Below are 144,179 nucleotides of genomic sequence, written 5' to 3'. Positions count from 1 at the left end.
CCCAAATAAACCAAGCAGGCAAATTGTGAGCTGCCGTAATTAAAGCCCGTTCACTCACGTTCCCCCCTTTCTCTCTGACATCCCTGGGGCTCCTCTGCCGAACACTTAGATTCCAAAGATCCAATTCAATCCCTTTCTGTTACCGAGAAAGAAACTGAGGCACCGTAACATGGCCATATCCACTTGGCAAGTTAGCGGCTGGGTGAGGACTGGAAACTATCTTGACTCCCAGCCCAATGCTCTTTCCATACCATGGGTGACTGGTGACAGTGCTTCTTCTCGAAATATCTTCACACAATCTCTGTGTCTATGAGTCTCCTGCCTAAATTGGGAGCATTTCCATAGACCCTCGTCTTCTGGCTCTGAGTTCAATTCATGCAGCCACATCTGCCATAAACACCAGGGTCCTAGTGCACAGAAGTCTCATACGGGGGTGTCCATCGGGTCCTTGGAGGGAGACCTCTCCCCGTGAGGTGACCCCAGTCTGCACACTCTACCTCCCACTCCTCCCTTACCGTCTTCCTGTGACAGTGGTCCGTGTGTGCCTCTGGGAGCTCTCATGCTGGTCCTTCAAGCAAAGAAGGACCTGTTTGGAGATGGAAGGGCTCTTAGGGATCACCCAGAGTTGGCACCAGCTGCCTCATTTTACAAATGGGACAATGTACATCCTGGCACTTTAGGAACTGGAGAGTATTTTAGAAATCTAAATAGCCACGTCTGTGAGGCAACTTGGACTAGAAAGGAGCTTCTGAATGTGAGGATGATGTATGTATCGCTTCTACTGGAACCACTTAGGGTGCTTAGTGAAAACATAGATTCCTGGACAGAGCATGAATCTGCATTTTTACCAACCATCCCAGAGGAAGCTTCTGTATATACCACTGGTAGTGGAAAGAGGCAAGTGAACTTGTGTTCACAATCCAGCTCCTCAGTCTCCCAAGGGGTATGTTGGACAGAACCACTCAATCCCTCTTGTCTCCCGTGGGAGTAGTGGGGGTAGTGGTGGGCAGACGTCTACTAAAATACTGAGCTAGAAGAAGCTTCTGTATCTGCTAGGGGGGTTTCCGGCCCCTTCCCAAATATACTGAGTCAGCCAGTTCAGACCTCTGGGACAAGTCCTTGCCGTAGCATGGTGGGGACCCCAGAACAGCACCCGCCTCCTCTGTCAACCCCACAGTTGGTGCCACCCTCAGGACCTAATAATCACCTCCCAAAGGCCTCACTTCCTAATACCATCACATGGACGGTTAGGGTTTCAACATGTGAATTTGGGGGAGACACGAACATTCAGTCTATTACAGAACCAAAGCCAGTGAAGAGGCCCCACTTGAAAGTGACCAATGGTTGGGGCTCCAGGGTGGCTCATTCGGTTAAGCGACCAACTCTTGATTTTGACGCGGGTCATGATCTCATGGTCTGTGAGTTCAAGCCCTGCATCAGGCTCTACACCGTCAGCACAGAGCCTGCTTGGGATTCTCTCTCTCCCTCTCTCTCTGTTCCTCCCCCGCTTGTGCTCTCTCTTAAAATCAATAAATGAAGGAAATAAATAGAATAAATAAAATAAAAGGAAGGAAGGAAGGAAAGAAGGAAGGAAGAAAGAAATGGTGCACATCTGGGAAGGAGTGATGTGAAGCATGTTTGCTGGAGAGGGTGGGTCAAGATCACGGAGGTAGAGTGGCACTCTGAGGGGTGAGCAGGCACCCAGCCCCAGCAAGCCTCTGCTTCCTTATGTATAAAACAGAAAAGTGATGGTGCTGCCGGGGAGAGTGATGGGGGCGGGGCGCCTGACGAACATCCCATCAGTAGGTATTTCAACCTACAGGCAATGGAGGATCCATAGGAAGTTGAACTCAAACATGGCGTCTCCTTGAAATCAAAACCATGGGAACAAAAGTTTGAGTGTGCTGGTTGGAGAGTTGTGTTGTTTTTCGGTCATCTTTTCATTTCGTCTCCGGGGTTTTCCAAATATTTGTGCTGTTTAGGAATGGCAGTGGGGACTCTTCCTCCTCTTCCCCTGGCAATATATTAGCCCAGGATTCCGATGGAATATAGTAACTCAAGGGCTCACTGTCAGCTCACAGAGGGCTGTGAAGGAAGTGGCACATGATGAAGGATGTTCTCGCAGCAGTTCCGTGGACAGGCTACCCCCTATCTGCAGGAGGCAAGCCAGTAGATCCCATTCACCAATGGTTCGCAAATGTGGTGTATCTAAGCACAGTCAGGGGGAGGGGAACAATATTTTAAAAGGCAGGCTCTTAGCCCATATCCCCAGATGCTCTGCTTTTCTTCCATCAAAAATCTGCAATTATCAAAAGCACCCATGTGTTAAAATACAAGGAAGCTCAAACTTTAAGAAACACTGCCATATGCCGGGCCCCTGGCACAGTCACCAACATGTGCAACATGTGCATGCACAACACAGCTAGAAGTCTGTCGGTGCCGTCACATGAACGAATTGGCTGAGAACATGAAACAATATTCTGGAGGGTCTTCTAAAAAAAAAAAAATTCCCTTAAAGCAGTGGTTCTCATCCTGGGATGTATCTATGGAGCACTGGGGACTTTATAAACGGACTTCAGAGGACCCATGACTTCCCTGAAACTGAATGTAATTTTTTGTGTGGATGTACAGATCTTTCCAGGAAGATTTCTCATTTTCCTCAGATATATGACCCGTAGAGAGTAAGGACCCACCCACCACCTTAGAGGCTGAAGCATCTAAATTGTAAGCCATATATATCTCAACCTGCAAAACCTCCCAGGAAACCTTTCCCTGCGCGCTTGTCCAATGAAACAAGATATTCAAGGAGTTAAATCATTCATGGGATCTTAGTTGCTTTTTATTTGCTGTTTGCAGGACCAAAGCTGGAGGGAGCTGAGAGACCCATTGGAGTCTGGTATCTCTTTTAACACATGAGAAATGGAAACCTGGAAGGTTACTTGCCCAAGGTCTCCCCACCTAATAACTGGTAGAGCCTGGAGGGGCACCTGCGGGGTGTCACCACAGCACGGTGCCCTTGTCGCACTGTCCCTCACCCCACCGCCACCCCCCCCCCGCCCCGTGCCCCTCCCTAACTGCTGAGATCATCCAGGTCAAAACAAGTTGATCTCTGTTAAGGCGCAATTTAGGTAGTATGCACATACGACCCAGCTGAATGAGATGTTTTCATTTAGATGTAATTAGCTTTTAATTTTAATTTAATGTATTTTATTTAGACAGATTATCAAAATATTATCATCTTAACATGCAATCAGTATACAAAGTATTGAAGTATTTTATACATTTGTACTAAAAGGTTTGAATTCCTGTGTGTATTTTACACTTGAAACACATCCTCAACTTGGACGACCCACATTTCAAGGGTCAATAGCCACTGTGGCATTGAGCCAATGCGCCCAACAACGTATGCCTAAAACAAGCGTGGGTAGGGGAAAAAAAGAAATATGCGCACACACACACACACACACACACAGACAAAGTGATATAAAACATACCTACACAGATACCTTAAATATTTGAGGTAAGTGAACATGATTGGTAAAGAAACAAATGTAGGGGGGAAGAAAAAGAAAAAGACACAAATGTAGGCATTAAATGGTCTCAAGCATCGGTTCATGCATAGCCTAGTTCTTCAATTTAAATGACGCTCTTCCTCAGCATATTGCCTTTAAGCACTTAAAAATACACTCTTGTCCTAAGTTATTACCTGTAAGTCATATCTGAATCTCCTCTTTTGCAGGGATTTTTTTTTTCAAATTTTATTTAAATCCAAATTAGTGGGGCGCCTGGGTGGCTCAGTAGGTTAAGCATCCAACTTCGGCTCAGGTCATGATCTCGCGGTCCGTGAGTTCGAGCCCCGCGTCGGGCTCTGTGCTGACCACTCAGAGCCTGGAGCCTGTTTCAGATTCTGTGTCTCCCTCTCTCTGACCCTCCCCCGTTCATGCTCTGTCTCTCTCTGTCTCAAAATAAATAAACGTTAAAAAAAATTTTTTTAAATAAAAAATAAAAATAAAAATAAATAAATCCAAATTAGTGAACGTACAGTGTCATAATGGTTTCAGGAGTCGGATTTATTGATTCATAACTTACATATGACACCCAGTGCTCATCCCAACAAGCGCCCTCCTTAATGCCCATCCCCCATTTAGCCCATCCCCCCCACCTCCCCTCCAGCAACCCTGTTTGTTCTCTGTGTTTGAGAGTCTCTTATAGTTTGCCTCCCTCTCAGTTTTTATCCTATTTTCCTTCTCTTCCCCAATTCCACATATGAGAGAAATCATTTGATATTTATCTTTCTCTGACTTATTTTTTTCTTTTTTTTTTTTTCATGTTTATTTCTGAGAGAGAGAATGAGCGGGGGAGGAACAGAGAGAGAGAGCGACAGAATCCAAAGTAGGCTCCAGGCCCTGAGCTGTCAGCACAGAGCCCGACGCTGGGTTCAAACCCACTAACCATGAGATCATGACCTGAGCTGAGGTTGGACACTTAACCGACTGAGCCACCCAGGCGCCCCTCTCTGCCTGACTTATTTAGCTTAGCATAATACACTCCAGTTCCGTCCACGTTGTTGCAAATGGCAAGATTTCATTCTTTTTTATGGCTGCGTGATTGTTAACAACATAGCCTTTCATTGTCCAAAGTGTCCCAATTTATTTTTTTGTGTTTTCATTTTTTTATTTGAGAGAAGAGAGAGAGCACACACCAGCAGGGGAGAGGGGCAGAGATGGGGGGGGAGGGGAGAGATAGAGAGAGAGAGAGAGAGAGAGAGAGAGAGAGAGAATCTTAAGCAGGCTCCACGTTCAGAACAGAGGCCGACAGGAGGCTCAATCCCACATCCCTGGAATCATGACCCGAGTCCAAATCAAGAGTCAGACCCTCAACCAACGAAGCCACCCAGGCGCCCCAAAAGGGTCCCAATTTAAACATCACATTACTTGGTCACCCAAAGCTTGCAGATCTGCTTACAATTCTCCCCATTCTCCGTCAGTGGGAAAAATTAATCCGTTTCCGATCCTTCACAATTCCTTTCATGAAATTTAACGACTTCTTTGCACAGGGCTCGAAAACTGGCTATCTGCAGGCCCGACACTGCTCAGAAATGCATTCAGGGAACCTGACACTTTTTAAAAATGATCTTAGTGGTTATTTGGCATTTTCAATTTGAGAAATTCCACCTAAAAGCCTGAATTGCCAGGCTTCCCTTAAAAGTTCTGCATCACAAAGACCACTTTTCCCCCCCCAACAGCAATTGCCTGTCCCAGGCTTTTGGGTTTGACACAGCCCTGCCACATAGGCTTTTGAGTCTGTGGTCTCTACATTTATATAAATTTATGTATATTTACCATGGGTTGAATTGTGTGCCCCCAAAATTCACGTGTTGAAGGCCTGACCCCAGTACTTTAGAATATAAGCTTATTTGGAAATAGGACCGCTGTGAATATGATTAGTTAAGAGAAGGTCATTAGGGTGGGCCTCTAATCCAACAAGACTGGTGTCCTCATACAAAGGAGGATTTGGGGGCGCCCGGGGGGCTCAGTCAGTTAAGCGTCCGTCTTCAGCCCAGGTCATGATCTCACAGTTCATGGGTTCGAGCCCCGCATCCGGCTCTGTGCAGACAGCTCGGAGCCTGGAACCTGCTTCGGATTCTGTGCCTCCCTCTCTCTCTGCCCCCCCATCCCCGCTCACATCTGTCTCTCTCTGTGTCTCAAAAATGAATACACGTTAAAAAATTTTTTTAGTATTTAAAAAAATAAATAAAGGGGAAATTTAGATAAAAATATGGACACAGAGCCACACATAGGTGAGTGCCATGTGCATACGAAGGCAGAGATGAGGGCGACGTGTCTACAGGCCCAGGAACACCAGGCTGGCCAGCAAAGCACCAGAAGCCAGGAAGAGACAGGGAACGGCTTCTCCCTCAGAGCCTCAGAAGGAACCAGCCCCACCAACACCTGGTTCTCACACTTCTGGCCTCCAGAGCTGGGAGACAATAAATGATCACGTCACTCAGTTTGTGATACTTTGTTTGACGGCCTTAGAAAACTAATATATTCATGTGAGAGTGTATAAATCTATGATCCTCGGTTGGGGACAATTCTGCCCCTGGAAGAGGAGACATTTTGGGGTGTCACAACCCGGGGGCAGGGCCCCTACTCTCATCTAGTGGGAAGAGTCCAGGGTGCCGCTAAACATCCAACAATGGGCGGGATTGCCCCCCACGCCAGAATTATCCAGGCCCAACGTCAACAGAGCCAAGACTGAGAAACCCTGACGTAGTTAAATACCACAAAATAGTTTCCCGCGTGTCAGGCACTCAGACTCTGCCTCAACTCACTTCATCCTCCCCGGGTCCTACAGGATATGATGCCACGATCCCCACTTTGACGATGAGGAAACTGAGGCTGGCGTAGAGTTTCATTAACTTGCCTTCATTTGGACCCTAGATTTTTGGCTCTGAGCCAAACACGCAGGTCAGTAGGCTGAAGCCCAAACTAACGTTCTGTCTTTTCATCCCGTCATTTTATCCCAGGAGGCCTGACAGCTCCCTCCTTGGTCTAGACACCCTGAAAACGCTCATTATAACCTCCTTTGTCATGCTGAGCCCAGCGTGTTCTGTCTGGCAAAAAAGGGACTGGGACTAAACGCAATCAAGCCCCTCTCCTGTGAAATTACCAGGCTATTCATGCAGCTCGTCGTGAAGCTGGAGACAGCAGAAATGATTCCCAGGCTTTCAGCCTGACGCATCCCTTCTTTATTCAAATTCACGTTCTAAATATTTGAGAAATGGCACAGTCAGCTGTCAGTGAACGTGGCCTTCGCCCCCCTCCCCGCCCCCCCATTTCCCTCAGTAACCTAGGGCATCCTGTCCTGGGTCACACTTACGCATAAATAACAGCTGTGATGCAGGATTCCCAAGGGCAGTCGGCAGAGCCCAACTCTCAGAATAAGGAGCGGGATCCCTTATTCCCCTACCGGGCCCTCAAATCGGGGCTCTCTGACACTCCCCTCGGGACTGCCAGCCCCGCTCCGTAAAGCAGGGGAAATAATAACACGAACACAAGTAAGATGTTTGCAGCAGTGCCTGGCACATAATAAGTGTTCAGTGACAGCCATTATTAGCAGGTGGCAAACGGCTTTCTCCCTGGGTGACCTTGATCGCTTTTCTGATCTGTAAAACGGGAACAATGTGTCGCACCTGCTCTTCCAGCATCAGGAAATTTTTGTGAGACTTAGGGGGAAACATGGATTCAACATGGCTGGGTAGGGGCGCCTGGGTAGTGGCTCAGTCAGTTAAGCATCCGACTTCGGCCCAGGTCATGATCTCATGGTTTATGAGTTCAAGCCCTGTATCAGGCTGTGTCTATCAGCACAGAGCCGGCTTCAGATCCTCAGTCCCTCCTCCGCGCTCTCTCTCTCAAAAATAAATAAACATTTTTTTTTTTTTAAATAGAAGCAAACTCGCTGTGTAAATTCCAAGTACTGTACAAATGTGAACGTGTCCCTGTCCTGGTTCTCTGCTGGGGATGCAAATAAGGGCCTAGCTCCCCCCCATAGGCATTAGCAGACAATGCGTTACTCAGCCCTACCTCTCACCTCCCAGGGCGAGTCCCGGGATTCACCCGACGCACCCCAGAGCCTGCTTGCCCTCTCCCATCAACCCTTCTATCATCTGATTGGTCGTGTCTCTTTCTATCTCTAACACGATTTTGTCCGAGGGCCCGACCCTGTCATCGGGCACAGCTCAGAGACACGGCTGGCTACCCTGATGGATTTCAGTAACTGCATCTCAGGCAAATGTCACTGGAGCCCAGTTCTTCTTTTTTCTTCCCCCCTCTCCCAAAGCTCCATGCAAATGTTCTTTTTTTCCCCTGCAGTTCCCATCCTTCATCAATCATTAGTTTCCTTCACCTATAATTACGTATTAATTCCCCAGCGACCCTGATTCACACTCAGACCAGAGAAAGACATTTCAGTCCCTTACAAAGATGGTCACGCCCCTCCATTACCTTCTAAAAATGCCCCCCCAGGGACGCCTGGGTGGCTCTGTTGGCTGAGTGCCGACTTCAGCTCAGGTCATGATCTCACAGTTCATGGGTTCGAGCCCCGCATCAGGCTCTGTGTGGACAGCTCGAAGCCTGGAGGCTGCTTCCCATTCTGTGTCTCCCTCCCTCTCTGCCCCTCCCCCGCTCATGCTCTGTCTCCCTCTGTCTCTCAAAAATAAACAAACATTTGAAATGTCCCCCCCCCCCCCAGAAGACTGGCAACCTTGGACAGCCAGGCAGTCTCTTAGTCTGGGTGACCCTACTTGTTTTCAATACCTAGGTTCCCCAGAAGATTAACTTCTGTGGGAAAACACTATTTGGGGATGGCTTGTAGGAGACCCCAAACACCCCAGAAATGACGTAAGTGAACCTGAATCCTAGAGTTTCAAAGATTAAATCAAAAGGACTCAACATTTTTTAGAAAAACCACAACTCTCAAAGTCCATGACCCCCCAACCCCCTACTCACCTGGGTTCTGACTAAACTCTTGGTGAGGAAGAGATCGCTGCACAAGGCCACCATTTGGGAAGGAAATCCATAGAAGCTGGGACAGGAAAGTGCTTTCACAAAAGACAAGATGCATTATTATTGACGTCAGTTATTCATTCTGCCTTCTGGTTTGAGTGTTCAGGAGAAAGCCACATAAAGTATTTACGATGTTTGTTGTATTGCCCGGTTTCTTCTGACAGGATTCATCCAAGGCCCTGAGGGCCTCCCTGTGAACTAGGACCGTACATGGGACTATACTGTTACCTTTTGCTTGTGCCAGAGCTGGGAACTTGGCAGCAAGATCACTGGAGGAGAGATGAATTCCAGTCCTTACCGGCCTAGAATTGGACCAGTTGGCATTCATCCAAATGTGCCAAAAATGTGTGGGAGAAGGATAATTGTTTTAAGACACTTCTTGGAAATGCAGAGTCTACCTTATGAACTAATCAGGCAGCAAAGCAAAAACAAGTGTCTCTATTCCTACGTCATTTCAACCAACGTACGGCGTGGCCTTTCCACTGGGGTTGGTGAGCATTTTTCTGTATTAGACTAACAATTGCCTATCCCCGCCCCCAGTAACGAGTTAGAAACAATTGAGGCCTGAGAAACAGAACCCCTAGGGAGTCCAGCAGACTCGTGTAGTCTTACCAGAGCAAAGAGAGGGTATGTCCCATCCTAACGTGACCTGGAGAGCAAGGCGGGGCACAGAGAAGTTAATTCCATCAGAGAAAGAGTTTTGCAAACACCAGCCAAGTTCCAGTTATCTGTTGCTGTGTAACAAACCATCCCAAACTGTGGCCTGTACAATAACCAGCACATATGGCTCTCTCTCACGGTTGCATGGGCCCCACTGGGCAGTCCTACTCTGCTCAAGACTGGCATGGATGTGTTGTACTGGGGACTCAGATGCAGTGAGAAGCTTTAATGCCGTTGGTATGATTTCTCCAAAAATAAAACAACTCTATTAGTTCGCTTGGGCTTCCGTAATAAAACACCACAGACCAGATGACTTAAAAACAACAGAAATGTACTTTCTCACAGTTCTGGAGAAAAGAGAAGTCTAAGATCAAAGTGTAGACATGTTTGGTCTCTTCTGAGGCCCCTCTCCTTGGCTGATGCATGGCCTTCTTCACCCTGTCTTTGCTCTGTGTATCTGTGTTCTGATCTCCTCTTCTTATAAGGATACCATATTGGGCCCACCTTAATGACTCCATCTTGAAGTTAATTACCTCATTACAGGCCCTATGTGTACATAGTCATATTCTGAGGTACTTGGGGCTGGGGCTTCAGCATATGAATTGGGGGGAGACACAATTCAGTCCATAGTCGTGGCCAGTTCTTGGTAAGGTTCTAAACAAAACAAAGTAGTATAATCTTCCCTCAATTTTCAAAGTAATTGTGTTCCCACAAGACGTATTGTATATTACTAAAACCGTGCCACCAACCACAAAACCAACATAAAGTTTATGTGTAAACTTTGGGGCGCCCTGGTGGGTCAGTGGGTTAAGCGTTGGGCTCTTGATTTCGGCCCAGGTCATGATCTCATGATTTGTGAGACCGAGCCCTGTGTCAGCCTCCGTGCCGATAGCGTGGAGCCTGCTTGGGATTCTCTCTCTCTCTCTCTCTCTCTCTCTCTCTCTCTCTCTCTCTCCCCCTCTCTCTCTGCCCCTCCCCCACTCTCAAAATAAATAAATACACAAACAAACATTTTTTAAAAAAGCTTATATGTAAAAGAGAGTTCGATTCTAGGCTCCATTCATTAAAAACAAGTTTTATAGCTGCGTGGATGTCCCATTGGGCATTTGGCAATTACAGAGGCTAAGAGACCACTCATCTGTGCAGGACTCTTGGGTTTTGACACAGTCAGGCACCACCAGCGTCCCTCTACTAAATGCCAGTAACAATGCTTCAATTATTGTGATGCTCAGAATGTCCCCTAGAGGCCAGAACTGGTTCCATTGAGGACGTTCGATTTAAAGGAATCCATGGATAAATCATAGTCTAAATATTTCTCTTGTCAGTGAAGACTACCATCCCCAATTTTATTTGCTTGGCAAGTTTTGTCATTAGCATTTCTAAAATTGGAGACAAACTATTACTGTGTTCAATACTTGAGCTTAACCGCAGGGCTATGTGACATTACCCAGTGGAAATTACCCAAGTCAAAGGAAATCCCAAACAAAAGTTGTTTTGGTTTTAGGCTATTCCAAACTAGTCACAGCAATGATGCCATCAGTTGGTCTAATAAATAGTCCAAAGTTGATAGCATGCAATAACAAAGTGGGAGTTTTTCCCCTTGTTACATTCTTGGCAAAAAAAACTACATTTGCCATTGAGCAAATTTTCTAAAAAGGTTTCAAGGTTTTGAATGTTTACTTTGAATTTGAGGTGGTGTGGGCAGACACCATTAAAAAAGAATAAAGAACAATATAAAGAAAAGGCATCATTGTTTAACGAGTAGTAATAGTGTGCCCAGAATCCCAGAGTCTGCAGGTGGTGAAGCCAGAGATCCAGCCCAGGTCTGTCTGACACCACAGCCCTATTCCCCACCCCCACTGGATATGACTTGGATGGGCCATTCGGGAGAAGGACAAAAACAACCGTGGCATGTGCAGCATTCCTCCAACAAATCAAGAGAGCTTTGCTGGCAGGTGGAGCACGTGGGATCCCTTAAAGCACTTCGTCTTTAGATTTTTAGATTTATCTAGACTATCAGATCCATCACTTTTAGATTTTTGTTTATCTTGGGGTGTCTGGGTGGCTCAGTCAGTTGAGCGACCAATTTCGGCTCGGGTCATGATCTCGTGGTCTGTGAGTTTGAGCCCTGCGTCAGGCTCTGCACTGACAGCTCAGAGCCTGGAGCCTGCTTCGGATTCTGTGTCTCCCTCTCTCTGCCCCTCCCTGACTCATGCTCTGTCTCTCTCTGTCTCAGAAATAAATAAACATTAAAAGAAAAAAAAAAGATTTTTGTTTATCTTTGGACAAGACCCAAATGTCACTCAGACATTCAACGTCTAAGTCGAAGGTAAAAAAGACATTCTAAAACATAGGTGCTTCAAGTAATTGGGCTGAACCTGAATTAAAAAATGTCCCAGTGTTGAAATACACTATTGCTTTCATGGTTAGACTTTCAATGGCCTGAACAGTTGACATTATTATTCCATGTGTGGCGATTCCCTTCCCCAGCACACGTAAGAGGTGTCTCTGTTGGGTCCTTTGAGACGTGCCAAGGTGATTATACTTTTGCACAGCTGGAGACTAGACATGAGTAGGTATTGTCCACTGAGACCCAGTGTGTTCCTGTTATCAACATTCAGGAGCTTCTTCCACAGAGAGAAGAGAGAAGGAAGCCAAAGTCTTCATGTTGTTGTCTCTTTTTCATGAAGTTGCCTTGGATTACGACCACCGATTCTTTTATGGCACAAGAGTAATTGTTTGTGGTCATGTCTATAGGTTGAAAAATAACGGACACCTTCTAAAATATGAGCTAGGATAGTTTTAATAATTTCCATAGCCAATGTGAACCACAGTGCACGTGAAGACAATAGTTTGATACATATTTTTTTAATTAACGAATGGACAGTATGATGGATTAAAGCATGTAAAAACACTGGAAAAGTCGAAATGACCTGGAAGGGCAAATATGGTAACAGACATGACAAGAGTCCCATCGGAATGCCATCTTCTAAGGGACGGAAACAAGATTTTGCTTTAGCGAAGGCATCTAAAACCATGTGTTTTGGATAATCTCCTCAGACGCAATCGCTATTTGTATGTTAAGTCCTTGAATGATTCTCAAGGACTTCATTCTGGCAAGAAGAGACGTTGTTTATAATAGATTAGATGCGTGTCTCAGTGCTTTGTGTTCTGTACTTTTATCCTGAAATCCCAAGATTCCTCACCAGAGACCCTTTCCCTGTAGTCTTGAGAAGGTTGTAACAGTGTGGGATTAAAGAACAGACTCTTCCAATGGTGTGTAACCGCTGCTACCAGAGACCCCGCAGATTTTCCTTGTGACTTACACCCACAGGATCACCGCGTGCACGTTACTCCATGTGGGTTGTCAATCCACAGGAATTGAGAAACGATGATTATCAAATAACGTTGGATTTAACTCAGCCCTTTTCTCCTTCCACTTTTATCTCCTCTGAACACATTCAGGGATGCCTTCCATGACTGACGAGACCACGTGTACAAGGTGGATTCATCTAGGTCAACGGCATGAGAAAAACACCCAAGAGGTACACAATTACAATGTAATCATTGTAGTCATAACGTATTCAAACTGTTATGATCGTTTTACAACAGCTAAATGGAATTTGAACAGCGCAACTAATCTTCCTTTCATGTCATTCCTATTATGCACTACCCCACTGACCATCTGGCAATTGATTTCAGGGAATTATTAAACATTATTTTATAGCCTTCCCTGAGACCAGCATGGGAATTTGACAAAAATGGAAATATAATGACTCATTTGTGGGCCTAACATCCATAGATTTCTGAGACTTTTTTTTTTTTTTTTTTTGAGAAAGAGAGAAGACAGAGCACAAGCAAGAGAGCGGGGCAGAGGGAGGGAAAAAGAGAGAATCTTAGCATGGAGCCTGATAGCCTGATGTGGGGGCTCGATCCCATGACCCTGGGATCATGACTTGAACTAAAATTAAGAGTCAGACATTCAACCGACTGAGCCACTCAGGTGCCCCAGATTCCTAAGACTTTTAAAAATTATTCTTCCACGCAGCACACATTTACTCAGTTGCTATGTTCCCTGCACGGGGCAATAAATCAGACATCAAAAGATGAATAAGGCATACTCCTCAAGAAACACACTGTGGAACCAAAAGAGAGACAGTGTACAATGACCTATAGCCCAATGCTGACTGTTCATTATGATAGCCCAGCAAACATCACTATGAGCCCTTGCAATATATATCTGGCTCAGGTTATATTTCCATTGGACTACACTGATACAGTGTATGGGCTACAGGTGTGGTATGTATAGAAAAACACTTGCGCACAGAGAAAAAGGCAATAGATTCTGCTGGGCAGAGATTTTGTAATTGAATGTTAGTGTTTAAAGGATTACTTTAAAAGAAGTTTGAAGAGAAAACCAAAATGGAAGCCTTTCGGGCAGAGTCACAGAGGCCTTAATATACTTGGGGGGGGTCTATGAAACAGCAACTAGACCCGTGTGGGAGACGAAGGGAAGCTGGTAACCAAGGACAAGGCCAGAAAGCATATGGAGACCCACACAGGTAGGGTCTTCCTTGTCTTAACACAGAGTCCAGCTTGATCCATTGAACCAAGGAGCATCGGCAAAGGTCTTTAGCAGGTGATCGACATAAAGAGGTCTTGCTTATTCTAGAAGCAGACAGAAGAGGGTGAAGAGGGGAGAAACCAGGAGAAGAGAGACCATTAGGAAATCCTACCAGGAATGATGAGATCTTGAGTAAGAGTAACGATAGTAAGAGCAAACGTGAGTGAGACATGATAGATAATTCTCAAAGCACCAAAGGATACAGGCACTTACCGTGAAGTCAGAAGGACAGATTTTACCCTCCAAGCTTCTGTTTATTTTCTGTCTGCTAAAGGTACCTATTCTCATTGTCAACCAATGAGAGAGGACAAAATTTGTTGAGAATCATATTGATTTTCAGACAGATTCTCTTGAATTTGTACCATCTCGAGGTTCTTTAGGGCTTTCTTCTCATTCATCCTGAGTCTACGGAGGACTATAACAGCAACTTCCTGCTCAGCCATTCCACATGGGGCACTTCCTCTTGAGACAGGCCCTCCTTTTTTCTCATGCCGTGCTATTGTTGCAAAAGGCTAGTCTGCGGGGCCAGCCCTGGACTTGAATCGCTGTCCTTCCACTTTCCTTTTGCACAAAGGCTGCTGAAATCTGTTCTTTCATTCCTCTCCTGTTTACATAACAGCTACTTCAGTCTTCTGTCGTGTTTCCATTTTCCCTTGGGGAGAAAAATGTGACTCTCCCCGGGATTCATGAGAAAAAACGAGGAGTACAGTTCAATTAGCACTCATCTGCAGCAAACGTTGGAGTGTTCCAAGTAAGTAGCAAGAGATAAAGCTAGCAGAAAAGTTAGTAGAAGCTGAGAAAGGAAGGTGAAGGGCACATTACAGCAATAGTTGAGCCTGGTAAAGAGAGCTGGAAAGAGAAAGTGAAATATTTAATTTGATTGGGAAAGAAATGTGATTAAAATACACACACATGTGCACACCACCCCCCCAGACACACACACACGACAGCCACTGGATATAGCCATAAAAATAAGAACCTTCATGTTTTTAATCAATATGTATCTCTGTTCTCAAGAGTATGGAATGATTGGTATTATTTTCAAATCTTCACAGCGGCTTTCTGAATGGAACCCCTTAGAGAGTCACGTGTAACAAAACGTGAAACTGACTCATAAAGTGAAACATTGGATTTCCAGACATCCCAGTCTATGACTCAAGTGGCGAGACCACATGATCCGTTCATAAGAAAGTGTAGGGCATTCCATTCTCTAAAGTAAACACTCAAAAGTATTTTTTTTTAAGTATTTATTTATTTATTTATTGAGAGAGAGACAGCGAGCGTGGTACGGGGCAGAGAGGGGAGAGAGCAAATTCCAAGCAGGCTCTGCACGGTCAGTGGAGAGCCCAACGTGGGGCTTCAACTCACAAACCGTGAGATCATGACCTGAACTGAAATCAAGAGTCGGCCGCTTAACCGACTGAGCCACCCAGGCGCCCCTCAAAACTATTCTGTACTCAGTGACTGATCATCCTACTCAGCGACTAAATATCCTAAATGTTTAGGATATTTAAGATATCCTGAAACACTGGTGGGGGCTGGCAAGATGGAAGCTGTCTAAATCAGAGTTTGTTGGTTGCAAGCAACAGAAACTAACTCTGGCTACATTAAGTAAAAAAAAAAAAAAAAAAAAAAAGAAGAAGGAAAATACTGAAAGTCTACTGAATAACTCACAGAAATGAAGGAAAAGCAGAGAGATCTAGTTTCAGAATAGCTGGAAATCTGGGAAGCTCTGGATAACTAGGCAGCAGGAACCAAAGGACCAGGGTGCTAACATCAGGATCCATCAGTTCAACCCATAATCCTCCACATTCCTTTATGTGATATCCACATTCTAGGGGAGAAGCTTTGTATCAGTGTAGCTTGAATCGCCCATCCACTTCTTGTCGAGGGAAGACAAGGTTCCTTGATAGGCAGTCATCCAAGCCTGAAAGCAAGACAGAAAGTGTAGTTGAGTCCTGTGGAAGTCAGAAGAAGGGATGCTCTGTTTTGATAGGTGCCCACGCCACCCCTGTTGATAAATATTTCTAATATCACCCTGGTTCTAAGGACAATATAAAGATGGGCAGGCCTTGTCTTTAAAGAACTTGCAGGGAGAGTACTACTAGCAGTAAAAAGGAACAAAGTGAATGAATCTTAAAAACATTATGTTGAGGGGCACCGGGGTGGTTCAGTCGGTTGATCGTCTGGCTCTTGGTTTCGGCTCAGGTCATGATCTCACAGTCTGTGAGTTCGAGCCCCGCGTCGGGCTCTGTGCTGACAGCCCAGAGCCTGGAGCCTGCTTCGGATTCTGTGTCTCCCTCTCTCTCTGCCCTTCCCCTGCTCGTGCTCTGTCTCTCTCTGTCTCAAAAGTAAATAAAAACATTAAAAATATTTTTTTAAAAAACAGCTTCAGGTCCACTAAGGAAGATAACACCTCCAAAAATTCGTGTAATATTTGCTAGAAAGCCTAAGTCCCACAAGAGGCAAAGCTAGAACCTACATAGATGAGCATTACAACCATTTTCTCTTGGGTTGCACAATGCTGTCTAGATTTAAATCTTGTTCGGTGTGACCTGCTGGCAGGTTACTTAGGTCCCTCAGTTTTCTCATCTGCAAAATGGGGACAATAATAGTAACTATCTAGCAGCTGTTGTGAGAGTCAGATGAGTTACCCACTGAAAGCATTTAGGATATTCGGCACATGGCCGGTACACAATAAATGTTCATGATTAATAAGGTAATTCTTGGACTCCAGAGGAAGAAATGGTGTGCAGCTGGGAGAGCACTGAGGAAGGAGCACTGTGGCTGAGATGTGAAGAACTGTTAATAAAGCGTGGCCATGGGGAGAAGGGAGGACTGTGTGTGTGTGTGTGTGTGTGTGTGTGTGCGCGCGCGCTCATCCTGCCCTTCCAATCCAAGCATCCTTTGTAGTGTCACTTTCTGGCTTGAGGATCATCCCTTTAGCCATGTTACTGCCCTCTCTACATGCTCTCTTGTACAGCACTTACTACACTTAACCAAAAAAATTAATCAACGAATATTAGGATTTATTTCATATTTATCAGTCTTTTCTGGTAGACCAGAAGCTGCAGGTAACCAAGAGGCTAGCTTCTATACCCCCAGGCCCTAGCACAGAAACTTGCAGAAATTATCATTAGTAGATGCATAAATAATAAATACATCCTTTATCTTCTCTGAGTCAAGTTATAATTTTACTCCATTCAAGTCAATTCAGAGTATGTGCGTGGGAAGAGCTGGTGGGTCAGGGTTCCTTTGTGGGCTTCAGTGCTAGTTCTACTGCTTTCTCCAGATGAACTTGAGCGAGTTAAGTTCTTTGTACATCAGTTTCCTCACACATAGACTAGAGTAGTAAAAGTTCATCTATGCAGATTTCCTGTCACAAACAAGGGAATGTTTGTAAAGCACTTTTCACTGTGCCTATCACACAGTAGGTGCTCAGAAAATGGCAGTGTCATTATCATTCCTTTTGCCCGACCTGGAGAGCTACGTGACTCCACCCAAGATGCCTTTGTGCCAAAAATATCAAAATGTATTAAAACCTTCCCAACGATACGCATCCTTCTATCCTTCTTCTCAAACACCTCCCCCAAATGCCAACTGGCAGAGTGTGGAATAAGGCTGATACGCTTTGTCTTCATTGCTTGTGGCTTGCCCAAGAATGTGTTGCAAAGAAATTTACTCCAATACCAACCATTTGGCTCCTTGGACTTGAATGAAGTCCATTCACCGGGAAATAAACATCATTGGAGAAACTCCCACCTTGAAGAAGTGGTGAAATAGCCCGTCGCATCAGTAGAGAAAATAAAAGCCCCAGATGCGACAGACCCAGAGTGGACTAGTGCAGATGATCCGACCATCTGCTGGGCTCTGCTTCCATTGCTTTTTTTTCTGCATCAAATTATATTTGGCGTTAATGTGGTAATGTCATTTTCTTTTCTAATCCTTTGTTAATTATCTCCTTGGGTCAAAAAGTATAAGAGCGTGTTTTACATGTATACGTATTCAAGTGTAATGGTAAGGGTTCTTTTTCTTTGGGGCACCTGAGTGGCTCAGTTGGTTAAGCATCTGACACGTTGGCTCCGGTCATGACCTCACAGTTTGTGGGTTCGAACCCCGCATCGGGCTCTGTACTGACAGCTCAGAGCCTGGAGCCTGCTTTGGGTTCTGTGTCTCCGTCTCCGCCCCTCCGCCTCTCGACTCTATCTCTCTGTCAAAAATAAATAAATATTTTTTTAAAATTTTAGGAGTTCTTTTCACCTTAATAAAGATACTAAGTTCTTAAGTGAGGAAATCAATGTGAAACCTAGCACTCTTCAAGGCACATATGGCCACTCAATAAATGCTTAACTAACCTGGAATCTGCTGAAATGTCTTTCCAGGGGCCTTTGAGGGTCTCACAACATGGCACCATGTCTCCTAACCCTACCTTGGTACTAAATATACCCACGATGCACGATGCAGAGCTCTTTCAAAGCCCTAGTCCCTTGCCTATGGATTTCTGACACATCAAAATACCATTAAGTCGAGTTTCCAAGTCAAAACAATCAGACTACTTTCCACCACAAACCCTGGAGAAATAAAACTGCAAATAACTCATGAGAAAGGTTGAGGAAAAGCCATCTTGAGGGCTGTCCAAAATACTATATCACTATTTAACCTTTTCTCTAGGATGCTTTCTCTCTAAATATTGCAAGAAAAAAAATAGCGGTCCTACACCTGGATGTGTGTAAGGCCATAGGCTCAAATTTCACACACAGAAGCACTGACAAGGTCCCTCTCGGAAAAAGAAGGCGGACCCGACCGATGCCTCCTCATTTGCATTTTCCCTCTCTGAGCTGCCATGAGTAAATGCCATGATTTTCAAATGAAGCCTGGGCTTTTTTTTCCCCCATATCTAAAATGTCTTCATTTGCACCTTGGAAATGCTGACGTCAACTGCCTTACAAAGCCGGGGGAAAAGAATGCCAGTTAATTGAAGTCGACAGAGAGAGGGTAGCATCTCTAATAACGGTAGGCACAGAGCTTGTCAGCAGGGTGTCCGTTGCCATAGTTACGTGTAAGGTAAGACAACAAATGGAACTCCAGAAATTAATGTGTCACAGAAAGGAGAGTGACTGCATATCACTTAGCTAAATGATCCCACATGGCGCCTTAGCTGATTATCAGAGAAGGATCTATATTCCTTCAGGTGGAGCTAACGTTCGAGTGAAATGACCTCTGTGAGACTGAGTTTTCTCAGGGCTTTTTCTTCTAGGTCCCAACAGACCGGTAAAATGATCCCTTAATAATTCTTGAGAGCAATTTTTCAACCTTCGCTTTTTGAACAGTTTAGAGAAGGAACGTCACGATAATTGACCACGTGAATCACCTCAGACTGTGTAATACCAGCTGCAGACACGGCCAGAGAGGGAAGAGCAGAGTTCATCAACGACTTGTCCTATCTGCACGATGACAAGCAACCGAATTAATCTCCTCCCTTCAATGGTTGAATTCCAAAACGATTGTGGAGGGAATCAAAGTGTATATTTTCTTACCTAAGTGTATATTTTACCAACGTAAATCAAACAAATTGATGAATCTGTTTAAGCCATTTATCCATGTAAATGTGTCCACAATTTAAAGATTCTTGGTAGTGTTTACGGAGCCCCAAAGCCACCTTCCATCGAAGGAGAAAATGGGAGTCACAAATAATCTCCAGAAGGTTGGTCCAGCTTGTTTGAGATGGCTCACAGAGCCATTCTCAGCTCCTTGGGGGCTTTTGTAAGGTACAGAGGCACAAGAATCAAATCTCTTTAGAGAAATAACATTAACTCTATTATATAGCAAGCAGAGAAGGAGTTAAAGTCTCTCTAAACAAAAAATGAGCTACGGGGTAGCTCAGTCTTTTAAGCGTCCAACTCTTGATTTGGGCTCAGGTCATGATCTCGAAGTTCATGAGTTCAAGCCCCACATCAGGCTCTGCGCTGACAGTGTGGAGCCTGCTTGGGATTCTCTCTCTGGCCTTCCCACACTCACTCTCTCTCTCTCAAATAAATAAACCTAAAAACATAAAAATTAAAAATAAAAAGAGTTATTTACTTAAGTAATCTCCATACCCAACATGGGGCTCAAACCCACAACCCCAAGATCAAGAGTCATATGCTCTCCCAACTGAGCCAGCCAGGCACCCCAAAGTCTTAATGATAGAAATAATGTTCTCCCTAGAGAAAACTAGACTGTGTTGTTAAAAAGAAACACACACACTTTCTGTGATGGAATATACTAGAAGGCAATGAAACGCACTAGAAAGTTGGAGTATAGTGCTCCAACCAACATGTGCAGTGCTACCCTAATCCCACCACAACGTCCGAGAGAAAGGGTCCCTCCAAAAATTGGAATATAGGAATATATCAAAGATGGAAGGCCCACATTCCCCACTAAACCCTGCCCCAAAAATGTTTGGCAGAAAAGCCCTTTTTCGGCCAAGAGCTGTGTTTCTGCTTTTTATGTAAAACAAAACAAAAACAAAGATAATGCAAAGGGACTATTATTCTTTCCTATCTGATGCCACCTTTGGGGGAGAAAAATGCCCATTCTCAAGCATACACACAAACCTACCCGTGCGCAATATATTCAGAAGCATTCGTATACCGCTGCGATTCGGGTCCCAGGATTTAGTGAGCCTAATATTTTTGTTTCTGTGAATATTTCTCAGCTGCCTGGGATAACCTGAAAGTTCCTAGCCTCTTTTCCCTAGTGGTTCGGTGGCAGAGAAAATATCGGAAAAGGAAACCAAAAGCCCTAATTGCATCAGCTGCCACTGGAGGGGACAGCCGCGGATCACAGGCCAAGGCTGGCCGCCGGCCCCTTTTCTCGCAGAGGAAAATTACCAGAGCTGTCTGCAGAGGGCTGAGTGTACCTCCTGGTGTTCTCCTCTCCACATGAGACCGAGCTGACCGGGCTTGATAAACAAGACAGCGGAGAGAAGCCCGGATTCCACCCGGAGGCCAAGCACAACACCTCTGGGCAGGTGGTCTCCCCATGGAGACTGGACAGACGGCGTGAGATACTCCCGGGCAAAAGCCCTGCAGATGTTCCCTAGAACAGCTGTCACACTGGAAGTCAACAGAGAGGCCCTTGTGGCGTGGGTGGGCGCTGACTTGTTCATAACAGAGTTGTGGAAATCGGCGTCCCCAGGAAACCTGGTGGCTTAGCCAGTTGACATGAGACAGTGTCGAGGTGTTACGATCCCTGACACGTCTCCTCTGGAATCATACAGCTGCTGGCACCCACGGGACTCGCCATGAGCGAGATAAGAGGAAAAATAAAAGTCCATTGAAATAGTGTCCTCCAGGGACGCCTGGGTGGCTCAGTCGGTAGAGCGTCCGACTTCGGCTCAGGTCATGATCTCACAGTTTATAAGTTCGAGTCCCACAGCCGCTTCTGTGCTGCCAGCTCAGAGCGTGGAGCCTGCTTCGGATTCTGTGTCTCCCTCTCTTTCTGCCCCTCCCTAGCTCGTTCTCTCTCTCTTTCTCTGTCTCTCTCAAAAATAAATAAGCTTAAAAAAAGAAATAGCGTACTCCCGAGATCATAGAGATCTCATTCTATTGTCTGATATTACATTAGTTATTAGCCTTATGCTGGTAAAGACCCTCTGACTTATCCCCTACTATATTTTAGCTCCAAGTAGAGAATCTGGCTCATAAATGTGTCCAAAATATATTATGTAAATGAATGAATAAACAAATGAATGAATGAGGCATTGCCTACTTTTCCACCATAATGAAACGAACCCAAATCATAAAAAAGCTGAATGTGCATGCATGTGGGGGGTGTGTGTGTGTGTGTGTGTGTGTGTGTGTGTTAAAGCCTGGAGGAAAAAGTATGATCTTTGTCTACACATCACTCATTGGACCATGAGCTTAGACTACGATCTGATGAAAACGTTCTACTAATTGGGAATTTTTGAGTCTATCAACTCCATGAATAGGTCATACATTTGAATACTTTACTATTTAATTCTTACCTTCCCTTTGTGGGTAGGACCCGGAGCCACCCCTAGGAAAGGGAAAATATGACAAATGGCACCCAGATCCACACTCTGGGGGGTGGAATCTTAAGGCACAGTGGAATGAGGGAAGCAGGCAATGATCAGCTACTTGGTGAAATAGACCCAGTTTTTGTCCATATTCCAATTTCAGGAACTTCAAGCGCTTTGGGTCTATGGCCCTGAAAGGAGAGCAATGAGGGCGGTTATTCCAGGAGAAGAGGAACCACTGTCGGTCTTTAGCCCCTTCCCAAGCAGAATCTACTGGGAGTGGGGTACCTTCTACTTTCAGAGCTAAACCCAGTGGCACAGCTTCCTGGAAAGACCTTTGTCAATCTATGGGCAATCTACCGGCTTCATGCACCCCTGCCTCCACTGCGACCTTCTCTTTTTCATGACGTACAGTGTTCCAAGAATTCCTTTTCCAGACTGTGTTCACACATAAAAGGCAAAGGGACACAGAAGGAAAGATTCTCCACCTAAACCTGCTTCCCCAGTTTCGGCAGATTGGCTGTGCTGACCCCCTTTCACCCACGTGGATGGCCACCCAGTCCTTCCACTCGAGAAGCCAGTATATTTCCATATGGCTATTGAGCTCAGCCAAGGCATAGGACACTTTGTTCTCAGGCAAAATGAGTCGTCAGTGGAAGACAATTAAATCCTAGCTCTTGGATTGGGAGTAATGGAAGGCTGAATGGGCCCCAAAGGCCCTTCGCGTTGCTAAGGTTATGTTTTCCAGCAATCTTCAGCGGAACAGGCCGAAAGGGAAGGTTCCTAAGTGCTGGGAGGGAGTTTGAAAAGGAAAATAAACAGAATGGAGAGACAGCTGGAGTGTGGACGCCCGAGTTCCTTCTGAACTTTGTACAGGGAGACCTCACAAGTTCTCTTCCCTCGGAAGAGGGGACAGATGGACACATGGCCCTGACTGCGGCCAGACTGCGGACCCCAGCTTTCTTCTTGGAAATCCATGGAGATTCTTCTCTCTGGTCCTGAACCTGATACACTAATCAAGACGGATGGCCTTGTTTTCCCTTCCCTTCCGTCTCAATTGTCACTCTCTACACTTGCATTTCGTCTAATTCCCTCCCTCTCTCTAGTTTTCATAGCTCTGCCTAGCCCTCCATCCCATTAGCACCAAAGATGGGAAAAGAATTCTCAGGAGAGAAAAAAGTATAACTTTCTCATTACAAAAATAAACTTTTGGTGTCTATCCTTAGGTCTTATCTTAAATAACATATGTGTTTTTACTCCCTCAAAAAGCATTAAATACCAATGTTGTACCCAGCTCTGTGAGGCAGACATCAAGGTGAACAGAGCACAGCTCCTGCTATCTTTGGAATCCCAGTGTTATAATAATTTGTTTCTGCGTCTTAACGTTTTCATACAGATAGGAGCAAGGCATTGTGGGAATAAGTGAAATAAACGCCTAATTGTCCCCAGAATATCGAGGACATTTTCCTAGAAGAGGTGACATTTGAGCTGGTTCTTTAGGGATGAATAGTAATACTCTATGTAGTCGCAGAAAGAAAGAGCTTATGAGGCTAATGTAAAATCATCCTAAAACAAGAGAAGATGAAAAATAACTTGTGTATTCCAGACACTGCTTTCAATAGCAGTATAAGAGATGAGACCTCTATTCAGAGGTTTGGACACTGTCTCGTGGAAATTAGGGAAACGGAAGTTTTTAGGTTACAAAGCAGCTTGATCAAACTTGCATTTTAAAAAGATCCCTCTCTAGGGGCGCCTGGGTGGCGCAGTCGGTTAAGCGTCCGACTTCAGCCAGGTCACGATCTCGCGGTCCGTGAGTTCGAGCCCCGCGTCGGGCTCTGGGCTGATGGCTCAGAGCCTGGAGCCTATTTCCGATTCTGTGTCTCCCTCTCTCTCTGCCCCTCCCCCGTTCATGCTCTGTCTCTCTCTGTCCCAAAAATAAATAAACATTGAAAAAAAAAAAAAATCCCTCTCGGGGGCTCAGTCAATCTGACTTTGGCTCAGGTCATGGTCTAGTGGGTTTGTGAGTTCGAGCCCCCACCAGGCTCTCTGCTGTCAGCTAGGAGTCTGCTTCAGACCCTCAGTTCCCATCTCTTTCTGCCCCTCCCCCATCTCAAAAATAAACATTAAAAATAATTTTTTTTATAGAAGATCCCTCTCTTGGGGTGCCTGGGTGGCCCGGTCGGTTAAGCATCTGGCTTCGGCTCAGTCACGATCTCACAGTTCTTGAGTTCGAGCCCCGCGTTGGGCTCTGTGCTGACAGCTCAGAGCCTGGAGCCTGCTTCGAATTCTGTGTCTCCCTGTCTGCCCCTCCCCTGCTCACAGTCTGTCCCTCTCTGTCTCTCAAAAATGAATAAACATTAAAAAATAATAAATTTACAAAAAGATCTGTCTCTGGCTATGGTGCTGGGTAGAATGCGGTCAAGACAAGACCAGAGGCGGGGAAACTAGTGAGGTCCAGGCCAGAGATAGTGAGGGTCTGCAAGGCAGTGGCGTGAGTCTGGAGAAAAGGGCTTCATATTTTTTTTGCCGCTCAGTTCCCAAGGTAACTTTTTTCCCTAATATTGTAATGTAGAATGGAGAGTACCTACATCCTAAGTCAAGGACTGTGTGTTTCCTTTGCTTACCTTTATTAAAAATTGTCTTGTCCGCAGCCTGAACGAAGCTCTTCCACGCCAAGCGAGTGGTGGTGGTGGTGGTTTGTCATCGCTGCTGCGGATGGTGATGATGGTGATGACGAGGGTGATGGTGACGATGATAGCGACCATCCATGCAGGACAGGAGATCGAACTTCAAAGCATCCTGAATCAAGCTCGCACACCAGTTAGCCTCTCGAAAGGTTTTGTTATGCCCAGAATTCGTGATCCCCAAAGACCACCGGGGAGCCGAGTCCGATGCAAAAGCAAAAGAGCCTTTATTCGAGCTAGCTCAAGCTCAATCCCCTACCTGCACCGACACGCGGTGAGATACCAGAGAGAGAGAGAACGAGTTTCAAAAGCACAAAGGTTTTATAGGGATCATGGCCTCAGCCGATTGGCTGGGGAAGGGTCGTGGACTCAGCCGATTGGCTGGGGAAGGATAGAACAATGGCTGCCAAGGTGTGGTCCCAGATCAGCAATTTTCAGCGTCACCTGCAACTTGTTAAAAATGCAAATGTTGGGCCTGGTGGTCACAGACCTACTGAATCAGAAACTCCGGGGGTGGGGCTCAGCAATCTGAGTTTGAACAAGTCTTCCAGGAGATTCTGATGCACCTGAAGTCTAAGAACCACTGTGTCTGAGGATCTCTAACATGTTTGGCCTCAGTGTATACAGAACGTTTCTCACTGGTCACCTATTAACCATTGGCTGTCAGCCTTGCTGTGCTATATAAATACCTAGCACCAAACACCATCCCCAGAGACTCTGATTAATTGGTTTGGGGAGGGGTAAAATGCTCCCAGGTCATTCTAAGCCCGGACAGGGTTGAGGGCTCCTGCCTCTGGCCCCTACCTGAGAGAAGGCCTCCCTCTTCTACTCACACTTTCCACGCCTCTCACACTCCCCTTCCTCCCACCTCAGACTTCGGAAGAATGCATCAGTCGGTAGCCTGCTTTCTTAGAAAACATAAGTTACTCAAGGGGAGGAGGTGTGGTCTGAGGTTGGAGCGGGAACCTCTTTCTGCAGCCATGTTGGGGACATAGTCACTAGTCAGCCGGCCTAGGTCTGCTCTTTCAGTTTGAGGTTATATCTTCAGAGATAAAGTCACCGTTATTGGTTGAGGCTATTCTCGCTTTCGATTAAGATGTCCTGCAGATGGACACAAGAAGGACAGAGCTACAAGCCCCGACGTGGACCTGATACAGCAAGAAGGAGATTTGGCAGTGATAACACTACGCCTCTCTCAGATGGCCTGGGAGTTTGCAGACTTAACTGGTTTCTATCAATACAATTGAATCTCCCTCTACGTCTGTTTTGAGTACCAGCTAACACCTTTGACCATTCCCGACATGTCACAAACTACGTTAGGCTCTTCATATGCCCTATCTCATAGGATCTTTTTGATGATCTATGAGTAGTAGATTCTATGACAACCCCCATTTTGCAGAGGTGGATGCTGAGACACAGAGTCATTCATTAACTTGCTCAAGGCCACACAGCTAGTAATCCGTGTTTCCCTGCAAGCCTGTCGACCCCGGAGCTCTCCCTCTTTTCCTCAATATGAATACCACTTCTCCTCCGGGGGGACAGAAGTAGGAACTGAACCTTTACACACATCTGTAGTCAGACGATGAAGCTGTAGGATGGCCAGCCAAGTAACGATGCGTAACGAGGAAAGTTCAAGGTTGCAAAAAGTCAGAGGCACACGTTAGCATCACAAGAGAAGGTCAGTGTTACGGGGTGGAGGTTCTCTTGGCCACACAGAAATGGCTCCCAGTCTGGGATGCACGGGGGCTGGAGCCGTGTGAGAAAGTCTGCTATTTAAAGCACTTTGCTGATGGGGTGCCTGGGTGGCTCAGTCGGTTAAGCATCCGACTTCGGCTCAGGTCACGGTCTCACGGTTCATGAGTTCGAGCCCCACATGGGGCTCCGGGCTGACAGCTCAGAGCCTGGAGCCTGCTTCGGATTCTGTGTCTCCCTTCCCTGCTCTCTCTGTCTCTCTCTCTCTCTCTCAAAAATAAACATTAAAAAAAAATTCTATAGCGCTTTGCAGAGGGAGGGAAAATCAAAGCTCCTCAAGCGAGGCACTCAGAGCTAATGGACATCCCAAAAGAGTCGTGACTGACATGAGTATTTCTTCACCTCTGTTCTTTCCCCTTAAAAGGACATGGGGCAAGGTCAAGTCACTAAGGGAGCAGGTAGAGAAAGAAGCAAGTGGTGGGGACAATGACTAACAAGAAAGCAGTATAAAAGGTCAGCCAGGAAGATGGTAAGGCTCGCTAAGAGCAACAAAAGGCTCTGGGAAAACTGAGGTCGCCGTGGGAAGGTGAGCGACCCAACACTCATCATATGTGCTTCTTGAGATCAGAAGATGTCTACTGACTGTCACAGTTTTTACACTGGAGCCCTAGTAGATAAACAAGGCTACAAAATCTTAAGATCTTCCCTCTAGTCCAAATACAGCCCGATTCCTTCGAAGGTCGTCGAGTCAGGGCTTCGAGGCTCCTTCGCTCTCCTGGACTTCAAAGCACAGATGTCAGGTCTCCAAACAGGCCAGTCTACTCTCAAAGAGGAGAAGAAAAAGCAAGAGACGGGAAACACAGGCGTTGTGTTGCAGCGGAGGTTGTTCGTGTGAGGCACGGGGCCGTGCTCGGTTCTCCTGGATCGCGTGTGAAAGTCAAAGTGATCGCTCCCCGTGCAAGAGGCTCACGTGCCCTCCACCGGCCCAACAGGCGGCCTCTGGATTCCCCGGTGCCCTTGGCCTCGCGGCAGGAACAGGACTTCAAAAGACAAGAGTTTTCTGAAGCCGTTCCATCTCAGACCCCGGGGTCGACGTCACAGCCGATGGGAGAAAGCTGGTTGGCAATGTCGCTTTCTTTAATCTGAGTTTTTTATTTTACTTTACGTGGGAAATGCTCTTTAATCTGACAACAAAGAGATTTCTTTTTAATCTTTTGAAAATCCCTTAAATTAATATTTGAGCCATAGGACCCGAAATAGAAACATGCCCCGTTCGAGAAATGATCGTGGATTTGCCTCGTGTTGTCTTGTCTTGTTTTCTTTTGCTTGTTTTGGCTTTGTGTTCCCCTCCCCCCCCTTCCAAATCTCTTTCCAGGCAACTTTGATTTGCAATCTGTTTAGTGAAAGATGAAAGCAGCCCACTTCTATACAGATGAGGCTGAGAGAAGATTCTTTTCCTCCAGGAAGAGTGTGTCCTCGCTCTCTGAACACACGCTGAGCCGACCTGAATACCAAAGGGAGGGGGTAACTGATGTCATAATTTACACCTTTTCATAATTGTCTTTCCGTGAACCAATTTTGAAATCAGAGATGTTCTTAACGCGTTGTCTTCTAACTTTTACACTAAAATTGACATACAACTATTACGCTGGTATCATATTTTGCATCTGTCTTTATATTTACCTTTATAAAGTGGGTTTGACACCTCCAAACACATATCTCCAATCACATCGAATTGCATGCCTTGAATCCGTGTAATTTCTTGTTTACCAATAAAGCTATGAGAAAATAATCGTTACTGTGAAAAAGAGAAGGGGGGGGGTAGGGGGCTCAGGCCACCTCACCACACCCTTAGGCACCCAAGGAGGAAGGGGACAGAAAGGAGAGAGACAAGAGAGAGAGTGGGCACCCTTACTACTCCAGGTGGGACCCAGCATGCTCTTTGGGGCTCAGTTAGGCAGGGTTGAGCTGCCTCTGCACAAATGAACCTCCAAATGTCTCAAATCACATCACTAAAAAGCAATCACACCATTCTAGGGAAAGCATCGCATTTGCTCCTAAGTTCTAACTTCTGCACTATGACAAAATGGTGCCATCTTGTTTTCAGTGTAAAGTCTACAATCTTCAGTGGCTTATTGGAGACTTTGGTGTCCAAGGGAGAAAGCTTCATGACAAAGACCCAGACATATAATGGGGTAGGGGGTGTTCCCCAGGAACTACTCTCCACGCAGAACCTTAGGGGTAAAATCTAGACCTTTCTGGGAGTCCTGAGACCTGGCGTCTTGGGCAGTTTCTCCACCAGGTGCCACCAGACTTTAGTTCAGCCACTGCCTGTCCTGGGGGCAGCACCTCCTCATCTGTCCAACATCCAAAGGCACATCTGGAGCCTTAACCATTTTCCAGGTTCCACAGGACAAGCTGGCTTCCAACCTTTTCAGGCATAAAAGATCATCTCACTTAACACCAGAAAATTTTCAAAACGCTTCGACATGAATGTCACTGTACATTTCCTAGTGCTTCATTTTTAAAGCTAAGTGGTAGAAAGCAATGGGCTCAAAAGTACTCTTAGGATGTATATTTACTGGAGTGCCTGGGTAAGCATCTGACTTCAGCTCAGGTCATGATCTCGCAGTTCACCAGTTCGAGCCCCACGTCGGGCTCTGTGCTGACAGCTCGGAGCCTGGAGCTTGCTTCGGATCCTGTGTCTCCCTCGCTCTGTGCTCCTCCCCCACTCGTTCTCTCTCTGTCTCTGTCTCTCTCTCTCTCAAAAATAAATAAAAACATCTTTTAAAAAAGATGTATATTGGGGCGCTCCAGTGGCTTAGTTGGTTGAGTGTCCGACTTTGGCTCAGGTCATGATCTCACGGTTCATGAGTTTGAGCCCCACATCCGGCTCTGTGCTGACAGCTCAGAGCCTGGAACCTGCTTCAGATTCTGTGTCTCCCTCTCTCTCTGTTCCTCCCTTGCTCACACTCTGTCTCTCTCTCTCTCTCTCTCTCAAAGATAAAGATTTAAAAAATATTTTTTAAAAAGATGTATATTTACCAACTAGAAGATCATCTACATAGACCAGGAAAGTAAACACATCTGCAAGATGCAGTATTCATGAGTCTAGTGCCTGGTACACAGACTGACCTGTTTCCTCGCAGGGATTTGAAGTTCCCAGGACCATAAGGTCCAAGCTCTGCTCAAAACATGCTCTGTCGGTCCAGACATCCAACAGCTCAGCCACATCACACCAAAGCACTGGAGAGCCTGACACTGTGACAGGGACACTGTCCCTCCCCCAGGAGGCACTCTCCCCAATGTCGAAACACCACTGGACTCAAAGGGCCATCTGGCTGGAAACAGTGCTGGACTCTATTTTAACCCCCAAAGACTCATCACTACCTGAGATAGTCTTAAATCTTTAAAATATCTTGGAATTTCCAAGCCGTAAGAGTCAGCAAATTTGGTGTTATTTTTATTTCTAGCTGAGTGCAATTGGCCCGCAACTTCTCTCCTCCCCTCTGTTGCAGACCTCGCGCTCATGAGACACGGCCATGTGTGGGCCATTGTTTCTGCAATTTTCTATCTAGTTTTAATGTTCCCCCCCCCACCTCTCCCTTTCCCCTCTCCCTGACACCTTGTCTCCTTTCCACCTGCCCTCCAAGTCTCTCCAGCCACACTGCCGTCTCCCTATTCTCACGCCTCCCCTTTGCCATTCTTCCAGGCCCTGAATCTGCTGATAGCACCACAACCACGGCGCACAGGGTCTCACATTCAGGATCAAAGGCTTCTGACCCCTACAGAAGGCTAGAGATTTTCCTCCCTGTATAGTTTCCAACAGCAATGCAAGCTTCTTGGTAATAGAAATAAATAACCCCAACTGTAGAACCAGACAGAGCTGAGCACAATATATTGCTTTGTTCATGTCATCACCCTTCTATGTTTTCAAAAGTATTTGTTGAGCAATTTTTACACATCACACCTTGTTTTAAGCGGTGAGGGCACAACCGGGGGGCAACACGGACTCCCTCCAAACCATCCGGAAGTTTCTGGTGGGATTGAGGAGGCAGATCTACCAAAGAATCTTACAAATAATTGTTGAAACTTGCGATAAATAGCATGAAGATTACATACAGGTGGGATAAGAACATTTAACAGAAAGATTTAACATAGTCAGGGGAGGGGGGAGGGGGGAGGGGACGGGGTAAAGTGTAAGTTGAGACCCCGAGGGTGAGGGGTGAGTACAAGCTGGCTGGATAACAAGAGCAGAAAAAAACTGGTTGTTTAGGGAAAGAGCCTAAATAGTAGAATGAACCAGAGAGAACAGAAGAGGCAAAGGCCCTGATGCAGGGAAGAATATGGAAGAGGGACAGAGGAGACAGAGAGGGTGAGTGGTACAAGGCCAGGCTGAAGTCAGGTCATGGGCAGTGCCTGTGTGCCATCATTTTGGTGATTTGGGATTTTACTTAAAAAGCAACGGGACACTCAGGGGTGCCGGGTTGGCTCAGTTGATTAAGCGTCGGACTTCAGCTCGGGTCATGATCTCACAGTTCGTGAGTTCGAGCCCCGCGTCGGGCTCCGTGCTGACAGCTCGGAGCCTGGAGCCTGCTTCAGATTGTGTCTCCCCCTCTCTCTCTGTTCCTCCCCTGCTTGCACTCTGTCTCTCTCTCTCCCCCAAATAAATAAATAAATATTTAAAAGAATAAACTAGAGGCACCTGGGTGGCTCAGTCGGTTAAGCATCCAACTTTGGCTCAGGTCATGATCTCACAGCTCGTGAATTCGAGCCCCGCATCAGGCTCTGTGCCGACAGCTCGGAGCCTGGAGCTGCTTCGGATTCTGTGTCTCCCTCTCTCTCTGCCTCCTACCCCCACTCACGCTCTAGCTCTCTCTCTCTCTCTCTCAAAAATAAACATTAAAAAAAATTTTTTTTAAAGCAACAAGACACTCATATCCAAAATACATATTAAAAAAATACAACTCCAAAAGAAAATAAGAGGCAACCGGAATTCTCTTACGCACCAGGTAGGTGTGTAAATTTGCACAATCACTTTGGAAAAACACGTGGCAATCCTTCACAGGGCTAAATGTGTACACCCTGTGACCTACTGCTGAACACACACCCAAGGATGCTCGGGTCCCCCAAAGGAATGTTCCGGGCAGAATGGGCCCAAACACAGAACCACCTAAATGCCCATCCACCCTAGAGTGGATAAATAAATTCTGAAATATTGTTAGAATAGAATTGTACACCTTAATGGACAGAACAAGCTGATGATACAACGTGGTTAAATCTCACAGGCGCAATGTTGGGTCAAATAAATGTTGAGTCAAACAGAAAAGAGAATGTACTGTGTGATCTCATCCACATGAAGTTCAAACACAAGCAAAGCTAATCGGTGGTGATAGAGGTCAGGACAGAGGCTCCCCTGTGGGGCACGGACGGAAGGGCTCAGGCGGGAGCTTTGCTGGGGCCTGGGAGCACGTTCACGCCGGAGTTAACAGTTCATCGCACTGCAGAGCAAAGATGTGCGCAATTCCAGGCCAGTAAAGTACCCCTCAGTCCCTACAAATGAGGAGAATGGATCCGGTGGCTCAAAGGGACAGGTGGGTTCAAAGACAGAAGTAGGGAGGGAGTCTAGGACCGAGTCCTGTGACGCCGGCCCTCAGGGCTGGGGGTGGGTGGCGGATGGGGTGACCCACGAAGGAGAGTGGGTGCGAAAAACAACAGGGTGGGGGTGGGGGGAGCAAGCAATATGGGGAGAGGGGGCGGGGAGAGACCAGCTGTAGCTCCTAATGACTTTCGCTGAAGAGAGATGACCACAGGACAAGGGGGAAAAGAACCCTCCAGCCCCACCAGGGGATGTAACCTTCAAAGTCAGGTCTCCTCCTGGGGGTTAGAAGGTACGCAGATCTAAAACCGGCTGGAGAAGCACCGAGTCTCCACGGAGCGCGCTCAGCACCCAGGGCGAGCTGGGGACTGCTTCTTCCAGGCCCTTCGGGAACAGCCACCCAAGGCCCCGTTTCCGCCTGGCCGTGTGGTCCCCTGACCCCGACAACGTGGGCGGGGGGTCTTCAGGGGCACCGGGGCAACACGCAGAGAAGAAAGTTGCTGAACGGAGGGAAAGGAATACCGAAATGAAATTAAGTCAAGGGAAATGGCTGAGTTCTCAACAGTCCATCCCTCCTAGCCAAGAATTGCGGGCGGGTTTTCAGGGCCAGTGGCCTACAGCTTCCTCTTCCTCCATGTTGCACCGTAAGCTCCCTGCGGACAGAAACCAGGCCTGGTAGCCTTGTCCGTGCCCCCGCACCCGCCGGGTGGCCGCGCCCACCCGGACATCCCGAGCCCGGGGATGCAGCAGGTGTCACGGGACCCCCAGCGGCGCCTCTGCGGCAGGACGCCCCCTGGCGGAGACACCGCCTCGCGGACACCCGGGGCCGACTCGCGGTCTGGAGCCTGAGGCATCGCTGCCTCTCCCGGGGAAGCAAAACTAAAGTGTTTGAAATTCAAGGGGACACCTCCGCAAAGCGGAGACTCGGTGCAGACAGCCCTCGTGGCGATGTAAATTGCAGACAGCGAAGGACGGAGACGGAGCGCGAAAGGAGAGAGCGGCAAGGTCGCCTTGCCCTTGGGTCTCGTTAGTGGAAATAAAACGTCCCGGAAAAGTAACGTCTTTTAAAGACGTTTGGAAGTTTCCTGGGTGATCCTGAAAGGGCTGATGGCAGTGTGAGGTTTTCAGTGTACCCAGAGGCCTCCCACAGAGCGACTGGAATGGTAGGACGATGTGGGGTCATGGAGCTTTCTTCCCTTCTTTAGCTGCTAATTAACAAATCTGCTACGTGTCAGGGGCGCCAGTTGCCTAATGGGCGGAAGCCGTTGATGGCGATGACTAATAACACTGGTGTATTCTCTGGGCTTAATCTTTAACTTGGTTTCCTGAGGGGATTAAACTAGACACGAGCAGAGAAAACGGGCATGTTATTCTTGGTAGAGCCTTTATATGGGTACACAGAGGACACAGTTGAGCGAGAGGAATAATTCTCCCTCCACCCCGGCCCAACAGTCACCATTTGAGGTCAGCAGTCTCCACATACGGATGGGTATTCTCGGTAAGATGTGCAGGAATCACAGAGCCAGGCTGCCTGTGGACCCCAGCGCCTTTACTGTCACGATCATGTCGAAAGTTCATACAGTGCAGTGTAGCAAAGATGTTTTGAGAATGCAAATTTTAGAGTCTGGGAGGATAAGTGCGAATGGAAGTAATATGCTTTTTATTGTTCTCTGAAAATGTCCTGTAAGTTCACCCTCTTTCCTTACACAGCATAAACCACTTTGGAGTCATTACATCATCCGTGGAGAAAAAAAAGGGATCTCTGCTTATGGAGGAAACTACAAATGAGATGGTCGTATGTACAGATTTCTACCTTCAAGCTTAGACAACTCTTTGATGAAGGTTACTTAGGATTTCACAGGGAGTCTTTGAGGCCCTACACAGAATACATTCTCTAGATATTGCACACCATCTGGGAATGCAAGCTGGTGCAGCCACTCTGGAAAACAGGATGGAGGTTCCTCAAAAAACTGAAAATAGAACTACCCTGCGACCCAGCAATTGCGTTGCTAGGCATTTACCCAAGGGATAAAGGTGTGCTGTTTCGAAGGGACACATGCACCCCCATGTTTGTAGCAGCACTAGCAACAATAGCCAAAGTATGGAAAGAGCCCAAATGTCCATCAACAGATGAATGGATAAAGAAGATGTGGTCTATATATACAATGGAGTATTACTCGGCAATCAAAAAGAATGAAATCTTGCCATTGGCAACTACGTGGATGGAACTGGAGGGTATTATGCTAAGGGAAATTAGTCAGAGAAAGACAAAAATCATTATGACTTCGCACCTATGAGGACTTTAAGAGACAAAACAGATGAACATAAGGGAAGGGAAACAAAAAGAATATAAAAACAGGGAGGGGGACAAAACAGAAGAGACTCATAAATATGGAGCACAAACCGAGGGTTACGGGAGGGGCTGTGGGAGAGGGGATGGGCTAAATGGGTCAGGGGCACTAAGGAATCCACTCCTGAAATCACTGTTGCCCTAGATGCTAACTAATTTGGATGTAAATTTTAAAAACTCAGAAATTGGGGCGCCTGGGTGGCGCAGTCGGTTAGGCGTCCGACTTCGGCCAGGTCACGATCTCGCGGTCCGCGAGTTCGAGCCCCGCGTCGGGCTCCGGGCTGACGGCTCGGAGCCTGGAGCCCGCTTCCGATTCTGTGTCTCCCTCTCTCTCTGCCCCTCCCCCGTTCACGCTCTGTCTCTCTCTGTCCCGAAAATAAAGAAACGTTGAAAAAAAAAAAATTTCTTTTTTAAAAAAAACTCAGAAATAAAGTTAAAAAATAAATACTGCACACCATCGTATGTTTATAGCTCCAAAGTAAGCCAAGATCTTTGAAGAGTGGTCTTCCATAAGTCTTGTTCCTTCTACTGCTAATGGAGAAGAATCTCTCAGACTGGTGCTGGCATGTTGCCATAAAAGTAGATCACAGCAGACCCGAGGCGATCAAGGAACAGCCTCCAAGCTAAGTGGGATTTACAAAGCTCACATAAGCGCTAAAGAAAATGCTATGGAGCAGCGGTGGCCATCCATGGGGAAACTCTTGGTTCTTCCCATCCCTGATGAATGGAGTTATCTAGCCCTGCTTACCAGGGACACTCTGAAAGGTACGATATGAGAGATGCACGTTTCTTTGAAGCAGATAGACCTCAAAAGACAGAAGGCACGAAGTCACATCACTTCAGGTGAATGACAGGTGCACAATATACATAAACACTTCGGTAAGCCAAGTCCCAGTGACTGGTTCTGACCTAGACGCCAGCGTCATCTGACAGAGAATCACGGACCAACGCACAAATACTGCTAGACGCCTAGGGTTCACGGCCAAGGTAAAGTGTAAAAATAAAAAAAAAAAAAAGAGGAAGGCAAAAGTTCGCCACACGCTCAACAGAAGTCATGTCAGCTTAAGACAAAAAGTCCGGGGGTGCCGGGGTGGCTCAGTCGGTTGAGTGTCCAACTGCACCTCAGGACATGATCTCGAGGCTCACGAGTTCAAGCGCCGCGTTGGGCTCAGTGCTGACAGCTCAGAGCCTGGAGCCTGCTTTGGATTCTGCGTCTCCGTCTCTCTCTGCCCCTCCCCTGCTCGCACTCTGTCTCTGTCTCTCTCAAAAATAAATAAACATTAAAAAAATTAAAAACAAAAACCCCCCAAATCATTTTTCTCAGCGGTGTGTCTGCTCCCATGTTATCATCTTCATTTAGAAACCAATTCGTTGATGTAAATAAAAATAAATAAATAATAATAATAATAATTTAAAAAGGAGAAGTCCTGATCACCAAGTCATAGAACCTCTTCCTTGTCTGAGGCCTAGAATTCCTTCAGTTCTATTAAAATTGGACACATAATTCCCAGATGCCAAGTGGAATCCAAGGCTGGTCAGAATCACCTGGGGAACATTTACAAATTACAGATGCTAGGAGATTATCCCATGTAGACTGATCTAGAAGCCTAGGGGTTGGCCCATTGATTTCAGCACGTGGTGACTGTGATGGGTGACCAACCTTGCGAATCCCTGGAAAAGGCCATTTCCATGCCGAGCTTTACAGAGTCTACACCTGAACACCATCTCCTCGTGAATGGTCGTCCTTATAATCCACCATGGGAAGCTCGCCCAGCGTGTTCCAGGAAGATAATGTAACACCAATAGCCAGTCGCTTCTACTTATCCAGAGGTTCTCCTGCTCCCCTGCTGCAAAAAGTCCCTTCCAACAATCAACAAAACTAAAAGGCAACCTACAGAATGGGAAAAGGTATTTCCAAATGACATATCTGCTAAAGAGTTAGTATCCAAAATATATAAAGAACTTAAAAACGCAACACCCCACAACAAATAATCCAACTAAAAAATAGGTAGAAGGCATGAATAGACATTTTTCCGAAGAAGACATCCAGCTGGCCAACAGACACATGAAAAGATGCTGAAAATCACTCATCACCAGGGAAATGCAAATCAAACCTACAGTGAGATACCACCTTATACCTGTCACAATGGCTAAAATCAACACCACAAGAAACAACAGGTGTTGGTGAGGATGTAGAGATAAAGGAACCCTCTTGCCCTGTTGGTGGGAATGCAAACTGGTGCGGTCATTCTGGAAAGCAGTAGGGAGCTTCCTCAGAAAGTTAAAAATAGAACCACCCTACCACCCAGCAATTGCAGTACTGGGTACTTACCCCCAAAATACAAAAATACTAAATCAAAGGGACACATGCGCCCTGATGTTTATAGCATCATTATCTGCCACAGCCAAAGTATGGAAACAGTCCAAGTGTCCATGAATGGATAAAGAAGATGTGGTGTACACACACACACACACACACACACACACACACACACACTGGAATATTACTGAGCCATCAAAAAGAATGAAATCTTGCCATTTGCAATGATGTGGATAGAACTTACACCAAGTGAAAGAAGTCAATCGGAGAAAGACAAATACCAAATGATTTGACTCACATGTGGAACTTGAGAAACAAAACAAAGGAGCAAAGAGAGAAAAGAGAGAGAGAGAGAAGCCAAGAAATAGACTCTTAAGTATAGAGAACAAACTGATGGTTCCCAGCAGGGAGATGGGGTGGTGGGATGGGTTTAAATAGGTGGTGGGGCAGGGCACCTGGGTGGCTCAGTTGGTTAGGCTGTCGACTCTTGATTTTGGGTCAGGTAATGATCACACGGTTCGGGAGATTGAGCCCCACGTTAGGCTCTGCGCTGACAGCACAGAGCCTGCTTGGGATTCTCTCTCTCCCTCTCACTCTGCCCCTCCCCCCCAAAAGCAAATAAATAAACATTTTTTTTTTAAAAATAAATAAACAGGTGACGGAGACTAAGGAGTGCATTTCTTGTGATGAGCACCGGGTAAAGTGTGGAAGTGTTGAGTCACTATATTGCACACAAGAACATAATATTACACTGTATGTGAACTAAGTAGAATTTAAATAAAAACTTTTTTTAAAAAAAGCCCTTCCCAAAGTCCTAACACCTCCCACTCAAACTGTCTTTTACCTTGAACTGTATCTGGACTCCCCCCCCGCAAAGTGGAATCCAATTATCCCTTCTCATGATGAACATTTTTCCCGTTGAGATTCCTGTAAGTGCAACATTGCATTTGTCTTCTGAACATAGTGGCTAAATGTCCAGAAAAAGAATCACTCCCATCGGTGCTCAGCAAAATTCCTAATGAGCCCGTGAAGTATTGCTTTAAAAAAAAAAACAAAAACAAATAGCGAGTGCTATATTTCAACTCTGTGAGTGTGTGTGTGTGTGTGTGTGTGTGTGTCTGTGTGTTGTAGGGGAGGAGAGATTTTGAGTCCGATTTACGCAAAGCAATAAATTAATCTTTTATTCCAACAGGGGAAAAACATTCTGACCTTGTATCTGGAAGCCGGGGGAAAAGACAAGCTTCTCTTTTATCATTTTGGAAAGATGCCAGAGGTGGGGAGGCAGGAGAGGTGAGGAGGGCAGAGGGGTACTTTTTCTTTTTTAATCACGGTTTTTAAAATGGTGTACTATGTATTGTCATACCTAAACCTCTAGAAGTCATTTTTCAGGGGAAAAAAAAATCCTGTAATCTCTAGTCTTCCTTTGTGGGGAAGAAAGATGTCATGGAAACTGTGACCATGTGCCTAAAACAAGACGTGGTGAAAATGATATATAACTGTTTCCATGACTCCAAAAGGAGATGTTGGTCTCTACACAGAGGCGTTTTATCAAGCATCAGGAACTTTCCCCTGGCTCACATGCCCATGCCCATTCTGCCCTGGTCCCTCTGTGTTATTCTACCCGAGCTTCCAAGTCAAATTCTCCAGAAGCTTTCTCTCCCCTCTGCTAGAAGACCTCTTTCTTCTCCCGAACGTTAGCTCTTCAGACCTTGAACCACAGTTCTCCACAGAGCGGTGGCACTTTCGGCACAAGTGAGAGGGAGGTACTTCTGGCATTTGGTAGGTAGGGGCCACGGGTGCTGCTACACATCCTGCAGTGTACCGGATGACCCCCACAAAAACGAGATTACCCAGCCCCACACATCTGCAGCACTGAGGTTGAGAAACCACGTTTGGCAGTGATGTGCATGCTGGCCCAGCAGCAGCAGTCGATGCCCCAGCCGCAGACACCGTCGATGTCCCTCCTCCTTGGCCGTTTTCCTCCTTGGCTTCCAGGACGCCATACTCTCCAAGTTTTCTCCAACCTCAGGTCCGTTCTCTCGTTACTTCTCATCCCCCCAACTTCTGAATGGTAGCGTGTGCCTGGGCTTGGTCCTTGGACTCCATTCTCGCTCCAATCCCCGCCCTTAAATACCTGTAGATCCACAGGCCCCCTCCCCTGAATTTATATCTCTGCCCAGACCCCTTCCCTGAATTCCACTTGGACACCCCCACTTGGACATCACCAGGGCATCCCAAAGTCAGCAAATCCAGAACTGAGTTCCTCATCTTCCCCCAAGACACCTGCTCTCCCAACTCATCGCTGTTAATGCCTAGTTGTGCAGGGAAATAACCTTGTCGTCATCCTTGACACCTCTCTCTCTCTCTCTCTGTCTCAAACACTCATCCAATCTACCATCAGATCCTGTTGACTCAAAACACGTCCAAATGTGACCACTTCTCGGCACTCCCACCGCTGTCACCACTGGTGGCCCAAGCTGCCATCGTCTCTCGCCTGGAACCTCACACCAGTCCCCTCCCTGGTCTCCCTGCTTCCACCTCTGTCTAGTACCTTCCACCTTCTCAGTACAGGAGCCGGCGTGATCCTTTCAAAATGCGAGTCAGACCATGTCACTTCTGTACTTAGAATTCCCCAACGGCTCCTACCAATCCCAGGGTGAAGGCCAAAGTTCTTACAACGCCTTTCAAGGGTCTATAAAATCCGTCTGCTTCCAAATCCCCAACGGTGTCTCTGCAGTTCACATCCTACCACTCTCCCCCTTCCCTCGGCATCTACACTGGCTTCTCGCTCTCCCTTGAGTTTTCCAGACACAGTCCCACCTCTGGACCTGCTCCTTCGCTGTGCCCTCTGCCTAAAATGATCTCCCCCCCAAGATCCCCGTAACTTGCCCCGTCAACCCTTCAGGTCTTACTGAGATGTCACCTCCTCAGAGGGGCCTCGCAGCCCACCCCCCGACTCCACGTATTGGTTTTAATATTTTTTCCACAGTGTGTGACACCGTCTGGCACGCGATTTCTTTTTCTTAGCTAACTCGTTATCCGATTCTCCCAACACGATGCAAGCTGGCTGGCCGAGGGCTGGGATTATTTTCACTGCTGTCTCCACAGCACGCAGGGTAGTGCCGTCCGTAGCAAATGCCCAAAGGGGTGAACGAGCGAGTCCCTGGCTCCTCATAAAGATTCTCTGGCAACGGGGGCGCCTTGCATCTCCCTGCACAATGTCGTGGTCACGCCTCCTTTTTCTTCTCCGACACCCCCGTGCATAGGCCAGGCCCTGGACGAGGAGCTTTTGTACAAATGGAATGAAATTGCTAATTGCCTGCAATGTATCAGGAACTCACTCTATCTTGAATCAGATTTTCAGTCTGAATGCTGCAAATGTCAAAAGGCATCTTCGCCACGGTGAAGGCTTCCTCGTGCCTTCCTCGCCAGTTTACCAATCCACCCGGAGCCTGGCAGAGGCTGCAAATCGCCCAGGACGGGCAGTGAGCAGACTTTCTGCACCATCTTGTGGACAGTCTGGGAACTGCACCTACCGAAAGCGCCCTGTGTCCATGTGCGCGAACCGCCTCTGTTTACCCGTCTCCTCCCAGCCCCAAAGCAAGACCGTGTTGTCTCCACTCCTCCCCCGTCCTGGACTTTCCAAACTCTCTTTGGTTTGGGAGTGCCTTGGGTTGGTGATTCCCACTCTTTTTCAGGAAAAAAAAGAAAAGAAAAGTGAATTTCCTTGTGGCCCAAAAAGCAGAGAACTGGAGGCTGCTCGGGGTTTTGACGCCTCCCAAATTGTTTTTAATCAGCAGCTTTATCCGATTCAAGTCCCTCTGTCCGGAAACACTGTGGGTGACATCAGTCGCTACTCTCCAAAGTGACTGAACGACGAGGCGGGATCTCAGGGGCATGATGGGAGGTCGTCCCACCTTTGGCTCCCAAAATTCGGCTGTTGGGAGTTCTAACGGGTGCTTTTTATTCTGGTTTTAGGTATAAAGAGCCCCGGGAGAGGTAACAGCTTGGTTTCCAACCTAAATTAGTGGTAGCCAACCTACAGACAGGTGTTGAAAGGTTGGGGGGGAAGAAAAAGGCCATTTGCCACCCCCCCCTCCCACCAAGTAAGGGCTAAATATGGACACCAAGCAGCAAGGCCTGTGACAAAGAAAGCCAACGAAGCCTCTAAATTCCACTCCACACACTTTCAGTTTGCCTCCCATACGTGCCTACACCTCCCATGATGTCACTGCTTCCATTCTGGGTATTTGGGATTAGAGAGGGGAAAGGGGGCAGATCTATCATCACTGGGGAAAACTCTACGTTAAATAATCTATAGAGCAATTCAATTACGCTCAAGAACCCCAAACAGTATCTTTTTAAGTTTATTTTGAGAGAGAGAGAGCACGAGAGTGTGAGCAGGGGAGGGACAAAGGGAATCCCAAGCAGGTTCCACACAGTCAGAGCAGAGTATGATGTGGGGCCCGATCTCACAAACCAAAAGGGTGAGATCATGACCTCAGCTGAGATCAAAGGCAGGGCACAAACCGTGAGATCCTGACCTGGGCTGAGATCAAAGGCAGGATGCTTAACGGACTGAGCCACCCAGGTGCCCCAGAACCCCAAACACTATTATTTTTTTTAATTTTTTTTTTCAATATATGAAATTTATTGTCAGATTGGTTTCCATACAACACCCAGTGCTCATCCCAAAAGGTGCCCTCCTCAATACCCATCACCCACCCTCCCCTCCCTCCCACCCCCCATCAACCCTCAGTTTGTTCTCAGTTTTTAAGAGTCTCTTATGCTTTGGCTCTCTCCCATTCTAACCTCTTTTTCTTTTTTTTTTCCTTCCCCTCCCCCATGGGTTTCTGTTAAGTTTCTCAGGATCCACTAACGACAGCCATCAGAGTCTGCCAGGGAAAAGACTGTCGACAAAGAACAATGATTTGAATGAAATCAGCACGTGTGTTGTTTGAAAGGGGCTTTGCACTTCTGAGGTCTGAAAAGGCTCTTGAATCCCTTTGGCCAAGATTAGGGGGATTGTTTGTTTTCCTGATATCAATAAAGAAATGAAAGAAAGAGTGCGGGGGGGGGGGGGGGGTTCAAATACAGTTAGACCTGAATTACCATCAGAAGGAGAAAGGAAGAGATCAAACATCATTAAGAGCCTATTTATGGAAAGCACTATCCGGGCACATTACAGACACGTTCAGCTAAATTCGGCAGCCAGCTCTGTGAGCTTGGGCTAGTCACTTAACCTCTCTGAGCCTAAGTCTTCTCATCTGTAAAATGACGCTGATGCCGTGAAAAACAGTTTGACGATGGGGCGCCTGGGTGGCGCAGTCGGTTAAGCGTCCGACTTCAGCCAGGTCACGATCTCGCGGTCCGGGAGTTCGAGCCCCGCGTCGGGCTCTGGGCTGATGGCTCGGAGGCTGGAGCCTGTTTCCGATTCTGTGTCTCCCTCTCTCTCTGCCCCTCCCCCGTTCATGCTCTGTCTCTCTCTGTCCCCAAAATAAATAAACGTTGAAAAAAAAAATTAAAAAAAAAACAAAAAACAGTTTGACGGTTCCTCAAAAAGTTAAATACAAAATTATCACAGATCCAGCAATTCCACCTCTGGGAATGCACGCAAAAGAAGTGAAAGCAGGAAGTCAAAGAGACATTTGTCCACGGATGTGCAAGGCAGCATTATTCACCATAACAAAACAGGGGAAACAACCCAAATGCTCATCAAGAGCTGACTGAAGAAACAAAACGTGGTATAAACATAAAATGGATTCTTATTCAGCCTTAAAGGGGAATGGAATTCTGATACAAAGCTACAGAATGGTGAACCTTGAAAGCGTGATGCTGAGTGAAATAAGGCAGACGCAGAAGGGCAAATATATATGATCCGGTTTAAATGAGGTACTGAGAGCAGGCAAATTCGAGGCATTGAGACAAAAGATAGAAGAGAGGTTGCTAGGAGCTGGGGGAGGGAAGATGGGGAGTTAGTGTTCAACAGGGACAGAGTTTAGTTTGGGAAGATGTAAGCCTTCTGGAAACGGGTGGCGGTGAAGGTGGCCCATTGGGAACACGCTTCGTGCCACCGAACCGCACACGTAAAAGTGGTTAACATGCTAAATTTGATGTGTATTTTACCACAGTAAGAGATGGACAGAAAATGGTGCTGAGCTACTATTCAAAGCCGAGACCTTCTCAGCGCCCCCCCCCCCAAATCGACGTCTTTTCCACTGTGCTGTCTCATTCCAAATGCGTTGAATGGTGGGTTAAGTGACGGTCTCTGCAAAAGGTGGGAATTGCTGTTGTAAATTAACGGGGTCGTTTTACTGGTCACGGAAGCACAAAGGGGCAAAATATTGCAGTGAATTTTCCCAAGTATGAAACATCACTTCCAGCTTTCCTCCTGAGCTGATTCCATCCTGGACCAGCTGTCTCCCCCTGGGGGCGGGAGGTGGGAGGGCAGGGCAGGCCATTTCTCTTCCTCTACAGCCTTGATGAGAAAAAGTCTCCATGATGTACTTTAAAACTCTTTGCGATGTAGAAGACAGACTGTTTTGCCTCCAATGTTAATTAAGCTGGAACATTCCAAGACCGAGAGAATGGCATGCATTAGATGATGCGTAAGCTGGACATCATGGGAATGATGGTTGCAGGACACGGCTCTTTGCCAGAAACATGACCTGTGGGATTTAAGGACCATATCACGCTGCTCCGCTTGATGGTCTTTATTTGGATGAGATTAAACCACCAATTTAGTTTTCTTTTGAGCGGAAAAATGTCCAGAGTAAGCCAGGGCGCGTGGAGGGGACACACTCGTTCACAGCCATGCGGAAGGAGGGAAGGGTGCCCCCCCCAACTCAGAAAACTCTGGAACTTGTGGAGGAAATAACCTACTGTCCCCAGTAACAAAACAAGAACGAGAGATTAAGGGATAACTAGATGCTTTTCCCTGGAAGGAAAGTAAGCTAAGAGGACGATAACTTTGAAGACATGTTACAGAATATGAATCTTATCACTTTCAAAGCTAGCAGAAGAGCAGAGTCAAGACTAAAAATATAAAAGGCCATAAAAGGGAGATCCAAATGGCTCCCCAGATCTGTGAGTCCATTCTATGCGAAATTACACTAGTAAGGACAGATAAAAATGTGAAACAGGCAGAAAATTGGCAGGTTTCCATGTTAAAGCTGACGCGATCGATAAATACATGTTGAGCACATATCACATAAAACATACTGGGCTAGGCTCCACGAAATAAAGAATCAAACATGATCCCTCCCCAATTCTGTTTTTTTTTTTTAAGTTTATTTGAGAGAGGGAGGGAGGGAGAGAGAGAGAGAGAGAGAGAGACAATTCCAAGCAGGCTCTGCACTGTCAGCCCAGAGTCCCATGTGGGGCTTGAACTCATGGACCATGAGATCGTGACCTGAGCCGGAACCAAGAGCCAGATGCTTAAGCCACTGAGCCACCCAGGCGCCCCTCCCCATTCTAGATTATAATCCAGTTTTACATTTTTAGAAATTGAGTCCCACAAAGAGAAAACTATCCTGATTTGAATAGTTAATTAAATAGCGAGGAGAGAAAGTAGGAATTCCCATCTCGATGGAGGATTGAATATGTGTGTTTAATGCCTCCCTCTCCTGAGTTCCCATTCAATGGTAGCAAGAGAATTTTAAAGAACATAAGCCCACGACAGTAAAGAAAATACAAGAAGGGCTATTGTTGAGATGAATTCAACAAATGTCTGGAAAACAGAGGCTGGATGGGGGTGCTGTTAAAATGAATATCAAAGGAAATCACAACCTAGAGTCTATGTGGAATACATTCCAGAAAAACAGCCAAACCCTCTGATGTGGCTCAGGACTCAGACACAGCAAGGATGATGAGGTAGTGAAATGAAGGTGCGTACAAGGAACAGCTGGTCTGCCCACTGTGCTCACTCCGAACATAGCCCCCACCCTCCCCATGCCCCAACTTAATCATTAGAGGGGACTCCTCAAAACAAACCAAATGGCACCACTAGAAACATATCTGCATTCCAGCATTTAAGATGCCTTCAACCTTGCAGAGGCAAGCCCCTCCAGTTGACGGGTCCTGCCCACATACAGGACCTTTTTATTGCCTCACACTCCAATCTGAATGGGCACAAGGATGACATTTCAGGATAAAGACAACTTTATTTTAAGACCTTTTTTTTATTTTTATTATTTTTCAGTTCTCTCTACCCCTAACGTGGGGCTTGAACCCATACCCTGAGATCAAGAGTCACATGCTCCACCAACTAAGCCGGCCAGGTGCCCCCGGAGACCATTTTTTAAATGACTCCCACCGCTGTAAAGAAAAATTGGGTTAGAGACAAGAACTCAAAAAACGAAAACTCTAATTAGCAACCGTACCCAGAAAACAAAAATAGGATGCTATGTGAAGAAAGAAGAAAATCATAGACCAAAATAAGAGCTATCGACAACTTGTAAACGATTGCAAACAGAAAGTTCATTACGACGGTTCGGAAAAGAAAATCCACAGGACTTCCCAAAAGTCAGGTCCCAAACTCAAGAGATTAAAAGCAAAACGAAACAAAAAAGACAGAAAAGAGACGAGAACAGGTCTCATCCACGGATCCAGGAGCAGGTAATAGGACTTTTGGCAAAAGAGAAATGGGAAGAGAAAAAAGGGTCAAAGAAGGAGGACAAGCCGGTGAGAAGGCAGAGGTGGGAACGAAGGTTCGGGGAGTGAGGAGAGTTTTCAATTCCGCCTTGGAAGATGTGTAGGATTCTGACCAATGGGGAGAGAAGCAAGGCTCTAGGACAGAATCCAGTCCGGAAGAGGGCCGTGCGAACTGCATAGATTCAGGTCCAACTACCGTGTCTCTAGCACGGATGTCTTCCAGACGCTGCTAGAAGTCCCTCTATGTGGTACCTGATGGAGTCCTCACAAGCAGTGGTCTGCTCTTAGTATGTCCAGGAAAGTCAGCCTGGGAGAGAGAAGCCATGTATCACACGGCTGGTTGGTGCTGGGGCCCAGTTCGTTCACAGCGCCCTTGGTCCCCAAATCCATCACTCCCTCATCCCACTGGGGCTGAGGGTCCTCACGAAGAGAGGGAGGAACCTGGCAAGCCGTCGCTAGACTGTCCCCCGAGACGAGGTGGCCGGTGTCCTGATACCTCACCAGCACCCCCACTCAGCAGCGGAGTGGCAAAGCACCCCAGGGGCACTGCGACCTGAAGAGGGACAACGGGAAGATGACAATACCACCTCTTGAGTCAGGAGAAGCCATGGAAGCAACCCCACCTACCACCGTTACCCCCCGGCGGAGATGGGCAGGGTGGGGAGGTCTGGGCTAACTGTGGGTCCCGGGAAGGCTGCCAGGAGTAGCTGAGGACATGCCGGCTCTCTTCTCCTCCCCCAGGATCTCCCCATCGAGGTGGAAAGGCCTCACAGAGAGGCCAGGGAGAGAGGGTGGTATTCCCGCTGGGGCTATGGCGGGGGTCCTTGTTCCCATAGGAGCCCCCGTATTGGAGGCTGTGGACGAGGCTGTCAGGGGAGTGGCTGCAGGTGTCTGAGGGTCCCCTGGGGGAGCCGACATCAATCAGAAGCCACCTGCTTAGGAGAACCAACATCCAGGCCCCGAGCAGATATGTCACACACCCCGGCTAGAGCTAACAGAGAAAGAAGGCCCCGGGGGTCCACAGGGAAAATTCTCCTCCCTCCCTGGGAAATCGTTTAAAAGTCCAGAGCAGAGGGCAGGAGGGGGCAAGAGGAACCCCCAGAGTGATTTTTCAATGGACCTGAGGCACCCTTGGGGGGGTAAAGGAAATGTTCGAGAACTGGACTGTGGCTGGCGATGGTTGCCCAACTCTATGAATTCACTAAAAATCACTAAATGACACACTTAACATAAGTGAATTCTCTGGTGTATAAATGATACTTCAATAAAGCTATTTTTTAAAAGGAAGAAGGAGGGGCGCCTGGGTGGCTCAGTCGGTTGAGCGGCCGACTCCGGCTCAGGTCACGATCTCGCAGTCCGTGAGTTCGAGCCCCGCGTCGGGCTCTGGGCTGACGGCTCAGAGCCTGGAGCCCGTTTCGGATTCTGTGTCTCCCTCTCTCTCTGCCCCTCCCCCGTTCATGCTCTGTCTCTCTCTGTCTCAAAAATAAACAAACATTAAAAAAAAAATTTTTTTTTTTAAAAGAAAGAGAAAAAGGAAACTGTTGGATGGAAAACAGGGTCGTAATTTTCACACGCAAAGGGAAAGAGAAATTAATGGCACGACTTCCATGTCAGGAACAGGATACCTAGGTTGCCTACTCTCAGCCAGAGTTAACAAAACTCTGTCCGAGGCATATGGCAATGTCCCTGCTGTTACACATCCAGCGTGGTCATTTCCACCCGGGCACGTATAAAGCACCCGGTACAGAGCCAGGCGCGCAGTAAGCCATCCGCTGAGTTGTCCTCACTTCACTGACTGTCCAGAGCAGACGGTCAGTGCTATGCTCGGACTCCAGCCCAGACTCAGACAGGCGAGGGCGGGAGCCCAGGTGAGCCGCAGGAGCCACTAAGGTAGTGGGGCAGGGAGGGATGAGAGGTTGGGGTAAGGATAGCCGGTCGACAAGGCAGGACCAGCAGGACAGCTCGGAACGACCCTGCAGGCACACACCAAGCGAGTCTGGCGTCCAGGAGATCGGAATCGACACACCAGTTTGCGCTGTGCCTCAGACCGCCTGGGTTCCTGACGCACGTCTGTCGCTCATTTAACCGGTGGAAGCCTCAGCTTCGTCATCTGTCGAGCAGGGCGGCTAGGGACACCCGTCTTTGTGGCACTGTCATGGGGAGTCGTGGAGGTAACGTGCACCCCACACGTGGCAAGTTCTCAGTGTTAACTAATAGGAGAATTATTTTTCCAGGACTCACAAGCGTGAGAATCGTTAGCGTCTTCCAGAGCATGGTTTCTCAAGAGGTGTTTCTAATAAAAAGGGACATCGTGTTCCTGTATCTTTAAAGCAGAAGAAATAAAGAGGAAGGACTTGGCGGCGGGGGGGGGGGGGGGGGGGCGGTAAGAGGAGACCCATCAGGAAATTCAAAAAAGCAATTCTCGTTCCCACTATTGACCTCCAAAAGCCATCTTCTTCTCCCCACATCCATAGTCAATTTTGACATCAAGGGCGCACCAGTGACCGTTGTCCGTGGGTATCTTGTTGCGGTGAGTCTGGGTCCGTCACTTCCTCCACCTGTGAACATAGCATGTCCTGATCGACCAGGTTCCCAGGGTTCTTTAGGAGAAAGGCTCCATCGTCACTTTGGGAAGACAGGAAGCCGCGGGGCTGGGGCGCGTCAGCATACACGGTGGACGGCATCACAGGGCTGGTGATTCACAGGAGGGGAATGGGTGGCAGACCATTGTCGCAGACACGGCATCGGTTACCCCCCCACAGCCCCTGCTGCTTCCTGTCAACGCCGCGGAGGAGGGAGGCAAGATCCACAAAGGCAAGGCTGCCGTGAGGCCCCCAGCAAACGCCTGCACGTCTGTTTGATAAATGGGACTGTTTTCATTTTTATTTCGTTCATTATTAGTGTATCCCTGGGAAAGGACAGAGCAAAAGAATTTCACAAGTGACTCAAGAGGCATATGAAATTATTATTTATAAACAAGGAGAAAAGGGAGGGAGGGAGGGAGGGAGGGAACGTGTGACCCAAATCCCAACAGATCGCATTGCACGCCGTCTTTCTCCTTGTTCCCTGCATTTTAACCTGGACTCAAGGCTAATTCGTGAAAATGATACTATAGCCAACACTTACTCAGAACCTCCTAGAAGAAAGAATAGTATGCTAGACCTGTGGAATGTAAGAATTGCCAAAGCCCCCTGTGTCCTCGGGAACTGAAATTTACCCCAGGAGTCCAGATAGATACGTTCAAAACAAAGTAACAGTTGGATAGCTTGCAAAACTTCCAAGGTTTGCTCTAGCGGGTTCCACGTATGCCCAAAATTGTGACTAAGGGCTCTTTGTGGTCACATTGAATCTAGTGGCAAACACTGGAGTAACGTAGATGCCTTGTAATGAAAGCATGATGAAGTACATTGACACGATTAATACAACCATACTACGGAAAACTGTGTAGCCATTAAAAAGATCAGTTTTTTTAGGTCAATTTCTGCATTCTGACACAGGAAGATACCCAATGTATCAATGAAAAAAAAGGCGAGTTACACAATAGACACCATGGTCCAACTTTGTTGTGTATTGTCTGCTAGGACTGTTATAACACATACCACACACTGGGACCCTTACACAATAAAAATCCGTTTTGTCCCAATTCTGGAGGCTGGAAGGCTGAGATTTTTTTTTAATGTTTATTTATTTTTGACAGAGAGAGAGAGAGAGAGACAGAGCATGAGCAGGGGAGGGGCAGAGAGAGAGGGAGACACAGAATCAGAAGCAGGCTCCAGGCTCTGAGCTGTCAGCACAGAGCCCAACGCGGGGCTCGAACTCACAGACGGTGAGATCATGACCTGAGCGGAAGTCGGACGCTTAACTGACTGAGCCGCCCAGGTGCCCCTGGAAGGCTGAGATGAATGTGTTGGCCGCGTTAGTTTCTCCTTCTGCTTGTCTTGTCACGGTGTGCTTTGTGCATCTCGGTCCCAACCCCTTTCTTACAAGGGCAACTAATCCATTTTGGGTTAGTGCTCCCTCTAAGGGCCTTGTTTTCATTGAATTACATTTTTATTTATTTTTTTTTTAATTTTTTTAAATGTTTATTTTAGACAGAGTGTGAGCGGGGGAAGGGCAGAGAGAGAGGGGGACGCAGAATCCGAAGCAGGCTCCAGGCTCCGAGCTGTCGGCACAGAGCCCGACGCGGGGCTTGAACTCACGAGCCACAAGATCCATGACCTGAGCCAAAGTCGGACGCTCAACCGACTGACCCACCAGGTGCCCCTCACTGAATTACAGCTTTAAAAGCCCTGTCTCCAAATACCTGTCTCTGAGGTCCTGAGGTCAGTTCAGGGCTTCTGTGCATGGATTGTGGGCAGTTGTAACTCAGCCCATTACAAGCTCCCTAAAAACTCTGTATAAGAAGGATTTTCATTTTTAGTGTATTTTTCTGAATTGCTAGAAATTTTATAACGAGCACCCATTCCCTATGTTAACTAAGCAATCCTTTAACACCTAGGATATCAATCTTTATGACTGAAGTTGCTTCCAAATACAAGTTTTGTTTTGGTTTTTAAAGCGTGTGCCAACAGGGACAGAGCCACAGGCCACGTCTCTAAAGGACATTGGTGCAATCCTCCCATAGGGATGACACTGCCTTGAAGCAGAGAGGAGGGGTGACAGGCATGGCACCCCGTGGCAAGAACCAGAATCAGGAAATCGTCCAAAAACAACACAAAAAGGCAAAGATAAACTGAGCAGCTTTCAGGAAGAAGATCAGAGGAAAGGGGGTGCCTGGGTGGCTCAGCGGGTCATGATCTCATGGTTCGTGAGTTCGAGCCCCACCTCAGGCTCTGTGCTGACAGCATGGAGCCTGCTTCAGATTCTCTCTCCCTCCCTCTCACTGCCTCTCCCCTGCTTGCTCTCTCTCTCTCTCTCTCAAAATAAATAAAAATAACTTAAAAAAAAAAAAAGATCAGAGGCAAGCGCCTCTCTGAATTTTCCATTTCTCAAGAAAGCTGTTTCAAAAGATTAGTCAATTATTTACATTTTTGTAAATGAGTTGTCTGAAAAAAATGTATACCATCTGACCGGATACTGATAAAGTGCTACATTAAAAAGGGGACACATCTATTAAATATACGTAAAAATGTTTGAAAAGAGCTGTATGGAAACAAAAGTTCCACGTAAATAGGCAAATTCAAATTGAATATTAAAGCAGTCACCGAGAGGATGGATAATGTGGAAATAAAGATACAAAACAGGGAAGGAAAGACTTTTGATGCAAGAAGATAAAGCGATACTCAAATAGGGTATTATAAAGATAGAACAAAGAGAACAAATTTGATAAGCAAGAGTATAATTTGAAGAACGCTTTCAAAAAAATGGGTTATGAGTTGAATTGGGTCCTCCCCCCGCGAAAATAAATAAATACATAAATAAATAATAAATAAATATAAATAAATAAATAAATAAATAAATAAAACATATCTTGAAGTCCTAACTCCTCGCAGCTCAGAATGGGACCTTATTTGGAGGGAGGGTTTTTGCAGATGATCAGGTTAAGATAAGGTCACTCGGGTGGGCCCGAATCTGACCGTGTCCTTACAGACAGGAGACGTTTGGACGTACAGATGCACACAGAAGGAGGACGGTGTGAAGACAGACAAAATGACATGTGCAGGTTTGGAGAGATGAATCTACACGCCAGAGAAGGCCAAACGTCATGGCCAGCCACCAGCGGCTGGAAAGAGGCAAGGAAGAGTTCTCTGACAGGTTCCAGAAGGAACATGGCCAGGCTAGCATAACTTGGCTTCAGAGTTCTGGCCTCCAGAACCGGGAAGGAACAGATTCTCTTGTCGTAAGTCACCCACTTTGTGGTATTCTGTGACGGCGGCCCCAGGAAACCGGTACGCTGATATAGATACAATGAGATTACAAAATAAAGAAATTTCTGGTTTTTGCCAAAACATGACATTTTTTTCTGAAAAATCATTGATTTGGGGGGCTCCTTAGGTGGCTCAATGGGTTGAGCGTCAGGTCATGTGATCCCAGGGTCATGGGATGGAACCCTGAGTCCATGCAGAGCATGGAGTCTACTTGGGTTCTCTCTCTCTCTCTCTCTCTGCCCCTCTCCCAAACTCTCTAAATTAAAAAAAATTATATATAGGGGCACCTGGGTGGCTCAGTTGGTTCAGTATCTGACTCTTGATTTCAGCTCAGGTCACGATCTCACAATCATGGGATCGAGCCCCACGTCAGGCTCAGCACTGACAGTGCGGAGCCTACTTGGGATTTTCTCTCTTTCTCAAAATAAACTTAAAAGTAATTACAATAAAAAGCTTTAAAAATTCTTGATTTTGCTGGGATAAGAAAAAATAAAGAAGGTTTAAACTATTCGCACAAATTTGGATTTTTTTATGATAGTAGTAATGCCATTGTAAAAAAAATTAGTGAAGAAACACATAAGGAGAAAAACAAGTTAGCTGCAATTTCACAACCACCAAGTTGGCGCATTTCTTGCACACACACACACACACACACACAATTTTGACCTGAAGTGCCTCTTAATTTTGATTCCAACTTTCTTCCCCTAAATAATTCATAATAGGAAATAATCCTCATGATATAAGAAGTTGCCTGTATGATCAATCAAATGCGTGTTCCTGACTGCTTAGAATTAGGGCAGTCAGGGTGTTTCCAATTGACGGTTACTATAAACAACTTCACAGTCTTTGTCCAACCCAGCCTGAGTGCCCATCCCCTGATCCCCACCAGACCTCCTGTTAAAGCCATCCACTCATCTCCTCTGACCTTCAGTCTTCATTTCAGACACTGGGTCCTTCTGAGGGCTGACAACATCCAGAATACGGCCATGAGAGTAAACAAAGCGTTAAGGGCATTGGAACTATAGGCTTTTATAAATAAAATTTGGAAATCTGGGGCATCAAATGATTTGGGCCACATAGTGGTAGGTTTTTTCATTCCTGTGTTGATGAAGGCCAGGGAACTGTGTGGTATCCCAGAGCAAATATTTCACAGCTACGATGTTTCTCCCCAGTGGGAAGTCAGGTCAGGGATGGGAGGAGGTACATATACACCCCTCCCCATGACCCCCTGACTCCTGCCTCACACTTAAAAATTCTTAACAGGACTATGGTCATTCGGGAAAACTAAAATGAATAATTTTTTTTTAATTTTTTAATATTAATAATGTTAATGTTTATTTTTGAGAGAGACACAGCGTGAGTGGGGGAGGGGCAGAGAGAGAGAGAGAGAGAGAGAGAGAGAGAGAATTCAAAGCAGGCTCCAGGCTGTCGGCACAGAGCCCAACACGGGGCCTGAACCCGGGAACCGCGAGGTCACGACCTGAGCTGAAGTCAGATGCTTAACCGACTGAGCCACCCAGGCGCCCCTAAAGTGAAGGATTTTAAAACTCTCCAGGCTTCATAGTAAAGCACAGACACTTTTGAAAGAAAAAGTCTGTGATTTTAAAATACTGAGATGTAAGCCACATAAGTCAGTTTTCCAGGGTCCTCGATAATTTTGTAATTTCTTTCAGATTGTAAAGAGGTCCTGAGATCAAAAAGTTAGAGTACTCCTGGCTTACCATGTGGAAAATTAAACAGGTAGGAAATCCTCGGGTTGTAAAATACGATAGTCTTTAGGGACTGCCCCTTCCTCGCCCAACATGTGAGCATTCATGCAAGTTAAAAAAATGTGAAAAACTGGGGAAATCTTTAGCTATAAGGCGTCTTTTAGTCAACATCAAAGCATTTACACTGGAGAGACTCCACAAATGTAGGAAATCGTAGGAAAATCTTCACTTGTGTCTTGCCTTTGATTAAACAGAAAAGCTCACACGGAGATTTCTATGAAGAAACCCTGTGAGGGCAGGCAGTGGGGTAAACGTGCAACTCAACCCTCTCTTTCCAGAGGACACGTTCTAAAGAGAGAATCTTAAAAAGCACTCACTGCAGAAGAACTTTCAGCATCGAAAAACTATTGGAAATGATACCTTATTTCTGTACAGTAATCCGTTCAGGAAAAGCTTCAATTGGACACATCTTATTGCATAACCTAGAACTCACGCAGGAGAGTCATTTTTCTCCACAAAGAAACGAGGATTAACAAGGCATCGCCAAATGGAAAAGTTGCGTCCTTATGAATCCCACCAAGTCAACAGTATTATTCAAAGGTATCCGTAAACAAGGATGTTAATGGGAGTTTGCTGGAAAGTGTTTTCAAAAGTCAGAACTAGCAAAATGCATGTAACATTAGACGCAGACACAGACATGCATTGTGGTTATAATTTTGTTAACATTTGATTCCCTCAAGAAAAGTTACAGAATGCCCACTCAGAGAACCATGGACCATTATTAAGAGCCTGCAGTTAGAGGGGATTTCCAAACAGAAGTGCCCTTGGAGCATACATGCTTGTAAGTAGACAGATTAGAACCAGAGACAAGTTTTGGTTTTGTTTGGGGGGCGGGAGGCGGTCAGACTGATAATGTATTACTTAAGTCAGACTGTACATGTGTACCTAGATGGTAATCAGAAGAATCTTTCCATGACAATATCAACCTACCGTATTATCCTAAAGTTATAGGTGTTAGTGTGGTATTAAGCGACTAATGTTTAAAATAACAATATGAGCCAAGTTGATGACAGAGAAATGAGGCACCATTATATATCTAAGTTGATGCAAAACACAATGAAGCTGCTAGATCCTTTTTGTTACAGTTGCAGGATTCCATACAACCACCTGCTTTTATAGAAGTGCTACGTTAGCCTAAAGGTCCACATACCTGGGGTTTCATCAGAAACAAACATCAAGTGGCCGCTGAAGACAGGGAGGGGTTGGTCTCTGAGACATCATGGCAGGATGGAATTCTTCCATTACAGGATTAAATGTTGGCATAAAACCTTGATTTATGCCACATTGCTTTTAATCCCCACCCCCCACACACAAATTTTATCATCTCTAATTCAACACGTCATGCTATGTGAATATTCTAAGTGTAGAAAACATTTTATCAGTACCACCTTCTGCGGAGTCAAAACCATAATGGAAAGGAGGCATCAGGAAGGGTGAGAGAAGGGGAGAACAGAAGAATGCTATAGGAAACAAAGTCAATTAAGAGCAGAATTTCTAAGATTAAAAAATTCCCAGGGCGCCTGGGTGGCTCAGTGGGTTCAGGGTCCAACTTCGGCTCAGGTCATGATCTTGCCGGTCTGTGGGTTCAAGCCCTGCGTTGGTCTCTGTGCTGACAGCTCGGAGCCTGGAGCTGCTTCGGATTCTGTGTCCCTCTCACTCTCTGACCCTCCCCCGCTCACACTCTCTCTTTCTCAAAAATAAACACTTAAAAAAAAATGTTTCTTAGTTCCCTTCAAATGGATTGGCTAGGCCAAGAAAGAAAATTCTCCAAACTCCTTTTTCAACAAGTATTTCAGGACTGTCAATTAACGTTTGACTTTATTATAGTTTTTTTGAATAAAACAAAATGTTGAGTTTTAATATCAGAAAGTTTTTACTTATCTTTATTCTTCAAACTTCGTATCAAGTTACAAATGAATAGTCTGTACCATGAAGCTATGTTGCTTATGATGTACACTTCCCCGGGCGGAAAACAGCAATAACCAAGAATACACAGAAAATGAACTCGCAGTGAAGAACCAACTGTTAAGTATAGAGAAAGGACACATTACATTTCAGTGTGGCCCAATATGTATACTGTTAAAAGTGAATCCCCTTTAAAACATCACTGATGTACCTAATACTCTTACAAAAGAAAGAACTCACACACAGAGATTTTTTTTGTCGTTTTAAAGTTGTATCACAGGGAGTAACTGCTTAAAAACTGTAAAATGTTGTGATTTTACCAGCAAAAAGTTACTCCAGGATAATCTTTTTTTTAAACATGGCTGAAAAAATTGCAAGCTTTAGAGAACACCATGGATATCAGATCCATTATTTAAAAACAAGCAGTACTCATAAAGTAGAGGCCACTTTCAGTTTTGTTCTGTTGTAAAAACCTGTTTAATTGCAGCTGAAAAATCCCAGCAGGAGAGGTTGCGGAAGCCGGGCGAGAGGAGGAGTGGAGTTAGCCACAAATCTGCCCTCTAGAAACCCCTCCACTTACTGTAACAGGAAAGGCTGAAGAATTCTGTTGTAACTTCCTTCCAGAAAACAAGTTCTTTGGAATCATTCTTTCAGGGTCTATGGTCTATTTTCAGATGTATTGGATTTAGCAACTTATTTTGAAATTCTTCAAAGTTTTTCTCCCCAGGCATCTTTTGGCTAAGCCGGTATTTTCTATAACAAAATTTTCGTTGTTGGGTTTTTGTTTTGGTTTTTACACCAACTGGTTCTTTTTGAAAGGGTGATATTAAAATATATCATTTTTAAAATATATCACAGAGTCATTTGTTTGAAAGTGGATTCTCCTCACTTAATTTCACATTCTGCTGTGGCATGACACCCGGCATCTGGGATTTTAGGATTCAAAGGAATCATAAAAAATGGAAGAAAAATGGAAGTAGATGCAGATTAAACCAGCCTTCATCGATGCTTCCGAAAAGAAACAACTTTTATTCTGAATCAGGGGTAAGCTGCACAGTCACCTGAAGCTGTTTCAAGTCACAATTATATTGTTCTCTCTCCTTTGAAGCACTGAACCTTTTTTTCTAAATACAACTTCAAGTCATTTGAAAGCAAATAATAATACTAAAGATCAAGCATCAGAAACAAATTCTCCACCCACCCTGACTTTCATTTTTAGATTCCCAACATCCTGATATGTTCCATTTCATTTCTTTCATGGTTTAACTTCTTGGCAATTTTCCCAAACTTTATGAAAATTTAAACTATGACAAGGAGAAATGCACTCCAAACATAACACAAATAGACACAAATACAAGAAAAAAGTTCAAAACACAACACCGTATTGCAGTATCTCCAAACATGACGTGTATGTGACATGACCAAAAGCTACATGGCCCTGGGTCTCAACACTCCCACTATGCTACACAGATCTGCATTCAGAACTTTTTCTTCTTTTTTCTTTGTCTTTTGATGCCTAAAGTAACTGAGAAACAAGAAAATAACCAATATAACATTAAAAAAAAAAAAAAAACCATGGTACCTATGTTTTTTTTGTCTTGAACACCTCTTCCTTCGTTGGTGCAATATTACTCTTGATAAATGCTCAAATAACAAACACTAGGCAAGCAACACACACGAAAAGACTATGTTATCATACAAGCACTGTTTTTGGAATCATAAATAACTCCTACAGTAACATAAACACCTACAAATTAAATCTTAAGTCACCTCGGTATAAAGTGAATTAAATTCTCCTGTATCTTAGTCAGAATGCCAGTATCAGAAGCATTCTACATGTTCTCAGTTTCTGTTTCACAGGAAGGGTAAGGTGCTTTTTTAATAAGCTGCCAACAGACACACACACACACACACACACACACACACACACACACAACCAGTGCAAACTATCAAGAGGAAAAACATCCTAATTTTGCAATGAGACAGGATTACACATCTCGACTCAAAGTCCAGAAGTGGACAGAATAATCTCCCAGGATTGATGTGCTGTAAATACAGACAACTCAGCGTACATATGGTCGATAGGTTTCTATGCTTTGTGTTTTAAATTCCACCCCAATTTCTAGGATTGCTTCCAACTCTTAAAAAAAAAACAAAAACAAAAAAACCCAGCTAAGGTATCTTCCTATTTTCGAAGCTACCTAGAAGACCCCGAACATTCTGAGCATCAGCTACTGGACGCTAATTATCCACTGGTGCTACATCTGCCGTGTTTTCTTCTTTGCTACTGAACCTAACGCCCTAGTGCTATTTCGTTTCATGCAGCACCAACCAAACTGCGTTGTTTCCCTAATAAAAAATAAATACATAAAGAAGACGCTGCCACGCACATATTCACAAGGTCTCAATTTCTCAAAACATAAGCGTGGGTATATTTATTTCTCTCAAATGCATACAAGACAATAATTACACAGCAACAAATCTTTTGTTCAACAATGATTTGATTCATAAGCGTCTGAATTTACATAATTTCACATCCATACCCTTGCATTTTTAAATACTGTAAGTAAAAAAGCCCCCCAAATAACCAATTCTTATATTTCCTATTTATCCCTCTATACATCCAAACTTTAAAAAGTTACAAACTCAACATTATACAGAACATATAAATCATGTTTAAAAACTTGAGGTTTTAAAATCACCGTTCCCCAAAATGATTCGGAAAGTCCTCATGCTGACAAGTGCAGTCCTAGGTGGTAAGTTGGAAAGGGGCAAGAAAGAAGAGGCAGACACCAGTTTGCTGTCTTAATGTTTTACTAATCCTGTCAGTAAAAATGGCGACGTCATGAGAAGTAACAGTTTAGGCTTTAATACGAAGAATGGGGTTTGCCTCACAGCTGGAGACACGCGCTTCAAGTATTTTCCTATTTGATCTGAGCTCCCTGTAGCAAACCGTGCTGAGAGAGAAGAACTACTTTCTTCCGTACATCCGCTCAATGTCCGCCTGGTAATGTGTTTTAAGCTCTTTGCGTTTCAGCTTGAAGGCGTCTGTCACCAGGCCAGTTTCGGGGGTCCACGGTTCAGGGCTCAAACGAATTTTTACTGGAATTTCAAATTTTTCTAGACTTGCTGGGATGGTGGAAAAGAAAAAAATAAAACATAAATGCAAAGGCATGAAAAATGTGCAATTATGATTCTTAGCGAACAGTGTAACTTCCCCAATCTTGGGTGAACACCCAACATCCCACGAACCTCGCTCGTGATAATCCATGCCTCAAAAAAGGCTAGTAGAAGTACAAATAAATAAACAAAAAATAGATACGTATGAGAACTGTAATAGCAAAAAGCCATTTAAAAAATCTACCTGACCGCCAACAGAATGAGTTGGATTAAGTTAAGATACAGGCACATAGGGCGCCCGGGTGGCTCAGTCAGTTAACCGTCGGATTTCAGCTCAGGTCAGGATCTCACAACTCACAATCATGAGATCGAGCCCCACGCCAAAAACAAAAACAAAAAATGGAATATAATAGGCATAAAATGGAATATAATTCAGTCATTAAAAATGAGTTAGATCTATATGGCATGGGTATGTAAAGATATGAGCAATATATCGTTAGGCTAAAAATAGGTAGTTTTTTTTAATACTAGACAAATGTTACACAGGTAGATATTCAGGACGAGAAGGATACACACCAAACCATAAAACGGACACCTCTGGGGCCTAACACGGAGGATTAAGGAAAAAAGCAAATGTCACACACCTATTTGTTTCGAGTTTACTGTAAAGAGCATAATCACTTTAACTAACAAAGTTTAAAGAGGACCCTGTCATTGAACCTTGTCAGCATATTCAGCAGAAGCTATGAGGACACAATGCTTGCTCGCTATCGTGTTCCTAACACACTGTTGGATACCCAGGAGATTCTCAATAGCAGAGGGCTGGAGAGGGAGAGAGGGATGGGAAAGGAAAGCGAGGGATGGGGACAGGGAGGGAAAACAGGGAGATGTTGTTTTGAAGGAATATGTTTCTTTAATAAGAAGGGTTTATTTTTCAGCATTCGTTCAACAAATAAATATCCATTGAAAAAATACCGCGTAAAGCGCTTTACTAAGCACTCTTTAAAAAACACAAAAAACGGGGTGCGTGGGTGGCTCAGTCAGTTAGGCATCCGACTTCTGTTCAGTTCATGATCTTGCAGTTTGTGGGTCGGGCTCTGTGCTGACAGCTCAGGTCATGATCTCACAGTTCATGGGTTGGAGCCCCGTGTAGGGTTCTGTGCCGACAGCTCGGAGCCTGGAGCCTGCTTCAGATTCTGTGTCTCCCCCTCTCTCTGCCCCTGCCCTGCTCATGCTCTGTCTCTGTCTCTCAATAATAAATAAACGTTGAAAAAAAAAAACAAAGATAGTTTCTGTTCTCAAGTGGTATTACAATCTAACAAGGATAAAGAGGTAAACAGGTAAATACACACTTACTCGCTCACTAAACTGAAGACGGGTAAGTGCCTTGGGAGCAAAAGAGATATTCATTTTACCTTGTAAACATAAACACTGACATACCAAGGTTTTCTTCTTGGAAGATTACAACTATTTCAGGAGTGGTACAATAGGAGAAGCTGGGTAGGATTCAGTAGGCAGAGAAGGAAAGATTAGGACCTGAGGTCCCCCGGTAGGGAAGAAAACACATCTTCTGGAACAGTGTTGGGAGTGTCTGACCACAGCAAACCCCCTCAGGCGTTAAGGTTCCGCTTAAGAATGTAACAGACCCCACCGGCTCCCCCTCAGGTTCCCCTCAGGAATCTGACTCAAGACCTGACTAAAAAGTAAGTCGCAGACTTACTTTTAGGTGTGACCCGTAAGGAAAAGATGTGCCCACAGACCACCCCTCACACAGAGGAATCGGGCCAATCAGAACTGGACAACGCAGCACCTTGACTTATCCAGCCAGCAAGGGTAGGACCTGAGAGGGGGGCGGTGACCAGAACCTTATAAAACGAGGACCCTCGCCTACAGTCGCGGCCATTCACTTTCCAATGTCCTCTCTGTAAAGGCGGCTTTCCTACCATTCTTCCTTTCTGATCTTACCCCCAGTCAACTTGCTCCTGCTGCTCATTCAGTGCCCACTTCTTCATCTTCAAAGCAGCGGGACAACGAACCTCGGGCATTTAGGTAAAAGTCCTACAACAGTGGGGCACTTGGGTGGCTCAGTCAGTTAAGTGTCCGACTCTTAATTTCAGCTTAGGTCATGATCTCGCAGTTTGAGTTCAAGCCCCACATCAGGCTCTGCGCTAACAGGGCAGAACCTGCCCGGGGTTCTCTCTCCCTCTCTCTGTCCCTCCTCTGTTTGCTCTCTCTCTCTCTCTGTCAAAATGAATAAATAAACTTAAAAAAAAAAAAAAACTTTAAAGTAAAAAAAAAAAACAACCAACTATTTCAAGAGTGCTTTGCTAGAGGGAAAACCACTGTTAGCAAAAGCAGCCGGGCCCGGACCTCAGGACTCAAGGGGCAGAGGAGTCTGGCACTCCGGAGATGTGGGAGAGACTAAAAAGCACACACTGGAGACCACGTTTAAGGTTTTCAATCTCGAAATGCTCGGTACTGGACTCTGTGCCTTGACTCGAGATTATGTCATGTGTAGTGATAGCCTCCACTCAGGAAAATAAATGCAGCTACAGCTACGTGACCCGTCGGAGGAACGAGCACTGTAATGGGAATAGTCCTTTTTTATTTTGTGTCTGTACATATGTTAAAGCAACTATTTATATTTTCTTCCTTCTTATTCTCTGTCATAACAGACATTAAAAAACTTTGTATCACTGTATTTAAGTTACAGGAGGGGCCCCTGGGTGACTCAGTCGGTTGAGCGTCCCACTTCGGCTCAAGTCACAATCTTGTGGTTTGTGGGTTCAGACCCCGTGTCGGGCTCTGTGCTGACAGCTTAGAGCCTGAAGCCTGCTTGGGATTCTGTCTCCCTCTCTCTCTGCCCCTCCCCCACTCGTGCTCTGTCTCTCTCTCTCTCTCTCTCTCTCTCAAAAATAAGTAAAAACATTAAAAAAATTTAAGTGACAGGATATCACAGAAGACAAGAAGAGTACAAATCACTCACACAGTGTGTACCCTCTTCTGCAGAAAAGGCTGATGTGTTTTCAGTTGTGTGCAGGGCGGACGTAGCACATCAGGGGGGACTCTTTGTTACTGTCCTTGCTTAGAAATCAACTAAGCTCTAAGGAGATGTACACGGGGGCCAGGCTGACAAGTCGCGGACTGGGAAGGCCCATTTTATGTATCGACCGGGCTACATCCGAGTTCCCAGTTATTCAGCTGAACGCTAGTCTACGGGTTGAAGATATTTTGTACATATGATTAAGTCCATAATCAGTCTGCTTTATGGGAGGAAAACTGTCCCAGATAAACAGTGGGTCCAATTCGGTCCACTGAAAGGCCGTAGGAGCAGAGCTGAGGCAGTCTGCCCTTATGGATTCCCAGCTTTGCCTAGTCGGCCCCCAAAGATCTCAGAAACCAAGTCTCCACAGTAAGTCTCCGTCTCTATAACCCACTAATTCAGAAGACAGAGCATTTTACTTAAGAATGAGGTTGGATCCCTTCTTCACATCACATAAAAATGAACTCAGGTGGATCCAGTAAGAGCTAAAAGTAAGAGCTGAAACTAAAGCTCTTAGAATGAAACACGGGACTGTCATTTGAGTTAGGCAGTGGTTTCTCACATGTGGCACCAGAAGCACAAGCAACAGAAGGGGGGAAAATGTATCCTTCAACATTAAAGCTCTTCTACTTCAAAGGATACCATGAAAGAAAGTAAAAACACAGGGACGGATGCCTGGGTAGCTCAGTCCCTTAAGCGTCCTACTCTTGATTTCGGCTCAGGTCATGATCTCACAATTTGTGGGTTGAAGCCCCACGTCGGGCTCTGTGCTGACAGCTCAGAGCCTGGAGCCTGCTTGTATTCTGTGTCTCCCTCTCTCTGCCCCTCCTCCACTTGTTTTCTCTGTCTCTGTCTCTGTCTCTGTCTCTCTCTCAAAATAAATTAACATTAAAAAAAGTAAAAATACAGCCCACAGAATGGGAAAAAATATTTACAAATTTCTTATCAGGTTACAGCGTTGTGTCTGGAATATATAAAGAACTTGTACAACTCAATAATAAAAAGGCAATCCTATTTAAAAAATGGGCAAAGTCCAGCTTCGGCTCAGGTCATGATCTCGCAGTTTGTGAGTTCAAGCCTCGAGTCGGGCTCTGTGCTGACAGGGCGGAGCCTGAAGCCTGCTTTGGATTCTGTGTCTCCTCCTCTCTCTCTGCCCCTCCCCTGTTCATGCTCTGTCTCTCTCTGTCCCAAAAATAAATAAACGTTGAAAAAAAAAAAATTTAAAAAAAAAAAAATTAAAAAAAAAAAATTTTTTTTTAAATGGGCAAAGGATCTGAATAGATATTTCTCTAGAAGATATACAATGGCTACTGAATACAAGAAAAGATGCTCAACATCATTAGCCACCAGGAAAATATAAATCAAAACCACAAGACCCCATACTTCATACCCAGTAGGATGGCTAGAAGCCAAAGGATGAACAGTAACTAACAAGTGTTGCGAGGCTGTGGGGAAACCGGAAGCCGACACTGATGGGAATGGTGAGAGGATGTCACCATTTTAGAAAACAGTTTGGGAAATACTTGGAAAAAAGTATTCTGGTAAATAGTCTGGTACTTCCTCAAAAGGTTCAACATAAAGTTAACACAGGCCTAGCAACTCCACCCCGATGTATCTTCCCAGAAGGGAGCACGGCCACACAAAACCTGCACCTGAATGTTCAGAGCAGCATTATTCATTGCCAACCCAAAGCAGAACAACCCAGATGTCCCAGTCTCGTTGCAGCCCCCCAACACACACACACACACACACACACACACACACACACACACACACACACACACACACGGTACAGGACCTATCCGTATCAGCAGCTCCCAGTACACTAACAGTGTAGAAAATGCAAGAAGAGAGCCTTGGACAGTTCAGGGTGGGCCAGGGTGGCCAGGAAACAGCTGAGGTAAGAGAGCAAGGGCCAACCCAGAAGACAGAAGCTGCAGAGGCCAGGACATTCCGACTCATGCACATGAGCCATGGGAGCACGTGACGCGAGCCCTGTGGACGCGCCTGGATGCAGGCGCCTGGATGCAGGCCTGACCAGCATGTGCCTCCACCCAACGGCAGGGAAACACCAGGAATCGGCGTCACCGGGCCTGTGATACAAGAGCCTACGTAATAAATTCAAGCGCTCTCTCCTCTCAGGCCTCAGGGTCCGGCTACCACTCACTCACCTGAAACAGCAGCTTCGGAAAGCACTTTGAGCACCTCGTTCTCCATTTCACAGCTGTTGCACAGCTCCTCCCACGTCCCCTGAAGTCCCTTCTTCCGGGCGAGTTCCGTTAGTTCCTTTTGATTTGGCACGACAAATCCAATGACGTAGGAATGGTAACTGCGATACATGAAGGACAACGTGGCTGAGGCACCGTGCTTACCAACGACACAGACGTGGCTGCAATCAGCCCGGGACTACTCGAAAGGACACACACGAGGCGTGTTTGGTACTAGCCCACTCGTTTCAAGCGACGGCCACCGCGACTGCCTGATTCCCCATGGGCTCCAGGCTCTGACAGAGCTCACTGCTAAGCACACCTTAATCTGACACTTGATGACAAATTTCAAATATGTGTAACTGTTACCAATAGTTCCATGGATACATCTCTTAAAAGAAAATTACAAGTATTAGAAAAATCTGCTTTTAAAAAAGTTTGTCATTCACATCAACTGGCTAAACAAAAGTAAAAGCTAATGTAAATTTGAAGTTAGATCTAAAGATGGGGCGTCTGGGTGGCTCAGTAGGTTCATCGTCCGACTTCGGCTCAGGTCATGACCTTGCAGTTCATGAGTTCAAGCCCCGCATCGGGCTCTGTGCTGCCAGCTCGGAGCCTGGAGCCTGTTTCAGATTCTGTGTTTCCCTCTCTCTCTGCCCCTCCCCAACTTGTGCTCGCTCTCAAAAATAAACATTGAAAAAAAAAGTTGTGTCTAAAGAAATATGGGAGCAAATCAAAGTAATGTGGTTGTATTTTTTTCTTTTGTTATCATGAGCATTTGGTGACAGAGCCTTAGGTGGCCTGCCCATGGCACTACGGAATGGCAAGCAGTGTGCCAGGGAGAGAAGGGCGGTCTGATTACTATCACACACATAAAATCCAGAACTGTAGCATGGCTAAAGAAGTTACCTCATAGCTAATTAAAGGGCAGAATAATTTATAATTCAATGAAGTAAATCTTTAAAATGTCTAAAGTTTCTAGGTTGGTTCTTCTGACAGCAGATTTTATTTTTTCATAATCACCACTTTATCAACTGCTGTGGTGTGGTTCCTAGGCTGCCCACAAAGTAGCTGATCGCGAACAGTGGAGAATAATTTTCCCCCAGAACACCGCAGTGCCAGTCTGAGATTCCGGCACATTTCCCAAGAATACACTTCTGGGATTTTTAACTTTAAGCTCTCCTTCCCAGCTGCCTCTATTATCATCACGGACTAGAGATGCTATGTGTTCAGCCACAGCTTAACATAGCTTAAGGCAGAAGCCCTCGGCCCGGCCCGGGTCCCAAGCAGGCCCAGGTTTAGAGCAGGATTGTAAGTGCTGAGCGAGTGTGGCTTGATGACTCTGTTCCTCCAACTTCCTTCTTCACCCCCCTTTGCTCTGACTGGTTCTGGGAAGCTTCCCTATGCCGGGGACAGGTAGCTGGGGGTACCAAGGTGGCAGGAAGGAGGACGTGATTTTCCTCACCTCCCTACCAGCCAGGACACCGCAGTGAGGTACAGAGCAGGAAACAAGGACACAGAGAAAGACGAGGAGGAGACGCACCGCAAGGGAGGAATCAGTTAGTGTCTACACTGCGCTGAGAAGAGGCCTTCCCCAGGGACAACAGATAAGAAGGGAGAGTTCTTAGTATAATCTGGCAAAGAAGATTCATCGAGGAAGGAAATGCCAAAGGCACACAAACGTTTTGAGCAAAAGTAGCAGGAGTTCTACTTTCTTACCTGTTTGCGTATGCACAAATGTTATCTATGAGTGAGAGATTCTTCAAAGCTGCCTCTACCTTCCCAAGAGAAACATATTCTCCTGCCTGGAGTTTCACAAGGTCCTTTTTACGATCTGGGGAGGGGAGCACATGAGAGATAGTAACAGTCATACCTATGAATACTGGCCATTCCCGAAGTCATGTGCTATCAATTAAGGTCATTACAATAGTTACGCTAAAATTAAAGGTACATAGTAAAATTAGACCCTAATGTTTGTAGTTTTAAATAAACTCTTCCAAAAAAGAAAATCAGCTTCTGACAAGGGACCCTGTCATCAGGGCCTCAGGTACGTTCTGCCGAACAGGCATGTGTCTGGGACCAGTTAACACCAGGAAGGTAAAGACTTCTCAGCGCCATCTGAAGGCTCACACACCATCTGGAGAGCAGCGTGAGCAGGGACACATCACGTCAGGACAGTATGGCAGTGGTGAAGTGTCAAGCCTCCCCAACCTGCTGCTTTGGAAAGAATGCCTACAAGTGAGGCCTGAGCGGAGTCCTGAGGGAAGACCGGACGGTCACCAAGTAGAAGAGCACTGGTAAAGAACACAGACGGGGCGGACACAGCCAGTGATGGAGGTGGAGGCGAACTGGGGCTCCGTTAACAGAGGTACACCGTACTGAGCCCCTAGCAGCAATGTGGCCCAGTGAGATCAGTGCTGAGGAATCACACGGTATGTGTGTGTATATGTGAGAGGGTGTGTTTCAAGAGGGATGTCAATGTCAACAGAGAGGAATTTCTTACAATGAGGTGACAGAAGGTGTAAGCCTGATCATGGGAAGAGGGCACAGAGAACGAAGAGAATGGTCTTGAGGCATGTTTCACATGACACATCAGTAGGGTGTGGGCAAGATACGAGGAGTTGACTGAAGAGTCTCATCTCCTCCCGGGTTTCTAGGTAGCATGACTGGAACAGAAATGCTATTAACAGAAAAAGAATGTAAGAGGGAAGACGGGGAGCTATTTTTTGCCCCTGGGGGGGTCAATACTCGAACTGCCAGGCCTTCCTCACAGGCAAGGCCACGACACCATTCCAACAGGAGAGAGCCTTGTCCAATAACCTCTAAACAGCAAAGAATGCACAAAAAATAAATATTTCCTACTAAGAATTTGATTCTTTGAGGGTTATCTAATAATTCAAAATACCACTGCTATTGAACAGACTGAGACCTTCTAAAATGTCAAGCCTTGGGGCGGCTGGGTGGCGCAGTCGGTTAAGCGTCCGACTTCAGCCAGGTCACGATCTCGCGGTCCGGGAGTTCGAGCCCCGCGTCAGGCTCTGGGCTGATGGCTCAGAGCCTGGAGCCTGTTTCCGATTCTGTGTCTCCCTCTCTCTCTGCCCCTCCCCCGTTCATGCTCTGTCTCTCTCTGTCCCAAAAATAAATAAAAAACGTTGAAAAAAAAAATTTTAAATGTCAAGCCTTAAAACTCCCACACAGTCCCTAGTATAAAATTTTATATTCCAGGGATGATACAACAGACCGTATCAACACTGCAGAAAGATACATTCTTATATTATTGAACAGCTTCCCTAAATAAACAGTTATCTCTTTTGTAAAACTATTTCCAAAACGTCCACTATCAGGGGGGAAAAAAAAAATGAGATAGCTCACCAATAATCTTTAAACAACCATCAGGGTCAAACTCCCCGACATCTCCAGTACAGAGCCACCTCTGTCCATTTTCATCTTCAAAGAAATCAGCTTTTGTTTTTGCTTCATTTTTGTAGTATCCCATTGTCACATTTTGACCGCCAATAAGAATTTCACCCCTGGGGTGTGGTTTATCGGTATTAAAGTATCCACCTAGAAAACACAAATAATTTAGAGTTAATTCAACATTTTTATCCCTATGCCCATCATGTGAAAATTTGAAACTATGAGTGTCTAAATGGGGAACATCTGATTTCAGTCCAAAGAGTTTCCCAAAAGAAGTAAGGCAGACAGCATGAATGAGCAAAACCCATTAATATATAGAACTAGGTACAAATCTTCAGTTGCTTAACCATAAGCACTTCTGCACTTAAAACCACTAGTCCAAGAAAAAAAATTACACCGAAAAATCCAACACTTGCGGTATTAAATACCTAGACTACACAGGTAAATCCTTTAAGGATTCTGTAGAGATTCTTATACATCTGATGAAAGTATTAAATCACATATTTAATAAATACCTCTCTGTATAAAATCAAAATTACACTGTATTTAAAAGATTTATGCCTTACAGATAATTTCAGAATGATTCCAAGTTTACATTTATTGAACATTTTCACTAATTCTGCTAAAAGATAATCGGACAATGGCATCTAACCCTCAGAATCTTTACTTTGAATAAAAGAAAAGTGCATCTAATCCAATCAGTGAAAATGTATACACATTAACTGAAACAAATAATTTTTTTAAAAAGTGACTAGTATTGGGGTGCCTGGGTGGCTCCGTCGGTTAAGCATTCAACTTTGGCTCAGGTCACGATCTCACAGTTCGTGACTTCAAGACCCACATAGGGCTCTGTGCTGACAGCCTGGAGCCTGCTTCGGATTCTGAGTCTCCCTGTCTCTCTGTCCCTCCCCTGCTCATGCTCTGTCTCTCTCTGTCAAAAATAAACATTGAAAAAAAATTTTTTTTTAACAAATAAAAAATAAAAAGTGATTAGTATTTAAATGGTATAAGCAACAGATTTTTATGAAATTACAGTAAAACGTTCCTTCTGATGACTCTAGATTGAAGTCCTCAGGGGAAAAGAAAGAAAAAAAAATGTACCAATCTTCCGTTTCATCGAGTACACTTCATGATTTTGCTTCCATACAATACACTTACGATCATTCCTAATTTATGGACATTATTCATTAAGCAGATTTCTCAAGTTTTTGCTATAATTCTTATTTGCATTTATGCAGTAAGACAATAAGCAAAATGAAAACAATTCTATTTCTTCAGAATCATCCTTGAAACAAGAAAAAGAAACGCATTTGCATGGATCCCGATAGAGCAGTTCTATCACAAAAGACACGAGCACTCGTGGATAATTTTATGTTCTAGAATAAGGACGAAAATGAAGCACAATTCCCATTTTAAAGTCAAAAATGACACCAGCGAACGCTCTGTGGGGACAACAGACTATTTACCTTCCTCCCAGTTCTTCAGTTTGATTTCACAGCAAACTAATGGTGCTCCCACTCGGCCAGTATTGTAGTCCCATACTAAAGACACAAATGAAAAAAAAAAAGTATTTGACTAGAGTGGTAAATAAACAGTTTCATTTTTCTGAATTACCAAAAGTGATGACTTATCCCAAAGCTTTCACATCCCCAGGGACTCTTTAAAAGCAGGAGTCACGAACTGGTAAACCACAAGCCGTGTGGCCTTGTTCTGTGTTTTGATTCTGAACTGGTTATGGACATTTGAAAATCCAGGACATTTTACACAGAAGTGTGGGATCTCCAGGAGAAACAGGGTCCACATCCCCAGCAGCAAGCGTGGCCCCTTGAGACGGCCACGCCTGATCCAGGTCCCCCAGACTCCTTCCTTACACCCATCGTGTATTCTCTTACCTCGGGGCTCACTCCACTCCCCGCAGTGGCTGTCTGCTTCCTGAGTCTAGAGCCCCGCCCTGTAAAGGATGATGGCTCACGATGGTTTACACCTATTCTTACACCTATTTCTTATTAGACCTGATGGCTTTGTAGTACAAATAACCTCTCCTACCTTCTCCCTCCCACCCATCACTATTTCAGAGAGAGCCTCCCCGAATCAGCATACGCTATCATCTGTTTAAATTCATGCAGTGAGAGTTCAGAGACCAGGCTGGAGATCGAGGTTGGCTTGCAAGGATCTGGGAAAAGCACACACCATTACTGTGAATTGCTACTGTGTTATGTGCCCTTCTCAGGGGCAAATATCAGAAATAAAAGGCTTATCTTTAATACTTTACAGGTTGTTTTCTTTACACCATAAACTGTAACCGATTAATCACATTCAACGTGAATCTTAAAAACAGAAGACATAAGGATCCTCAGAAGAAAGGAAGCATATATGCATGTATTTAAGGTTGCTTGTTTATTTCCTGCAAAATGAGACTTAGAAGTAGCTTCCAAAATACAGAAAATATCACTGAAAACAGGAAAACACAGAAGTAATGCCAGATAAACCTGCCATAAGAATGGGCCACTGAAACAACTCAGCTAAGTAGGGGAAAATGATCAGTTAAAAGCTTGAGTATCTGTGAGTACCTAGAAAATGCAAAGCAGCTTTTGCTAGTAGTGAGAAGCAAAGTAACTTCCCTCCATAAAAGGGACAGACACATAAAGCACTTTGGGATTCATCACCTACTTGGATAGTGGATCACCTCTTCAACCACGTCACCAGGACACAGAAATTACCCTGGAATTTATATTCTCATACCCTGGAAATTATATTTTCTAGAACTGAATCTAGTTTCCCTCTCACACAGACCACGCCCAGAAACCACTTCTGAGTTTAAGCCTTAATATACACACCTAAACAACTCTACAATTTTTCTACACAAAAAGAAACTTCTTACCTGATATAAGAAAATAAATGTATATAATAAAGACAATGCTTGTTACTACAACTTCTTTTCCAGAACGCTAAGTCGCTTTTAAAGGACACATTGTAGTCTAACAGGAAAAATTCCTTCAACTACTGACTACGAGGTGTAGCTGATACAGTCTGAATACCATATCAATAATCACCATCATCCTGCACACAAATACCTTAACCGCTCTCATCGGATACACTGCCCGAAACAACCACCACCACACGGTGCCTGGAGCTGCACCCCAGCCTCTGCCGGCCACACCAGGCATTGATAACACCAACCTTCTGTAATCGTTCCTGCACCAGAAGATTCGGTGAGTCCGTACCCCTGCCCCACGGGACAGCAGAAACAGATGTTCATGAACCGCTGTGTGGTTGCAGAAAGTGGAGCGCCTCCACACAACAGAAGCCGAATGTTTCCACCTAGCAAGCCTCGAACTTTTCGAAAAATAAACCTTGCAACAAATAAAAATAAAAATAAATAAGCAGAGAATCACAGGATTTTAAAGCTGAGTGGGATTTTCCAAAGTGATCTCCTGACTCTGAGAGTCAGGCTCACCCAAGGCCACACCACCCATTCGGGAGATTCTCTGACCCACTACTTAAATCCTAACTCTTGTAAGTTCAACCACCAAGTAAAGAACATAATGACTTTTCTCTTAACTTTTCAAGTAATGTTTGAATTCAAAATTGTCAGGTTTAACTTTGTATAGTGACGGCAAAGGCAATTTGCTTGCTTATGGCCAGAGCAATTAGTTTTATATTCTATAATATATATATTAATACTAAATAATCCTGTTGGATCTTAACACAATGCTTTTAATTTAGCATTAACATTTAGTTTATTTTTGAGAGACAGAGTGTGAGCAGGGGAGGGGCGGGAAGAGAGGGGGACACAGAATCGGAAGCAGGCTCCAGGCTCTGAGCTGTCAGCACAGAGCCCGATGCGGGGCTCGAACCCACGAACGGGGAGATCAAGACCTGAGCCGAAGTCAGATGCTTAACCAACGGAGCCACCCAGGTGCAGTCGGTTAAGCGTCCGACTTTGGCTCAGGTCTTGATCTCGAGGTTCGTGGGTTCGAGCCCCGCATCGGGCTCTGTGCTGACAGCTCAGAGCCTGGAGCCTGCTTCCGATTCTGTGTCCCCCTCTCTTTCTGCCCCTCCCCTGCCCGTGCTCTCTCTCTCTTAAAAATAAACATTAAAAAAATTTTTTTAAAAAGCAAATTATTTTTTGCTTTTCATTAGAAATGTGTACATATTTGAATGACCTCTTTTTAAAAATTTCACTGGATTCTGAAGTGTCTATTGTTTTTAAGATGTCTGCTAAATTAATGGGGCACGCCTGGGAGGCTCAGTTGGTTGAGTGTCTCTTGATTTCGGCTCAGGTCACAATCCCACGGTCATGGGGTCCAGCCACGTGTCAGGCTCCAGGCTCCATGCTGAGCATGGAGTCTGCTTAAGATTCTTTCTTGCTCACTGTCTCTGACCTTCTCCCCCAACTGCGTGCTGTCTAAAAGGAATGAATGAATGAAAAAAAATGTCTGCTAAATTAAAAAAAAATAAAATTCAAATATCTAAAATATTTCTGGAAAGATACTAACAAAAAGATTACTTGCTAATCTTTATCAGAAAAAGAGAAGGGTTTTTTTTGTTTTTTTTAATATAACTCTGGAAAAAGTGAAGACTAAGCAGCAATCATTTAAAAAGTATTAACAGGCTTTGGGGTACCTGGGGGATTCAGTCACTTGAGTGTCCACCTTCGGCTCAGGTCATGATCTCATAGTTCGTGAGTTCGAGCCCCACATCGGGCTCTGTGCTGACAGCCCAGAGCCTAGAGCCTGCTTTGAATTCTGTATCTCCCTCTGTCTCTGCCCCTCCCCAGCTCATGTTCTCTCTTCTTCAATAATAAACATTAAAAATAATAATAAATAAAATTTCTAGTTATGTTATATATGTATACATGTATATATACATATATATATATATACATACATATATATACATACACATATGTATGTTAACAGGCTTTACAAAGTAGGTTATATATCCCACTAAGAAAAAAGCTAAAATAAGGCAGGAAAAAAAACCAAAGTTTTAAATAATGTGGAGTATATGAAAACTATATTAATATTCTCATAAAAACAAATTAAATGTTGGGGCGCATGGGTGGCTCAGTCGGTTAAACATCTGACTCTTGATTTCAGCTCAGTTCATGATCCCAGGGTCATAGGATCAAGTCCCATAACAGACTCCACTCTGAGTGTTGGGCCTGCATAAGATTGTCTCTCTCTCTCTCTCTCTCTCTCTCTCTCTCCTCCTCCACTGCTTGCTCTCTCTCTCTCTCAAATAAAAATAAAAAATAAATAGATTTTAAAAAATTAAATGTCATCCTTTGTGTTCTAATTTCTAAATTATTTACAACTAAATCTACTTAAATCTATTAGCACTACAAAAACAAAATAACAAATAATAAGGCTGGTGGTAAAACCTGTCATTTAACACTTTAAACACAAAAGATTTACTCATATTTGGTTGCCATTTTATATTCATATTGAAATAAATTTAAAAGCAAAGAGAAACTATTTCTCAACTAAAATCACATACCACATAATGTGTCAACAAAAAATAAAAGCACACATTTTTTTTAAGTTTATTTACTTTGAGAGAGAGAATGGGGGAGAGGCGGGGGGGGGGTGTGGAGGGAGGAAGGGAGGGAGAGGGACAGACAATGGGAGAGAAGCAAAGAGAAAAGGACAGAGGGAGGGAGGGAGGGAGGGAGGGAGGGAGAATGGGGGAGAGGCAGAGAGAGAGGGACAGAGACAGAGAGAGGACAGAGGCAGAGAGAGAGGGACAGAGACAGAGAGAGGACAGAGGCAGAGAGAGAGGGACAGAGACAGAGAGAGGACAGAGACAGAGAGACAGGGACAGAGACAGAGAGAGGAGAGAGGCAGAGAGAGAATCCCAAGCAGGCTCCACAGCCAGAGCAGAGCTGGACACGGGGCTCAATCTCCTGAACCAAGAGATCATGACCTGAGCCAAACTCAAGAGTCAGATGCTAAAGTGACTGAGCCTCCCAGGCGCTGCAGAAGCACGCTATTAAACACAGGAAAACTGTAAATGAAACATTTTTTCAAATAATATTGCAATATTTTTAATTGCTCATATTCTTATGCAAGATGGTGTTTTATAGTCCCTTTGACTTTTTAAAACAAATTTCTTACAACTATCTCAATTAACTGGGCTAGTAATAAGAAAAAATGATAAGTTACCAAAGAGAGGGGGAGTCTACTGACCTGTCACACAGAGGGGTGCCATGCCCTTTTGAAATCTGCTCCATTTTGTAATTATAGGCCAGAATAAACAGATTGCGCTGGAAACTACTCATTTCATTCACTTTATTCATGACATTTTTGTAGATCCGATCCATGATTTCCTAGATATATAAAAATGAGTTAATATAATCAATAATGCTATCAGGTGTCTTATATATTACATCTTCACAACAGATAAATATTTCTATCAGTACTGAGGCATTTTAAAAACTATATTCTAAGAGGAACAAACTTTTAAAATAGAGCCACAACTAGTTTAAAACTGAGGTTTCTATAAAAATAATTTTTCATAGCACAAATATACCTAGATGCTCATAGGAGTAGTTAAAAGAAAAAAGAAAAGCCTTAGGGCAGTAATGTTATCATTACTGATTTTTATATTGCCTTGCTTATAAAATAAGCAACTGTCAGGGCACCTGGGTGGCCCAGTCAGTTGAGTGTCCGACTTCGGCTCAGGTCACGATCTCACAGCTTAAGAGTTCGAGCCCCGCATCAAGCTCTGTGTTGACAGCTCGGAGCCTGGAGCTTGCTTTGGATTCTGCATCTCCCTCTCTCTGTGCCCCTAGCCCACTCGCATTCTGTCTCTGTCTCTCTCAAAAATAAATAAACATTAAAAAAAATTTTTTAATAAATAAATAAAATAAGCAACTGTCTTATTTTAGAAAATAAACGAACTAAATAAATGAACAACTATATGAAATGGTTTCTTAAATTCTCATACCTTAACTTATAAAAATACAGCCTCACTTTGCTGATAAAAGGATCATAGGGTTGGGGTGCCTGGCTGGCTCAAGTCAGTTAAGTGTCCAACTTCAGCTCAGGTCATGATCCTACGATTCGTGGGTTCGAATCCTGCGTCAGGCTCTGTGCTGATGGATCAGAGCCTGGAGCCTGCTTCAGATTCTGTGTCTCCCCCTCGCTCTGCCCCTCCCTCACTTGTACGCTCTCTCAAAAATAAATAAAAGTTAAAAAATTTTTAAAAAGGGGGGGACCATAGGGTTATTTTGGTTGGTTGATGGTCCCTTTTTTTTTTTTTTAAGTTTATTTATTAGAAAGAGAGAGGGGAGGGGAGGGGCAGAGAAAGATAGGGAGAGAATCCCAAGCAGGCTCTGTGCTGTGAATGCAGAGCCCGACACAGGGCTCTCCCTGTGAACCGTGAGATCATGACCTGAGCCGAAACCAAGAGTCAGACGCTTACCCAACTGAGCCACCCAGGCGTCCCAGTTGATTGTCTTTTAATGCTACACGCAGGAAATTTTCCTTCTCTGCACTGCATTTTGCTCGCTAGGCCTATCACTATGCAGTATACTGTAATGACTTGAAATGGCTTTTCCTCTACAGTTTTAAATTATATTTAATTTTATATGAACTAATACATGAACTAAAAAGTAAAATACTACACCAAGGAAACTCCTCACCTCTAGAGACTATCAAACTACTGGTCATTTATACCGTGGTAACTACGTTAACTTTGCTGGCTGGGAGCACTCAAGTGTTTGGAACAATCCCAACACTTTGAGACAAAATCAGAAGCCACATAAATCTTACATTAAGGAGACAGAAAATTCCTTGCTACCCATTTCTATTCCTCTCATTCCCAGACCCCTCCCTGTGCCTGGTATATTGGGATGCAAAGCACTTCTCGGGTAATTAATTCAAAGTTGCACCAACTTCTTTGTCCCTTTTTCCAGTGACTAGGCCAAGACCTCCTGTCTCAGGAAGGCAATGACACAATTGGCTTTGAGGAGAAGGATATCACACCTTCCCCCCTATCTCCCACTGGGCTTCAGGTTTCTACTCATAGCAAACATATCATGAAATGATCTGAGTAAGAAGCTTATTTAGGAAAAGGAGCTGATAATATCATAGGGAAGCTAAAACTAAGTTGAGTGTTTAGTAAATTTAAATAAATGAATAAAGCTAAAAAAAAAAAAAGACTGAATAAATCCTGTAGCGCATAAGGCGACGTAAATAATCAAGAAGTAATGAGTCGCACAGAAACTGCCTCGTCAACAGTGTCTTTCCCACTAGCATTTACATTCTGTAGCAGAGGACGCTTGTTCAGTGCTCAACGTTGATTAATGGTCAATTCTTACCGGAACAGCTGCCATCAGTGTTGGTTTCAACATGGTTGTGTCCCCTTTGCTTCCTTTCTTTATTTTTGAAGACTACAGAAAGAAAAAGCGATCTCTATAAAGTGATCCTTACAGTGGAATTCTCAGACCAAAAAGTCAATTAGTATAAGTTCACCATTTTAACTCATTCATTGTAAAAAGAACTTAAAAGGCAAGTGATTAACTGATTAACTGTCACCTTTGCAACATACTGTCACAAGGATGGGGGGAAATGTGTTCAAGAAATTTGTTAGTATCTAAAGGCACCGACATTTAATTTACCTGATCTGCTAACGTCTGTGGTGAAGAGTAGCCGATGCGGCATCCGTGAGAAAGACACACAAGCTCGGCACTTAATTCTAACACGTGGGCCAGAGGCAGATATCCAATGTAAACATCTTCCTCTCTGAAACACAAGGGGACATAAAAGCAACCGTCAGAGGCCAGCTCTGCAGGAAGCGACTGCAAAAGGGAGCCAGTGTGGGGAGAAAGGGAGAGTGAGAGAGAGTGTGTGCGTGTGTACATGTGGGGGAGGGGGGCGGCAGACACACACTGAGGGTGTGCAGGGAGGGCGGGGGCGCACAGGGGGAGAACCACAGCTCAGCCTAAACCCCAGGAGGCAGACACTAAGGAGGAGGCTCGTCTCGGTCCTGCTTGAAGGCACTCACTAATTAGGAGTGCTGCAGGAGCCACATGCTAGGAGAGAAGAAATGAAGGCTGGGGCCAAAAGAAGGGTTCTCTCGAAGGGCAGGGGAAATCATCCGAAAAGGAAATGGTCTTTTAAGCTGGTGGGCTCCCAAACGGAGGAGTTCAAACAGAATCCACAACTGTTGGCCAGGAGTTTTACAGAAGAGACTCCTGTTTTGAGAGTTATTTACAAATAATAAATTCTACCATGCACAAGAAAACATGTACGTATGTGTATCTATTTCAAGAAGTGCCCCCACCGCCAAAAATACGAAGGGCAAACTAAGACTAACCCAGAGAACTGCTGCTCTGAATTCTTTCTAAAAGGGATCCATTCATAAGAGAAACTTCTCTCTCCATCCCTAAATTCAATTCCACAGTAACTGGCATGAGGGTAATTTCTGTGCACAAGGGCATCAGAAACATCCAGCCATGACCACACACCAGATCAGTCGTTCGCCCACTGCCAGACAAGCCCTCACGGTCCCATCTGGGCTCCTCCGCCAGTCTCTTCCCACGGCACGCCCACCCTGCCCGTTAGTGCTGGAATTGCTCTTAAGAAGAACAATCGGAGGCTGAATGAAGCTCAAGAAACACTTCCTGGAATCTATGAAGTTATTTGTCCACCTGAATCACACCTGTTTAGGTATAAAAATGACTCTAGTGGCAATACTATCAACGGATTAAAATAATTCACATGAAGGGATTTGAGTCAGTTAAAATTTACACTTTTAAAGTGAAAAGTAAATATTCACAATGTATTGTATGCAAAACTGTATTTTAAACCCTCACAATTGTAACTGTTTTGTAATTAATTTAAGTGTCCTGCCTTTTTTTTTTTTTTTGAAGGAAATGCCAACTGTGCGACTCTGAGAGACTAAGTTGGCCATACACTACTAAACGACACAAATGTTAATTTAACAACAGGTACAACCACATTTACTGTGACTTACCCCAGCCTTGGAATCCTTTCCGCCATCCCAGTTATACCAGCAATAATGTTGCTGTGGGAGATCATGACTCCCTTTGGAAGTCCTGTGGATCCACTTGTATACATGATTACTGCAATATCTAAGGGCCCTGGTTTGCTATGAGGTTTGTTTTCTGCATTGGAGGAAAAAAAACACACTTCTGAGAAATTTAGCCATATTAACCAATTTTTTCCATAATCATGTTTGTTAACTCGATTCAACAACTCGGTCAGCAAAACAGATCAAGTCCCCTCACATAAAGGAAATATAGAATATAAACAAATCACAAATCTATAATGTCATAAGAGCTATAAAGAAAAACACAGCAAGACTAGGTGAGAGGACAGGAGAAGCAATTTAGATGGAAAAGTCAAGAAAAACTTTCCTGTCAAGTTGGCATTTTAGTAAAGACTTGAATACAGTGAGGAAGGGAGCCATGGAAACCCTGGAATTGGGAGAAGAATGTTTCAAGCAGAAAATAGGCAAGAGCGAAGGCCCTGAGGTAGCAATGTGATTGGCATATGTAAAGACCAGTGAGTAAGAGGAAAAACAGCAGGAAAGGAAGCTGAAGTCACAGCCAGGACCATATCATGCAAAGCCTTCAAGGCCTCACTCAAGACTTTGGATTTCACTCCGGGGTAGAAAACAATGCTGTTTCAAATGGCAGTTCGTCATCACCTGTGGCTGCTACGCGGCTACCCAACTTGAGAAAGGGACGAAGGGCAGTAGGGACACAAAAGGCTATTCCAGCAATTCAACTAAGATAAGGGTGGTTGCTAAACAATGTTCTCGGCCTCACATGGTGAAGCCAAGCTGACTTGGCTACAGTCCGAGTCCTGGATTAAGAGACCGTGTCCTCCTTGGGCACACGCTAAGGACAGCAGCCAACGTCCAGCAGACAGCAGAAAGACAACGAGAAGCGGGTCACGGATGGCACTGCCTGGGTTAACCCTGGAAGCCCCCGACAGGTGGACCTCTTCAGTAAGTGGGGGGGAAGCGATTTTAAACGTGTTCACCAGTGAACCCTTCCTCTCCAACATGCGCAGACAGATCTCATGACAACGGTCTTCGTTCTAGTCCCACCTTCCTAGCCTGCCACTCAGCCCTTCATCCCAGGCACCGTCCTCTACCACCACCGCGTCCTACGAACTGCTCTGAGGCGGTCCTCCTGCAGTCCCAGTGTCACCTGACTCCCGCTGACGACTCCTGCCTCACTGATGGGCTCCTTTCGCTTGGATTCCAGGAACCACACAGCATGGTTTCTTCCCTCTTCTCTGACCAACGCTCTGCTGCTTTCAGAGGCACCATTCTCTGTGGGTGACCTCACCTACTTCCACAGCTACAATTAAAACCTAAGTGCTTCTGGCCTCTGAATCTCTTAACTCCAAACTTAGCTCCAGAGTATATGCCATACCCCCACTAAAGATCGACACTGAGGGGCACCCGGGTGGCTCAGTAGGTTAAGCATCCGACTTCGGCTCAGGTCATGATCTCGTGGTCTGTGAGTTCAAGCCTCGCGATGGGCTCTGTGCTGACAGCTCAGAGCCTGGAGCCTGCTTCGGATTCTGTGTCTCTCCCCTCTCTGCCCCCTCCCTGCTCCCACTCTGTCTCTCTCTCTCAAAAATAAAGATTTAGGGGCGCCGGGGTGGCGCAGTCGGTTAAGCGTCCGACTTCAGCCAGGTCACGATCTCGCGGTCCGGGAGTTCGAGCCCCGCGTCAGGCTCTGGGCTGATGGCTCAGAGCCTGGAGCCTGTTTCCTATTCTGTGTCTCCCTCTCTCTCTGCCCCTCCCCCGTTCATGCTCTGTCTCTCTCTGTCTTAAAAATAAATAAACGTTGGAAAAATAAAGATTTAAAAAAAGTGCTACACTGAATGTCCCACTAGCACTGAAAATTCCATATGCCCAACACTAATGTCAGCACAGCCCTATTCCCATTCCACAGCTGAGTGCTTACATCTGAATAAGCACTGTGTTTCCAGCTACAAAGGAAATCCAGTCCCGGCATCGTAGCAGCTTCTGTGATATTCCCAAATCCCAATACACTAACACTTTCTGACACTGAGAGTGGGAACCTCCAGCATCACCATGCCCACGTATTCCAGCTAGAGGATGAGAAGACATTCCCTCTGCAAGGAAGAGGGAGAGTCTGAGCCGGGAATGAAAGCGGGGAATCCAGGATTAGCCACTCCAGCCATCTGCTCATACTTACACATAATTCACATAGCACTGGTTTGACGCCACTATTTACGAAACTAACTTCAAACCACTCAAAACTATCAGAGAAAAGAAACGGGAAACCTGTAGAACATAAAAGTCTTTCCAACTAATCTCAAATACGTACTACTTTTTAGAATACGAATAAATTAATGTGTGGGTTCTTCCTGAAACCTTTCTTCAAAGGGCAGAAAACAGTAGATGTAGAGTGGCTGTACTTCCCAAAGTGACGGTTTAGGAACTGGGTTTGTCCCTGACCTGACTTCAGGGTCTGGAATGACTCCGGAGAGCACAGCCGCTGCAGAACCCCGGGAGGGACCTGGCGGGGTATGCCGTACCTGCGGTCGCCTTGGCTCCGAGGGCCTGCACCGCGGCCATGGTGTGCACGATGACGCCCTTGGGGAATTCGGACCAGGTCGGTGGCTTCCCGTCCACAGTGATGATGTGCCGCAGGCGTGGGACTAAAGAAACTATATCCTGGAAAAACACAAGCGTGCCTCACGTTCTTCACTGTTCGTCAGCGAACAGCTTAGAGCCAGTCCAGGACACGAGAAAAGTAGTTTACCGCAGTCACAGAATTATCCATTTCTTGCCTCCCAAAAAGGGTGAGGGGATGCACTGGTATGAATACCACTTCCTTCAGATGGAGAAATACCGGTCGGAAATTTACATTGCTATTTTATGGCATTAGACTTACTGTGTGCCCTGTTCTTTGGTACAATCCTAATCAACAAAGTCACTTCCTTACAAAATAGGCGTGTAAACACAGGCCGCCGGAACAATGGAGCAGCCCCCGCCCTGCAAGTTGTCAAGAGGCTAACAAAGATGGGGGGATTCACTTACAAACCTGCATATAAAAAGGGCGCCCGGGTGGCTCAGGTGGTTAAGCATCTGACTTCAGGGCACAGGTCATGATCTCACGGTTCGGTTCCTGAGGTTGAGCCCCACGTCGGGCTGAGCCCGGCTTCAGATCCTCTGTCCCCTTCTCACTCTGCCCCTACCCCACTGGTTTTCTCTTTCTCTTTCAAAATAAGTAAACAAACTTTAAAAAAAAAATCGCCAGGGGCGTCGGTTAACTGTCTGACTCTTGACAAGGGTTCAGGTCATGATCTCGGGGTCAGAAGACTGAGCCCCACATCGGGCTCTGTGCTGACAGCATGGAGCCTGCTTGGGATCTCCTCCCCCCCCCCCTCTCTCAAAATAAATAAATAAACTTAAAAAAAAAAAGGCAGATATTACTGTTTTCACAGGAAGTCATCTAGAGACTTAAACCCCTTTTCTCCTATAGTTTCATAAAGTCTTTTTCCTTAAAAAAATTCTAAAACCTCATAATGACCCAATGCTTCCGATATAAAACGAGTTACTAGTTTAGAAACAACCCTTCAAAATTAGAAATTTACTGAAAATAGACTAGAACACAAGTGGACACAATGAAAGTTATGACCCCTTCCCCTTAGACACGGGCATATATATTATACTTACCAATCACTCTGAAACTCTATGCACTACTTATACATAAATACAGGCAAAATCTACTTCTTCTTTTCTAAAGGAAAAGAATAAAGTATGATGTTCCTAAAAGTTTACAAAGATATTCAGGATTTGAAAGGTCATAATAGCATCAGCATTAGAGCCCAAGACACTGAAAATTCTCAGGTTTCGGACAGTTACAAAATAACTGCAGTCCTCACCTTCAACTTTGTTTGCAAGAGTTCTTTACTGGTAATGATGTTGGTCACCTCTGTTTCATTCAATCCATGAACAATAGCCGGACCTCCTAGAGTAGCATACAATGTAACAACTACAGGGAAAAGAAGGGCAAGTCAAGTGTTTGAACATTTCATGGAAGTACCAAATATAAACAAAGTCTCTGAAAGTGGTCATGAATCATAGTGGTATACTGAGCCCTAAATTTAACAATCCATGGCTTATTATATAACTGTGCTACGATTTTCTAAATTATTTCAATATACTAATAAACATGCCCACTCACTCACCCTTTCCTACTTAATTGCTCCCCCAAGATTTCCAATATTTTAAAACAAAAAAATTTGAGGGGTGCCTGGGTGGCTCAGTCAGTTGAGCATCTGACTTTGGCTCAGATCATGATCTCATGGTTCACGAGTTCAAACCCTACATCGGGTTCTATGCTGACAGCTCAGAGCCTGGAGCCTGCTTCGGATTCTGTGTCTCCCTCTCTTCCTGCCCCTCCCCTGCTTGGTATCTCTCTCCCTCCCTCTCTGTCTCTCTCTCTCTCTCTCTCTCTCTCAAATATAATTAAAAAAAACTTTTTTTTAAGTTTTGTTTCACCTACAGATGTTGCTCTGGGATGCCACAATGGAAGGGATTATATTTGACTCCTAAAACGTCAAAGCCTTAGTTAACTACTTGGTACGAAAATAAGAAAAAAGAAAATATACCAGTAAGACGCACTGAGTACCGGGTTGATGGTGTGATATGCTAACATGAACAAATGGCAGTACTGCTTACTCTAAAGTAGAAAACTAAAGAAAAACATTCTAGAAACGCTGACATTTAATGATGATCCTGTGGGCTTTTGCTTTCTGCCTAACTGACAGAAGCTAGACTTAAAGTGACTTTGAAAGCTAATTATTTTAAAGCTTCTCAAAAGAAGCATACCGTAAACCCGAACCTATGAAAGCCAAAGGGTATGTCAGTTTTTTAAAAAAAATATTTACAGCAGGAAACCTGATAAAAGCGTCATCTTTTCTGTTTCATCTGAAAGGTAAGTCAACGTCCAGACGTCACGTCACGTTTTGGCACCAAGGCCTCTGAGCTAAGCTCCCGGGACGACGTCACGGGCTGGGGCCTCAGGGTTGCCACTTGAATTACTACAATATAAAAACTCCCTATCATTGAACTTGCAGTTGGGTTCGAGTACTGACGTCACCTGTCACTGCTAACAGAAATGGCACAACAAAGTGACACTAACTTCACAAGAGAGCTCCTGAGAGGACGGCCGAGCCTTCCCTGACCCACAGGCATAGGCCTCACTCGCTAGGCCCCGAGCCCCGCAGTCATACGTTCCAGTCCCCTTACCACACCGGCCCCCCAACTGTTCCACACTTGATTCCTTTTCCAAAGTAGACCCACAACTCGAAGTTGTAACAGAATTCTCCCCTGATTAGATGCAAGGTGAAATTAACTTCCGGATTTTAATTTCTTAAGAATGAAATATTTATAAACAAACAATATCCTCTGTCCCCCAGTAACTCAAGTCTGCTCTTCCAGAAGATCAGAAAGCCTACGTACGCTGAAAATTATACATAAAGCACGCCTGTGCAGCAATCATCCATTCGGCCCTGGTTTCACAGAAGATGGCGATGTTGGTCTTTGGTTTCTGACCCAACATCTGTAAGCCATTTCCAAAATTAAGAGCTCTAACGAAGACATCTTCATAGGAGAGCCAATTATAGTGTCCGAGAATAACCTGATAAACAAAAAACATATAAATACCTTTTAATGTAACCAAAATATTGTTTTCTAGAAAGAAGCCAAGAGTTGCTCCAAGTTCTAGGACAAACCAGAGTTATGTCTGCATGTAATTTAACTATTTCTTTCTAACAAAAGTTAGGCAGTGAGTTTCAAGTGAAAAAAACCTGTTTTGAAAATTAGCTATTTTGTGACATTTTCCATGACAAATTGCATGCTAAATCCTTCACTGTAATGGCGGGGGGGGGGGGGGGCGGTTATTTTCAAAAATCTTCAGAGTTTGACAGGATTTTAAAGATCAATTTTCTGACCAAAGGATCCTACATTATTAATTCACTTATAGATCATTAACTTAAACAATATAGATGTTAGCTTAAAATTTAGCCTAATATCAAGTACTAGGGTACCAATATTTTACTTTCCTTCTATTTATGAATTCCCAGATTTTAATATCAAATGATACAATATGATTCACAAACAGAAACTGGACAGACCCAAGATAATACTGGCACCACTGGGCTTTCAACGTTTTATCTGTGTTTACCATAAGTACAGGTAACATTAAGTCTACGTTAGTAATAATCCTCTTTTAGAACTGGCTAACATTTTTCTTTAGGAATTTTCTCCAACTTGTATCATACCATAAATCCCCAACTACCTATAGATTGGATAAAAACCTCCTCACACTACAAATATATACATATAGTTCCCAAACATGGCTGTTTCACTAATACATCTCTCACACACCTTAAAACCATCTAACCACATTCATTTTCAAAAATGCATACATTTAAGACAGTTCTAGAAATAAGAGGCTGGGCGAAGATACAAAAAGGAAAAAAAGGGGGGGTAAATACTGCCCTCTAGTGTCCTATTCCATAATGTACTTAAGAAATAAATTCTTATTTTGATGGTTAAGGCAACTGGATTTAAAATATTTATTTAACTTTAGTGGTTCCAAACTCTCACCTTGCTCTGCACCCCCATGAAATGCTCAGCACGGGGAGCTCCAATGACTTCAAAAGGAGCTCTGTGGGGGTGAGAAGACAGATGAGAATTTGGCCAAAATGTGCACAAACTGGATTACAATTATTAAGAATTTTATACTCCAAAGATAAGCATGAGCTACCTCTTAGATTCCAGAATCTAAATGATGAGCTTTGTAAGTTTCAGAGAATGTGTGTGTTCTGAAAGGTATTATCTGTATAATCCAAGTATTTAAATCCATATAATGGGGCCACCATATGGCAAAGAAATCAAATCACAAATTTAACTGAAGTGTAACCATACTGAATTTCACTAAATTCTTGAAACCACTGAATCTTCTATCTTTCCCATCAAGATTCCATTTAAAGGCCCCTACCCACCCTGCAATTTTGTCTTTTACTGGAAAAAATTTCCAATTCTAATTTTGTCCCTATGGTTAGCTCAAACCTGAGATTAAATTCATTTATTTACTCCCTGCCCACACTGCTAAAAAGAACACCCAACCTCATTCTATCCAGGATCATAGACCCAGCAATCCTATTATGCTTCCCTGCTGTATTCATTTTCACTCCCTCTGAAATGGCTACTTGAAACCTTCTCTCCACTCAAATATCCTCTGCCCCACCCTCTCTCCCTTGCTTCTCCACTTCCAGCTGATGGTACGATCTCATAGATCACTGAGAAATTAGAAATGCAACAGGAATGACCTTATCTTCCTACCACCAAGTTTAACAGCCTACATACATCTGTGTCCTTGGTCTCTGCAGAATCTCATGGTATCACAATGGTTGAAGCACCCCTAGCAAAAGCCAAACTTACAAAGACTTTACTTCAAGGCGCTTCCCAAACTTCTATCTCCAACCTTAACCACCTCTACTTGCACAGCCAAGTTCAAAAACCTTACCCTGGCCTACAAAGCCCTAGGACCTAGCCATTGCCAGCGTCTCTGTGCTCATATCAAACCCTCTTCCTCTAACTCATTACTTCCTGTAAATGCTTTGTCCTTTCCGTCCTTCAAACAGGCGGGGCCAGGAAAGGAGCTAAGATGAGGCAAGATGGGTGCCATGGGCACAAAATTTAGAGAGGTGCTCGTTCTCAGGGTCAGAATACCTTCCTTCCATTTTGCACCCCAACTGCCTCACCCAACAGGCTGCATTCCAGTTTTAGAGTCAGTGAGTGCACTACCCTGTCCCAATACACGGAAGGTTCATTACCCAGATCTTCGCAGAGGTGGCTCTTCTGTTGTTCAGACCTCCACTAAGAGAGGCTAACCCTGATCTCCAATTAGCATTATGTCTTCACAGTAGATATTAAATCTTTAACTTACTACTTATTGTCGCTCTTCCTCCAATACAAATGTAAGAGCCCTGAGAAGGGTAACCTGTGTGTCCTGTTCATTATTGTCTCCCTAATGGCGTATAGTTGGCACTCAGTCATTATTTCCTATACGCATAGAATGAGCAGTGTTAATTAAACACAATTTCAATTCGCTCTGGGCCTTCAGAGAGTCTTCTGACCCCTGTCTCCTCTAGAAGCCTCATTTTTGAAAAAACTGCTTTTAAAAACATCCACATCCACCTGATCATTTAACCCCTCGAGCTACTTTTGTTCTGGCCACCCTTCCATTGTGCACATCCTTTGCCTGCCACCTCTCAACTATTCTTATCCATGGGGCACCTGGTTGGCTCAGTCAGTTAAGCATCCGACTCCTGATTTCAGCCCAGGTCACAATCTCAGGGTTCATGAGATCGAGCCCCACGTCGGGCTCTGTGCTGACAGCTTGGAGCCTGCTTGGGATTCTCTCTCTCCTTCTCTGCCCCTCCCCCACTCATCTACACACACCATATATTCTTATCCATGACCCCTGAGACACTAATCTGTTCAATTTTCCCGACTCTTGAGTCAGGAAAAGGAATGACTAGTCTGGATAGATAAACGTCTACCATGGAGTCTTTGAGCAGTTTCCTAATTTGTAAAGTTAGGGGGAAAGTTAAGATAGGCCCTACGGCTGCTTTCCTCGGGTGGTTTCCTCTCTCACATTTAATTGGCTTATCTTTATTCTGTGACAGGTGTGACATACACATGTGTAAATATCAGTGTTATCACTCAGACTACCACTGCCCAGAACAGAGAAACTTAATAATTGACTTTGTTCAGGAACATATTGATGATGCTAAGATGAGGGCCTCTTATCTCAAAAGATAAACTATAAAAATAAAGTGGAGATAACATACAGAAAATTCTGTAAAATAAAAGCACACAATACTTAACTATTCAGGACCCTGACAAATGACACAATCAAATAAAGATCAAGTTTTCCGGTAGCTAAGGGTTTGACCAGTTGAAGTACCAACTTTTCTTTCACTTTAGCCATTTAGAAGAGAAGTACTTCAAAATGAACACTTTCCTGCCTTCCTCCACAAAGTACACCTGGTTTCATTTAGCCCTACTCTGTGTGAATGAAGATTATGACAATTTATTGTGAAGGAGCCAGAGGGTGAAAATATTCAGCAGGTCTGGATGATGGGTGATGATCATGAGGAGAACGACGATGAGGAGGAGGGCGGCCAACCTTTGCCAGTGTTCACGCCGTGCAAAGCACACTGCAGCAGCAGCTTGTAAGACTCTCACACTAACTCTTGAGACACAGTATTATTAGCCCTATTTTACCAATGAGAACACCGAGGCGTAGAGAGAGTAAGCATAACTTGCTCAAAAATCACACAGCCTACATAGGACCGGAATGCAAACCCGGACAGGCTCATTCCGGAATCTAAGGACTAAATTACAGCGCTCCGAGGATGCTACAGAAGGCGGCGGCTGTCACTGTGCAGGTGAGAACAGTGGCCTGATTGACATTTGTAAAAGATCCTTTCAACTGCTGAGTGTGCGTGGGTTAGAGTAGGGGCAAGCGTGGAAGCAGAAGACCCGTAAAAAGGGGGATGGGGGAACTATTAAGGGGGGGGGGGGATCAGACTCCTGGTTCTTTGGCTAGAGCCATTTGTTACCCGGCGGTGCCTCTCACAAACGGGCTGAACAGGAGAGAAACAAGCATGGAAAGGAAAGCCAAGGTTCTGGCTGGGGAGAGCACTCTAACAACCGAAACACGAACCCTGGCCAAGAGACTGCCCATTGTTTTTTCTATAAATTAGGATGTAAATGTCCTAACGGGTCAGAAAATAAATACCATACACATATGCAAATAGATTTTTATATATATACGTGTATATTCATATATATATATATATATATATATATATATATATATATATATATGAATGACTCTGGAATAAGCAATAACACAAAAGTAGGCACTGCGGAAGAGGCAAGCTAAGTCAATTTCCAAGAGCAGAAACGAGTATTTCTATGATCTTTTTGGATCAATTTACAAAGAATAGCACAGCATAGTGAAATCTTCTCTTTCTAAGCACTATGATTACATGATCTCTTTTACTTTCTTCTCTCTAATGTGTGTAAAATACAGTGTTTCTGGTGGGTAGATTACTAAATGTCTGAGCTGGCCTCATGCTCCTTTTTATTTCACTGTAAAATTATTTTTTTTCTTTGCAACTTTGTTCTATTTCAGGTCCATGTATTTTAAAGACGCTCTGGAAATCAATCCTTCACTGTTCTTAATTTCCAAAGGCCTTAGTACGATGCATTCGATGCATTCGCAGCCAGGAAGGCTGGTGTTGGGAGTGGCTGACACAGGTCCCAGGTGCTCAGAGCCCCGCCGTAGTTTCATACAGCCAGAGGAGACTTCTGGAAAAGCTTGCCAAGCCTCAAGAACATAGCAGCCTCTGCTTCTCTGCCTTTTGTTTTTCTCTTTGTGCCCCCCCCAGAGAGACCGGTCTTAGTGAAGCAGAAGGCCACACTACCATGGGCATAATCAGAGTAGAATCATCACCACTGACTTCTCTGCTTATCTTCCCTTGGGAGCTCAAAACTGACTTAGGATATGATGGAAACAAAGCTTCAGAGTTCATTTATTTGAAATAAAGGTCTGGGTATCTTTGTTTCAACTATATCAGATACATTCTAGGGTTAATCCCCAAAGCTCAGCCCCCAAAACAAGAAGGAAGGAAACGTAGAGATACTGCTACATCATTGGCTGGCTTTCCCAATTCAAGATTACTGTCAAATAGGGAAACTACTGAATGACGGTACATTTCATTACAAACACGTCTGCGCTCTAGTTGGGAAGCATTCCAAGCAGAAGCCACATTACCCTAAGCAACTCCACTCTTACATCTACCTAAACACCTGTTGTGAAATGTCCCCCTTTTACACTGTCAGAGCAGAGGCTGCTTCTGCTGCAATACAGTGGGTGTAAACAAGAAACCAAAACGTCAAAAAAAACCCAGCATGTTTATAACACCCAGTTGAGATACCTACAGTCCAATGTTAGAGTTACAACACAGACCGAGAAAACCAGAGTCTTAGCTAATCAGTGGTGTGGCACTTTCTTCTTGAGTAAGGCTAACAGAAAACATGTGATTTGTTTACTACACACGAAACCTAAAAATTAATTTTTTCCCAATTAGCCTCATTTCAAATACGACATTTTCTATATCAGAGTTTATTTACATAGAGCCCTCCCGAAAAAGTCCAATGAATCACAAATGCCCATCGCATGGCAGACAGACCTGACAGTAACATGATACAGACAGAGAAGGCAGCTGACTACAAGTGTTTTCCTTTTCAACTCTCCTATCTGAGTTCAAATATTTCTTTGTTGAGTAAATGAGGACAACAAAGACACCGCAGGCAGGACAGGGAGGAAAAGGCTACACACACACACACACACACACACACACACACACACACACGACAGGGAAAAACTTTCCTTGCATCCGTTGTGTTATCTGGCCACGTTGAAGGAGAAACTTTGATAGCTCTAGGATTTTATTTTGTCCTAATTACACCGATACCTGAAGTAAGAAGGAATCTCACGTCTACCATACTGATTTCCTGTTCACATACTTGGAAGCTAGTTTGCTACTGTGAGGACTGAAAAATAGTGCCAGTCTTATAAAATGCCTATAACACATGTGCAATTCTGGAGAAAAAAATTAACTCTCCTGCTAAAGGAGGACTTCTGCTACATATGCTGAGATTAAAAACAAGAGAACCAATCTTTGAATTCAAATAGCATTAGATCAACAAACAAACAAAATGAAGGTTTTTAGGAGAAGGCAGAGGAGTGGAAAACTTTAGCACCTAAAAAAGTGTAAGTGTTTTTGGTACCCTGTATAACTGCCAGATCTCTCAAAGACAAAATCAAGGATGGTATTTCATAAAAAGTAAATATGGCAACTAAATATCAGACACCATTATGATAAAATATGTTTTAGAAGTTAAAATCTATAGGCTAGAAGAATAAACAAACATAGGTAACTTTATGATTTCCGTGTCAAGAAATGTGCTATTAACTCCAGATAGACCTTAAGTGAACTTGATAGGAAACAATTCATCTGAGTCAGCAGAAGAGAGAATATGCCTTAAAAGTAGAGTGACCCTATCATTTTCCCAAGCCACGACACCCTTAACGTGACAGGCAAAGCAAGATAAAACAAGGACGGCTCCAGGCAAAACAAGATAAAAGATCACTCTGCTTAGAGGGGATGAACACTTACAGGTTCTGTTGTCTAGACTTAAAATCATGTTTCAATTTCTAGGAGTTACTGATGTTAACTTGCTTGCCACCTCCTTCATGTTTAGAAGAAAAGGACTACAGAATTTGTATGGGTAAGTGCCGAAATTAACAGGCTGGTAAGTTAAGGAACATCCCAGGAGAAGCTCTGAGTATTTCATTCCATGGTGTGATTATTTGAACTCTCCCCCAAACCTGAGAGGTTCCTTCGTGACTAACAGAAAAAAAAAGCAGCTGGAGACAGGATGTGGATGGAAAAAAGAGTAAGAGGAAAGAACAACTTCGCCTACATACGTACTAAACATATAACCTGACCAAATTATCAAACAGCTACAGATCATCTTACTGCTTCTAAAAAAAATTGTGTATCCTGGGGCGCCTGGGTGACTCAGTTGGTTAAACAACCGACTCTTAGTTTCAGCTCTCATGGGTTTGTGAGATGGAGCCCTGTTGTTGGGCTCTGCACTGATGGTGGTGATAAGCGTGCTTGGGATATTCTCTCTCACGCTCTTTCTCTCTCTCCCTGCCCCTCTCCTGCTTTCGTGTGCTCTCTCTCTCAAAATAAACTTTAAAACAATAAAAAAAATTATCTTCAGTTTTTACCTACTGGAACTTTAAGAACTGCTTATAAGAAAGTCATGTGTCGGGGCACCTGGGTGGCTCAGTGGGTTAAGCGTCTGACTTCAGCTCAGATCATGATCTCACAGTTCCATTTGTGAGTTCAAGCCCAGCGTTGGACTTCACATTCTCTCTCTCTCTCTCTCTCAAAAATAAACATTAGGGGCGCCTGGGTGGCTCAGTCGGTTGGGCGTCCGACTTTGGCTCAGGTCACGATCTCGCGGTCCGTGAGTTCGAGCCCCGCGTCGGGCTCTGTGCTGACAGCTCAGAGCCTGGAGCCTGTTTCAGATTCTGTGTCTCCCTCTCTCTGACCCTCCCCCATTCATGCTCTGTCTCTCTCTGTCTCAAAAATAAATAAACGTTAAAAAAATGAAAAGAAAAAAATTAAAAAATAAAATAAACATTAAAAAAAAAAAAAATCCGGTATCCAAGTTCAAAACCAGCATTTTCGTGCCCTTTCTGTACTCCCTACCCTTCAGAGTGTTGCACTGCTTGGTGATATGTACTGTATTCATTCATATAATTTTGTCCACCAAATTCTCAAGACAATAGTACTAATGCAATCTAGGGCATTTACCCCAGATGCCACAAGCTATCTACACACATGTGTTTATATGTGCACACACATTCAATTTATCCTCTCGACAAGTCTGAGAGCTGGCATTTACGAAGTATGGATGGAGCAGGTTCTAATCTTCACTTCACTACTTGCTAACTGAAATGTCCCCGTGTACATTCTCCATCTATGCCTCTGTGCTGTCATCTGTAAAATAACAAGGATAACACTAACTCATATGGCTATTTTAAGTCTTAAATAACTTGATACATGTAAAACACTTAAGATAGCCTGACTCCTATGAAATGCTAATAAATATCAGCAATAATCATTATCTTCACGTTACAGATAAAGAAACTGAGGCCAATTTGTTAAATAACTTTTACAAAGTCACACAGCTAGTTAAGTGGCAAAGCTGAGATCCAAACCCATAGTGTGGATCTGGAATCCAGGTTCTTAACCACTATCTTTATATTTTCTCTAAGGATATCTTATCCTGTTTCAAATCAACAATGGCAGGCTTGTCTATATTTGTGAAAATTTTTTCTTTTTCTAATTTTTTTTTAATGTTTATTTTTGAAAGAGTCAGCACAGAGCCTGATGCAGGGCTTGAACTCACAGGCCATGAAATCATGACCTGAGCCGAAGTCAGACGCTCAACCAACTGAGACACCCAGGCGTCCCAAAGAAAATTCTTTACAAAACATGCATTGCCACTGTCAAAGTACCAAGACATAAAGCCCCCAACAGAACCTACATTAAAATCATAGGGGCGCCTGGGTGGCGCAGTCGGTTAAGCGTCCGACTTCAACCAGGTCACGATCTCGCGGTCCGTGAGCTCGAGCCCCGCATCAGGCTCTGGGCTGATGGCTCAGAGCCTGGAGCCTGTTTCCGATTCTGTGTCTCCCTCTCTCTGCCCCTCCCCCGTTCATGCTCTGTCTCTCTCTGTCCCAAAAATAAATAAACGTTGAAAAAAAAAAAATTTAAAAAAAAAAAAAAAAAAAAAAAATCAGAAACAGCGGGCCCCACATCCCAAAACCCAGAACCATCTCAAGCACACACAAGTGCTTGTGTAACTACCCAGGAATAAGGTTTCAGACCCAAAACTGCTCTAGCCATTCTATTCCAAGCCACGTTAGACATTCAGGCTCAGTGGGCAGTCTCAATGGTTTGTGAAAACTCAGACCAATCTGTGCAAGAGAGTACAGAAGGAGATCAGGGCACAGTCAGGTCCCCTTCCTACCCTGCTCCTCCCGCCACATCAGCAACGTCCAAGAGAAGCAGGCTGTACCTGTCCCTTGCCGCCATTTCTACAAGCACACTTTACTGAGAGGAAAAACAAAAGGCAATGAAAGATCACCTTACCTTTTTAAAAATTTTTCCATTTGGTTGTACTTCATCTTCCTCGTTTAAAATTTCACGTGTCCCCAAGAGTCTTTTGTCCTTAAATTTGTTTTTTGCATACATAAAGACTTTATCTAGTGTATCACATCCGGGGTATAATACGGAGGCCAAACCATCCAAACTGTTAACAGATCTGTATGCAGACTCAGGTTTTGAATTCACAGGCTTTGCTTTAATTCGGTTTGATTTTTCTTGTCTTGTCTCAAACAAAAAATAATATGGAATGTATGTTATAACAGTATAAAGTGATATTATAAAATGTATGAAATACAAAAGAATGGGGTTGATGGTCTGTTTTAGCTTCATGGTAGATGGTTTTGAAGATACGTGGTTATTCATAAGTGCTCAAAAAGTAGAATTAACAGATTTCCATAAGAATCTAGAAAGAAGAGAAAGAAAGGTATTAGTTCAAAATCATTTTTAAGTAACTTTAAAGAAAAATCCTTCATATTAGGTGGGCAAATGAAGATATTTTTTTCCAATCAAGCAGCAGCAAGTACTGGCCTCCAGCAATGTCCTGTCCACCCCTGATACGGTACATGTGAGTGTCTTCCAAGTGTCTTGTATCTCTTTCCACATCATTCTATAAACAGGTGGCTTTTCCAACCTAACGCCAAGTGGTGAAGAAGGAGCAAGCCAGAAGACCTACATCAGAATCCACACCAAAAACGTACCGATTTCCTCTTCCTGGCAATCTCCTTACTTCCCTAGGGAACACAATGGTATACACCATTTCCTCCCTCGTGGCTCGGCAGCCACTATTAAATAATCACTGCATTCTTTCCCAGTGGGCCCCATTCCCTCTCTCTAGGCAGCAACAAGCAACTGGAGTTGGCAAACAACACAGAATCCAGTTCTTGTGTGATATTTTCCAATTTAGGCCGGTTGGATGGTGAAGCAAGGAGGCTGTAAACCTTGGTCTTTATACTTATATCATCAGATTTGTTGACAATCTACTATGTGTCGGATACTGTCCTAAGTACAGGAAATACAACAGTGAACGTCCTCTCATGGAGTCCACGCAGTCGCTGGGAGCAGCGGACGAACAAACATACGTACGTATGCCAAGTGTCGGCAAATCCCTGAAGGAAAAATGAACCAGGGAAGGGAAACACGAGGTGAATGGGCAAGGCTGGAGAGACGCTCTATGAGGGGTCCACAAGAGCCGCCCGGGCTGTGGCAGAGTCCCTCTCTAAGGAACGCGGTAAGGCCTTCTCAGAACAAAGGAAGGCAACGTGCAACGTGGCCCAATCAACTTCTCTACACATATGCATAGCTCTGACACGACTCTGCAACTTGGACTATGTCCAATCGGACTATATGCGTCACCATATATGGGACACAAAGAAGTAGAAATTGCATAAAAGGCTACAACCCGTTGTACTTGGGGCTCAGTTTTTCAGGTACGAACCCACTGAGCCCGTGCCGGCACGACGAACAAAGTTGCTTCCTGGACAAAGAAATCCTCGGTGTCCCGTTTCTCTGTGGGAGAACCCTGTTCTAGGGCCAGTGATATCCGAGCAGAGGCTTACAAGGAAGAGAGAGAGTGGGCCACATGCCTATCGGAGGGAAACTGAGCACTCAAGAGGAAACACTCCTTTGTGTGGTAGGTAGGTAACAACATCATTTTTGAAGAAACGAAACTGAAGCAAACTACTAATGACTCCATCCAGCTTCAAACCCGGGGGGTTATGATTTCTAGCATGCTCAGCTCCTCTCCCCAACTCCATGCTGTAGAAATTCTATTCCAGGCAAATGTGGCCAAGAAATGTGAGGAAGCTCTACTGCGGGCACAGCAGGCCAAGAACGCTGGGCACCAGTTACCCTTGCCTCAGCCTGTCGATAACGTCCAGACAGAGAGCAAAGCTCCAGAGAAGACCAGTGGCGACAGCCGCAGCCCAGCACCTCACTCCCAGAACACAGGCCAGGCTGCTGTCCCTGCCCCTGGCTCTGGAGCAATGGCACACGGGTTCCACTCAGGCCAAAGCAGGCTGTAAGGACAGAGAGCCCCTTAGCAACCCCCAAGTGGGCTGACTTTCGTCAGAACAGAGAACAGGGAGCTCAGGCCTAGTGGCGCTGAGGAAAACAATGGAGACCTTGGTGAGGAGCGATTCGGCCGAGGCTGGTAGTTCCAGGAGAGCAAGGAAGGAGTAAATAGAAGTTTCATGGAATCAGGGAAAAGAGAACCTAAGAAGAACCCTTCTGGAGTCAGGACAGCTCAAAGAGTGGCCTCAAACACAGCCCCTTTACAAAGGCCATATAATTTGACTGGATCACACGGTGAGGCAATTTACGGCCCAGGGCTCTGTCCAATACAATAAGGCAATCAGCTAGCTATCAGCGGAGAATAACTGCTGGACGTGAACTTGGAAGAAGTTTAACAAGGAGATCAGAGAAAGAAAATAGTTAAAGAGCGTCCTACTAAAACCATGCTGTCATCCCCTAAAGAGGGCACTTCAAGGGCACTCTGTGTGCTGGGGGGGGGGGGGGGGGGGGGGGTGGAAACTGCAGTGAAACTTGGCTGGAAAGCCAGCCAAGTCACTAAACAAATAGGCAAGCAAGCAGCACAACAGCAAGAAGCCAGGGGAAAGGGGGAGGGGAGTCAGCATTCAGAAATGCTGAAATGTGCAGCTTACAGCAAAAAATTATGGGGCATACAAACAGACAGGAAGGAAGGCCCAAACACAGTGGGAGAAAGCAGGCAACAGAAACTGTCCACAAGAGGGCCCAAATGTCAGACTCAGACAAGACATCAAAGCAGCTATCGTAAACACGTTCAAAGAACTAAGGGAAAAATTAAAAGTCCAGAGATGCCTGGCTGGCTTGGTCAATAGAGCAAACAACTCTTGATCTCAGGGTTGTGGGTTCAAGTCCCACGCTGGGTACAGAGATTACTTAAAAAATAAAACCCTAGGGGCGCCTGGGTGGCGCAGTCGGTTAAGCGTCCGACTTCAGCCAGGTCACGATCTCGCGGTCCCTGAGTTCGAGCCCCGCGTCAGGCTCTGGGCTGATGGCTCAGAGCCTGGAGCCTGTTTCCGATTCTGTGCCTCCCTCTCTCTCTGCCCCTCCCCCGTTCATGCTCTGTCTCTCTCTGTCCCAAAAATAAAATAAATGTTGAAAAAAAAAAAAATTTAAAAAAAAAAATAAATAAAAAATAAAAAAAAAAATAAAACCCTAAAGGGGTGCCTGGGTGGCTCAGTCAGTTAAGCGTCCGACTTTGGCTCAGGGCATGATCTCACAGTCCGTGGGTTCAAGCCCCGTGTCGGGCTCTGTACTGACAGCTCAGAGCCTGGAGCCTGCTTCAGATTCTGTGTCTCCCTCTCTCTGCCCCTCCCCGGCTCACACTCTGTCTCTGTCTCTGTCTCTGTCTCTGTCTCTCTCTCTCTCTCTCTCTCTCAAAAATAAAAACATTAAAAAAAAATTTTTTAAATAAATAAAACCTTCAAAAATAAAGTAGATGTCCAACTCTGCAATTTTACAAGATAAAGAACACCTCCAAATTTGCCCCCGCAAAGCTGGTGAGAAGCCACGACCCTCAAATAGTCCCCAGGCTCTGTTCACCGTTCCACACTGTTTTCTTTGACAAGTCATCTGGAGGAAGAGTCCAGAGAATCTAGATTTATGCCATTAATGGGGACCCATTGAAAGTCTCTATTTAGGAAAATGGCACAATAAAAAATAAACGGTCCTGGGGTACCTGGGAGACTCAGTCAGTTAAGCTTCTGACTCCTGATTTTGGCTCAGGTCTTGACCTTACAGTTCATGAGATCGAGCCCCGTGTCGTGTTGGGCTCTGTGCTGACAATGTGGAGCCTGCTTTGGATTCTCTCTCTCTCTCTCTCTCTCTCTCTCTCTCTCTTTCTCTCTCACTCTCAAAATAAATAAACATTTAAAAACAAAACAAAAAGACAAATGGTCCTACTACTTCCAGGACATCAGAGCTGCAAAGAATAAAATGTATCTCAATAATCCAGGGGAAGGATGTTACCTAAGTATTCTCCCTGAAATTTTATTTCACATGTCTGTGTTTTGAATTAAAAAATAACACTGTAATAAAAAAAAAATCTTATCTGCAGATAATGACTGTATGATGACTGTACAGAAAATCCTAACTAATCCATTAAAAAACTAATAGAACTAATAAGCAGCTCAGCAAAAGTCGCAGCGTGGACGATGAATATATACAGATCAATTGTATTTCTTTCTTTTTTTTTTAATTTTTTTTCAACGTTTTTTTATTTATTTTTGGGACAGAGAGAGACAGAGCATGAACGGGGGAGGGGCAGAGAGAGAGGGAGACACAGAATCGGAAACAGGCTCCAGGCTCCGAGCCGTCAGCCCAGAGCCCGACGCGGGGCTCGAACTCCCGGACCGCGAGATCGTGACCTGGCTGAAGTCGGACGCTTAACCGACTGCGCCACCCAGGCGCCCCTGATCAATTGTATTTCTATACAGTAGCAATGAGCAATCAGAAAATTAGGCTAAAGCAATTATATTTATCAGAAATAATACTTAGGATAAGATATAACAAGAAGTTTACTATGAAAACCAGAAAACACTGTTTAAAGATATTGAAAGCCTAAATAAATGGAAAAACATCTGCTATATATGGACTGTAAGACTTACTACTGTTAAAATGACAACATTCTCCAAACCGGTGCGGATTCAACACAATCCTTATCAAAATCTCTACTGGCTTTGATACAGAATCTTTCAAGCTAAAATTTGCATGGAAATTCAAGGTAGCCAGAAGAGCCAAAACAACCTTGAAAAAGAACACGGCTGGAGGGGTCACACATCTCAATTCCAAAACTCAGCACAAAGCAACAGTGATCAAGACAGGGTAGTACTACTAGCAAAGGGATTGAGGGGTGGGGGGACAGAGATTTTTAAACAAAGGACACCACATAATTTGAATAAGCACCAGAAGCAGCAGGAGTTCCAGTGGAGCAGGGTGGGGGTGAGGAGACAGGGGCAGGGCCTTAAAGTCAAATCCTTAGGTCCTTTAATGCTGAGAAGAAACTTCATGGGCGTTCCATTGTACACTGCATTCCAGTGTCTTAGAAAATTAGTTAACCACGGGGCGCCTACGTGGCTCAGTCGGTTCAGCGTCTGACTTCGGCTTAGGTCAAGATCTCACAGTTTGTGGGTTCGAGCCCCACGTCGGGCTCTGTGCTGACAGCTACAGCTCAGAGCCTGGAGCCTGCTTCGGGTTCTGTCTCCCTCTCTCTCTACCCCTCCCCCATTTATGCTTTATCTTTCTCTCTCTCTCCCTCCATCTCTCTCTCTCTCAAAAAGGAATAAACATTAAAAAAATCATTAAAAAAAAAGAAAATCGGCTGTCAGCTAAAGGCAGCAGAAACATGAGGCAACGCGATCAGATGAACCAGAGTTGAAAATAAGCCTCTGCTCCTGGGAGCAGGGTGACTAACGTGTGTGACGGGGAGCCAGCAGCTAGGATTCCCAGCTCCCAACTGCCCAACTGCCCAGAGGGTGGCAGCAGCCACTGTTCCTCCAGGCCTTCCCAACAACTGAAATCTTTCTTAACACAGTGCAGGTGGATCAGAATCCTAGCGAGGAAAGTCCCGAACGAGAGGAGCTGCGGTGAAAGAAGGGAAGTGGCCTGGGTGCCTTCAAGTGAGACAGAGACACGAGAAGTAGCTGGTCAGCAGCTGGATGGCTGGTGGGAAGGAGACGAGTGCAAGTCTTGACACTAAGGAGTTTAAGATGCCTGTGAGCCATCCAAACATAGAAACTATGGGAGTTAAGAGGGATCAGAGCTGGAAGCACACCTTTTAGGGCCATAATCAGATGGAGGAGGACAAGGTAGGAAATCTCCGAGATCAAGTTCAAGGACAGAAAACTCTGGAGGGAAACCAAAGCCAAGACTGAAGAGCAAAATCCCACTGGCGAGACCAATAAAAGCAGAACCTGGAGAGGGCAGGACCGTGAAAGCCAAGCGTTGGCAGAGCCGAGGAGGAAGCGTTCAGTAGCATCACACGCAGCCTACATGTACCAGCCACGTGCAATTAAGACATTTAATTTTTCTAACATGTTTTAGACAAACAAGGTAAAGTAACAAACCTTTGGCCAACCGCATCCTATTTGCTGAAGGGGCTGTGGAAAATCTAGAACTAGGAAAGCAGTCACAGGTACCCTCTTATGTTGCCTCGTCTTAGAATGAGTATCACCTTTCAGAAAACAAACCTGAACAATTAAATCTGTTCATTTCCTTCACAACTTTTAGATTTCCAATCCACTTTAAGAAGGCCTCGTCCATCCCAGGGTTAAACTACTGTCCTCCTGTATTTTTTCCAGGATTTACATAATTTTTACATTTAGACCTTTAATCATTATGGAGTTTGTTTTTCCACATTGTACAAGGGAGAAAGCCAACTTCTTCTTTCAGATGAATTACCTGAACTGCTTATTAAATCAACCCCACTTTTCTCAATGACCAAAACGTCATCTTCAACAGTGAGTTCTTGTTCACAACCGGATCTGTGTCTAGACATTATTCTGCTCCTTGGACCTGTCTACTGCTTTGTCATGCCTCCAAATACAGTAGATTTACAACAGTGATTCTCAACTGTGATACATGGACCAATCATACCAGAATTGCTTAGAGTGTATTTAAACAGAAGGCTCCTCAGACAGGTCTTCCCATTCTTTCCTCCCTATAAGCTGAAAACTCTACTGGCAGACTCACTTTTAAACAACCACCATGTAAGTTTTATGTGCACTGTTTGAGAACTACTATTTTAAATATCTAGTAAGACTCACACTCTGCATGTGCTTCAAAACTTTCTTATCAATCCTTACAGATTTACTCTTCTACATAAATTTTAAAGATTTAACATTTGTCTGGTGAAACTATTTGAAAATCAAAAGGAAAAAAACACATGACAAAATATACAGAGCTGTTATAAATTAAAGAGAAAAAAAGAGTCAAGCGTCGCAGAGGAAAACAAAAGAAAAAATGCATACAGGTGTGAAGGTCACTGTTGACCTTGAAAATAGCTGTGTTAAGGATCAAAGCCCAACTGGAGAGAGTTTAGGAAAGAAGAGGAGGAGCACTTTAAAGAGGAACAGAGAAGTGGATACCAGGACAGGACAAAGCAGGCTCTTTTGTTTTAAAGATAAGAGATAGTTATAGCTTGTCTTCATACTGAGGGCTATGACCCAGTAGAGGAAGAAGAAGATTAAGCAGAACAGAGAGTGAGACACAGCACACAAGTGGAAGAGGTTGGCCTTACAGAGGAACGGGGGCACAGAGGCATGTGGGCGGGACCAGGGGCTAGTAGAAGATTCTTTTCTGAGTGCTTCTATCCTCTCAGAGTAATAGGAAGCAAAATCACTGGCTGAAAGGGAGGAAGAAAGAAAGGTATTAGAAAATTAAGGAGAAAGGGGCACCCAAGTGGCTCAGTCAGTTAAGCATCCGTCTCTTGATTTTGGCTGGGGTAATGATCTCGCGGTCCATGGGTTCGAGCCCCGTGTTGGGCTCTGCACTGACAGCACGGAGCCTGCTTGTGTCTCTCTCTCTCTCTCTCTCTCTCTCTCTCTCTCTCTCTCTCTCCGTCCTTCTCCCTCCTCTCAAAATAAAGAAACTTAAAATTAAGGAGAAGTAAAGTATCAAATAATCACCTAGGAGAACAGGAAAATAGATGGAGCAAGAGCCAGTAGGCTCCCTCGGCAGCGCCTAAAGCCCGCCGGAGGTCTGAGTCCTGATGTAAAGAGAGACCCACCCAGCTGTTGTGTGCTTCCCAGCCAAGTTCGGCTGGTGGAGCACAAATGTGAATCAGACAGAGAGCTGCATTAACCCAGGAGAGGGTCTTACCAGCAAGTACCAGAACAAAACGTGGGGAAGGGGAGGAAGACAAGGGAATGAAGGCTATTTCCAAGGCAGTGGCTACAATGACTAATCAGGGAGTTTTAAGCCGAGGGAAGGATAGCTCCTAAGGAGGTAAAGCGTTTGTGAAAAAGAGACAAGACCAAGGCAATCGGGTCCTGCGTTGGGTTACAGAACTGTTGGCGTTGAGGTACTAAAAGAGAGCAAGATGGAACTGTCTTACTAAAAGGAGGTGATGGTCTGAATCGAATGCTTGAGACCGACCGTGTCGAAGGCATACAGTTATCGTTCATGAAGAGGACTAGGTTGTGATAACAAAGGGACAGCAAAGGCAGAGTATGAGATCAGTTAAGGACAGGAGGTCAAGAAATTCAACTGGGAAGATACTGAAACCACTAAGAATCATGACAGGATAGAAGCAGAGTCATAGCTTGATGTTCAAGTATTTCAGGAATAAGGGGCTAGATGCCTGCAACAAGAAGGAACAGTAAGCAGTACAATTTAAAGGCAAAGCTTGGAGGACATGCCACTATCACTTCAGAGGCAAAAAACTGTGTTAAAGTAACCAGATTAGGCCCAAGATGGAGTCACTCAGGCTAAACCCAAGTCAGCAACCCAAAACTTAAGCTTCCACCGTTAGCTCACAGAGAAATAGAAGACTTGGGTCAACCAGTCGGCGCTTGCCCTCTCAGCAAGTTACCTGAACTGGCTCCAAAACATTCCTTTGCTCCACATGAGAAAAGTAACCCTGCCTTAAACAATCAGCAAATGCCCAGTATACCTTCCGTATTTCTGCTCCCTTTGATCTATAGAAACCTCACCTTTCAGAGCTCTTTAGAGCTCCTTTCTATCTACTCATTGGATGCTGCCTGATGAATGAATTACTGTATCGGTAAATTGTTCGTGGGAAATTTTCTCTAAACAACTGAAAACAAAATGATCTAAATCAATCAAAGGAAAAGCTGAAGAACATATACATCCGCAGTATGAACGATGAGGCAGCCATTAAAACTAGTTATATGTACTTGCAGTTGACCTGAAGGGACTTCCATGTACCTTGCTAGTTCTTAAAAAAAGGTATATACGGGCCTGCATGGTTTACGTCTGACAACAGTATGGACAGGTCAAGGTTTTTAAGCAATTATTTATAAATTTTAAAGGAAGCTATTTTGGGTCAAAGTACATTAATTTCCCACCATAAAGAATATAAAAACTTCCATCTTTACTATACTCCCAGAACTGCTAATTAAAATAACAAGCTGACTCAAGTTTAACAATATTAAAAGAAAATGACCCATCAAATACCTTTTTTTTTTTTTTTTTAGCAAATACAATCGTAAAATGAGATTGTTACATCAAAAGAAGTTATTCACTCACATCTTGCATCACCTTAGCAGTTAGTTGCTTTAAATCATCCTAACTATCGAGTTTAAGAAAATTCCTTCTCTGTGTGGCTTCTACCACTTGAGAGGAAGAACACAGGAGACCTGGGGACTGTGGAGGTGGAAGAGGTGGAGGAGGTGGAGGAGGAGGAGGAGGAGGAGGAGGGGCATATAGGATTTTGTGTAACTGTCAGAAAGCTGAGGACAGAGCAGCTGGGGTTCTGAAAATAACTGTGCATCAGGTAATGGAGATTAACACCCACCTACAAAATCACCCTCAAATAATACACTCAGGAGACATATGAAATTCTGATGTTAAGATAAAATTTTGGGGCGCCTGGGTGGCGCAGTCGGTTAAGTGTCCGACTCTTGATTTTGGTTCGGGTCACGATCTCACCATTTGTGGGATCAAGGCCCACACCGGGCTCCAGGCACACAGCACAGAGCCTGCTTGGGATTCTCTCTCTTCCTCTCTCTTTCTCAAAATAAATAATAAAATAAACTTTAAAAAAAAGGTAAAATTTTGTTTTAAATTGTTAAGGAATATTATCATAGTCCTACAACCTGTATTAACTCCCCAATTTTCTTTAAAAGCCAAAAAAAAAAAAAAAGCTACAAGTCATGAAAAGCTTCCACAGACACCATGTGCTTTAGTAATAGGAAAAAAACCTGTAAATGCCTGTATTGTGGGGGAAGGGAAAACCAGTAAGTAGGTTGCCACAGGGATCATGTTCATACGCACATATTAAATGGCTTTGCCTGCTTAGATCTGGTTGCATCTGCCTACAGAGACTTCAAGAACCTCTGAGGCACAGGAGAGAGAGGGCACAGTAGTATCTCAAGCCATTCATCTCCATGCGCCGCAGGACTGACCAACGGAAATGGGAGTCTGGCTCAGAATCCACGACTTCTACAGCGTTCACGGGAGGGAAGCGGCCAGTAACACCATTACGTTACTCCGCTAATACAGCGCGTCTGTCTGCTCACTACCACCTCCCTCCAAAACACCACCTGCAAGCTCCAACTCCCAGAGCAGGGGCAGAAGCCCAACACTTAGAAATTCTCCTACAAATCCACTGGGAGCAGAGAGAACACCCCAGGAAAGAGGGGAGGCGACGAGACAATGCTCCAGAGGGGTATCTTGATTCTCCACAATGTCTTGGTTAATCCTGCCCATTACCCAATCTTATTTCCACCTGGATTTTCCTTATAGCCAACAAAACCCAAACATGCATCGACACTCCAGAAATATTTATATCTGGAAAAAAAAATACAGCTTAGCATGTTATCTCTAAGATAGTATATAAATAAGGGGATTGTACACCAATGGATATCAAGGTATCTGTATTTGCTGGCGTGAAATATGCCTTGAATTTTTCACCAAACTTAAAATAAATGAGCAATTCTGAGTACCAATAACGCAAGCACCGTGTGGGGAGCTTTATATCATCTCACTGAATTGTTACAAAAACCCAATTTCAAACAGATCATGCCCAAAGGCCCTTACAACTAACATAATGAAGTAGAATTTTAACCTGTATGTTTGACTCCCACCCAAGCTTTTTAATTCCTCCACACTCCCTGAACTCTAGGCTTAATACTTTATTGTTAAAAACAAAACAGGGACGGGGCGCCTCGGTCACTCAGTCAGTTAAGCATCTCTAGATTTCCACTCAGGTCCTGATCTCGAGGTTCCTGAGATCAAGCCCCAAGTGGGGCTCTGTATGCTGTCTGCTTGGGATTCTCTCTCCCCCATCTCTCTGCCCCTCCTCCACTCATGCTCGCGCACGTTCTCTCACTCTCTCTCTCAAAATAAATACACTTAAAAACTAATAATAATAAAAGGAAAAAAAGTGGAGTCCTTCACTACTTTAGAGACACTCCTTTGCACAAAAGTCACATTTTATTTTATTTTTTTTCAACGTTTATTTATTTTTGGGACAGAGAGAGACAGAGCATGAACGGGGGAGGGGCAGAGAGAGAGGGAGGCACAGAATCGGAAACAGGCTCCAGGCTCTGAGCCATCAGCCCAGAGCCCGACGCGGGGCTCGAACTCACGGACCGCGAGATCGTGACCTGGCTGAAGTCGGACGCTTAACCGACTGCGCCACCCAGGTGCCCCGACATTTTACATAAACCAAAAAAGTCCCCAAAAACTTATCTAAATTATTTGTTTTGAAATAAGAAACTGGGTCAAGAAGGGCAGAAAGAAAGATTTCCTTCCCAGAACGAGGCTCTAAGGAGTTGTAATGAGAAATGCAACCAGCAATGACTTGCTCTCAGGAAAGTTTCTTTAGAGGCAGGACCCTGGCTCTGATGAGGACGCTTGCTTCTCTGCTTCCCCAGGCTAAAACCGTAACAGAAATAATATGACAAAATGCATCTCTGGCTCAGGAGAATGTGTTGTTGTTGTTGTTTTTAACATTTTTTTCCTCAAAGCTTCTGCCATTTAATTTTATTTTTTTTATTTAATGTTTTATTTATTTTTGAGAGAGACAGAGCACGAGCAGGGGAGTGGCAGAGAGAGAGGAAGACACGGAATCAGAAGCAGGCTCCAGGGCCTGAGTTGTCAGTGCAGGGCCTGACACGGGGCTCGAACCCACAGACTGCGAGATCATGACCTGAGCCGAAATCAGACAGACATCCAACCTACTGAGCCACCCAGGTGCCCCTCACCCTTCCTTTTAATGAAAGAAACACAAAGGATTTCTCCTAAAACTTCCAATATTAATACAGTGATTAATAACTTGGAAAATTTCAACTCTGACTCCACAGTTCTTACTGGTCTACGGATTATTACATTGTATGGCTGAAAAATCGAGGCCATTAATCCATTTAAGTACTCCCTTAATACAACAAATAAAAAAGTGAAGAAATTCTGTACCAGGAAGTCTACTAAAAGCATTATTAGAGGTTTGAGTCATATTTTCATCTGAATTAGATTAACTTCCAAATTCACAACTAGAAAGTTTTATGAGGAAATAAGAATTGTGTCCTTTTCTTTTTAAGACAACTCCTAAGCTTGTGTTTATTCTAACCACAGGAAATGAAATTCTGGCCCTGAAGACACTGGAAGGGAGGGGGGTAAGGAGGAAGAAATGGGAGGGAAGGGGAAAAGGGAAGAAAGAGGGAGAGAGGGAGGAAAATTCAGCAAGTCTTTGCCATAAACATATTTACATTAAAAATTAAAAAGCAGCTGACCAGAGTCAACTAACTTTACATAATCTTCAGTTATTCACTGTAATTTTTAAGCTTTTTCAATCCTTTTATCATAATAGTTGAAATAACAGTAGGCCTCAAATATTCTCTTTGAACCACAAATACAGTCCCCTGACTCCCCTAACTGGCTAAGACACATTTTTTTTTCAATCTACTTTTATCCTATCTTCCTTTTCTAAAGTCTGAGCCAGATGTTTTTTAAAAAAAGAAAAGTGTTGAACCTTGAATGAATCAAATAGGAAATAGAAATTAGGCAAAGGAACTTATTATACCTTTCTCAGCTTGATATAGAACGGGGGTTTCAAACACACACACACACACACACACACACACACACACCACAACACACACATACACAAGTATACTAGTCCCGGCTCTGCCACCACTTACCATGACACCCTGTCCAAGTCAACAAATTGTAATTTTCTCACCATAAATGTTGATGGGATTCAAATAAATCTACTGTAAGACTAAACTGTACTGACGCTAAGGGCTCCCAAATCAATTTCAGAGCAGTGACAACCATCAAACATTGAAGATGTAGGAGGAGCCCAATTCCATTTCTGTCTTCTACATAAGGTACTCTTCCCCCTTGGTCGGGGGGGGGGGGGGGGTAGAGCAAGAGTTCCCTTGCTTTAAAAAAAAAAAAAAAAAAAAAAAGCAAGACCACTCAACAAGATTTCTAAGGTCTATTTCCAAAATTCTAATTTCTTCCAATCAGATCAGACTATCTCCATGGTGGGCAAATGAAGAGGTCCAAGAAGCGAGTAAGGAAAGCCTTTACTTCCTTCTCATTTTGAATCACGTGAATGCACTATCTTAACAACAGCGATTTTTAACATAGTCTAGAGGCAATATGGGCAGTCTGTGAGAATGTGCCCGTGTCTGACAGGCTGATCCAGCAAAGATGGGATAAGGCTCGATCCGTCTTGGCTAAATTTCCTCCCAAGTGAAGAACCACTTCAAACCAACCAACACACACACACACACGTTTCGACGCATTGAGCACAATACGGTTCCATATATTCATCCTGAACTCTGGCATCTCTAGCCACAAAGTTAAAAGAACAAGAGTCAAATACTACCAGATGCTGCATTTATTTAAGCAAATAAATGTATAAAACCTAAGGTCTCCACAAAAAAGCAGCTAAGTGATCTTTTTACACATCAGAACATCCCTTTACTCTTACTTAAGGCTGTCAGATTTAACAAATATAAACAGAAGACAGCCGGTTAAATTTGAATTTCAGAAAAACAATGAACAAATTTTAGTGTACATATGTCTCATGCAGGATCTGGATCACGTAGTAAAAATTCAGTCGAGGGCGCCTGGGTGGCTCAGTTGGTTGAACATCCGACTCTTGATTTTGGCTCAAGGCATAATTTCACAGTTCATGGGTTCAAGCCCCATGTCGGGCTCTGCACTAACAGTGCAAGAGCCTGCTTGGAATTCGCTCTCCCTCCCTCATTTATGCTCGCTCTCTCTCTCTCTCAGTAAACTTTAAAAAATTTTTTTTAATTGTTTTTTATCTGAAATTCAGATTTAACTGAGTGCCTTCTTCTGTTTTATTTGACAACTGTACTCCCATCCCCAGGTGACCACAAAGTGTGACAATTAATTAGGATGACCAACCACTCTGAGTTGCCCAGACTTTGGGGTTTCCCAGGACACAGGACTGTCAGTGCTAAAACTGGGAAAGTTTGGGGGTCCCTGGGTGGCTCAGTAAGTTAAGCATCCAATTCTTGATTTTGGCTCAGGTCATGATCTCTGATCTTGAGGTTCGTGAGATCAAGCCCCAAGTCAGGCTCTGTGCTGGCAGTTTGGATTCTCTCTCTCTCCCTCTCACTCTGTCCCTCCCTGACTTGCACATACCCATGCACACTCACTCTCTCTTTCAAAAATAAATAAACTTTAGAATATAAATAAAAAATATGGGGTGCCTGGGTGGCTCAGTCAATTAAGTGTCCAACTGTGGCTCAGGTCATGATCTCAAAGTTTGTGGTTTCGAGCCCCACATCGGGCTAAATGCTGCCATCTCACAGCCTGGACCCTGCTTCGGATTCTGTGTCTTCCTCTCTCTGTCCTTCCCACATTCATACTCTGTCTCTCTCTTTCTCTCTCTTTCCCTCCCTACCTCTCAAAAATAAACATAAAAAATTGTTTTAATAAAAAATGAATAAAACCAGGAAAGTTTTAAGCAAACCTGGACAAGCTGGTCACTCTACAATTAACCATCTCAAGGAATAAGCAAATTATAGCCTCAATTCCACCACTAGTTAAGTTTGATCTTTTGTTTATGAAACAACTTTTCTATACTTCATTTTCCTATATGTGTCATCATTTGGATAAAATGGAATGCAGCAAATAATAAAGGACTTTGGAAAATGCAAAGGCATTATAAATGCCACTTATTAGTATAGTTGGTTTGGGTTCTCTTTATGCAGAGTTTCAAAGCAGACCATTACTTGGTTTTACTGTGCTGACAGCTCAGAGCCTGGAGGCTGCTTCAGATTCTGGGTCTCCCAACTCTCTCTGCCCCTCCCAGCTCATACTCTGTCTATCTCTCTCAAAAATAAACATTAATAAAAGTTTAATAAAAAAAAAGAAAACAAACAAAAATGAACATTTTTTCTCATGCCTAGTACTCCATGTGAAGTGCAAATATCCTTGGACACAGAACTATTGGATCCCACTCTGTGGATCCCACTCCAGTTCCAAAGGTAAAGAATACACATAGAATATAATTCAGGGCCAACTCTGTTTAACCAACTCAACTTATGTGGCCTCCATACATCTATAAAAGATGATCCTCAACAAACTTCCCTGTCAGGATTTTTAGAGTCTCCCGTCTACCCTTAACAACCTCATGCCAGAACTCAGCAATACACAGGAGAGTACTCAGAAGTGGTTCTGTTGTTCCTTCATCAATCTTGTCATGTGACAATCCCCAACCACCCTCCAGCCAGACAGCTTACACACACACACACACACACACACACACACACACACACACACACACCAGCTCAGGGTTCTGAATCATTTTGCCTCAACTTCCTCATCTAAGGGAAAACCTATTCCTACTGTGCTTTCTATTCGTCTTCCAAGCCATGTAACTCCCCTCTAATGATTGTACCCAGAAGAGGTAATCTGAGATTCTCTATATAGAAGTACACCTTGTTGTATCAGATAATTTTGTTCACGGTTGATGCAGTGAAGGGAAATGGGGAGAATGGCATGTTCAGTCATCCTTATATTATCCACATGTTAGGGCAGAGAACTTAAACCCTGGAGCCCTACTTCACAGCACTGTTTTGACAAATTCATCAGTGTGTCCTAAACAGCCAAGAATTAAATGCCCGGACCATATTAGAACAATATTAAATAGGACCATGTACTCCTTTCAGTGCTAATTCCTTACTTATTCCAATTATCTCCAAAATGGTTAATGAGAGCCACCTATATAAATATTTCAGGAGACCCTAAACTATTAGATTATATAATAACATCAGCTCGGCTGGTCGGTACTTGAGGGTCTTAGCAATTTCAACCCAATCCAGCTAAGCACTTCACTGAGTATTACATTAACCTAAATCTGAGCGAGTGGATTGGTTGCTGGTTCAATTAACAACTTCACTTTTGAACTTAACTATTTTCTTCCCTACAGTAAGAATAGAACACAAAATTAAAGAAAATTCAAAAGCCAGAGGCTAAATAGTTGCAAGCATGTGAAATATGTCAGCAAAAGCAAATGTGCATAAAATCAGCAAAATAAAGTATGCGTGTTTGAGAAGAGGCAGCTCAGGAAAGTTTAGCCTTTGAGAATGTCAAGACATTAAAGTGTCAAAATTAAGATTTTCAAGATAATTTTAATCTACACTAAGTCTACCCAATCTATACATTTTAATTTCAAAGATTTATAAATGATTCAGTAAGATTCTTTACCTATTTGCTTATCTTTTCCTTCATTCCCCTCAACCCAAAAGCCCTTATCTTGCCATATCAGTTAAAAACAAACTTAAGAAAAAGCAAATAATACTAAGAAGAACCTATAAGTAAGTCGTGGAAATATGGAACTACAGGATAAATAACCTGCATTACACCAACCAACATTAGATCAACTTCATTATTTGTACTATCTAAACATTAAAGAGCTAAGAATAAGGTTTAAATATGCAATACTTCCTATAGTCAATACTTAGTTTTCACTATATTTCATTTTATTCATATGATCTCATTCTATGTTTCCTTTTTTAGCTCTTTACATAAATGTTCTTCTTCCTATAAACCGCCTATTTTACCCCTAAGGAAGCTTTTCTCAAACAAGAAGTTTCAAAATTAAAGCTATAAAGATAAAGAGTAGTCTTCCCTCTCCTCCATTCGCCAGTGTGCCCAGCTTTCTGGCCTCTGCAGCTTTTCCACACGTGGTCAAAACCTAAACTGTTGTTTTAAAAATAGAAGGCACGTGGGAATGCAAGCTGGTGCAGCCACTCTGGAAAACAGTATGGAGGTTCCTCAAAAAACTAAAAATAGAACTACCCTGCGACCCAGCAATTGCACTACTGGGCATTTATCCACGGGATACAGCTGTGCTGTTTCGAAGGGACACATGCACCCCCCCCTCATGTTTATAGCAGCACTATTAACAGTAGCCAGAGTATGCAAAGAGCCCAAATGTCCACCAATGGCTGAATGGATAAAGAAGACGTGGTATATATATACAATGGAGTATTATTCGGCAATCCAAAAGAATGCAATCTTGCCATCGGCAACTACGTGGATGGAACTGGAAGTATTATGCTAATTGAAATTAGTCAGAGAAAGACAAAAATCATATGACTTCACTCCTATCAGGACTTTAAGAGACAAAACAGATGAACATAAGGGAAGGGAAACAAGAATAATATACAAACAGGGAGGGGGACAAACCAGAAGAGACTCTTAAATACGGAGAACACACTGAGGGTTGCTGGAGGGGTTGTGGGAGGAGGGATGGGCTAAATGGGGAAGGGGCACTAAGGAATCTACTCCTGAAATCATTGGCGTACTAGATGCTAATTTAGATGCAAATTTAAAAAAAATAAAAAATAAAACAACAACAAAAATAGAAGGCACAAGAAAAAGGTATCTACCTTCAACCGTTAAGAGAAATATTTGGCCTAACTCAAAGAAGCCTTTTCCTGCTAAGCCACAACAAGCCGCACACCTGCTGCTGTCCACACCTCCTTCCAACCTTCAAATCTAGATCACCTTCACGTACAAGTGACACTATTCTGAATGATTCCTCCCTACTGCATGGCTACAAGCAGATAACTCTCTCCGCTACCATCTGAACGGGTAACACTGGATCATTAGGATGAGAGATGAAGTCCTGAAGTCCATCAGAACTTGTCTAGTCTAGGAAATATTTAAAGAGGGGCACCGGGGTGGCTCAGCTGGTTGAGCGTCCGACTCCAGCTCAGGTCATGATACCACGGTTCATGAGTTTGAGCCCCGCATCAGGGTCACTGCCATCAGCACGGGGCCCACTTCACATCCTCTGACCCCGCTCACTCTGCCCCTCCCCCGCTCAGGCTCTCACTCTCAAAAATGAACACTAAAAAAAAGAAAATTTTTAAATATAAATTACTAGAAAATATTTAAATGTAAATTACTAGAATCACTGACAGAATATACTTTTTAAAATCAATATATATACTACTTGGCAAGGAGAAAGAATGAAATAGGCTTTTTGTAGCAACGTGGATGGAGCTGGAGAGTGTTATGTTAAGTGAAATAAGCCATATAGAGAAAGACAGATACCATATGTTTTCACTCTTATGTGGATCCTGAGAAACTTAACAGAAGACCATGGGAAGGAAAAAAAAAAAGTTAGAGAGGGAGGGAGCCAAACCATAAGAGACTCTTAAAAACTGAGAATAAATTGACGGTTGGTTGGTGAGGGTGGGAGGGAGGGGAAAGTGGGTGATGGGCATTGAGGAGGGCACCTGTTGGGATGAGCCCTGGGTGTTTTACGGAAACCAATTTGATAATAAATTTCACATTAAAAAAATAAATAAATAAGAATAATGAACTTGCTGAGCATCTATAATAGATTTAAAACACTAGATAATAGCCTCAGTAATGGCTCTAAATTTATTTTTGCCCAATTCTATGTTAATGTTCTCTTTCAAATTCTACATGTCCTTTTTATCTTTTAATTTAAAAAAATGTTTTAATGTTTATTTTTGAGAGAGAGAGACAGACAGACACTGAGCACAAGTGGGGGAGGGGCGAGACACAGACTCCGAAGCAGGCTCCAGGCTCCACGCTGTCAGCACAGAGCCTGATGAGGGGCTCGAACTAACAAGCCTCGAGATCATGACATCATGACCAGAGCCAAAGTCTGATGCTAAACCGAGTGAGCCACCCAGGTGTCCCTAACCAATAAATAGCATTAAGATAAAACTCTGTAATCAAACTCTGCTCTCCCAGATTTTTTTAAGGAGTATAAATAAAACACTGCAATCTAACAACTACACTATGGACATCTCTGCATGTGAATCAGTTCAATTTTTACACCATTTCTGAAGTCACAGGCCTTCTGAATATGTGCAGTTGCCAATGTGACATGGAGGAGTTCTAAGTTTTAGAATTCAAGACACTGGGTTCCCCAAAACCGTCTGGGACGTTCCTTTTACTTCACAATATACTTAACTTGTATACAATGGCAAATGTCCTTTGCCTTTTTGGGTACCTGATCAAGTCTAGGCAACATTATGAGAGACAAAATTACTTTTGTCCCTTTGCCACAGCACTTTTTTCCTATCCCCCAAATAGATACTTAAACTCTAAAACCACTTCCCCATTGACCCCATCCAGCTGAGCCTCTATAAAGGCAATACTAACTGTAGTCATTTATATAAATGCCTTACTATTTAATACCCATTGCTTAATACACAGTGAATTATATGTGCAATTCCAATTTCATTGTAAATCTGAATTCTGTTGACCCATTCCTAGCTAGAAATTCAAAGTTTGGAGTTTCCAAAACCCACTAATCACTAAAAGGAATCTGCAGAGATTCCTACCGTGTTCTGACATTTACTTAGTTCAAAGCACTCCTCATGCGGCCAAGTACACCACTCAAGAAACTGTAGGCAAAGAAAGGTCTAAAATAAAGTGAAGGCACATCAATGGGCACGGAATATTCCTTTTTCCATCACACCTGCTTCATTAAAAGATGCTAATCTTGGATATGCACATGAAAGGTCTAGAAGGACACACTCCAAATTGGTAAGGGATAATACCCTTGCAAAAGAACCACGGGAACAGCAAAGTTATCTGCTACTTACACACTCCTATACTGTTTAGCTTTTAATAACAGACATAATATTTGTTTGAATTCTTTTTTAAAATTATTGTTAGCGTTTATTTATTTTTCAGACAGAGTGCGAGCAGGGGAAGATCAGAGAGACAGAGAGACATAGAATGCAAAGCAGGCTCAGGCTCTGAGCTGTCAGCACAGAGCCCGACATGGGGCTCGAACTCACGAGCTGTGGTATCATGACCTGAGCTGAAGTAGGACACTTTACCGACTGAGCCGCCCAGGTGCCCTGTTTGGATTCTTTTTAAAATCAGTAGATAACATAAAAATCAGTAAATTTGGCCGATATGGACAAAGATTTTGGGGGGAAGGAGCAAAGACTCTGAAATGATCTTCTGAAACAAGATAAATAAATATCAACCAGCATGATTCTAATTGATAAAAATGCTTATTGCTTTTATATTCTCAAAGCATTTTATCAACACAGACTATTCCTTTTAACAGTTCTATCCAATTTTACTTTTACGATGAAAATTTTCAGTTCACTGGATCCCCAAATTCTTGCCCCAAAATTTCAAAACACTAATTCACTTCAGAAGCCACAGTAAGGAAAAAAATAAAACATTCTACATTCTATCCCATCACAACTATAAGTGACGTGCAGAACTTAACTGCAGGTTAACAAAAAGCCCACAGCCGTTTTCCTGGCCTAGGACCTACAACTTCTGTTAAAATATCCATTTAGAAATTTAAAATAACACTAACACAAATTTAAAATGACCGTCATGGGGCACCTGGCTGGTGGCTCAGTTGGTTAAGTGTCCAACTTCGGCTCAGGTCATGATCTCATGGTTTGTGATTTTGCTTCAGATTCTCTGTCCCCCTCTGCCCCTACCCCGCTTGCACGCTCTATGTCCCTCAAAAGCAAATATTAAAAAATTTAAAAATAATAAAAAAAATGACTACCACATGTTGAAATAATACCACTCTAACCAGTGCTAAACTTCACAAAATAAAGAGGCTACTGAGTTCAAATTCACACAGATACTTAAATGAAATTAAACTGAGAAAAGGAAAATCAGTAATATCGGTGAATAACATGGCTTAATATTCCAATGGGTTTGTACTGACTTAAAATTAGTAGGAAAGCTACCTTCTAACTTTCATTATTCTACAATCACAAAATGGGAAGAATAAACATTTTTCTCTTAGACCGTTTATACACACTTGATTTTAACTTAATACATTTTATGCCTAAGAGAAATATTTTATAATTAAAAAATTAACATTTTACCAGTTGACAACGGTAGGACGTGTTAGTGCCTTCAAGGTATGCGCCTTTCCTTCAAGATCTGTCAAAACACACAGAGACAAACATTACTACTTGTGGTCTAGTTAATCGAGCCAAATACCAGCCTTTTCCTAGAAATATTTTTACTTCCAAAACCCACAGAAAAATTTGTGGGTTTTTTCTGAAAACACCATCTATCACACTAGCAAATGACATTTTATCACTGAAGAAAGCATATGGTTTATTACTATACACCTATCATAATGGCCAAAATCCAAAATACTAACATCACCAAATGTTGGCAATACGGTGCAAGAGGAACTCGTTCACTGCTGGTGGGAATGCAGAATGAACGGCCACTCTGGAAGACAAGTTTGGCAATTTCTTACAAAACTGAACATATTCTTTACAATATGATCCAGCAACTGAGCCTCCCTGATATTTACCCACATGAGTTGAAAGCTTATGTGTCAAAGAAAAACAAAAGACAAAAAACAAATACAAACATTTATAGCAGCCTTATTCATAATTGCCAAACCTGGAAGTAAGCAAGATGTCCTTCAGTAGGTGAATGGATAAACTGTGGTCCATCCAGACAATGGAATATTACTCAGCACTAAAAAGAAATAAGCTATCAAGCCGTGAAAAGCCACAAAGGAAATTTAAATGCATATTACTAAGTGAACGACGTCAATCTCAAAAAGCTACATACTGTAGGATTCCAAATTTATGACATTCTGGGAAAGGAAAAGCTACTGGGACACTAAAAGGTTGCCGAAAGGAAGGCGGCATGAAGAGGCAGAGCACTGAGGATTTTTACGGTGGTGGAACCACTCTGTATGCTATAACAGCAGATAGACACGTATCATTACATATTTGTCAAAACATCATGCAATGTACAACACCGAGGGAGAGCCCCAGTGTAAAATAAGGTCTTTGACAACGATTTATCAGTCTAGGTTCACTAACTACAATAAATGTACTATGCTGGTGTGGGATTACTCATAATGGGGAAGGCTGTGCATACGTGAGGGCTGGGGGTTTACAGGAAAATCTCTGAACCCTCTGCTCAATTTTGCAGTAAATCTGAAACTGCTCAAAAAAAATAAAGTCTCGGGGCGCCTGGGTGGCTCCGTCGTTTTAGCATCCAACTTCAGCTCAGGTCATGATCTCAAGGCTCGTGGGTTCGAGCCCCAAGTTGGGCTCTGTGCTGACAGCTCGGAGCCTGGAGCCTGCTTCAGATTCTGTGTCTCCCTCTCTCTCTGCCCCTCCCCTGCTCACACTCTGTCTCTCCATCTCTCTGCAAAAATAAACTTATAAACAGTATTTCACTGTGTATACAACACTTTTATCCATTATTTCAATGATTTGTTCAATTGCTTGTGAAGCAAATAGATTTGCAGTCATCATAGTCATTAAAGAAATATTTTAACATCAGCCCAAACTCACAGAGCCTGTAAGAGCTAACTAACGGTTTATTAATTTCCGCATTCCCTGTAAGGCAGCCAGATATACTAAAAAAAGGAATAGGTCTTAAAACCAAATATCCCTGGGTCCAAAATCCCCACTCTGTTCCTCATTAGCTATGCCTTTAGACAAATCATTCATTTATTCACCCATCTATCCTTCGGGGGTTGGGGGGGAATCTTATAAATCTACCTGCTATTTCTTGTGCCAGTTTATCCATATGTAAATAAGGACAACAACATATAAACAATTCATATCCACAATATTTGGATTTCTATAAATACAGGACAACTCAGCAGAAAAAACAGGCTATTAATATCCATGAAAAAAAAACCTCAATGCCCATCAAATACGAAATAGTCAGCCCCACTAGTTATCAAAGAAACACAAATAAAAACATTATCATTTCCCCCTATTGAATTTTTTTAATTAAAAAAACACATCACAAGCCTTGGCAAGGATATAGGAAACAAGCTTCTCTTGGCTTTGTTGGGGGAAGTGCAGCCACTTTGGAGAGCAACTTGGCAGCACCCAGACAAAGCTGAAGATGTAAGTTCCTATGACCTAGCAAATCCCTTCTAAAAAAATTTGCCCTGGAGAAATCCTGGCACATGTGCACACTTACTTTACCCTATTTTGTTTTGTTAATTAAATGGTCCAACGTGACAGGTCACAGTATTTAATTGGCCCTTAATAAATGTTGAATCTCCTCGACAAATATTTAGTGAAGCCTACTCGGCTCCATACCTAATGCTTCCCATTCTGGAAATGTGCCCACGGTACTCAGAAAGTTCCCACTCCTGTGGCAGAGACAGAAACGACAAACAGGCCTGACGTGGCAAAAACTGCTGGGTAAGTCCACAGGCTGTATTAAGAGAACAGACAAATGCAATCCTCTGTCCAGGAGGGGGAAAAGGTCAAGGAAGGCTGGCTAAGAACATAGTTGATCCACATTATCTTTGGCAAAGGAGACGAGAGAGGACACGACAGGCTGTAGTAACAGCATCTACAGAAGCGCAGAGGTATTCAGGAACTCCTAAGTACCTATAAAAGCAGGCTGATAAATGACCCCACAGGCATCAGCCCCTAATCCCTGGAACCTGTAAATGTTACCTTATTTAGGAAAAGCATCTTTGTAGGTGTGATTAAATTAAGGGTTTGGAGAAGAGGGAGCAACCTGGGATTATGAGACAGGCCTTAAATGCTGTCAAGGATGCCTTCAAAGTTTTGAGGGAAATGAATTTTAAATCTAGAATTGTACTCCTAGCTAAATTCCTCATTAGCTGCATTTAGAATAAAGAAATTTTCAGACAGGCAAAGACTTAAGAAACTTATTCTGCAAACAAACTCTGCTAAGAAATTACTTTAAAAAGTCCTCCACCATGTGCATATACTATTTTGATAGTTTTTTTTTCTTTAATGTGTTATTCATTTTTGAGAGAGAGACAGAGACAAAAGTGCAAGCTGGAGAGAGGCAGAGAGAGAAGGAGACACAGAAACCGAAGCAGGCTCCAGGCTCTAGCTGTCAGCAGAGCCTGACGCGGGGCTCGAACCCACAAACCATGAGATCATGACCTGAGCTGCAGTTGGATGCTTAACCAACTGAGCCCCCCAGGTGCCCCTTGATAGTTTTAAAGACAATTTTATTAAAGCTAGAATTGACCGACGGTTTTGTACTATTTTACAAGAGCTACATCCCACAGGTTAAGGGCTTAGTCTCCCAAGAGTATTCCCCACTTGCTAGTCATGAGTCACCAGCTGGTTATAAATCAGGGATTCCCACAATGCCCTCTTCAGGTTCAATAATTTGCTAGAATGGCTCACAGAACTCAGGAACACCCATTACTTATGTTTAGTGGTTTATTATAAAGAATAACACCTCAGGAGCAGCTAAATGGGAGAGGTACATATAGTAAGGTATAGGGGGAGGGAGAGACACAGGAAACTTCCAAACCCTCTCCAGGTGCGCCACCTTCCCAGCACCGGCTCTTCACCAACCCAGTGAACCCGGAAGCGGAACCAATTTCATTGTTCAAGAGTTTTTATCTCCGGCCCCTCACTCCTCCTCAGAGGTCAACGTGTGGGTCTATAGGTTTAAACCCTCTAATCACTGGGTCTCTGGGGTGACCAGCCCCATCCTGAGGCTATCTAGAGACCCCCCCCCCACGCCCTAAGTCATTTCATTAGCATAAACTCAGGTGTGATCAAAGGGAGTGTTTATGAATAACAAAAGATTCCTATCATTCAGGGAAACTTTAAGGGGTCTTAGGAGCCGGGTACCAGCAGTGGGGACAAAGACCAAACATACTTTTGTATTACACAGCAGAATTCTGTTATCATTCTCTAGACTAGCAGCTTATTTTTATTTTTACTTAAGTTTATGTATTTATTTTTCCAGACAGAGAGAGATGAGGGGCAGAGAGACTAGTGAGAGAGAATCCCAAGCAGGCTCTGCACTGTTAGCATGGAGCCCCAACATAGGGCTCGATCTCACAAACAGTGAGATCATGACCTGAGAGCCACCCAGTGCCCCTACATTAGCAGTTTAAGTAGGAGGTAAAAGTGCGATCATGTCAGTCACGTTAAAAACAAATCTTCCATTAGGTACAACTCCCTGGCGCTCCCCGCTCCTTGCTAGGGGGGATGCTGCCTGATTTGTGAATCATTTAATAAAACGAATTAGGTCTTCAACTCGAATGGTTGAACCGTCTTCAACAACAACGAATAAAATAGAACAATTACAACAACATGCTGTAATGTAAGTTACGTTGACCATACTGGAATTAAGATTTAAAAACTTAATTTTCAAAAGCTATGTGAATGTAATCTTTCTCAAAACATCTCACTATACTGCACTCCCCCTTCTTGTGATGATGCGAGACAATCAAATGCCTAAGGGATCAGATGAAGAGAGGTGTGGAAGAGAGGCAGCCTCCAGCTCCCACTGCCCTCCGAGGACAGGTCAGGGGCAGGAGCATCCCATGGTTGACTACGAGTAACTACAACCATGGACAGCGAAACTCAGCTCAGGGGGCACGACTATACACTGATTAGATAAAACATATTAAAATTACTTGCTTCTTTTTACTCTATTTACTATGTCTACCAGAAATTTAAAGTCATGTATGTGGCTCATATTTGTGGCTCTCACTGCCTTTCTCTGAGCCCAGCACTGCAGCTTAGCCAGTGCAATGGTGAAAAAAAGAAATGAGGAGCAGGAGTACTGGAAAAGGAGAACAGAACCATCACTGTTTGTAGATCATTGCCGGTCTGACAAGAAAATCCAGAAGAATCATTCGAAAACTATCCAGACAGAATTCACTCAGTTATCTGGACACTAGGTAAATAATAAAAGTCTGTGGCTTTTCTATATACCTCTAGTAACCAGTTAGAAAATGGAAAGAGGGAAGCACCTGCTGGCTCAGTCGGTACGGCATGCAACACTTGATCTTGGAGTCATGAGTTCAAGCCCCAGGTTGGGGGTAGAGTTTACTTAAAAAAAGAAGATCATGAAAAGAGAAAAGATCTTAGCCACAACAATAAAGCAACTTTAAAATACCTCATGCACACAACACCTTACTTAAACATATGAGTGTATGCATGCACACATGTATAAAATGCTACTGATGGACACTAAATTCAAAAACAGACCAGTTAGTTCCTGGGTAGCAAAGATCATTATAATTCTGCCAAAACTAACCTATAAACCAAATGCAATCCCAATCAAAATCCTGGTAGGACTCTGTTACTTGTTTGTTTTGTATGATTACTTGATACCAGTTCCAAAGTGTATCTAGAAGAAAACCTTTTAAGATTTGCTAATAAAACGTGAGAACAAGAATACTTGGTACATACTTGCCCTGTTAGACGTCAAAAGGAACGCTAACTATTCTGGCACAGAATTTTAAGACCAGAAACAGTCACTGGATTTTGATATTTGACAATGGCAGTATTTCAGAGCAGTGGTTAAAAGATTATTCAATAAGTTAAGCAGCATTAAAGAAAACTCAGAACTGAGCCAATGGCTGGATTTAAGTCCTAGAAAGCTGAGGGGCAGATCCGAGAAGCAAACAATCAGCCAGGCAATCCCTCTCCTCCACAGTTCCCACGTCCCAAAAAGGATTTGTTTCTAAGTCTTTTTTCTGATTACGGAATCCTCTCCCGTGCTACCAAGGCAGCCTGCACAGCCCAGTGCCTGGCCTGCAACTTTTGCGAAGAGAAACACTGCTTCTGTCCGAAGTGTGTGACACTTCGCTCCGCTCCCGTCTCTACCCCAGAGAACCACAGCAAACGTGACATTCACAGGGACCCAGCAGCCTATGAGCTAGGAGGCCCGTATCAAACACATGGACGTGTTGATCCGAGAATATTCTCTCCAGAACTTAAAACTGGAGTGGAATTAAGAGAATTTGCGAGAATTAAGAGATGCTAAAAAGCCTGCCAAAGTAAACTTGTCCTTCAAGATTGAGTTGAAGCCTCTCTGTGAGGTCCTCCTCGGTCCCACAGACAGAGCTACACTGACCTCTCTGTGCTGACTCATCCCCCCTCCCTTCCTGTCTAACACACAGAGGCATGAACAAATACAGAATGAGTAATCCCAAGTGGCTTGACAGATGCAACACAGAAAATGAGGGAAGTTAGAAGTGAAAATGAAATATAGAAACAGGTAGCAGATAGAATGAGGTGGGTTTTTTAAGCAAAGCAGTTGGTTGATCCAATTTGTTTTATCATGATTCCTCGGGCTATCACAGAAAAGAAACCATAAAGGATTCCAGGTACGTAGTTACTGGAATAGCCCAAGTGAAGGACAAAGAGGTCCAAAGTTTAGGGCAATAGTTACAGAAGAAGGATTAACTGTAGAGATTTTTCTCAAGTAAAGCCAATAGGATATGGGGGATGTGAAGATTAATCGTGGAAGATTAGCATCAACACTTCTAGAACATTGGGTGACTTGTACTAGACATGAGGAAATGAGAGGAAAAGCAGCCACATGGGAGACTGCACGAGGACAGAGCTGGATACTAAGTGTGTGGGAATGACCAGGAGAGATATTCAAAATTTTTGTCAGAAATATAGGACTGGGGCTCCCAACAGAGCTGTAGGTGTAGATGTGGATTTTAGAGTCATCACTGACCCTACCCACATTAGAGTCCAAACCATGAAATCCCTCAAAAATAGTATATTCACCTGTAAGGACAGACGCCACAAAAGCCAGTTAGAAAGGTTAAAAAAAAAAAAAAAAAAAAAAAAAGCAATCCCTACCAAAATAACACCAGCATTCTTCACAGAGCTAGAACAAACAATCCTAAAATTTGTATGGAACCAGAAAAGACCCTGAATAGCCAAAGCAATCGTGAAAAAGAAAACCGCAGCTGGAGGCATCACAATCTCAGACTTCAAGACCTATTACAAAGCTGTAATCATCAAGACAGTATGGTACTGGCACAAGAACAGACACTCAGATCAATGGAACAGAACAGAGAACCCAGAAATGTACCCACAAACATATGGCCAACCAATCTTTGACGAAGCAGGAAAGAATATCCAATAGAATAAGACAGACTCTTCAGCAAGTGGTGCTGGGAAAACTGGACAGCGACATGCAGAAAAATGAACCCGGACCACTTTCTTACACCATACACAAAAATAAACTCAAAATGGATGAAAGACCTAAACATAAGACAAGAAGCCATCAAAATCCTCGAGGAGAAAGCAGGCAACAACCTCTGTGACCTCGGCCACAGCAACTTCTTACTCAACACGTCTCCGGAAGCAAGGGAAACAAAAGCAAAAATGAACTACCGGGACCTCATCAAAATAAAAAGCTTCTGCACAGCTAAGGAAACAATCAGCAAAACTAAAAGGCAACCAACAGAATGGGAGAAGATATTTGCAAATGATATATCAGATAAAGGGTTCGTATCCAAAATCTATAAAGAACTTATCAATTTCAACACCCAGACACTTAATAACCCAGTGAAGAAATGGGCAAAAGACAAAAATAGACACTTCTCCAAAGACATTCAGATGGCAAACAGACACATGAAAAAATGCTCTATATCATGCATCATCAGGGAAATACAAATCAAAACCACAATGAGATACCACCTCACACCTATCAGAATGGCTAAAAATTAACAACTCAGGCAACAACAGATGTTGAGGAGGATGTGGAGGAAGGGGAACAGTTTTGCACTACTGGTGGGAATGCAAACTGGTACAGCCACTCTGGAAAACAGTATGGAGGTTCCTCAAAAAACTAAAAATAGAACTACCCCACAGGGGCACATGCATCCCAATGCTTATAGCAACACTATTGACAATAGCCAAAGTATGGAAAGAGCCCACATGTCCAGATGAATGGATAAAGAAGATGTGATGTACACACACACACACACACACACACACACACACACAATGGAGTATTACTCGGCAATCAAAAATAATGAAATCTTGCCATTTGCAACTACATGGATAGAACTGGAGAGCATTATGCTAAAGGAAATTAGTCAAGTCAGAGAAAGACAAATATCATATGACTTCACTCATATGAGGAATTTAAGATACTAAACAGATGAACATAAGGGAAGGGAAGCAAAAAGAATATAAAAAACAGGAAGGGGGACAAAACAGAAGAGACTCTTAAATATAAAGAACAAACAGGATTGCTGGAAGGGCTGTGGGAAGGGGGATGGGCTAAATGGGTAAGGGTCATTAAGAAATCTACTCCTGAAATCATTTGTTGCACTGTATGCTAACTAACTGGATGTAAATTAAACAATAAATTAATTTAAAAAAAAATAAGAACACTGTTCTACAAACCAAGGGCAGACAATGAAGGTCAATAAGGACACTGTCAGGAGTGTCAAAGGCTACAGAGAAGGCAACAAGTAGATATAATATTAATGCTCAAGTACTTGGCCTGGCCTGAGACAATCTATCACACTTTCTCATCTTCCTTATCAGGAAATTTCTAATTTATAATCTGTACATATTACCCAACCAGCTAGCTATTCAAATGCATATTTTATCAACAGTAAGTCCGCTCTTTCAGAATTCCTGAGCTCCCACTAATAAGCATATACTGGTCATTCTGGGTCAGGTTGTTGGCCTTCCCAAATTTTTCTGGTGTCATGTTCAAGTCTCTCAACTCAATTTAATAGACCCTATCTCACATCCTTTACTGTGCCGGGATGCAAACACTAATTCATGCAACAAAATATGAGTTACTTCTATATGCTGGGCACTGGGTGTGCATCAGTAGATAAAACACAAAAATATACCTGTCCTCACAGAGCTTTCTTTCTAGCGCAGGGATACATTAAACACAGCTACTGTCCCCTAAGGAGCCCCAAAGAAACACATCATGTTCCAGACTTGTTACCTAGCAAGATAACAAACACATTTATTATTTCATGAAGCCAATGTGAAATCAATCAGTAACAAGAAATACAAAGCTATAATTAATCACCTACAGTGAACCTGCCTGTCCACTGAAATCATACAATACAAACAAACACTATTAACTTAAACACACATGCAGTCAGCTCTCAGTTACCTGGGTAAACTATCAATGCATGAAGAGCAATTCCTTAATACTGACTCATGTTTCTGGGTTATATCCCATCCAAACGTCTACCATGTAGTTTTCTAACACGATATAGTGTGAAAATATACAGTTTTAAGACTTCATAAACTAACTCAAATCATTACACATGCCAGTTTTACCATGTGCACCACTTTTCAAATGAACTTGCAGAGACACGCTCCCTAAATCCAATACCCTTCAATTCATTTCCCAGAGCCCATTAACCGAAGCTCCTGAAACTCTTCCCAAACTCGATTCATCTCTGAAGCCGCCTCAAACTAATAAGCCTCCAAGCACCGACCTAGCTTCAGTCTAAGAGTTCAGTCTCTAAACTTGAAGGATCACAACAAGCCCCTTTTGGTAAAAACTACTGGTATTCCAAACACGTGTACCTTCAATACTGTGTATATGTACTACTGTCCTAGCATACTGTAAATACTACAAATCATGCATAAAACATAGAAATTCTTAAAAAGAAGTAAAGTTTCTAACCTTTTCTTCCTGCACCCTAGCGATGGGTTGCATACACACCTGGAACACAAGGACCCGACAAGAAAGGCTCATCCTTATCCGAAAGAAACTGAAGCTCAGAGGTTAAGGAGTTTGCTGTACTCATAAAAATGAGACAAAACTAGATTTGGGGATTCAAGTAACAGTGTGGCCCCAAAGCTCAAGCCTTTCATCACCCTTTTCTCCCAGGCCAATCTCCTTCCTTACACCTGGGGTCCCATGAGCTCCCTCCCTGACCTCACAGGGTGCTCCTAGCCAGCTGCCACCTCTCACAATGCTCCCACCTCAAGATGCTACTAGATAAAACAGGAATTCCTTTTATGCCTCAGTAAATGACACACAAACCAAACACTATGAATTTCTAAAGAGAGTGCTATGCTGTCTAAAAAAGCATACAGTCTACAAAGAGAGGCTTAGTTTCAGGGTAAATGATGAATACAAATTCTTAAACTCTAGCATGTCAGCAACACCAGAAGTTACAATTCAAAAGGAAAATGACTTAAGAAAATATTCACTATGGATATGTAAAAAAATAATGACACACGTATTATGGTCCATGTGGTATAATTTCAATTAATGTTAATTCTGTTTACATTAAAATTATGTCAAATACAGTTCTAAGATTAATTGTGGTTTATTCTGGTCGTCTATGAACTAAAATAAACTCCATGCTTCATCTTAGAAATAACTCAGGGGTGCCTGGGTGGCTTAGTCAGTTAGGTTAAGTGTCTGACTTCGGCTCGGGTCATGATCTTGTGGTTCATGGGTTCAAGCCCCACATAGGGCTCTGCTGATAGCTCAGACCCCGGAGCCTGCTTTGGATTTTGTGTCTCCCTCTCTCTGCCCTTCCCCTGCTCACTCTCTCTCTCTCTCAAAAATAAACATTAAAAAAAAATTTTTTTTTTTTTAACTCAACAGGAGGTTTCAAGTCCAGAGATCAACGGTCCCGAATGGGAAGAGAGGAATTTCTGGTTGTTTCACTGTTACAGTAAAAAAAAAAAAAAAAAAAAAAAAAGTCAAGGTCCAGAATGAGGATTACTACAAGGTCCAGAATAAGAAACCTATATGGTTGAAGATCCTGGCCAAAATGATACTGAATATTTTACAGAAACATCAGAAGAAACATCAATGAAGAAAAATGAACTCTATTACATTTCCACAAAATCAATTTAGAACTGAAATAATATTCAAAGGTTAAGAGCTATCTATTGCAGCAATCAGCATAGTTACTATCTAATAAAACCCATGCAAATACCCCAGCGAATTCCGAGTAGTAAACACATAAAATGAACACACAGAGAATGCACAAAGCAAACTAATAAAATTTCAAAGAAACCAAAGAAAGAAACAGGGCACAGATAACAAAAATCCTGAGACAAGAGGAAGAGGAAAGGAAGGTGAAGAAAAAGAACGCTGATGGAGAAGATCATAACACTACTGAGCATGAAAGGATTACAAACAAGGAAACTGAACTCCAGAAAGGCTAACTGGTGTGGAAAACACCACACCGCCAGGCACGATATGGCCAGTGCACATCAGCAGCCATGGTGACAGGGTTAGAAACATCTTGGGCCAGACCCCCAATGCTCTTCCTGCAACAACTCAGAGCCCACATGAGCCTCCTCATTTGCTGCTTGCGCAGTCTCCCTCCTACTCCTAGAACCTTCCATTCATTCAGCAATTATTGTCTCAATTGAAAGAATCAATGAATAAAGTTTCACAAGCTCTTAATTGTTTTGTTTTTCCACCCTCTGTTTTGTGCTTCCCCCTGGGCTGTGATTTATCCACACAGCTCTCCTAGTTCCCTTTCTATCTGCCAGCCCTGCTCTTCCCCAACTGCCTTGGACAGATGGGATGAGTGCACCAAACTCAAACTCAACTCTTTCTTCAAATCCAACTTATGTCTCCTTTTGCTCAGCTGACCTTTCCCTGGATGCCCTGGCCAAACACAACCATTCTGACCTCTGCATGGCTCACTCAACATTAACCACATCTCGTGCGTATCTTCCTACAGCTTGAACATTCTTGTCTTTAAGAAAAAGTTCCTACTCCTCTTTAAATGACGTACACTTTTATTATATGACGGATTCTCTCACATACTGGATTCATAATACCTCGTTATTGCTTACCAAAAAACTACTCCTGAAGGACACAGAAAAACAAAACAAACAAAAGACAAAGAGGTACAAGGAAACTTTTGGAAGTGATAAATATATTAATTACCTTGACTGTGGCGACGGTTACATAGGTGTATGTATGTACAAACTCCAACTGTATACATTAAATATATGCAGATTTCTGTATATCAATTAAAAAGCAGAGAAGGGAAGGTGGAAGAAGAAGAAAAAACTGAAGAAAAAGAGAAGACAGAGAAAAAGGCAAGCAACTAACACAGGAGGTCAACTGTGTGCCCTGAACTACCATCTGTTGTCTCCCTTAATGCTCACAATAACTCCCATGAGGGAGAATTAAAATATTTATGTTAATTAAAATATTTATGTTAAAGAAACTGAAATGAAAGGCTTAGAAAGCTTAAGGAACCAGCTCAAATTTACATAGCAAGTTTTATACACATGGTTGGCAATGATTCCTTCTCCACTCCACAGCAGAGTTGATGATATAGGATAATTAATGTATTCAGGAATGCCACCTGAATCATTATCAAGGTCATATCACAAAAGGTATTTAAAACAAGAGGGGACTCTTGTTAACAAGTTACTTGAAGGAGAAGTACACTATGTCAACCTATTTCAATGTGCTTTATATACATTTCTGGAAAATGAAAGCACAAGATAAATCCTAAATTACTAGTGTTAAAATACAATAAACTAGGTAATGTCCCTCTCAATTTTCTCCTACTTACAATATCTCTTCTCAGTCTCCCCTAACTAAAGGTTACAATACATTAGACGTTTCTTTGAAGTATTATTTGTATATGCAAAGATAATAATGCTGCTTCAGAAGAGAAGGCAATAATAAAAAGTGGATAGGGGCGCCTGGGTGGCTCAGTCGGTTGGGCGGCCCACTTCAGCTCAGGTCATGATCTCACAGACACAGTCCATGAGTTCGAGCCCCGCATCGGGCTCTGTGCTGACAGCTCAGAACCTGGAGCCTGCTTCGGATTCTGTGTCTCCCTCTCTCTCTCTCTCTCTCTCTCTCTCTCTGCCCCTCCCCTGCTCATGCTCTGTCTCTCTCGGTCTCAAAAGTAATTAAAAACATTTTTTAAAAAGTGGATAACTTAGAATATATTGCATACTCTAAATACAGTTAAAATAGTTAACATTTATTAAGTGCTGACTGTGTGCAGACACTTACCTCATATAAATCCTTATAATAACCTACAGGTAGATTCTATTATGATCCCTATTTTACAGAAGAAGCAATGGAGTCACAGAGAGGTTAAACAAGCTGCCCAAGGTCATACAGCTAATAAGAAGTAGAGCCGGGACTCAAATCCAAGCAATCTTAACTCCGAGTCCATATTCCGACGCACCAAATTACAATGGAAACGAGCACATTTTAGAGAAAAATTATTTAAACAAGCACTAAAATGCAGAACTGGCCAAATCAAAAGTAGATGCACAAAAATTTCCCAAGGGGAAGGGCACATATGAATTATCCCTACAGTCATTTATGAAACTTAAAATGAAATATTAGGTATAATATAATTGCAAAACTGCCTAGGAACAAAAAAAAGAAAAGCGAAGAAAGTCAAACAAGGTTGATTAAAAGTTACTAAAAAGAACTTTAAAGGAAAAGCATCCACTGTGGTTTTGCACTACAACTAAGACAGAAGAACCTTAAGTCAAACAATGACAAGACTGGAGGAAAGCGGAGCTAGGAAAAATATACAGAACAAAGAAAAAGGAGAGCAAGGATGACTACAGTGTCAACAATGGAAGGACACAAGGGAGGATGGTCAGGAACACTTATGCTAATATTTGGAAGGACAAACGAAGGAAAAAAGGAAACAACCTAAAGGTCTAGCAACAGAGCAAAGGGGAAATAAAATGTGGTCTAGCCCTGAAATGTCAGAGCACGTCACCGTGAAAAGAAATGAACTACACAGATATGTACATACCTACTCTGATGAAATGCAACGGAGGAAACCACAATGATTAAGTGATAAGGAGTGAAAAAAGGTATGTTGCAAAATACATACAATACTATCTGCAGTTTAAAAACACATAATACTATACACTGTTGGGGGATAGTAAAACTGTACAGAAATGCAGACAAATAATAAAATTCAGATCACCAAGTTCATGTCAGTGGTTTGACATGGAGGATTTGACAGTGGAGGATTTGAGGGAGGGAAACAGGTCTCTTTCTTTGGATTAAACATTATAAAATACTTTTCAGACATACAGAGAGCACTTCTTTTTTTTTAACAGAAAGAAAATAAAAAAGGAACATGATATTAGATTATGGCATTCCAAACTGCATTATATTCCTGATCCAAAAAATTCCAAAAGGGCAATGATAATGATTCCTGAACAGGAGGATATATCCTTAAGTATTCACATTCGAGTACAAGAAGAAAATTCTAGTTAAATTCTCTCAATTCACTTCATTTCTCTTTATTTATGCTCTCCCTGTAAAAACAGGGCTGTGGGGGCTGGGGGGGGGGCAGTAAAACTATGTGTAATCAAAATAAATATTGTCCTGAATGTCATCACGGCTCCTTTCCTGATATAATGGTGTCTTCAGAGGGAAGAGCCCCAGAGAGGAGGCCCAGTGCCTGGGCTAATAACACAGACTCTGGAACCAAACTGCTTGGCAGGAGATCCAGCACACCTTAAGCAAGTCACTTTAGATCCCCTGGGCCTCAATTTCCTCATCTGTGAAATAAAAAGGATTTTAAAAGAAAAACAAAAAAAACTATTAAAATTGAGAAGAAAACAGAACGAGCATCTGACCAGAGGGAGTATTAATTATTGTAAAGGTGTCGGCTATTAGTCTTCTTCCAAAGACCGTTAGTTTAGAAGAAAAACCAGGATTTGTACCAGAAAAATATAATTGTGGTTACTTTCTAAATCAAGTAGGGGATAACAAAGCTGACCACGACAGGACAGGAAAATGGACAGCTTTTTCACCTCCCGCGCAGTCAATGTTAGGGTAGCAGGGTAAGCGTTTTATTTTTCTAATAGTCTTTGGTATCATTATAACATCTCCAGTGTGTACATATTTGCAAACATACACACTGGACTAAATTCAAGGTAAAACGCTATTCCCTGGCTCCCTTGTTCACCTGTCAGGCCAATTCATCTTAGAAAACCAGGCTATCACCTCCACTGTGAAGATTCCCCCTTCCCCTCCTCTGCTCCATCTGTACAGTACCATACTGCAATACATCTGCGCTTACACCTTCTTCGCCTACACCACAGAATGTCCATACGCCTCATTCTTTTCGTGAACCATGAGGACCTCCTTGAGAACAGAGACCAGCAATCGTTTGCAAATTCCCAATGTGCCGCAAGATAGGCACTAAATACACACGTGAATGAATAAATCAATTCCACTATATTCTCTTATAACAAATACCTTCAGAAACCAGTAGAAACCTGTATTTGGAGGTGGTTTATCCAAAAGATTATTTAGGTATCTTCAGTTCTATTTAAGAATTAGCAGATCAGTTGAAACCACTGAATCATCTACCAGTTCTTTTTTTTTTAATTTTTTTAATGTTTATTTATTATTTTTGAGAGACAGACAGACAGAGTGTGAGCAGGGGAGGAGCAGAGAGAGAGAGGGAGACACAAAATCCCAAGCAGGCTCCAAGCTCTAAGCTGTCAGCAGAGAGCCAGATGCGGAGCTCGAACACATGAAACCATGCGATCATGACCTGAGCCAAAGTCGGACACTTAACTGACTGAGCCACCTAGGTGCCCCATTATCTACCAATTCTTTATGCCTCAAAGTGGGAAACATTAGAAGTATGGAAGTATACTCCAGTAAAAACAGAAGCTAAACTTTGAAATTATAAGAACTAAGGCATTTAAAATGTCAAGGAAACAAAAGTAGTCTAAAAACTTTCTTATGAAACTAAAAATAGCATGTACGAGAAGATATCACAAGATTTAATGTTTATATCTTCTCCTTTTCTCCTTTTTCAGAAGAGAACTAATCACAAGTCAGATGAAAGGATTTTCCCTATTAAAGTGGATAAAATCAAAACTAAACCATGTATTAAATCAATTTCACATGATGCTTCTATAGTGAGGTTTTGTAAAGACCCTATCAGTCAGCTAAAGATGGGCTGATTTTTAACTTAACAATTCTTGGCAATTTTTTGGAAATTGCCAGGGCTCCACTAGAAGGTACTGATTCGCAAAAAATCAATTCCAGGCCTTCCTTGGGCTACTGCAGAAGGGGTGTCCCTCCTCCCAGCTAAGGGGCTGGCCTCACTTGGATCCCACCCCCTCCCAAGTTCTCAGGAACTTTGCACAAAGAAGCTAGCTAGCACTTTTCTCATCTGTATTCAACCTCTCCCTTCCAAGGAACACCTTCCCATCGGCTTTTAAATTTAAACAATACTCAATTCCCCTCTCATTGGAGCCCCCACCCCTGCAGGCACACTGCTTCCGACGATGCCCGCACTTCCCTGGCCACTCCTCCCATCTGCGGTGCCTCCTCTACCCAGCTCTATCCCAGGCCTCCCCCAGGACGTATTCTAGTCTCTTCACAGGCAATCTCACCCAGGCCAGAGGGTTCACCCACCACCTCCACACTGATGGCTCCAAAACAGTAAAACTAGTAATCGCTGGACATCTCCTTCTCTCAACCTGTAAACTATTAATCACCATGTCTGGCAATTCTACCTCCAAATTTCCTTTTTCTCAGTATTTCTGCTCATGATATGAGGCTCTTAAGAGGATCAAACGGGCTAACGTGATAGTACTTTGAAGGGAGACAGGGCGACTTAAATCTGAGTATTAGTATTCATTAAATTTAAATCTCCTTGAAAACAGGGCCTTTATCAAATTCATCTTTTTATTTATTCCACACGGCACACCAACGGTGCTGTGCAGGCAGATGGCATTGAGTAAGCGTACTGTAATGCATTATTTGCATTGGCTTAATACACATTCAACTGAAATATTCATATACTTAACAGCTTGTATTTCCCAAACCACATTATTATTTTGTCTCCTAAGAGGTGAGAATTTTAAGCGTAAACTACTCTGGTTACCTTCGATCATTATGATGCTGGCTTATCTAAAGTGAGAAAACCCTGTCACCTTTTTTGGCCTGGCGTTCCTGACAACATCCAAATCCCATCAAGTCCAAAGCTCACCTAAAGATCCTTGGTTCCCAAACGTTCTTGTTTGGAGGGGAAATTTTAAGTGTTACAGGAACATTTACGCCGGGAGGCAGAATGCTTCAAAAAGTTCCCCATCTCATTTTTCTATCTTGCGATGTGAGCTAGAGTACTCTGGGTAGGAACCAACACCCGTGAAATGAAAAGAATGTTATCGTTCAAAAGTTCTCAAACTCTCGCATTATGTACATTTGATTACAGACTCAGAACGCAAGACTGTAAAATCTCACCACATCAGTTCAAAAAACTCCCTCATTTCCATCTCAATCACAATCCTCATTATACTCTTCATTCACACAGCACTTTTCCTTCATTGCACTTCTCATAACCTGTAATTATATATTTATCTGGAGCATGATTTGCTTCATACGTTTCCTCCATGAGGGCAAGGATCACCTCAATTCTGTTCATTGCTATATTTCCAGCACTTACATGGTGCCTAAAATATAACAGGAGTTAAAAGGCTGTAGCTGAGCAATTAATTGAATGAGGAATAGAAGTAGGCATTTAAGCAGGAAAGCAGATAAGCAATGAGAAAGATCCTGAGGCTCTAAAATCTGACCCCCCAAACCAGTGGGCATGATTTTCCGCTCATAATTTATCCATCCTTCGTTTCTCCATCCCCTTTTCCCTCCTTCCTTCCTTCCTTCCTTCCTTCCTCCCTCCCTCCCTCCCTTCAAGGACATTTTAGACTGAAAAAATATTTCAGCTTTGAATCCCGACCATACATCTTAATAAATCCAGTAACTGAGACCCAAAGACACCAGGTGACCTGTCACCTGGACCCTGCTCATAAAAGAAGAGACAGCACGAAAAGCCTAAAGAACAAGCCACAGTGACTACAGAAGTCTTAGTCATCCCTAAGGGTCAGAACTGTGCAAGAAGATGCCAGAAAACAAAAGGATGAAGTCTGTGCAACTGACTACCACGTCACCACACCTCTTCCCTGTAATAACCTTCTAATTCGCTTCAGGAGCCAACTCAGCGACAACCTTCACCTCCCAGGACTAATCTGGGGAAACAAACAAGGTTGCAGTGGTCATGAAAGGTCTTCAAACTACAGCTCTCCAGGGCCCACCCCCCCAAAAAATCCACCGTGGCAACAATTCAGCCAGCCACCAAAGAGAGGCAGCATAATATAGTGGTTAGATTCAAGAGCTCTGGAGTTTTAGACAGCCTAGTCTGAATCCCAGCTTCTCTTACTTGCTGTGATCTGGGGCAAGTTATGTGTCCAAACTGCGGTTTCTCTAGCTGTAAAATGGGAATGAGCACCACAACAGAGGGCTGTTAACTGTGTGAAGATATCACGTATAAATGCACTTTGTACAGAGCCCGGCATGTAATAAACTCTCAATAAATGTCAACTATTTGTCACTGTATTCAGCCGTAATCGCTTTCGCAAGGCCTATTCCCTCTCTAGCTGCCATATAATTTTAAAGACGTTGTTCTACCCTTTCCATGTTGGAGGGGCCATAAATACAATAGCTTAGAGCACATTTTCTAAATCCAGACCGGGGGAACCAGTTAAATGTCGCTGCGTCTCAGGTGGCTCACCTATGGAGCGGGCCCGATAACTACTCCCCCGCAGGACTGCTGATAGCGAGCACCACCTCAGCGTTACACATTCTATTACTGGATGTGTAATTAAAACGCACTTACGGAAAAGTAAACCTGCAACTCTCAACCCCAACCATCGGCCAACCGTGGCCCCCACCAACCAGGGGGCCAGAACAAATACCAAGGTCGACCCCGCTCACCCACCCAATTTCTGCCCCCAGCCGGCAGCAACACACACCCCCGCGCGTCCCTCCAGCAGGGTTTCCCGCAATCGCAGGGCTATATCCTCGCAGGGACCGCGTCAAGGCCCACCCAAAGGAAGATGCCAGCACCCCCCACCCCCCACTGCCCGCCAAGCCGCCCGCCCCTACAGAGCCGGGAAGGACCCAGGGCATCCTTCCTCCCCCGGACTGCGCGGACGCCCGCGCTGCGGTTCCCCCAGCTCACGTGAGCCCTTCGGCCCAGGCCCCACGTCACCCGCTTCCCGGACCCCACGGCGGCGCCTCCCACCCTGCCCGGCTGCCTCCCCCACTACGCCGCGGGCCGCCACGCGACCCCGCGGCCGCCTGCGCGCCCACCCCCGGGGCCCGGCTCCGCGGCCTCGTCGGGCACCCGGGGCCCCCCGGGCCGCTCGCGTCCCACCTCCAAGCCCGGGAGGCTCTCGGGCCCAGCCCGGCCGCACGCCGAGGCCGCGCCGCCGACCGGCCCCCGCCGCTCCCACAACGGGCGCCGCACTCACCGCGACGCAGGAGCCCCCGTTCTTCCAGCCTCGGGCCCGCGCAGGCCTGGCTGCGCCCCAGAGAATTCACGCCCCGTGCCGCCTCCTGGGGACCCCGGCGCAGCCGCCGCGCCCGCACTGCGAGAGGACGACCTTCTGCTACCCCGGCCGCAGCCGCCGCCGCCGCCGCCGCCGCCGCCGCCGCCGCCACCGCCTCGTCCCAGCCCCGGCCGCGGCGACACACGCAGCGTCGCTCGCAGGCGCCGGCAGACCAGCGTCTGTTGAGCCGAACCGCCCGGGACGCGCACCCCCGGCCGGCGCTCGTTGCATATGCAGAGAGGCCGCCGCCCATTGGCCCGCGGGCGGTGGCGCGTGCGGGGCTGGGCCTATCGAATTCCGGCCGGGGAGCGCGGCGCGGTCGGCCCGGGGCGGGACGGGGTTACTACGGGTCATTCGGCGGAGCCGCCGCGGACGGGACCCAGCCGCCACCGGCGCGGGGCGGGGACCCGGTCGGCGGGAGGGATCGGACCGCAGCGGCGGGGGGGAGGGGAGGCGGGCTCTGCGGCCGAGATGTGGGCGGAGGACAGGCGGGTCCAGCGGGGTCTGCAGTAGGGCCGCCCCCTCAGGGGGAAAAGACCGCCCCTCCCAATAAAAAGAACTGGAAATGCACTGTTGCTGCTGTGGTGTTTGAATCTTAACATCGACCATGCGGTAATACGCGTATTCTTTTCACGCTTAAGCGCATCACTATCCTTTTCTTCTTGCACACGTTTTTGGCAAATTTTGTAAAATAAAATGATTTTCGGAAATAATCGGAAGCGAGAGGGGCTCCTTTATTATTTCTCTTGTTTTGGCCCCACTTAACCCGGTAAATAGCCCATCAAGATTTGATTGTTTTCAAGGGATAAAGTTTATTCCACATTATTGTTTTTAGACATTCTTCTTCTGCATCCAGAAGTGTTTCTGTATTTTAAAGAGTTTGTCGTTATATCTCATTTTAAACACTGCAAAGCAAAAAGGACAGGATTGCAGGTACACTGCCTCCCCACAAGCAAACAAATGCAAACCAAAACACAAATGACTAACACAAAAACTACAGTGCTCTGAAAAAAAAGATGCCTTTCGTTACCCACTAGTAGGAGGGTTGGGCTTTTTTTTTTTTTAACCCAACAAAATATTTAATTGGTCTGGGAACAAAGTTATAACAATAAGTCAGATGTGATACCACAGGAAATAAAACTGATTTGGAGGGTTTTATTTTTTTTTTATTTTTTTATTTTTAGTGAAGGAGCTAGAAATAGCTACTTGAATAGTAAATCTCCCCGCTATGCAAAACTTTTCTTTAAGTAGGTGAAAGGTGACGTTTCTGAGCCAGCCGGAGGCTAAAAGCAAGGGCGCACTTCCCAAGAGAATCAATCTCTAAAATCAGCGAAGCAGTCTGAACTTGAACTCGGTGGAGCGTTGATGCACACGGCAAAGAAAGCTCTCTCATCTTGGGCCCCAGGCCAATTTAGCTACCTAAAGGAATGGCTACCTGACTCAGGCAACCTGTTCTTCCACTAGGAAATATGTTCAGTTGCTGCTAGTCTATAGAAACGCTATCAAAGGATGGACTCTGGGGACGCCTGGGTGGCTCAGTCGGTTAAGCGTCCGACTTTGGCTCAGGTCATGATCTCACAGTTTCATGGGTTCGAGCCCCACCTCAGGCTCTCTCTCTGTCTCTCCCTCCCTCCCCTGCTCTTACTCTCTCTGTCTCTCTCAAAATAAACTTAAAAATAGTTATTTTAAAAAAAGTTTTCAGTATATTTTTATTTTTATCTAGAGCTTTTGAGAGTTACAGGATTTGCCTTCGCTCTCCTTCCTTTCAGAAAAATTCAATTCAGAAACTATAACGGCCAACTAAATGAAAGCATCCAACAGTACCTTTTATAGCTTTGTTATTTTTCCAAATTACAGGGGAATCCAGGGAGATGTCTTTGTAATTCTCAAGAACACTTAATGATCTGTTTTATTTGAAGGGTCGCAGAAATAGTCTGTGACCGCCTGGCTAACTACTGCTAACATTTTCCATAATCATTATAATGTAAAACCAGGGCCAGCTGATGTTCAAAAGTGTAACGGAAGCCTTTTTTGTTCTTTCATTTCTGGGGATTGAGAAGGGGTGGGAGGAGCTGAGGTAGCACGGGATACTATAGGTTTGAGTTACGACGGTTCTGGCTCCAAGGATCAGAACAATCAACAAAAAACGATGACCTTTATTTGCGTCACATAAAGATTACTCCAGAGGCAGGGCAAGTTCGAGATGAGTCCAGAGACTCTGCCCTGTCGCTGAGGATCAGAGCTTTTACCACCTTTCACTGTCAGTCTCAGCATATCGGCTTCATCACAGATGGCAGCCACAGTGTCAGGTGTCACATGAAAACACAACAGCAACTGGCCCAAACCTAGAGGCATGTTCCCTAAGGCCATTTCTTATTAAGGTGGAAACCCTTCGTCAGAAGGCTCGCGACAGACCGCTCCTCAAGTCCCATTGGCTGGAATTAGGTCACATGTTCATAGCCTAGCCGCAAGGGAGGCCGGGAACGGTTGGCCTTCCCGGCCTCCCTAATGGGAGGCAGGCACTGTCAACGTGGAAGCAGACAGGGAACGAATAAATGTGGGAAGGCCTCCAGTATCTGCCACAGATATCACCTGAAAGTACTTCTCTCTGACACAAAGTGCTTAAACAATAAAACCATCTATTATCTCGCTTAAAATGGCCGGAGGAAAGCACTTCCGGGGTTGCTTCAAAGGCTCAACTGGTGTTATGGAGAGCCTAGATTCTTCTTTCTCTGCGTTCTGCCAAGCTCAGTGTTTATGTTCTTTCCCTTCATGATTTTGCTAGCAAGTGAAATGCTCTGATAAACTGAGCCCCCTCACAGATCACCTACCAGGGCTGGGAAAGGACAGTCTAGCAGCTGGACACAGCATCATTTGACCTCCAGTTCAAACTGTAAGAAGGGCACTGTGAAGGACAGGGCCCACCCCAAAAGAGGATCATCCTCAAGCTGGCTCTTTAGCACTGTCCTTTAAGGGAACTTTAAGAGTTTTATCAGGCAGGGCATGCCCAGTTGGCTCCTTTGGTAGACCAAGCAGCACTTGATCTCAGGGCCATGAGGTTAAGCCCCCTCCCCCCCCATTCTGCTTACCTTTTTTCTTTCTTTCTTTCTTTTAAGGAGGTTTTTTTTTTTAATTTTTAAAATTTTATTTATTTTTAAAAATTTTTGTTAACGTTATTTATTTTTTGAGAGACAGAGCACGAGTGGGAGAGGGGCAGAGAGAAAGGGAGACACAGATTCCGAAGCAGGCCCCAGACTCTGAGCAGTCAGCACAGAGCCAGACACAGAGCTCGAACTCAGTAACTGCGAGATCGTGACCTGAGCCGAAGTCAGATGCTTAACCGACTGGGCCGCCCAGGCGTCCCTCTGCTTACTTTTTTAGAAAAGAGTTTTATCGGGCAGTACTTACCGGGGAGGAAGTAGTATGATAGGACCCGTGGATCCCGTAGTCACATGCCCATCATTGCTACTCTGCCATAAAATGGGTCCCTTAGTAGCAGACAAATGTTACGCAAGATTCCATGATGGCAAATCAGGCACTCCGTGAGCCAAGACTCAGTGGGCAGGATTGGCAAATCCATACAAAGATTTTGTAGCAGCCCCAGTAAAGACAAATAATTGCCCTACACACTCGTAGGGAGAAAGCCCTGAGGTGGAGATTCACAGGTGCCATCAGCATATACTGGACATATGAGTGATAAGATATGTGCAGGGCACCAACACATCTGCTACAAGTGGGCAATCAATTGTGTCTATCATTTATCTTTTTGTTGGGGGGGGGGATGGAATGTATTTCAAGGAATTTTCCAGTTACTGAATTTCAAGGAAAGAATCAGGAGAATTCTAAGAGGTCCTGTGTGTCCAAATCCTGTGGTCCTGTCTTTCTAGAAAGCCCTTTGTAACATAGGCATCAGATTCAGGAGGAAAGTGCATGGTGATCATGATGTAAGATATCACAGTGGGATACCCTCCTACCCACTCTATATAAAGACCTCTAGGGATTGAGATTCTTAATGTCAGTGTCCTCAATGACACTAGATTGCATAAACACTCTTATCAGTATGAATCTATTCCCAGCCCTACCCATCAGAATTCCATAAAAATAAGCTAATGTTAATTATCTTTATATATATATATATATATATATATATATATGTTTATTTATTTTGAGAGAGAGAGAAAGAGAGCATGAGCAGGGGAGGGACAGGGAAAAAGGGAGAGAGAGAATCCCAAGCAGGCACTGCTCTGTCAGCACAGAGCCCGATGAAGGGCTCAGTCTCATGAACCATGAGATCATGACCTGAGCCAAAATCAAGAGTCAGACACTTAACTAACTGAGCCACCCAGACACCCCTAATTAGCTTTTGAAAGTAACAACACATACTTTCTCATACCAAGTTCATTTTGATTAAGGATAATTTCCAACTAAGGAAGTGAACATTTTTTTTAAACATGTATTCATTTTTGAGAGCGCACAAGTGGGGGAGGGACAGAGAGAGGGGGACAGAAGATCCGAAGTGGGCTCTGTGCTGACAGGCTGACAGCAGCAAGCCAATGTGGGGCTCGAACTCACTAACTGCAAGATCATAACCTGAGTTGAAGTGACACTTAACCTGACTGAGCCACCCAGGTGCCCCTAAGGCAGTGAAATTTATTAGCTACACATTTGTCTGTGTCTTAAAGTCTCTTTAAATCCACTGTCGGGCTTGTTTGCTGCTCTATGTGGGAGTCTCAACATATATAGAGTCTTTTAATATCTTCATTAAACTTTATAATTTTTCAATTCATTTGAATATAGACATAAAGAACTCTGAATTCAGGAAGTTATAGTAAACTCTCCAAAATAGTTGGTTTTCTAGTATTTTTTAAAGGTATTCTGGAATAGAGACTTGATATGTTTGATTAAAAAGAGATAACTGAGACATAGCAGTTAGAATTAGGTTTGACTGCACGTAACTGAGAATGCAAAATAATAGTGGCTGAAGCATACAAGGACTTTAATTCTACCTAAAAGGAGTATGGAAACTCCATGTAATCATCAGGGACCCAAGATGATTCTCTCTTTCTGCTATTATTCCTCATGTGTGGCTTTTTCATGTGTGACTTCCCTACTCAAGGTCATAAAATAGCTGCCAGAGCTCCAGCCATCACTTCTATCTTCCAGGCATCAGGAACAAAGAAAAGAAGATTGTAAAAGTCATGCAACTCCCAGTAAGTCTCTTTAGGCAATTAAAAGAATTATGAAATTGTTTTTCCCACACATCTCACCCTACATGCCATTGACCAGAATAGACTGGGACGTGAAATCTCCCAGAAGCACACATTACCATCCTAAATGAAATCATGCTTCTGTTACTAACCATGAAGGGAAGTTATTGGGTAAGTTATTGGGTAAGGGAAGTTATTGGGTAAGCAACCTACAGTCTGCCCCCCCCCTTGATAAAGATGGGGCAGTTGATGGAAACCATAATATGTTGAGCACTGAAATACATGCCTTTATTTTATTTTATTTTATTTTATCTTATTTTATTTTATTGGTTTATTTATTTATTTTGAGAGAGAGAGAGAGAAAGCAGGTGAAGGGCAGATAGAAGGAAAGACAGAATCTCAAAAAGGCTCCATGCCATCAGCACAGAGCCCAATGTGGGGCTTGAACTCACTGTGAGATCATGACCTGATCTGAGATCAAGAGTTGGACACTTAACTGACTGAGCCACTCAGGTTCCCCTGAAATACATGCCTTTAACCTGATATTTTTCAAGTTTTCCTAGGGCCAACGAAAATGCTTCTGTTCATTTCTCCCTTTGATTTAGAAGTTTGTGACAATAGAGGGCAACTGTTCTACATTTTTCTGACAAAGAGCTTTCATATAATTGTGAGATTATATGTCCTTTCTCTTCTTGGGAACCATCGGTCTTAATTTTCTTCATAGTTCCTTACTGAACTTCATGCTTTCATCCTTTTTGCTTCTTTTTTCTGGACCTGCTATAGTTTCTTTATATCATTATAAAATGTTTGGAATCCAAGCTGGGATTCAATGCTCTAATTAATTGCACATTAGTTCAAGATATTTCTGTGCCACTAGGTGACAGGTACTGTGCCAGATGCTGCAAATATAGCACTTATCAAGACAGAAAAGGTCCTGACCCTTAAGGAGTTTATATTCTAAGATAGGATCACTATAATAAATACATAAAAATAGTGAAACAAGATAATTACAGAGTCAAAGACGCTCGTTAGACTTTAGGATAACTGGAAGAAAGGAAGAACAGAGACACTTTTGGATAGAGAAGTCAGCGATGACAACTCAGAGAGGTGACACTGCAGCCCTGATGAGGAACTGGCTGAGAGTTTTGGCAGGAAAATCATCTTCCCGCTCTAGAGAGCTTTTCCCAGAGCCTAGGGACATATACTTGTATCACATGAACTTGACCTGGCCTTTTTAGGAATCCTGCCCAGTTTGCAGAATCAATAAATGTAACGAGGACCACAGTCCTATCATCTGAAGTTTCATTAGATCTTGCTTTGTCATTTAAGGCATTTAATTTAAATGTCAAGTGCTCTGTGAAGCTCCCAAGCAAAATGACACGTCCCATTTTCTGTGCTTTGTTTGTGCCATTGGGTTATTGGTTAGGCCTCTTTAGGTTCCAAAGAATAGGAAATGGAAATTAAACTTGCTTAAGCAAATGGCATTTATTGGCTTACAAAATTGAAGGGAGTTTATCTACCCGTAGGGACAGCTTGATAAGGAGCTTGAAAGAAATCAGAAAGAGCAATTTGGACTCTCTCTCCATTCTGCAGGTCGGCTTCCTTTGGTGCGGGTGTTTGAAACCCCCCCCACCCCCCCACCCCCCCACCCCCCCACCCCAGCAGTAAGACGGCTGGAGGCCCTTGCCTACTCGGAACCCACAGGAAACTCAGGGTCTCTTCCCAGAAATCCCTTTTCTGCTTGAGCTTCTGTGCGTCCCTCCCTGCCCAATCTGCGTGCCCGGAACACCCCACTCTGTCCCGACCTGATTGACTTGCTCCCCCCTGGGACGTGAGAGTGGGGTTCAGGAATCCACACCCCAAAGGCACTGAGGCAGTGTGGTGGAAAGGCACACGTAGCTCTTCCCCAGGGAAATCAGAGCGCGTCACTAGTCAAGGTGAAAGGAAACAAGGACATCAGATGGCACCACCATGAGCTCTTGTGCTGTCTCGAGGCCAGTTGTGTCTTTCTCTTCCTCTGATTCCGTGCTGAGCTGTTCGAGAGAAACGTTATTTCGCCTGTGACGGCTTTCATTTATCTTAATGTTCATTCTTTCTATGAATGCTACTGAATTCATACTTATACGTTTCAATCCACATTTAATTGACCACTTCGCAGGCCTTCTAAGCCCTTCCAGTCTGCTCAACCTGGGAGCTCGTAAGACATGCGGAATCTCAAGCCCAGACCTACTAGCACCGGATGTTCATTTTAACAAGATTGTTCAGGTGATTCATAGACACATTAAAAATTGAGAATCACTGGTCTCCGGGTCTAACTAGCGCCATCCACTGGAAATCTAATGGAAGCCACGTATGTGATTTCATATTTTCTAGTCACCACACTTAAAAAGTTCGAAGAAGGGGCGCCTGGGTGGCTCAGTCGGTGAGCGTCCGACTTCAGCTCAGGTCACGATCTCACGGACCGTGAGTTCAAGCCCCGAGTCGGGCTCTGGGCTGATGGCTCAGAGCCTGGAGCCCGCTTCCGGTTCTGTGTCTCCCTCTCTCTCTGCCCCTCCCCCGTTCATGCTCTCTCTCTGTCTTAAAAATAAATAAACGTTAAAAAATTTTTAAAAAAAAAAGTTCGAAGAAAAGAGCCAAATTCATTTTAGTAATATATTTCATGTGACTCAACATATCCCGAATATCATCATTTCAACGTATAATCAATATAAAAAATATTAATGAAAAACTATTAGAGGGTGCTCTTTTAACCTGGGTATGTATACATATTTATATTTATATTTTATACATACAGTATACCTCAGTTTGGACTAACCCCCTCCGAGTGCTCGATAGCCACATATGGTTAGTGGCTATCATATTGATCACCCCAGCTCTAGACTGTAAGATGCATGAAAACAACAGATAGCGTGTGTTTCACTCTCCACTGTATCCCAGCGCCTAGCCCAGTGCCTGACAGGTAGGAAGCACTCACTAAATGCTTGTTGAATTCATAAATTGACAGGAGAGATGTTTAAAACATTTAACCAGCACAGCAAAAGCACTGACCAAAGAGTATAGGTCCCCGTACCAGTCACAATTGACACAGGGCGTCGACAACCATAACTGTGACATCGGTGAGGGCAGACATAGCACCAGCCAAGAGTACGTGCCCGGGTCCAATCCCTTCGTATCTCAAATGAGGACACAGAGTCCAGACAGGTAAGTGATTTGTGCATAGTCACCCGTTCTTTATGCACAAAGCTAGGATTAGACATTCAGGTCTCAACTTCCAACCCAGAAAGCCTTCCACTAAATTCATTCATTAGCGATCACCTATTGTGTGCAGAATCACCCTGGAGGGGGGAGGGGGGGACAGCAGGAGAAGAAACAAAGAGGAATGATATTCCCATGCATCCGAGGACACCCCAGCCGACTAAGATCATTTTCTTTTTCAGTGGACCAGAAACCTCAACTCCAGCTGATTTAAATAAAAAAGGCATGTATTCAGTCATGTAATTGGAGCCCTGGAGGTAGAGTTTCCTTCTGGTGCAACTTCATCTAGACTCCCTTGTCATCAGGCTCCTCTGTATTTCTGCCCCTCTGGGCTTGTCTTTCTTCATGGGTTGACTTCACCAGACGGGTAACCCCTAGCTCTGAACTACCCTTCCTCAAATCGCCAAATTAAGCCCGAGGAAAAAAATAGCTATCTTTTTCAGAAATCCTGGGAAACATCTTCTTGCATTGTGTTGACTGTGATAAGACTAATCTGCTATCCTTACCTCAAAAACAGCTATGTGTGCAGGGAGATAAAATATTCTTGCTCAAGGTAGTCAGGGCCTGTCCCCAGAGCTGAGAGTGGGGCCACCAGGGGTAGGCAGCACGTAGGCTTGAGGTGAGGAAGAAGTTGGAGTAAACTTACCTTACACTGGGTAGAGAATGCTGGTGTGCAAAACACAGCAAAGCCCACTCCTGAACCTGTGTTGCTGTTGTTGTTGTTGTTGTTGTTTAATGTTTATTTATTTTTGAGAGAGAGAGAGCGGGGGAGGAGCAAAGAGAGAGGAAGACACAGAATCTGAAGTGGGCTCCGGGCTCTGAGCTGGCAGCATGCAGCCCAACTTGGGGCTCGAACTTATGAACCATGAGATCATGTCCCGAGCTGAAGCCAGCCGTTCAACCGACTGGGCCACCCAGGTGCCCCAAGAACCTGTGTTTTTTTAATTAAATTACCCTACCTTCAAAAAGGTACAAGTCAATCTGAAATATCCCTTTTCTCCTCTCTCATCTTTCTCTCTCCTCCATTTTTCTTTCCTTCCTTCTTCCCTTTCCATTCTCTTAAAGGTGGAAACATCAGGCAGAATCGAGAGCTATGGGCAAAATCAAAACAGAGAAATCATTTCAGGGTTTCTTTTTTCTCCTTCAGATATTGACTTGAAAACCTTTATTATTTCTATTTGTCTTACTATTATAAACACAGTTTTAGTCTAGAAATTTGTCATGAAGACCATGTACCTGACTTCAAAAAAAAAAAAAATCTACACGTGAAAATTGTTCATTTACATCTTGCTAGTTTATTCCTGGTTACACTAAATCTCTAATGACTTTGAAAACATTCCTGGACTCCGTGAACAAATACGAAAACATTTTATATGTTTTATATTTTATCTGTTTTATATACTTTCTATGTAATTTCTAAACCACCACACCCTGGTATTGATTACATCACACCTTGCTCAAGAGGGTATTTCTTAAACGAATACACATTGCCGAAAATATCAAAGGTTAAAAGCACAGTGAGGGCACCTAATTTATTTAGGAAAGCCTTCCCATGACTTTAATACCTTGTTGCTCAAAATGTGTTCCCATGGTCAGGCAACATCAACTTCACCCAGGAATTTAGTCGAAATGCAGCCTCTCCAGCCCTTCCCCAGATCTGCTGAATCAGAATCTGCATTGTAACATAACAAGATCCCTAGGTGATTCCTGTGAGTCTGAGAAGCACTGATTCACCATTGGTGTCAGCTTTTCTACCACCAGCTGGAGATATGCTGGCCACCGAGACGAGCCAGGCATCGAAAGGAGAAAAAAACCACAGGCCCAGAGACCCAATAGAGCGTCTCCAATTTCTAGTGCCTGGGCACTTAAGTAATCGGTATGCCAAACGTGGAGCTTGAACTCATGACCGCAAGATCAGCGGTCACATGCCCTACCGACTGAGGCAGCCAGGTGCCCCATCCAATGTAACGCTTCTTATCGCTGCTATCAAAGCAGCTCTGAAAAGTAGTAGTTTCCCTCAATACTTTAGGCTATAACAAAGACCTCACTCTCTCCCTCTCTCTCTCTCTCTCTCAAAAATAAATAAAATAAAAACATTATTAAAACAACAAAAAAAAGCCACCACTTCCCTCTGAGAACGGGCTCCTCGCCATCCTGTGCGTTGTGTTTCTGGTGACCAGGCCTTCCCCACATTGGCCACGGAGGTGAGTAAAAACCTCAACCTGCCATCAGAACGTCCTATCCCTCAATATCTCCATACCTACGGTTTGGTTTAAGGGCAGTCACATGATCTAAGCAGGCCCAGTCATTCCAACTCTAGCATTTGGCTTCTTTATACAGAGGCTGAGTTGGGATGGTTTAAGCCTGAAGTTTACCGAGTCCAAATCAACTCTCTCTCAGAAACCATCGGGCCAGCACAGCCCAGGGAAGAAATGAAGGTGAGAAACCCCCAAAGGTGGTGGTTCTTGAGGTCAGCATCGACCACTATCTTGACGGGTAAAATGAATCAGGACATGTGTGTGCTTGCCGAAGCCGGTGTTGGGTCATTCACAACTCAAACGTCCTAATACACACACAGGAAAATGAAAGGAGATTTTCAAAATGAAATTCACTGAAGCCTTGGAAGGTAGCTTCTCACTCCTGGGAAATCGAGAGTTATATCTTTCGTAAACAGACTCATTCAGCCTTTTACCAGGAGTCTGCCTACATGCTATCTCCCCATCTCTGTAGAGCAGGAATCGTATTTCCAGGGCTTCCTTTTCTTCCTGCACTAGGTCAGGCAAGCTCAGGTTTCTGAGTAAACACGGTAAAAAAGAAGTTAATGCAGTGTTTCCTTTTAGACACATCTTCTGTCTGAGTCACTCTTTCTTCCTCTGTCCTGATTAACTGGCTGGATGGCGTGAAGTGTCCATTGACGATTCTCTAAGTCAAAATGTTAAGATGAGAAAATAGCACTCGTGTATTGAATCAGTGTTTTACGTGCATATTATTTTAATTATTAAAATAAATACCCCAGTGACACTAACAGGATTTGAAAAGCAGGGATGGAAAACCTGGGAAGGCAGGAAGGCTTGCTTTTGACCTGGCCCTGCTGAGTCCTTAGCCCCAAACACACTCAACACCCTGGCAGCCCAGCCCTCCTTATTCAGGCTTGTGTACAAAGATTTCCTGCCCCTCCTCACCCTTTGAAACTTGCCTATCCTGTATCTCATTACCTAAAGGCATTTTCTGGTTTTTTCTAATCCTTTAGTCGTAGGACAGTGACGTGGAAAAGTTTCTAAAATATACTGTTGCTTTGCAAGACACATAATGAAAGTGGAAAGAAAAAAGGACCGGGAAAGTACACAACATGATTGGGGGTGGGGGGTGGGGGTGGGAGGAGGGGCGGAGAATGTGGAGGGGAGATGGTAAAGTGAGGCTGGAGTTTACCCTTTTGTTCCTTATATTTCTGTATTTTCTGGATCTTTTACATTAAGCACCTATTTATATATTAGTTATGTAATTTTAAAAAATGAATGGGAAAAAAATGAGAAAAATCCATAGTATAGTTTATTCTTCTTTTACACGGACACTGTTCAGTAGCAACCTTTTGGAGAGGACTGCTAAATTACTAGAAGGGATTTGAAGGAAGGAGCAAGTTGAGATATCCTTGGGGTTGGGGGACAGAGAGAGAGGGGAGGTGATTCTGTAGCTGGGCCTTTACCCTTCGTGTGGATGCAGGCAGATTCCATTCACTCCATAGCCACCATGTAAAACAAACCTTGACGTTCTTTTTTGCATCCATACTGGGTTATAAGTGTTTAAAAATGCAAACTGAATATGGGGTGGCCTCTGGAGGGGGATGATCAAGGGAAAGACAGGGGACTTTTTGCATTCTCTATATTTCAATGTCTACCAGAAGAATGTATTCAAGTGTGCATAGTAATTAAAATTAATATGAAACAAAATCAATTTTGAAACATGTTTTTGGTGAGTGAGAATGGGATGGGGACCAAATGTGCCCCATCTGTGGGCTTTTTTGTTTTTTGTT

At 44.0% G+C, this 144,179-nt stretch overlaps 1 protein-coding gene across 3 annotated transcripts; it reads right to left on the bottom strand.

Moving 5' to 3' along the window:
- Nucleotides 1-57,111: 57,111 nt before the first annotated feature.
- Nucleotides 57,112-131,844, bottom strand: ACSL3 (acyl-CoA synthetase long chain family member 3). Of its 3 annotated transcripts, XM_030325272.1 has the most exons (16): nt 131,610-131,844; nt 112,431-112,488; nt 91,345-91,762; nt 81,986-82,163; nt 80,404-80,513; nt 79,051-79,189; nt 76,481-76,631; nt 75,123-75,246; nt 74,823-74,894; nt 72,688-72,827; nt 69,677-69,849; nt 67,963-68,037; nt 66,452-66,643; nt 64,799-64,913; nt 63,044-63,201; nt 57,112-57,838 (listed from the first exon to the last, which is right to left on the bottom strand). In XM_030325272.1, exons 3-16 carry the CDS (start codon nt 91,720-91,722, stop codon nt 57,681-57,683), a joined length of 2,163 nt encoding a protein of 720 aa, XP_030181132.1. In that variant the 5' UTR covers nt 91,723-91,762; nt 112,431-112,488; nt 131,610-131,844; the 3' UTR covers nt 57,112-57,680. The 3 variants fall into 3 exon arrangements, with proteins under 3 accessions (XP_030181132.1, XP_030181131.1, XP_030181133.1); XM_030325271.1 differs by lacking the exon at nt 112,431-112,488; XM_030325273.1 differs by lacking the exons at nt 112,431-112,488; nt 131,610-131,844 and adding an exon at nt 83,135-83,195 and having other exon boundaries at nt 91,345-91,475.
- Nucleotides 131,845-144,179: the final 12,335 nt, after the last annotated feature.

Source organism: Lynx canadensis, chromosome C1, assembly GCF_007474595.2.
Source record: "Lynx canadensis isolate LIC74 chromosome C1, mLynCan4.pri.v2, whole genome shotgun sequence".
NCBI classification, from domain to species: domain Eukaryota; kingdom Metazoa; phylum Chordata; class Mammalia; order Carnivora; family Felidae; genus Lynx; species Lynx canadensis.
Note: the sequence above shows the minus strand (reverse complement) of the source record. Positions and strands in the feature narration are given on the sequence as shown.

Bases quoted from the DNA above. Each gene is read 5' to 3' on its own strand.
- ACSL3 (XM_030325272.1), bottom strand. From the start codon at position 91,722: ATGAATAACCACGTATCTTCAAAACCATCTACCATGAAGCTAAAACAG. The intron at 79,190-80,403 runs GTGAGGACTGCA...GTGTTTTTCCAG, and splicing joins TCTTGCAAACAAAGTTGAAG to GATATAGTTTCTTTAGTCCC. The intron at 76,632-79,050 runs GTACGGCATACC...CCTCCAATGCAG, and splicing joins CGGAGCCAAGGCGACCGCAG to AAAACAAACCTCATAGCAAA.